General features: G+C 31.3%; 5 protein-coding genes and 3 pseudogenes across 13 annotated transcripts; all 8 read right to left on the bottom strand.

Moving 5' to 3' along the window:
* Positions 1–8,466: 8,466 nt before the first annotated feature.
* On the bottom strand, positions 8,467–10,645 carry LOC146917490 (cytochrome b561 and DOMON domain-containing protein At3g59070-like). The gene is made up of 2 exons (XM_085721883.1): positions 9,622–10,645; positions 8,467–9,086 (listed from the first exon to the last, which is right to left on the bottom strand). The coding sequence occupies exons 1-2, from the start codon at positions 10,329–10,331 to the stop codon at positions 8,666–8,668; spliced, it is 1,131 nt and encodes a 376-aa protein (XP_085578009.1). The 5' UTR covers positions 10,332–10,645; the 3' UTR covers positions 8,467–8,665.
* A 14,925-nt stretch (positions 10,646–25,570) lies between these two features.
* Positions 25,571–38,718, bottom strand: LOC146917488 (TMV resistance protein N-like). Of its 3 annotated transcripts, none has more exons than XM_085719311.1 (6): positions 38,146–38,718; positions 36,827–37,943; positions 36,516–36,734; positions 35,727–36,371; positions 35,023–35,649; positions 25,571–25,678 (listed from the first exon to the last, which is right to left on the bottom strand). In XM_085719311.1, the coding sequence occupies exons 1-5, from the start codon at positions 38,646–38,648 to the stop codon at positions 35,041–35,043; spliced, it is 3,093 nt and encodes a 1,030-aa protein (XP_085575437.1). In that variant the 5' UTR covers positions 38,649–38,718; the 3' UTR covers positions 25,571–25,678; positions 35,023–35,040. The 3 variants fall into 3 exon arrangements, with proteins under 3 accessions (XP_085575437.1, XP_085575435.1, XP_085575436.1); XM_085719309.1 differs by lacking the exon at positions 25,571–25,678 and adding an exon at positions 25,949–26,132; XM_085719310.1 differs by lacking the exon at positions 25,571–25,678 and adding an exon at positions 33,667–34,108.
* LOC146917489 (disease resistance protein RPV1-like) lies at positions 27,879–31,273 on the bottom strand (annotated as a pseudogene). The gene is made up of 4 exons (XR_015016669.1): positions 30,697–31,273; positions 29,655–30,501; positions 28,788–29,510; positions 27,879–28,710 (listed from the first exon to the last, which is right to left on the bottom strand). The product of XR_015016669.1 is annotated as a disease resistance protein RPV1-like (transcript).
* A 2,483-nt stretch (positions 38,719–41,201) lies between the features above and the next one.
* Positions 41,202–74,442, bottom strand: LOC146917484 (sucrose synthase 5-like). 3 transcript variants are annotated; one of them, XM_085719314.1, is made up of 14 exons: positions 74,270–74,442; positions 72,805–73,092; positions 72,037–72,229; positions 71,806–71,924; positions 71,350–71,566; positions 57,338–57,433; positions 56,925–57,098; positions 56,691–56,807; positions 56,221–56,387; positions 55,888–56,112; positions 54,893–55,459; positions 54,539–54,677; positions 54,029–54,204; positions 41,202–41,541 (listed from the first exon to the last, which is right to left on the bottom strand). In XM_085719314.1, the coding sequence occupies exons 1-14, from the start codon at positions 74,374–74,376 to the stop codon at positions 41,394–41,396; spliced, it is 2,733 nt and encodes a 910-aa protein (XP_085575440.1). In that variant the 5' UTR covers positions 74,377–74,442; the 3' UTR covers positions 41,202–41,393. The 3 variants fall into 3 exon arrangements, with proteins under 3 accessions (XP_085575440.1, XP_085575439.1, XP_085575438.1); XM_085719313.1 differs by lacking the exon at positions 41,202–41,541 and adding an exon at positions 53,114–53,366; XM_085719312.1 differs by lacking the exons at positions 41,202–41,541; positions 54,029–54,204; positions 54,539–54,677; ... (4 more) ...; positions 56,925–57,098; positions 57,338–57,433 and adding exons at positions 66,376–66,686; positions 67,326–67,501; positions 67,836–67,974; ... (4 more) ...; positions 70,266–70,439; positions 70,622–70,717.
* LOC146917487 (TMV resistance protein N-like) lies at positions 42,084–50,865 on the bottom strand (annotated as a pseudogene). The gene is made up of 10 exons (XR_015015653.1): positions 50,303–50,865; positions 48,969–50,064; positions 48,590–48,808; positions 47,725–48,444; positions 47,280–47,647; positions 46,276–46,493; positions 46,042–46,104; positions 44,864–44,999; positions 42,447–42,993; positions 42,084–42,234 (listed from the first exon to the last, which is right to left on the bottom strand). The product of XR_015015653.1 is annotated as a TMV resistance protein N-like (transcript).
* Positions 44,872–60,267, bottom strand: LOC146917486 (disease resistance protein ADR2-like). 2 transcript variants are annotated; one of them, XM_085719316.1, is made up of 3 exons: positions 59,569–60,240; positions 58,811–59,491; positions 44,872–45,061 (listed from the first exon to the last, which is right to left on the bottom strand). In XM_085719316.1, exons 1-2 carry the CDS (start codon positions 60,226–60,228, stop codon positions 58,829–58,831), a joined length of 1,323 nt encoding a protein of 440 aa, XP_085575442.1. In that variant the 5' UTR covers positions 60,229–60,240; the 3' UTR covers positions 44,872–45,061; positions 58,811–58,828. The 2 variants fall into 2 exon arrangements, with proteins under 2 accessions (XP_085575442.1, XP_085575441.1); XM_085719315.1 differs by lacking the exon at positions 44,872–45,061 and adding an exon at positions 57,516–57,601 and having other exon boundaries at positions 59,569–60,267.
* On the bottom strand, positions 60,297–62,694 carry LOC146917485 (TMV resistance protein N-like; annotated as a pseudogene). The gene is made up of 3 exons (XR_015014603.1): positions 62,109–62,694; positions 60,756–61,871; positions 60,297–60,599 (listed from the first exon to the last, which is right to left on the bottom strand). The product of XR_015014603.1 is annotated as a TMV resistance protein N-like (transcript).
* A 4,669-nt stretch (positions 74,443–79,111) lies between the features above and the next one.
* Positions 79,112–88,860, bottom strand: LOC146917483 (protein argonaute 1-like). Its single transcript, XM_085719308.1, has 22 exons — positions 88,684–88,860; positions 86,670–87,463; positions 86,375–86,583; positions 86,114–86,263; positions 85,898–86,031; positions 85,709–85,818; positions 85,042–85,148; positions 84,819–84,957; positions 84,616–84,732; positions 83,339–83,446; positions 83,181–83,252; positions 82,912–83,034; positions 82,661–82,823; positions 81,948–82,207; positions 81,704–81,846; positions 81,388–81,450; positions 81,243–81,306; positions 80,406–80,541; positions 80,237–80,310; positions 80,061–80,155; positions 79,721–79,752; positions 79,112–79,623 (listed from the first exon to the last, which is right to left on the bottom strand). The coding sequence occupies exons 2-22, from the start codon at positions 87,453–87,455 to the stop codon at positions 79,406–79,408; spliced, it is 3,303 nt and encodes a 1,100-aa protein (XP_085575434.1). The 5' UTR covers positions 87,456–87,463; positions 88,684–88,860; the 3' UTR covers positions 79,112–79,405.
* Positions 88,861–122,042: the final 33,182 nt, after the last annotated feature.

The following is a 122,042-nucleotide window of genomic DNA, read 5'->3' as shown; positions in this document are numbered from 1 at the left end:
AGTAAACCTCGATATGTGTTGAAACAGCCTTAACAACTTTTGTGCTAATTTGTTGGTCATGCAAAATACTACTAACTCAGTTCCTTTTTAAGTGTCTCTTTCGAAGAATAATTTTGTTTTAATTTAACTGTCATTTTTAAAGTTTAATGCAACATTAAATATTGTTTTACCAATATTACCCTTAGTTATTTATTGCAGAGAGATAAATATATGAAATGAAATATTAAATGAATAAGGCATTGTAGTAAAAGTATAAATTAGTCTATCAAAAGTAGTAATATTTATTGATTGTCTTAGTTTGTATAAAATATTAAAAGTGACAATTAAAAAGGAACGGAGATTGTAATACTCAAAGTGTCTTTAGTTTTGAGAGGTTGTCCCCCTCTTCTCCCTAGCTAATACATTCCTTGCTTATTCAATGTGAGTCACTGGTGTTAGTGTAGTTCTCTCTCTCTCTTAATTTCTATTCTTATTTCTATGCATAAAATAAATTAAAAGGTAAAATAGTTGAGACAATTGAGAAGATCCCTCCAGATACAGTTAGCGGGCCAGTCAATTCTAAACAACTTGTAAAAAGGAATATTCTACAAATTAATGTTCTTTTCACTCACAAAAATATTAATGTATGTTTAAGATTTATACATATATAAAGTAGTAAACTATTATATGTGACAGCTCCTTGGGCAAGATCTTTCAATTTTTTTAGCTTTGTTTAGTCTCTTTTTCTCTTGTTGTGTTGCAACTGGGACAAGTCATATTCAGGGTGGTTTTCTTCTAGGATCAAAAGTAAGTTGGATGAAGGTTATGAGAAAAATCAAAGTATACCAAATAGGTGGAGTTTCACATGGGAAGGTACAATCTCTTCCCACCATGGGAAAATTTTTTTAAGCCATTAGATCAAACAAAGAACACAATCTTATCATACACTTTCAACACTCTATTATTTTCTAACACCTTCCACCACCCTTCTCTCTCCTTCCTTCCACCACCAGCAACATCAAACACACGAATCCTCTCATGTTTTCTTCTATTCAGCCATTAACATTGAAACCCACCACCAGCAAGATTCAATTGAAAAGGATAAATCCAATAACATCAAACACTCCCAACCTCCCTATCACAATAACATTAAATCCAATTGAAAATAAAAAGATAAATCTAAACACAGATCATCATCAAACACACACACCCAATTCTGAAAACTTATAATAATTACATTTCACTTATAGGTCCAAGTTTTATATGGGTGTTGTTCTAAAAAATAAGAAATTGAATTGCTTTTGTTCCAATATCATTAGAGGCAGATCCAAAATCAGTTTCATAGATTTTCGAAAATGAAATTATTCATCAACAATATCTTGTTCTTTGAAGATTCCTATGTGTTCCAGAAGTGTGGTGGTTCTGTAATGCACCAACATTGTTTGAGAACACAACGTTTAAACTCTTCATGCTAATGAGTCATAAACTGAGTTGACTCGGTCCGAGTCACCGAGTTCGTCATCATCGCCGTTGGAGTGTTCCTTGATAAAGTCATAGAAGAGATTAGAGAGGGAAAGAGTTTCCGATGATTGTTGACGACGAGTCGAGTTTTAGCGTCATCAAATAGATTAATGATTCAATTATCTCTAGAGAAAATTGCCATGGATTTTGAGCTGAGATATTGTGTTTTGCAATAATTTTTTTATTTCTGGTTGAACTATTTTTGAATAAGAGAAAGAGAGAAAGGCTGTGGTTTTGAAGGGAAATCTAGTTGTAGGAATCTGAACATATCAATACTCATGGAGGTTGTAGTCATTGGTGGTGGTGGGTTAATGGTGGATATGGAGGTTGAAGAGAATGGTGAAAGAGAAAGAGAAAGAGAAAGAGAAAATAATATGGTGTGGTGTGACTATGATAACATCAACAATCTAGTGGCTAAAAAAACCTTTCCCATGGTGGGAAAGGATTCTCATGTCCCATGTGAAACTCCACCTACTAAATATGAAAGATTCTATTGTTGCAATAATGTGTCCAAACTTTATTTTGTGCAATTTTTTATTCCAAATTTAGAATTGGGCTTAGACTCACGACAACTATATATATTTACTTACCAAGTCTTCTTATGTATATGGATGTTGACAAGGAAAGGGTTGTTTTCTGAATTTTTATACTCTTGTGTAAAAATAAATAAGTGGTATATTCATCCCACATGGTGTTATTTTATTTGTTCTTTTTAGTGTCTCTGTGAGTATATCTCAATTGGTATGAACAATATATTGCAATATACATGGATAGAGGTTTGAACCCTGACATCCATTTATTTACATTAAGTTATTTGACAAAAAAAATATTTCTTTTTAATTTTTTTATATAAAGAATCACTATCTATGTGGAGAACTTGTTTTTGGATATTAGATCTAGAAAAAAGAATGAAAGACAAATGGTAATCGATAAAGATTGACTTTGAAAATAAGTATGATTATGTGAACCATAAGTATTTAGAACAAAATATCGAGGATGAGTTTTAAGGACAAATGGAGAAAAAATGTGCATTTATTTTTGTAGCTCCATATAAATATTTCTTGATGGGGACTCTACAAAAAATGATCTTGTATCATGCCTAAGTGTATTTTTTTTTTATTATTAAATATCAAATTTTATCGAAGAGATGAAACAAGACTATAGAAATTCTTGCTATAGACTATAGAAAAGTTAAATGCTACTGCAACTATGAAAGTGTTGGGCGGAAAAATCAAATTAATCATGCAAAAGAATTTAAAGAATATATTATTACTGGTGGAACACTACAAATGCATGGTTCCAAAACACGTTAAAAAAAAGAGCAAATCTCAATAACTCAGCTTTTTTAACTATACCTTAAACTTCAGAAAGTTTATTTTTGGATGGAAGATGTCTAGAAGTAAACTTTTGAACGACAAATGATTAAAAAATATACAACTCCAAAAATAAATTTATAAGAATTAAAGGTAATGAAGCGATTATGGTGGCCAAAAATTCAAAATTCAAATATAGTGGTTGAAACTTGAAAGTAATAGTGAAATAGTAAAATAGACATGAAATGAGAAAATACATGACGTATGCTAAGGTTTTTACTCTTGTTATTGATAAAACCAACACAAATATTTCTTTCTTTTGCAAAATGCCATGGCATTTTAAAAGGGGTGGCCATGAGGGTGGGTGGAAGGGGCGGCAGTCTAGTGCACAATTATTGTATGAACACCAAAATTATTATTTTTACTTGGTAGTTAGGACTATATAGATATATATATATATATATATATATATATATATATATCTTTTTAATTCAGTATATTTGACTTTACATTGGAGTTGAGGAGTGAACTGATGAGATTGTTACTAATTATTAACACTATTATTAATATTTTTTGTTTTAAAAAAGTCATTGTTTACCCCTAAATTGTTTGGCAAAGCAAACTTTCTTTATAAAAAAAAAGGCTTGTAATAATATTGAAGGGGTGGGGTTAGAAGAGAGAAACCCACCTTTTTGGGCCCTTCTGTGGTAAATGACTTACGCCCCATTGAGCCTTGATATATCAAATATCTAATGTTTGAAAATTTCTTTTAGCTTTATGCACCTATAGTTTGTTCATAGACACTTTGAACCGATAAAAAAACCCTCAACGTCAATTAACATTTGCAAAATGATACTTAATTGTCATTTGCTCCAAAATAGGCCTTGAACGGTCATTAATTACCATTCCTGTATATTGACAATTAACTGTAGTTCGCTCCAAAATGATACTTAATTGTCATTTGCTCCAAAATGCCAGTTAATTGTCATATACAGGAATGATAATTAACGACCGTTCAAGGCTTTTTGCAAAGTAGGCTCAACAGTAATTTTATCACTTACCCCTCTCTCCATTCTTACCAAACTTGGAATCTATCCTCATTCATGGAAGTATATATCATTTTTTTTTTTTGAATGGCAGAAGTATATATCATTGATTCTTTTGAATTAATAAGTTGGGTTTTGATAGTAAAATCAAACCAAACATTGCTTCACGTTTTCTTTATATTATTATTCCACAAATTAACGCATTCTTTACTGTTAACTTGATTAACTTTTTGCAGTTCTTCGGTGAAGTGAATTGTTTAGACCACACATTATTTGATGAACAAAGCTTAAGATTTGATGAGGAAGAACAATTTCTCATATAAAGTTTAGAAGATGACATGTCATTTCTTCAAATGCTTCAAAGTGTTGAATCTCTACAATTTTAGTGTAAGAATATAATGCAGTAAATTATATGTTCTACTGTGATTAGTGAAGTGATTATGATAGCCAGAAATTCAAAATTCAAAGGTAGTGGTTGAAAGTAATAATAAAATAGTAAAATAGACATGAAATGAGAAAATACATGGGATTATGGGAGTATGCTAAGGTTTTTACTTTTGTTATTGATAAAACCAACAAAATACTTCTTTCTATTGCACAAATGCCACAGTATTTTAAAGTATAAATGATTATATTATAAATCCATTATAATGCAGTAATTGGTTTTACAAATAACTAAATTTTCCACTGATAGGCCAAACCGCAAGTGCACGGTCTATCGAAGTAATAGTAGTAAGAGAGAGTATCGTTCCGCTAGGGAGTTATGAATTCAATTAACTTTAAATAACGATTAGATGAGAGTTTTGAGAATAAAGTTTGGATTTTTATTTATAAGAAAATAACAATAATAAAATAAAAGAGTCTTGGAATTATTGGTTCATCCTAACGACAAGTCCTTCACTAGCCAAGACTTTAACTTCTAATTTCATGTTTTACACCTAATTTCTAAAGACCGGTTTCCCTTTAGCCCCTCACCTTTCCGATGAAAGTCCGGTGAGAGTTTACCCCTAGTAACCAAGCCTATTTCGCTGACTTGATTACTAGAAGAAGCTTATAAGGATTGAAACTACACATGTCTCAATAATTGCAAAGACTATTTCGCTGCCTTTGCAATTATTGTGTAGATTCACTTGTTCCAATATCAAAGCTCCGCTTTCGCTTTATGAATTGATATTTGGGATGATGGATTAACAATTATCAAACCCTCCACTTTCGTTTCTACAGTTTGATAATGGTTAATTCATGTTGAAACGGTAAATCTAAATTAGAAATTACGGTTACATGAAATTAGGGTTAAAGCTTGGTTCGATTAGGATTATGTCATTAGACTTATCCAACAATCTCAAGACAAGAAGAGTCTACTCACTAACGTTCATTGTAGACATAGAGAAGAAGGAGAAGAAGAAGAAGAATATAAAATAAAACAATAAAGTAAAAGTGAACTTTTATTCCAAGAACAAAAGATTAATGTTTATGATGGAGAGCTACTCTATTTATAGCTTTACAATTGACTTAAAATCTAAGCAACTATAAGGGCTAATCAGTAAAACTACAACAGGGTAACTTGGGCTTGAAGAAAAGCAGCAAAAGAGCATCTGGAGGGTGGCACGGCCGAGCCACATGTTGGCACGGACCGTGCCAAGCTTCTGACTTTATGGAGACATATTTTTGTCTCCGTATCTTCGTATTTCTGTACTGTATTTGCTCCAGTCCTCTTTCTTTTGCTCCAAGACACCTTCCACCATATATTCATTCCTGAAATAAAATAAAATGCAATTTAAAGTAAAAGATTCAAAAAGGAAATAAATTTGCAATAAAATAAAATCAAATCTAAATAAAACTAAACTAAATAATGCATTAAAATAGACTAAATATTGACTCATCCCAAAAACTTGATAGAGCCAAACCGCAATTGCACGGTCTATCGAAGTAATAGTAGTAAAAGAGTATCGTTCCGCTAGGGAGTTGTTCAATTCAATTAACCTTTGAAGAATGATTAGAGGAGAAGAAAGTTTATAAGAAGGGGGTTTAATTTGCTGAAGGTAAATAACAATAATAAAAAGATGCCTCAGGATTATTGGTTCGTCATAATAACTAATCCTTTTCTAGCCAAGACCTTAACATCTAATTTCATAGTTTACACCTTAATTTCTAAAGACCGGTTTCCCTTTAGCCCCTCACCTTTCCGATGAAAGTCCGGTGAGAGTTTACCCCTAGTAACCAAGCCTATTTCACTGACTTGTTTACTAGAAGATGCTTATAAGGATTGAAACTACTTGTGTCTCAAGCAAAGCTAAGATTAAAGCATGAATTCAGTAGATCATGTTTATGATGGTATATGAATCATATAGTTGTCCTTCTATATAATATGTTGGCATAATTTTAGCAACTATTTGACTTCTTCTCTAACGTGCTCATTAAATTAGCTTAATAGTGTATATTTATGCTATGACTGTTTCAAAGAAGCGGATTTATGCTCCCACTTTTATACATACACTCTGTGACAACTTCTTGACAACTTTCTCTCTCATACTTACATTATGTTTCTATTCTCTCTCTTCCTTTTTCTCTCTCCATTGCTTTTGACCAATGAAAAATGATAAAAAATAAGTTGTATCAAAAGTTGTTTAAAATGGTTGTTCAAATATCACTACTCTTTTTGTAAATAGCCTATATGTATATTGTTTTGAGCAATACGGAAGGTACAAAAAAATTTATCAACCTGCATATAGTACACACATGTATACTCCCTCACTTCATATTTCTCTATACACAAATTATTTTTCTTTATCCAAAATATTGAGTTTCTTGGTTACATCTTCTGTTATCTTTAAAATAAATTTGAGATGTTCTTCTGTCACCGCCAGCTATGATTCATGTCGGGGATTCAGGGAAGGACCTATTGTATACTGGGAGGATATGCGCTTATGAGGCGGATAAAATCCTCAAGGACAGGTTACATAACAATGTTTTGTTTTGCAGGTTTCCACTAATTTGATTTGTGAAGGTTTTAATGGAATCGCGTCGACAACCAAATTCGATAAGTTTCTTGAGCTTTATTTTACTTTATTACTAGTCATATTTATTTGTTATGATATTTCTCTTTAAATCATAATCATTTTTCTTTTCTTTCAATCACCTCTATCTTTTTGAAAACCGATTTCAACCCAAAAACCCAACAATATGCTACCACCAAGGCACAATCCACCCCTTCAATCAACGTAATCCGTCATACAATTTTAAACACCCAAACTCTACCCCTCCCCGTCACCAAACTCCACGTCTCTCCTCTATCTATGGCCCTACGCCACCACCACGACCCCCAACCCTATCTCTTCCTTTAATGTAAGGTTTGGAAATTCATTACTGATTTCCAATTTTATCTTGAGTCTCATGTTCAGTTTTATCGCCATCTTTTTTCCTCTTCTTTAACCTGCATCTTTTGAGCTTGAGAAATAAGGATAAAAAATATAGGCTTAAATGCACTTTTGGCCCCCTATGTTTCAAATAGTTGCGATTTTGGCCCCCTAAGAAAAAAAATGGATATTTTGACCCCCTAACTTTCGTGCCTCTTTTGAATTGCTGGTTTTTGTGTCTCTTTTGAATTCCCTATGTATTGGGATGAACTCTTAGGCACTGCAGCTGGAAGTGGTGTGCCTCTTCTTGATGTAAATTTCTCCTACTAGAAACATACACCAATGTTGTTGCATTGTATGTATAATTAATTAATACCAATGTTGTGCCTCTTCTTGCATTTGTTCCGAAAGAAGGATTGGAAAGTTTAGACGAAGATTCCTCAAATGAGTGTTCTACAGTTCTTGTTGTTGGTGAATCTATGGCAATTGCGGCACACAATGAGGATGCAAATGTTGTTCTTGTTGGTCACACGTAAGCTTTTGTATTCATTTTTTGTTTCGGAATTTGAATAAAAGGGCTTTATAAGTATTCTTTCCTTTTTTGGTCTTTATGTTTTGCAGCTTCCAAGCTCTGCATTTGCTGGGGAGCTTCCAAGCTCTGCATTTGCATTTAATAGCAATGGATTGGCAAAAATTCCCTATTATTTCAAATGGTCTCTTAATATAAAAAACCATGTAATGTAAGTATTAAGAACAAAATTTGCTAATTCTGGAAAATGAACGCAGCGATTCGAGCAATAAAATGGGTGAAACGGACAGATTCGAGCAATTCAAAAGCGGCACAAAAGTTAGGGGGTCAAAATATCCATTTTTTTTCTTAGGGGGCCAAAATCGCAACTATTTGAAACATAGGGGGTCAAAAGTGCATTTAAGCCAAAAATATAAGAGAAACATTGTGTTTTTATGGACGTGGTTAAATTATTTCAATGAAGGTTGTATTTGTTTTTGTTAAAATTTGTCTATGCCTCAATTCAGTTTTGGGATAAGAGGGTGTGGATTAACGATGGAAAGGTGAGAGAATGTATGAGTGGGGCCTGTACTAAATATGCAAAAGTAACAATCACAACGTAGAAGTTTCAGAATGACGCAGGCAACGAAACCAATTACCAGAAATTAAGCATATAGCAACAATTAAGTTCATTAAACAATCAACACAAATTAAATTCTATGCATGATTTTTTTTTTTCCAACATAAAATAATATGAACTTACAATAGTACACAAATATAAAATTATCTTATAGCGAATGATAGCAATAGTTTTCTTCCAATAAACAAAATAGCGTTAAGTAGAGATTGTTCAACATAAACAAAGACAACCAAAAATATTTTGATTCCAATCACTATAATGCGACCCTTTAGTCTTATCTTCCCTATACTCCAAACATCCAGTTACACAAGCATAGGTAATTTTCCACATGATATTTCCCCCAAGATGGCAAAGCCTTTGAAGACGTTCCATATAGCTAAGATAATGGTTGTGTAACCAACTAAGAAATGAAAAAAGTTCCACCATATTCTATACTTGTGATCTTTCTTTGGCCTAATAAGAATTGCAACTAAAACTTGAGCAAGTGCCAAAGTCATTAGAGTGATTCCAACGCATCTATGTGGAGTGTTGTGAATTCCTAGATGATTTCCCATATATAAACCGGTTGCAAAACCAGCAGTGCCGATTAACAATGCTATAGATTGATTTCTTATAATTGATATAAACAAAAAATAAATCCAGACATTTTCTTTAAAAAAAAAAATCAAGAGATGGTTTTCTAAAAGCAAGAAATCAATCTTTATAACTCTCATGTCATCATGACTATATAATAAATAAAAAAATATAAGATAGCAAATATAAATTCAAAATTCTAATATAAAACTTGACCAAAAAAAATTCGAATATAAAATATAACAAATAACTTATCCAAAATCGTTCCAAGTTGATTTGTAAGGAATTATATAATAAAAAAGAAATATAAGATATAAAATATAGATACAAATATAAAATAAAATATAACAAATTGCTTATCCAAAACCGTTCAAAAAAAAAAAACTCATCTAGAAAAAAAAACAATTTGACGTACATATCTTTTTTTTTTTAACATTGACATACATATTTGAAATATAACAACTTTAACAATAACGTTTTGTCAAAAATAAAAAAATCTATAACCTTAAAAAAGACAAATCTACAACATCGAATTTAACGCATTTTGGTTTGACAATTTTTTTTTTTTTTTTTTATGTTGCTCAAGTTAAAGATGCTGAATGGAAACACATACTTTCATAGTTCAAAGAAGAAAAAAAAAGATGTTCACTTAAATTTAAAAGTAAATACAAAAAGAGTGATTTATTTTTTATAAAAATCAAAAAGGAAGTTATGTACAATTCTTAGTTTGATTCTTGACATCAATTTTCCACCAACATTATGAGAAACAATATTTTCATATTGAAAATCCAAAGTTCTAAAACTTTGAACATTTGCTCCCGTCAAAGCATGAGATCTCAATCTTCCATCACTAGAAACCAATCCTTCTTGCCATACATGATTAACCAAGCTAACATTTTTAGGAAGTTGTAAACTTGCAAAGATTATCATGTTTCCATCTTGGTACATTCCCACAATATTATAAACTGGATAACTAATGTTACTCTCTTGTAACATAGTTTGGTAACTTGTTATTGATGAAGTATAGACTTTGAAACTTCCATCAAAGTTTCGATGACCGATCAGAGCTTGTGATCCTAACATGCCATTCGAAGTAGGGTTTATGGCCCAAGCAATCCAACTAGAATCTTTCACATTAATTTTCTTGAATGCAACATCGACAACGTTAGTTTTTGGATTGTAGTTCCAATAAAGAGAGGAATCTAAAACGGGTAGGTCACTACATCTTGCATAGTTAAGGTTATTTGGAAAAGTGTATGAGTTGCAGGATAATGAGGTTGTAAGGTTGATGAATGATGTTAAGAGGGTGAGAAACAAAAGAAAATTTGGAATCGAAGCCATGACTTGAGAAAATTTTCGATAATGTTTTGAACGATATGAATTCATAGATTCCATTGTCTATATTTATAGGGGTTGCTAGTAAGTCACATGCTAAAAGTTTGTTTTATTATTTCTTTTTTGACTAATTAGTTTCATTAAGAAATAGGTAACAAACCCAAAAATTAAAAAATATAATAAACTTGAACATTATCATCACCACAGTTGTTCTTCAAGAGGTGGAGTTGGCCTAATGGTCGATCGGCCAGGTTGTCTCATCTCAAGTGTATCAGGCTTGGCCAACTTAAACGTAGGGATCCACTCCTAAAAAAATGGAGATCAAGCTTAAAAAATTGAATTCAAAAGGAAGCAGAGTAACTGTTATGCATTAAGGGAATTTATACAATCAATTCTTTAAATATTTTGTTTTACAATAATGTCTTTTATTTTACGCATTTGTGCAAAAACAAGAAAGAAAGGAAAATAAGAAAATATAAATGAAATAAATGAGACCCAATAAATAATGAATGTTGTCTATGTATCTAGTCTAATTTCAAAGTTGTAAATAATGTAATTTATATTCTTTTATAAAATAATAAAACGTTAATAATTTTTGTCTATGGATTTCAGCCTTATATGTTAAAGATTCTTTGATTTTGGACCTTCATGACAACAAATTTCAAAATTTAAGGTACTTTATTCCCTTGTAATTTGAGCAAATTTTAGTTTAACCTTTGCCATATCATCTAGTTTGTACAGTCAAAATTCACGAATGTTCAAAATCAAAGAATCTTCAAATTACAAGGTTGGAATCCAAAGTTTTTTTTTTTTACAGGGAGTAGACTAAAACTCTCCTAAATAACATAGGGTAAACACCATTTAACCCGTAATTTATATGATTATTTATAATATAGAAAAATTGGTTATTTGATATATACTAGATACATAATACATAAATGCGATAGTGGTTAAAATTTACAATCACTTTGTATTTCTAAAATATATAATATTTATTCTCACATGACATGTATGACTCAATTGTCATATTTAACAGACGAAGGATAAGGAAGATATGTATTCTTTGCAAGATATATCGGTGGTTTGCGAATGTAGTTGGTGTTGTAGTTTTGTGACCGGAATGTATGACTCCAATAGTCATATTTAATTCATGAATAACAAGAGTGGTGTATATTCTTTGCAAGATATATATATTGGTGTTTTGTGCATCTCGGCCGCGCTAATGGGATCCAAGGTTTGTCCATTGGGATTAATGATCCTTAGAAACTTTCACGAGGCCATACACTTTAGTTTTAGTCGCCTCGAAAGTGGTATTCTCCGAAAAATGATATGTGATGTAGTTGGCGGTGATGTTTGTGATGAAAAGCATGACTCCAATAATAATGTTTAATATCAATTGTGTGTCATTTTCCCTATAAAAAAAATCAATTGTCTGTCGTTTATCTTATACTCAAACTTAATTTTTTAATTTAAATTTAATTATATATTAAAGATATTATAATTTTTTCTTTAATTAATAAAATTTGCATTCACCAAGCTTCAATAAGTTTCTACAATAATTCTCGTTGTTAATTGATCAAGCATGTTGTGAACCAATTCACAATAATATTAAATATTGTAATGGCTTGTTTTTTAAGTTATTCCTTATTAAAAAAAAAATAGCTGTTTATTAGGACTGATGTTTGTCAAATTTTGAGATTTCTTCTGTGGTGTTACCTTGTGTTGTTTCTTGTGATATTTCTTAGATTTATTTGTATACTGAGCAATATGGCGTCTTTCTTTATTTTGATAAGTTGTACATAACCCTTCTTCAATTTGTGACTTAAGTTTCTTATCTTCATTTTGACGCCCCCCAAGTGTTTTGTTCAAGCTCCACCATTGTACATGATGAAACATTCTAATAATATGATTAGAAGCGGCACCATTATTTTAGTTGACTCAAGGCACCAAAAATCTCAGAAACGGTCCTAAAGACAAGTACGTAAATTTATATTTGTCATAAAAGAGTGATCAACCGAATTTTTTTGGATGTAAATGCTAAAAAATAATATAAATTGAAGAATTTAAATAACCAAGTAATGCAATAAAATAATATTTATCATTATGAAATTATTTAAGAAATAAAAAAAAATTAACAAAATTGAGTCAATTCTAGGCAGTGGCGGAGTGGGAAAAAATATCGAGGGTGGGCCTGCAAAATATACTCTAATATATAAACATAAATTTTTCAGTTGTAATAAACGCTAAGCACAAAGTCCAGCTTAGCTCAGTTAGTTTGGACAATGCATAATATATGTAAGGTCCAGGGTTCAGACCCTGGACACTACCAAAAAAAAAAGCTAAGTACAAAATAGTTAGGTAGGTCGCATTTTCAAAGAGGGAGAACTGAGAAGTTGTGTCTAACGTAATAGAGGAAGGGGAAAAGGCTGGGAATGCTAGGTTGCCACTTGGGAAAAATAATATAATCTGAGGATATTTTTGTAATTTTCCTATAGAATTTTTTTTTGGGGGTGGACCGTGGCCCACCTCAGACCTTTAAAGCCTCCGCCACTGATTCTAGGTCCATAATAGTAACACTTGAATTTATTAAACAACCAGTGTTACTAACTGTTGATTGAAGCTAAATTTAGCCAATGTCAGTTGATATTCCTCAACTATGATTCTCATGCTTCAACTGATTAATAATAAGGGAGAAACTATACCCTCCAATTATCGGTTCTCTAATTACTCTAGTCGAGCAATAGTTATGATTGTATTTAGATTTTTGAGCTACACTAAAAGATGTATAAATAAAAGCATAAAGATAAAGAGATAAATTGTGCAAATAAGCTTGTTTGATTGATTGGATGTGTTCAATTACAATGTATGAACAAAGTAATTATAGTGAAACTATTTCCTATTAGCCAAATAATGTGGCATATAGTGTGTAACCCCTATTCGACTAATTTCGTGAGTGTGTGTGTGATAACTCCCATGTTAGTGGGATTCTGTCTATTCCCCAATTGCTCAGAGCGGTTATTGGCATTGAGAGCAGCAAATCATGGGTGATGCATCGTTATCCGGTCTCACTATGTCTTTGACTAAGCTTTGAGTCTCCAACGACCCACATTATGAGTTATTGACCCTGAGAATCATCTCCCTTTGATCGGATTTTCAAGCATCGCATATCATTCACTCGACTGAGGGGCTTGCTCGTTAGATTGTTGTAATTGCCTACATGTTGAATTCAACTAACAAGATAATAATATTTAGGTGTAAACAATTGCCCTTGTGCATTGTATCATTGATTGATCTTTGAAAAATGAGATGATCTGACTTAATAAATTGCAGCTACACGTGAACAATATCATCATTGTACCATAAAATAGGAGTCTTTTACTTAGACCACCCACAATGAGCCTATTGAAAGCAAGATTAAACATGTTGAACCATTGGAGTGGGGTTATTGAAGATGAGGTGGAGGAAAGAGATGATGAAAACATTCAATAAGTTGAATCTCTGCACCGAAAGCCACGCGGCGCGTTTTCATTTGTGACAAAGGGAGCGTGTGATGCACGCGCCGACAGGGGCGCGTGTGGAGACAGAGGGCGCAGAGAGAGATTTTTTTTTTGAATATGCAGGGACACGTGGCTTGCTACGATTGGCTGCTTTGATTTTTTATCTTCTTAATATTTTGGACTCAATTATTTCATTGCAAATAATTTTTTTATTTTATTTTTTTACCAAAATTTCGTGATTTTTTTTCTCTATAAATAGAGACTTGGATCATTTGATTTGGACACAGGAAAAAAAATCAAGTTTTTCACTCTCTTAATCATATTATTAGTCTTTCTTTTGAAGTTTTAGTCTTTGATTATTGAAATGGATCCCAATAACAATCAATTCAACACCCAAAATTCTTCTGATTACCCATTTAACTACCAAAATCCCAATAATTATCAACACCCAAATAAATATTGTTTTAAAAAAAATTAATTGTATTATTTTAATTTAATTATAATCGATAATTATAATTTTATGTAATTATAAAAACAAAAATTAAATAAGAATAAAAAATAAAAAGTGGTGGGGTAGGGTGTTGAATTAAAACCATTGGAGAGGTAAAAATTGAATGGGTGTTGAATTAAGAGAGAGAAAGTGATGTGGAGTGTTGGAAATTGAAAAAGTGGGTGTTGAAGGTTATTGAATATAATTTGCCATTGTACATGGTCTTAGGCCAACCAACTACTGCATTCTCTTCCTCTATTTTGTCAATTGCTCTTCCCAATATATATTTACCTGGAAGATGACACTCTTATCACTTACACTTCTTGTTGGTACTACCTTGATCCTCTAGGTTTGGTTTTGATGATGTTTAGGGATGTCTAGTTTTGTGATAAAGTCTCCAACCTCTGAAATTTGTATACTCTTGTATAAAAATTAATACGTGATATACATTCATCCCACATGGTGTCATTTTATTCGTTCTTTTTGGGTTTTTTATATAACAATTCACTAACTATGTGGAGAACTTCTTCAAAAAAACTATGTGGAGAATTTGTTTGTGGAATATCAAATATTTAAAGTTTTTTCATTCAAAAAACATATTTTTAGGGTGCCATTTCACATGGGAAAGGCCAATCCTTTCCCACCATGGGAAAGTTAATTTCATTCACTAGATCAAGTAAAGAACATAATCTTATCATGCACTCTCAACACTATATTTTATCACCATCTTCCATCATCAACTCTCTCCCTCTTCCCCACCAACCCACCACCAGCAACAGTACAAGCACCATTAAAACCACCGCACAGCCATCCGTCCACCCATCCCCACCAAATCCCCACCAACAGTTTCTCTCTCCTTCGTCCTCCCTTCATCCATCAACACCACCACCAGCAATCTCTCAAAATCCAAAACCACCTAGTTACCACTGTTCCCATTCCAATAGTTGAATCACCATTTTACAAAACAAGAATATCTATGATTCACCATTTCTAGCATTTCAACATAAGTGTGGGAGGTTTAGATTTGTTCCCCTTGCTTAAATTTTCTCACTTCCATAAACCCAGAATCACAAATTTCATCTTCCTCACAACAATTACATTTTCCCATTCTAATTTCATTCAAATTAATTTTATGTTCTTATTGTTTTCTCTTCATTCATCGTTGATATAAATGTGTGTATATAATTTCTACCATTATTATTAATGGGTGTTAAATCATATTTTGAATCACACTAAATCAGTAACATTTTCGAAACCCATATGAAAAAATCAAGACCCATTTTTTGTGTGTAGCTTTATCCATTGATTGCAGAGAAGAGTTCGGTACTTCATGCTCAATTAGGGAGAAAAAAAAAATAGAGAGATTCTGAAGAATGAAAATGGTATGGAGAGTTGGGCCATCAGTTTGATGTTGCTGGGACTGTGATTTTGATGGTGTTGCCGATGGTGGGTTGGTGGGGATGAGGGAGAGAGTTGATGATGGAGGATAGTGATAAAATCTAGTGTTGAGAGTGCATGATAAGACTATGTTCTTTACTTGATCTAGTGAATGAAATTAACTTTCCCATGGTGGGAAAGGATTGGCCTTTCCCATGTGAAATGCCACCTATTTTTAGTCTTAAAATGTAAAAGCGTTATTGTATTTTTGGTTCATAAAATACTTCAACAATGAGTGGTTAGAATAATTGATCTGAGGTATTAGATCTGGAAAAAAAAAATGAAAGACAAATGGTTACCGATAAAAATTATGGCTCTATCGCCAAGCTTATTCTCACTTGATTAGAACATGGTTCTTTTTATGTTATTTATTACAACAAAAAAAAACTACGTTATTTACAAATTAAATAAACGATGGCTCTTTTTGAGTTTATTATGCTTATTTTTTAGGGTCAAATATGTTTTTGGTCCCTATAAAATGGTGACCTTCTAAGTTTAGTCCTTACTTAATTTTAATAGTTTTTTTAATCCCTACAAAAAAAAAATTACTTATAATTTTAGTCCCTACTAAAATAAATTTTGTTTAATTATCCTTAAACTCTTAAATTTTTTAACGATTCTTTTTATACAAGTTTAGAACACTATGAAAGGTTCATTTACTAAAATCTATAATTTTTTAACATGAAATAAATTAAATATGAATTTTTTAAAACGACAAAATTTTAAGATATAAGTAACAAAAATATGGACGTAGAAATCAAATTTTTGCGAGATTTTTTTCGGAGGACCTTTTAATAACGTTCTTAACACGCCTGTAAAAAATTGTTGAAAAACTTAAGAGTTTAAGCATAAATTAAACAAATTTGGATTGAGTAAGGACTAATATTGAGTACATAAATTTTTTGTAGGGATTAAAAATGCTATTAAAATTAAGTAAGGACTAAACTTACAAGGTCGCAATTTTGTAGGGACCAAAAACATAATTAACCCTATTTTTTATTATGAGTTCAATTTTTAACATTAGAACTAATAGATGTGAGTTGGAGGAGATTTCCTAGTGCAACTACGCTGCTATTCTGAGAAATGATGTTGCCGTTGATTGTAAATGTGGTACATAATAGATGATGGTACATGAATGTGAAATTTTGGTCTACACAATAATTTGTTTATTTTTGTAAGAGACTAAAATGTATGTTTTTTTACAAGAGATTAAACTATATTTTATTATTTTCTCAACGGGTAAGATTTCTCTCTATTCAAACAATGAATGTTTGTCAATTGTCATATATATAAGAGTCTAACACTATGTTTGGTTGGAGAGAGATTGAGAAGAGAGAGTTAGAGAAGAGAGAGTTAGAAGAGAAATAGCAAAGTCACCGTGTTTGGTTTGCAGAGAAAGAGAGAAGAGAGAACTAAAAAGCATGGGTCCCACCCACTTTTTGTTTCTCCACTAAACCAGCGAGAAAGAGGAGAGAAGTGGCCTTCTTTTTGGTTTTTCCAGCAATACCCTTGGTTCATTCTTCCCTTTCCTATGAACCTTTATTTTATTTTTTTTGGTCAATGCTATGAACCTTTATTATCGTTCTCTAAAGATGGCAATTTTTTTCAACTTCATCGTCTAGCATATATTTTCTATTTTATGAAGATCGTCCAGGCTATATTATTTAGATAAAAAAAAATATATATATAGTGTTTCACTTTAGTTTTTATTATTAGTTATTATTATTGCAATTGTTATTCAAGGTAATTTTTTTTTATCAAGGAATGTAATTTATTTTATATCCATAAAAATATGAACATTGAACTTTTTTTTATCTGATAAGTTAATTTAATTAAAAAGAAATCACACATATAGTATAAGGTTATTTTTGTCTTTTCAAAAATCAAACACACTTCTTTCTCTTCTATCTCTCTCTTCTTTCTCTTATAACAAACAATACAACAAATCTACTCTATTTCTCATCTATTTCTCTCTTTTCACACTCTCTCTCACCTATTTCTCTCTTCTCACTTTCTTCTCTCAACCAAACACACCGTAAATGTGTTAAGTGTCTAGATGTTCCCCATCATTTCAAAACCCTTCCTTCTTTATATTAAGGGTTTTTTTTTCTACCACAAGTAAAAAAAATGATCTCGCATTATAGATAATTGTATTTTTTACTATTAAATATCAAAATTTATATAAGAGAGGAACAAGACTGTTTCTACTTGGGTTTCTTTTTTAGCGATTCTTGCTAGACTACAGAAAAGTTAAATTCTACTGCAACTAGGAAAGAGTCGGGCGGAAAAATCAAACTAATCATGCAAAAGGATTTAAAGAATATTTTTTTTTTTAGGGAATTTAAAGGATATGTTTTTTGAACAAACAAAAATGATATATTATAAACAACTATGGAACGCCTCGCACAAGACGTACAAAGGTTTTTTTTTAGGGAATTTAAAGGATATGTTATTACTGGTGGAACACTACAGATGCATGGTTCCAAAAGACATTAAAAAAAGAGCATATCTCAGCAACTCCCATTTTTTTTTTTAACTATCCTTAAACTTTCAGAAAGTTTACTTTTGGATAGAAAATGTCTAGAAGTAAACTTTTGAACGACAAAATTATTAGAAAAATATACACCTCCAAAAATAAATTTAATGAGGATATAAAGTTGGCTTGATAGCCATGATGGCGTGCTTTTCCACCATGTTTTAACTCTTTTGCATAAACTTTTGCATAAACTTGTACGTCAAACAATTTTTTTTATAAAAAACAAAATTTAAATGGTATTTTAAAAATCGTCTGGTTTAAATAGTCCAACCTACATGGATCAAAATTTGAAAGATCCATAAGTCGCGCGAGTCATGAGTTAAGCATGATGGTTTGTGGGTATATGTATGTATATCTGGCTTTACAGAGGGGTTAAGGAGTAAATTGATAAGATTGTAACTATATTATTAACACTATTATTAATATGGGTCATGTTAACCAGTGTCCCGGGAGCACTGGTTAAGGAAGCTAAAAGAAGAAATTCTAAATAAAAAAAAGACACCTTTTAAGCTTTCAATGTATTGACTACACAACTATCAATACAAATATTACTATATTTACTTCCTTAACCAGTGCCCTGGGGGAACTGGTTAACATTTCCCTATTAATATTTGTTCTTTAAAAAGAAAAAGTCATTGTTTAACAAAGCAAACTTGCCTTGTCAAAAATAATGCTTATAATAACCATGAAGGGGTGGGGTTAGAAGAGAGATACCCACCTTTTTGGGCCCTTCTGTTGTATATGACTTAGGCCCCATTGGGCCTTGATATATTAATATCTAATGTTTGAAAATTACTCTTTATGCCCCTGTAGTTTGTTCATAAACACCTCGAACCGACGAAAAAAACCCTCAACGTCAATAAACTATTGTTCGCTCCAGACCAATGGTTAATTGTAGCTCGCTTCCAAACGGTAATTAATCGTTGTTTTAGACGTGTCATATACAAGAACGGTAATTAACTACCATTGAAGGCTTTTTGCAAAATAGGCTCAAGGCTAATTTTATTACTTACCCCTTTCTCCATTCTTACCAAACTCGAAATCTATCCTCATTTATGGAAGCATATAGCATTGATTCTTTTGAATTTTATTTTTTTTGACAAAGATTCTTTTGAATTAATAAGTTGGGTTTTGTTAGTTAAATCAAAACAAATACTGCTTCACTTTTTCTTTTCTTTTTTTCATTATTCTTATTCAGCAAATTAACACATTATTTACTCTTTGCTTGATTATTTTTTTGCAGTTCTTTAGTGAAATGAATTGTTTATACCACATATTACTTGATGAACAAAGCTTAAGATTTGAGGAGAAAGAACAATTTCTCATATCAAATTTAGAAGATAACATGTCATTTCTTCAAATGCTTCAAAGTGTAAGAATATAAGACAATAAAATATATGTTCTACTTTGATTGGTGAAGCGATTATGATGGCCAAAAATTAAAAATTCAAAGCTACTGGTTGAAAGTATCAGTAAAATATACCTGAAATGACAAAATACATGGGAGTATGCTAAGGTTTTGTTATTGATAAAACCAACAAAATACTCGTTCTTGTGCACAAATGTCATGGCATTTTAAAGCACAAATGACTATATTATGAATTCATTATAATGCAGTAATTGGTTTTACAAATCACTAAATATTCCACCAAGCAAAGCTAAGATTAAAGCATGAATTCAGTAGATCATGTTTGTGATGGTATATGAATCCTATTGTGTAAGAATCCTTTTGAACGGTAATTAATTATTGTTCATGTATATGACAGGTCTGAAATGACAATTAATTGTCGTTTGCGAGAGGACGGTAGTTAAATTGTTGTTGGACATATTTTCATGAGTTCTAGGTGTTTGTGAACAAATCTTGATGCCTAAAGAGCAATTTTTCTAATGTTTTTATTAAAAAACAAGAAGTGTCTCTGTCACTTCCTAGTTTTATGCATATGACTAAATTTTGAGAAATGAATATTATAGATTAATATTCAATAATAGAGGCAAAGGAAGTAATAATATTTTTAATTTCAATTAAGCTGAAATGATTAAAGAGTTTCACCAAATATAACGAATTATTGCAGAATATTTGAGTTCGATCTACTTCACACAAAAAAAACGACAAATAAAAGTAAAAAGAAACGTAGATGATAACTCTTAAAAATATTTAAATCGGGTTACTAGACTTAAAAAGATCTTTTAAATCGGGTCACAAATTAGACTTAAAAACAAAATAGATTTTTAATCGGCACCTATAAATCGGATGTAGAACCAACTTAAAAAATCATTTTCACCACATTTAAAAAGTGTTTTCTGCACTAGTGCCATGTGAACAAACTTTGCAAATTCTTAGAGAGGTAATGAGTAAGGGCATTACAATCACACGCTTGATAAAGCTAAACATAACATCAAAACATGTCAATAATGTTTAAGAAAGTGATGTGAATCCATACTATGTTTATCATCCAAACATATTTTTGATTAAGCACATTGCAATCACATTTATTTTATTATTATAAAATGTTAGTTTATTAAAAGTTATATCGGAATTTTCTCGTACATTAATTAGAATTTGAACTCTCTTCCTTTAACTATTTTATATTTTCATAAACATAATATGCAAATGGATTATAACTTGATAAGGAAAAATACAAGACTCACATGTGTTGTCAGGTGTGTGATCCCGATGTAAGAACATTTTGCATCTTGGTAATTTTTTTTTTTTTTTAAAGATTCTTGGTAGTGAAGTATATTCCAAGATATATTGGTTGATTTGTATCTTTTTGTTGGCTCTAGATAATCTCTGGTCGTTCGTGTTGTCAGGTCTGTGATCCTGATGCAAGAACATTGTATTAACATATGTCCTTTTGTCTAGTATATGATTGGATGGGCTCACTACAACCCCTTAAAGAAGATGGATATAGTTGTTCGCTATGATATCGGGGTGAACTATATTCACTAAATCTCTCTCAATTATCGAAAAAATAAAAAGAAACAAAAATACATAAGAGATTTTATTCGTTGTGATATTATTGAGAATAATGTGACATTCATTTTTGTAGATATAGTCATTGAGATTTTATTACATAAGAGTAGCATCATATTTTACATAAAATCATATCAAAATTATTCATAAATTAATAGCATTTCATTATTTCATTATATGAAAATAAAACACTCTAATTATTAAAATCGTTTATAAAATTAATTAGTTTCAAAGGTACTAGTAGTGTTTTGAATTGTCTACAATAATTCTCAACAAGTTTTAATTGACAGTACTTAACAAAGATATATATTTTATATATTTGAGAGAAACAAAAATGGCACTCTGGTCCAATACACTTAAGCCTTCCAACTTACATATGAACTTGTTTCTACAAAGGACATCATTACTCCCAGATTACGTATTAAATCGAAAAGAAGAAAATGTTGCCACTGTTTTAATAAAAAAAAAAAAACTAATCTTGAATTGTTCACGAGGTTGCCAATAGGTGCAGCATCGGGTTCTTTTATCTCAACAACACATCAAGAACATTATAGCAACAAAAGTTACATGCTATAGGCAAATGATGTTACTATATTTATTGAATGATCCCGGCAGACATTTAATCTTCACATTAGCAGACAATATTATATCCATATCTTGTCTCAGGACCATGGTGATTCGGAATTCTATGATATTGTTTCTAGTATTATTTATCAGTTATCTTTACATTCCAACTTCAAGGTGAAGTTTGTTAGGAGACAAGCGAACATGGTTGCTCATACTTTAGCTAGGGCGGTCTGTTCTTGGGCTAGTCACAATATTTTTTATTCTTATCTTTCTTGTATTGAACATTGGTTGATTAATGATAATAGTTAACTTTGTTTCGGTAAAAAAAAAAACAACTTCATTACCATCTTGACACAATTTATCTTACTTGAATTTTGTGTGCCCTAACCTATAGCCACACTACCACACAATTTTTCAATCATTTTGTTCAACTTCTCCTTTTCATTATCTTGTTCTGTGACATCGATTTGAGGACACATTATTAAATAGAATACGAAATTTTACACAAAATAAAAAAAAACAAATTATATATATAAATTCAGAGAATATATTACTAAAAAATTATACAATATATATTAAAGGTCTTACCTAAAAAAATTACTAATAAATGCTAATTTTAGATTCACTAAAAATACATAAATTGAGATACATGATAGAAAACATATTTACTTAAAATAAAATGACATATAAGACGTCTTAATTTACTATGTGACTAAGTTTAGAAACAACCAATGATGGCCCTGAGCATGGTCATGATGGGCAACGGCCCAGAGCCCCATACATAACGAGTCGTCAATTTTTGTAGTAGTATATCCCTAAAAAAATTACTAATATATATATATATATATATATTTCGAGGGGCATAAAGTATTTTAGAACAGTATTTCTTAATAGTTAGAGGTGTAATAGTAATTTTTGGTACTCATGTGTTTACAATAGTGTCTTTCATTTTAGGCATTTGTGCAAAAAGAAGAAAGAAAGAAAAATAAGAAAATATAAAAGAATAAAATAAAATGAGAAACCCGATAAATAATTAATGTTGCTTATGTATCTGGTCTAATTTTAAAGTTGTAAATATTGTAAATTATATTTATTTTTATAAAATAATAAAAATTTAATAGTTTTAGGGCTATTTGAGTGAGTTTTAGTTTACCCCTTCTAAAAAAAACATTGGATTCCAAACTTATAAGTTAAAGATTCTTTGATTTTGGACCTTCATGGCATCAAATTTCAAATTTTAAGGTACTTTTATCTCTTGTAATTTCAGCGGATTTTAGTTTACCATATGCCATATCATTTACTTTGTACAGTCAAAATTCATGAAGGTCCTAAATCAAAGAATCTTCAAATCACAAGGTTGGAATCCGAAGTTTTTTCTTACAGGGGATATACCAAAACTCTCCCAAATAGCAGAGGGTAAACACTATGTAACCCATAATTTATACGATTATTTATAATATAGAAAAATCAGTTATTTGATATATGCTAGATAGATAATACATAAATGGGATATGGGTTAAAATTTACAATCACCTTGTATTTCTAAAATATATAATATTTATCCTCACAAGACATGTGTGACTCAAATTGTCATATTTAACAGACGAAGAATGTGGGAAATATGTATTCTTTCTAAGATATATTGGTGGTTTGTGAATGTAGTTGGCATTGCTCTTTGTGACTGGAATGTATATATATAGAAGGCGAGCGGGCAACAAGCTGCGCCGTTAGACCTTTTTGGATGGCAAACCTGTTTGCTTGATTAATTTTTTGCAGTTTTGTTGGTGAATTGAATTGTTTAGACCACACATTACTTGATGAACAAAGCTTAAGATTTGAGGAGGAAGAACAATTTCTCATATCATGTTTAGAAGATGACATGTCATTTCTTCAAATGCTTCAAAATGTTGAATCTCCACAATTTTTGTGCAAGAATATAATGCAGTAAAATATAGGCTTAATTGCATGTTTGATCACTTATGTTTATTTAGGTTTTAAGTTGGTCCTTTATGTTTTAAAAGTTTCAAGTTGGTCTTTATGTTTAAAAAGTTTCAAGTTCGTTCAAAACGTTACTCACGTCGGAGTATGCCAAGGCTTTTACTTTTGTTATTGAGAAAACCAATAAAATACTCATTCTTTAGCACAAATGCCATGACATTTTAAAGTATAAATGACAATATTATGAATCCATGCATGTTAAAAAAAAATATTATGAATCCATTATAATGCAGTAATTGGTTTTACAAATCACTAAATATTCCACCAAAGCTAAGATTAAAGCATGAACTCTGTAGATTATGTTTATGTTTATAATGGTATATGAATCATATTGTGCAAAAAGTTTTGAATGGTAATTAATTACCGTTCCTGTATATGATCAGTGTTAAGCGATAATTAATTGCTGTTTGGGAGAGAACGGTAGTTAATTGTCGTTGGACATATTTTCATGAGTTCAAGGTACTTGTGAGCAAATCATTGATGCCTCAAGAGCAATTTTTCTCACGTTTTTATTAAAAAAACAAGAAGCGTCTCTGTCACTTCTTAGTTTAATGGATATGACTAAATTTTGAGAAATGAATATTAGAGATTAAGAAATATTCAATAATAGGGGCAAAAGAAATAATAATATTTTGATTTCAACTAGGCTCAAATGGTTATTGAGTTTCATCAAAATATGATGAATTATTGCGGAAAAACCTGTGTTTGATCCCCTTCATCAAAGAAAAAGGCGACCTGTAAAAGTAAAAAGAAACATAGATGGCAACTCTAAAAAATATTTAAATCTAATATATGAGTATCTTCTCATAATAGAGGCAGGGAGTCATAATATTTCGATTTCAAATGCCACTAATTAATTCCAAATGTGTATTGTTGAAATTACACTTTATATACCACTGAAATCATTTACAATAAAGTTGAAATAAGAATGTAAAGATACAAATAAGTAAAAACTAAAATTACATCCACATATGATTGTGATTTCATCTTAGAGATTATTGCTCTCGTGTGAATAAATGTTCCAAATACTTAAGAGAGATAATGAATGATGAACATAAAAGCAATTCCTGGCAGTAACCAACGTAATCCAGAATAAAGATCACCACTTTGTTTTGCAGCTAGTTCCTTACTTGATGATTCACCCTGCAAATCCAAGACAAAAATGCATGCAAAAGATTCATAAATTTTTCTCTTATTTAAATCATATCAAATATATGTTTATTATATTTATTAACTTTGCATGCAAATCTCTTCCATGTTGATTTTTTTTGGCATAGTCCCTAGGGCATAATTATAACAATTATTCAATTTCAGTCTCAAAATTTTAGTTGTGCGAACAAAATTTCTAAGTAACCATTTTGTGACAATCATGTCCCTCAATCACTAACTAAGCCGTCAAATTTTAACTTCAATAGCCTACGTGACACACACAGATCTTAGCCATTGTCTCAAACAAGTTTATAGAATTGACATGCGACCGGTAACAAGATACGAGTCTTCATGTGCAACACGTGTTCGACATCCTGGTCAAGTAGGCTAGTGTCTTAAAAATTGGGATGCCTCGTGAAGGATGACCTTGATTGTAACAACAAAAAAATTGAGGACCAAATTTGTGTAATTAGACATATAGTCCAAAATTGCAAAATCATAATACTTGGGACAAAAAGTGTAATTAAGTCATTTTTCTTTTACATATGAAAAGCTGAATTAAAACAAAATATTCATTTAGGGTAAATTGGTATAGCTATTTGCATAAATGACTTACCTTGATGTTAGCTGAGATTCAATTTTGGGTGGTAATTCAATGCATGCTCAGATAATCAATCCCTTCAATATTTCTTCTTCTACCGGTAATCAATATTCTCAAAGCACTCATTCACATTTTGGACCCTCTGCTTTTATTTAGCTCTGAACTCATATGTAAGTTGAGGGCAGCATCAGAATGGATGGTAATATTTAGAATTTTAGACTACAAAAATTAAAACAGCTTAATATTCTCTTTCCTTTTTCTGTTATTCAAGGATGTAACACAAGCTAATAAAAACATCAAATTCAAACAATTTATTTGCACAAACATCCTGCATAGAAACGCTCATTACAGTTCTGGAGAACAAAAGTCACAAATCTTGCAAAAATGATAGCACGAATGAAGATACGTCAAGACGCAGAAGGATCATATGCAATGTACAATTCATACCTAATGTAGCAACGAAACAGTACAACTGAGCTGTAAAGCATATCTTTATCCAATGCCTTTTCGAACAAGCCACAGATTATGACAACGCAAAAAGCCAGACGACTACAGATGGTTTCCTGACAACGCAAAAAGCCAGACGACTACAGATGGTTTCCTGACAATGTACTGTCAAAGAAGAATTTGTAGTCAAAATGTGCTAAAATTGCTTAAATTATGACAAGGCATTCTGAAAAGAAAACTTGCTACAAAAACATGAAATACGTAGTCAAAATGAGAAAATAAAGAAAATATTAAAGCATGAGATACATTATAGTAACTCAATATTTCAGAAAAAATATTTTCTTTCTACTAAATTATAGAATTTCATTTTTCTTCTTGATGTACACTGAAGATTTTAATCTCCACACGCACTCATTAAAACACCAATGTAATGCTCGGAAGCACAAAACTAAAACCGATCGAGTTATAAAACAAAATTCTCTATTTCATCAGTAATGTTGCCTTTGATGTTGCGCCACTTCCAGTTGCCAGATCAAAATCAAATTTTGATGTAAAAAGGGTTTCTTTATACTATAAAGTTCATACATATATAGATGTTTCCACCACAGATATAAACTATGATATAGTTTCTGTCCACATTGACCAGTTTGACAAGTCATATATATTTATAAGTATATTACTATGGAATTAACAATCAATTTCCTTTTCAAAAGATCTTTCATAATTAATGAGATTAATGAGATTAATACAGGTTCAAATGGAGACAGCAACTCTTAAAAATATTTAAATCTAATATATGAGTATCTTCTCATAATAGAAGTGAAGGGAGTAATAATATTTTGATTTCAAATGCCACTAATTAATTCCAAATGTACATTGTTGAAATGACACTTCTTATGTACACTGAAATCATTTACAATAAAGTTGAAATAAGAAGGTAAAGATACAAATAAGTAAAAAAAATTACATCCACATATGATTGTGATTTCATCTGGGTGCGTTTGTTTCAAGTTATATTTGTAGATTCCTGGGAATAAAACGATAGGAATACATATGCCTATATTTGTTACAAGTTTACTAAATTTTATTCCCAGGTATAAAACGTTCCTGGGAATAGAAAAATTTTCCCAAAGAAAAGAGTGGGAATAAAGTTCCCATGGAGATGGGAATAAATCCATGAGTAATTTCCTATTATAATTCCTATTTTTATGGTTCCCAGGAATACTATAGTGTTAAACAAACAACTTTTTTTTAAATACCTTGGAATAAAATTCCCATCTTTATGTTCCAAGGAATATTATTCCTAGGAATGAATTTGGTAAACTTGAAACAAACACACAGATTATTGCTCCCGTGTGAATAAATGTTCCAAATACTTTGAGAGATAATGAACGATGAACATAAAAGCAATTCCTGGAAGCAACCAACGTAATCCAGAATAAAGATCACCACTTTGTTTTGCAGCTAGTTCCTTATTTGAAGATTCACCACTGCAAATCCAAAGACAAATACATGCAAAAGATTTATAAAATTTTCTCTCTTATTTGAATCATATCAAATACATTTTTATATAATTAACTTTGCATGCAAATTTCTTCAATGTTAATTTTTTTGGCATAATCCCTAGGGCATAATTATAACGATTATTCAATTTCGGTCTCAAAGTTTTAACAAAGATGTCCATCAATCACTAACTTATGTGACACATGGATCTTATTTGTCATTGACTCAAACTAGCTTATAGAATATTGACATGCAATAGGTAACAAGATACGAGTCTTCATATGCAAGTAGACTAGTGACTTAAAAATTGGAATGTCCCATGAAGGATGACTTCGATTGTTAAAAAAAAGTATATTTGAGGACCAAATTCGTGTAATTAGACATTTAGTCAAAATTGCAAAATCATAATACTTGGGACAAAAAGTGTAATTAAGTCATTTTTTCTTTTACATACGCAAAGCTGAATTAAAACCAAATATTCATTTAGGGTAACTTGGTATAGCTATTTGCAATGGTGTTCCTCTTTTGTTTCAGTAAGCACCAAGTTTTGCATGCCTGACACTAAAGCTAGATGTTGCTGCAAAATTTCTGTCTCCGAAACTCCCTCTTCCGTATGCTTTTTCTTAAAAGTGCTTTGCTTTGTTTCACTAAGCACCAAGTTCCACATGCTTGACAAAACAGTTATACGTTGTTGCTGTGGTAATAAAGCCATTTGTTGTTGCAGTGACAATCATTGCTTTTTCAGAGGAGGCTCAAACTGTGATAATGAAGTATTGCTATATTCTCTATGAGGATCGGTGAATATCACATTCTCCTCCGCGTTGCTTTTCTCCTTCCTCACGTGGATTCCCATTTGTGCACTGCTTAATTTTTTACTCTTAAGCTCCACATGGATCCACTCATTTTTTAAAAGTGCTTTGTCCATTTCAGACATGAGATTAAAATGTTTAATCTGTTCTTCCAATTTCACATCAAACAAATATGAATGTTCCGAATACAAAATCTCATGTGAACTACCAAATAATGAAGAACCAGAAGGAAAACATCTATAGCCATTGACAAACAAATCAGCTTTTGGAATACCTGTACATCCCGGAAAAAGAATAATAAAACTAATAGAAGGGATCTTTTTACGAAACCAGAAAGAAATTGTGTCTCCCCTGCTTTGGTGCTCGAACCAATCTGGAATCCCATCATTGGAGTTTGGGAAACGAATATTGCATCCAGCCTCATGTAGCTTCTGTTAGTTTAGAATAAGATATATTACATTATCGATTGTATATGTAATACTATATATTGCAAGATAAAACAACAAACCTGACTCAATAGCATTCTTCTACTTGAGGAACTCAACGATATGCATTCTTTTGCAGAAAGCGTTTCAAGATTTGGTGGAATCGCTCTAATTTCCTTCAGAGACTTGCAGTAATCCAATCTAAGGATATTAAGAAGGTGACATTCACTAAGGCACTCAGGAATAAGTTTAAAATTGTTCCATGATAATTCTAGCGATTTCACATTAACACACCACTTAAGAACTATTTGGAGACAGTCATCTGAGAGGTTGCAGTAGCCGAGAGTAAGCTTTGTCACTTTCGCAAACACTATTGAATACATTTTATCATTCTGTTTTGAGAACCTCAGCGTTTCAATTTCACCCCATACTAATAAGTCATCAAGTTCATTGAGATTTTGAAATGAAGATGGTAATTCTCTTATGGAAGTACTCTGCAACCAAATCTTTTTAATATTTGTCATCTCGCATAATAATATTGGAAAACTCTTGAGACTCACACAAAAAGAGAGATTCAATACGTTAAGAGATGCCAACCCTAAAGGTGGAAAATGTTCGAGTTTGCTGCAACCATATGCACTTAACCTTTCAAGTTTATTTAGGTGTCCAATTGAATTGTGAATTGTAATTAAATTCTTACAATTTTCAAAGGAGAACTTTTCTAAATTTTGAAGACCTGAGACATCAGGTATATGGGTTAAATATTCACACTTGTCCAATATCAAGACTTTCATGTTCTGGAACTTCTGCATAAACACAAGGAAGAAACAAATAAATAAATTAAAAATTAAACACTATACTATCATAGTGATTTCTTCTTTGTTGGCTAAAACAAAATCATTGTAAATTTATAAATATATACAATATGAAAATGAAGTTATTTCACTTGCCTTGCTTAAACTGTCTAAAAAGACACTTTGCTGCTCTTACTCCAAAGCATCATAGCTTAATTTAAGCATCTCGTGGATCTTTTTATTGGGAACCTTTTCATATCCATCTAATGTACCCTTCCATTCTTCTATCCTCTTTCCAAACAAGTTGGAACCCACTATCTCCAAAACTAAGGGAAGGCCTGAAGCATATGAAACTGCACGGTTTAAAACGTCATCATAACTTGAAGATACTTTGTTATTCTTTAAAGCCATCCACCTCAACAATTCAAGAGCTTCTGTCCCATACAGCCCTTTCACTTCATGTGTACTTTCTATCCCATGACTTCTTAGTAAGTGTTTGTCTCGAGTCGTAATGATGACCCTGCTTCCACGGCCGAACCAATCAGGTCCTCCTGCCAAAGCATGTAGTTGCTTCATATCGTCAACATCATCGAGAATCAAAAGAATCTTCTTTGTATGCAGACTTTCCTTTATATAAGGAATTCCCTCACTAACACCTCCTAACTTAGTTTTCAGTTGAAGTGTTTTTAAAAGGAGTTCCTCCTGGAGATGTTTCAATTTATTTGAAGCTAAATTCTCTCTCACATTTTCAAGAAAACATGAGCATTCAAATTGATCAGCAATTAAGTTATAAACTGCTTTTGCAAGTGTTGATTTACCCAAGCCTCCAGTACCATAAAGTCCTACCATGCGGACTCCATCATCAGATCCTTCATCAAGAAGCGATTTCACTTGTTGTTCTCGAGACTGCAATCCAACGGGGTAATTGGCAACATGTAAGGGCTTACGACTGATCTTGTTGGAGATGTATTTGACTATCTCTCCAATAAACTTGTATTCATATCTATTCATGTCAAATAATATATAAGTTAGTATGTAACAACATGCATCACAATCACATCCATGTACTCAGAATATAACTATTTTGACATAAAAATAATTAAATACTTGTTTAAAAACGTAATTAAAAAAGGTGTTTCCCATTTAGGCTTTAAGATACAGAAAGGAAAACAGAAATTAATTAAGTAAATAGGCATACCCATGAGTAGAATGGTAGCCGGAAAAGTTAGCAGCTTGGGTCAGAGCCAACTTCCATTGATGCAATCGCTCCATGTTATTCTTATCATTTTGAAACCTCTTTTCATGCTCAGCCAATGCTTCACCATAACTACCTGTATGATGTCGCACATTAGTAGGATCGACACCAAAGAAAACAGGCAAAACGAGGCAACCTTTTGTCTTGTAGCAATGAATAATGTGAACAAGTTCGTCCAAGCAAAATTTTGAAGTGGCGTAGTTGATAGAAAACACAGGAATGAAAATCCTAGATTCTTCAATGGCCTTGAGGAGTGATGGTGTGATTTCATCTCCTCTTTGAAGATCATTGTCATCAATGAAGGTTTTGATTCCCTTGTCAGTAAGAGCCTTGTAGAGATTGCCGGTAAAAACGTCCCGAGTATCTTTGCCCCTAAAACTGAGGAACACTTGGTAAGTGAATCCATAGGAAAATGAAGAGGATGAGGAAGGTGATTGTATAGCCATGAGAATTGAGAGAAATTGGATGAAAAAAGAGTTTGAGAATGCAGAATATGAATGAGTAAGTTTTTGTGTTCTGTGATGTGAAGTCTTTGATAAGTAACTTTATAACTTATGAGAAAAATGGTTTCTGAATGAAACTTCCTGGCCACTTCCTATATATAGCCGTGTGGACCAATCATTGTACTACCACCTCTTCTTACTAATTTCTTCCATGTGATTACTGTTCATCTTTTGGACAAAGACAAATCTTAAATAAATAAATAAACAAGTGAAAAAATAAAGAATAGCGTAATAAGTACCGAAACTTGTTTTTGTTTTTGATACATTTATTTATTGATATTGTATTCTCTTTTCCATTTATTTTCTCATCTTGCGTGTGGACCAGTGTAGAAAACTTCTTATGACAAATTTTCTATATCCCTACGTGCGGACCAATCACCAATAATATATCATTGAGAACCAATTGGTTAATTAACTATATCCCTACGTGTGGACCAATCACCAATAATATATCATTGAGAACCAATTGGTTAATTAACTAACCGCACACACAATTATCACCCTAGGTTTTTACGTAAAATAGTTAATTAGCTATCAAACCTGATACACCATCAACTATAATTTCAGCTGGACCACCTTGATTTGTTGCAAAAGTTGGTAATCCACAGTTCATTGCCTCAATGGCTGTTAGACCAAAAGCTTCATACAATGCTGGTTGAACAAAAGCTCCTTTTGTATCAGCGATACATCGGTAAAGCTCTCCATTGCGATATCAATCAGTTTGAGCCGCAATCCATCTGAACTGACCTTGCAGTTTGTATTCTTTCATCAAGTAATGCATCTTCTTGATTTCTTCTCTATCTTTGGATTTTGAAGGATCGAAGAATCCTCCAACAATTACAAGATTTACTAAACTTCTCAGTCTCTTGTTCTTCGCGAACCACTCGACTAGGCCACTAATGTTTTTCACTTTGTCAAGCCTTGCCATTGAGAAGATTATTTGTTTCTTCTTGTCTTCCAAAAATCCACTGTTCCAAACACATTTTAATTTGACGAAACAATTTAGTTAGTTACGATTTATTGAAGCAACGATGTTCAAACAGTAAATCACATTAGACATAAATCTTGTGTATCAATTGTTAGGTACATTATTATAAAGCTAAGCATAACATCAAAACATGTCAATAATGTTTAAGAAAGCAATGTGAATCCATACTATGCTTATCATCCAAACATATTTTTGATTGAGTAAAGGCAATACAATCACACTTTTTTATTATTTGCATAATGTTAGTATATTAAAAGTTATATCTTCTCCAACATTAGAATTTGAACCCTCATCCTTTAACTATTTTATATTCTCAGAAAATACTAGAAGACTCACATGCGTTTTCAGGTGTGTGATGCCGATGTAAGAACATTTTGCATCTTGCTAGTGTTTATACTCCAAGATATATTGGTTTGTTTGTATCTTTTTATTGGCTCTAGATAATCTCTGGCTTTTTGTTTTGTCATGTCTATGATCCCAGTGCAAGAACATTGTACTAACATATGTCCTTTCGTCTAGTATATGATTGGGTGGGCTCGCTACAATCCTTTATAGAAAATGGATAGAGTCGTTCGCTACGATATTTTGGGGTGAACATAATGTACAAACATATTAACAATATCATGAAATCAAAATTGCAATTAACTTCAATGTGAATACAGTCTAAAAAAAAATAACAAGGCTTGCAGTTGAATGTGTTTTGTGCATCATCATATTTCAAAAGTCCTAATTTGGTTGACATAAACAAAAGGCAATAAATAATTGCATATCATGATGTTACGATCATCCGGTTCTGGTCTTGTAGTCAAAACATTGGGACGAACTTGTTGATACTTCAGGGAGATCCTTAAGATAATAGGTCGATCATATTGGATCAAGAGCAATTACACAAGTAAGTTTGGACATCACATCTTCATCAAAAGCTTTTACTCGTAAGAAAACCAATATACCTAAATTCTAGTGCAACTGAAATTAGTTACGGTGATAGCAAACCACAAAAGAGTTTACCACAATTTTTTAAGGTTGCTCCGTAAGTGTCAACAATTATCTGCTAGGAGTCATTAGTAGGACACTTTGAAACGTCCTTCTCATCTTCATGTGAATTTTCTATATCTGTGTGGGCCAATGAACGTTTCTCTTTAGGCTCCAATATCTCTAAGGCCACTAAATACAAATTCAGTAGTTATCTACTGGATGTACGTTTTTCAAAAAAATGTACATCTAGTAGATAACTACTGGATGTGTATTTAAGGAGCCTTAAAGATATTGGAAGGGCATAAAGAGAAACGCCATGGACCAATCGTCAATAATATTATTATTTATTATTGAAGTTGAAACATCCTCAAAAATCAAACATTACCGATCAATGAAGGTTATATATATGTTGGAAAAAGAATGGTTAAGTTGAGGGCAGCATCAGAATGGATGGTAATATTTAGAATTTTAGACTACAAAAATCAAACAGCTTAATAACTAATGCATTAAAACAGCTTAATATTCTCTCTCCTTTTTCTGTTTCTCAAGTTTCCATTTTGGACCCTCTGCTTTTATTTGGCTCTGCACTCTTACCAAGTGATATATATATTATACAAGGGTGTAACATAAGCTAATAAAAACATCAAATTCAAACAATTTTTCTGCACAACTCTTGCAAAAAGGATAGCACGAATGAAGATACGTCGAGACGCAGAAGGATCATGTGCAATGTACAATTCATACTCAATGTAGCAATGACACACTACAACTGAACTGTAAAGCATATCTTAAACCAGTGCCTTTTCGAACAAGCCACAGATTCATCACTACACATCTCGTGTGACAACGCAAAAAGCCAGACGACTACAGATGGTTTCCTAACAATGTACTGTCAAAGAAGAATTTGTAGTCAGAATGTGCTAAAATTGCTTAAAATATGACAAGGCATTCTGAAAAGAAAACGTGCTACAAAAACATGAAATGTGTAGTCAAATTTGGAAAATAACAGAAACATTAAAGCATGAGATACATTAAAGAGAAATGTTGAACCGATTTGTCAGAATTCCAAAAGAAATGGAAGAAAAGGTTGGGGAGTAGCAGATTAAAGTAACTCAATATTTCAGAAAAAAGAGTTTTTTCCTACTAAATCATAGAATTTCATTTTTCTTCTTGATGTACAGTGAAGATTTTAATCTCCGCACGCACTCATTACAACACCAATGTAATGCTTGGAAGAACAAAACTAAAACCGAGTTATAAAACAAAATTCATCATCAACGAAATGTAGAAATCCCTGTGAAATGTGACTAAACAAATTCCAATCTAAATCATAACTAATGAGATTAATACAGGTTCATGAAACATGTTTACTGATAGTAAATTTAACCTCATCAACTAAATGTAGAGAAATATCTAAAAACTCCTTCATTAACCTTAATATTACCATGTTTAGGCTATTAACTATTTAACTGAAAAGATCCATTCGATCCCACCATACCAAAATAAATAGTAAATAAATAAATAGTGGTAAGCTTGAATCATAAAAATGTTTTCATTTATAATTTCTAAAACATCTTCTCTATGAATCACCGACAAAGACATGGACACTGAACTTGACACTGACACTGATTCGTCAACACCGGTCGCAACTTGAGAAAATAACATATTTGAATGTAATCACATGTGTCAGTATTGTGTTGGTATTGGACACGGACACGTGACAGAATATCGTGTCTTTGATCATTTGAAAAACTTATGCAGGTTGAAACAATTAATTAGTTTATAATAATGATAATGATGTACCTGGACCAAGGAATCTATCTAGCAATGGTGTTCCTCTTTTGTTTCAGTAAGCACCAAGTTTTGCATGCCTGACACTAAAGCTAGATGTTGCTGCTGCAAAATTTCTGTCTCTGAAACTACCACTTCCACCGATCTTTGCTTTTTCAGAGGAGGCTCAAATTGTGATAATGAAGGATCAGTGAATATCACATTCTCCTCCGCGTTGCTTTTCTCCTTCCTCACGTGGACTCCCATTTGTGCACTGCTTAATTTTTTACTCTTAAGCTCCACATGGATCCATTCATTTTTTAAAAGTGCTTTGTCCGTTTCAGACATGAGATTTGAATGTTTAATATGTTGTTTCAATTTCACATCAAACAAAAATGAATGTTCCGACACCAAAATCTCGACTAAACAAAAATCGCATGATGAAGAATCAGAAAGAAAACATCTATAGCCATTGACAAACAAATCGACAGTTGGAAAATACGTATATCCCGGAAAAAGAATAATAGAAATAATAGAAGGGATCTTTTTACGAAACCAGAAAGAAATTGTGTCTCCCCTGCTTTGGTGCTCGAACCAATCTGGAATCCCATCACTGAAGTTTGGGAAACGAAAAATAGTGCATCCAGCCTCATGTAGCTTCTGTTAGTTTAGAATAAGATATATTACATTATCGATTGTATATGTAATACTATATATTGCAAGTTAAACCGACAAACCTGACTCAATAGCATTCTTCTACTTGAGGAACTCAATGATATGCATTCTTTTGCAGAAAGCCTTTCAAGATTTGGTGGAATCCCTCTAATTTCCTTCAGAGACATGCAGTAATCCAATGTAAGGTTATTAAGAAGGTGACATTCACTAAGGCACTCAGGAATAAGTTTGAAATTGTTCCGTGATAAGTCTAGCAATTTCACATTAACACACCACTTGAGAAATATTGGGAGACATTCATCTGAGAGGTTGCAGTCGCAGAGACTAAGCTCTGTCAACTCATCAAGTTCATTGATATTTTGAAATGAAGATGGCAATTTTCCTATGGAAGTATAAGATATACCAATCTCTTTGATATTTGTCATCTTGCATAATAATTTTGGAAAACTCTCGAGACTCTCGCAAAAAGAGAGTTCCAATTCATTAAGAGATGCCAACCCTAAAGGTGGAAAACGTTCGAGCTTCCTGCAGCCATTTGCCCATAACCTTTCAAGTTTATTTAGGTGTCCAATTGAATTGTGAACTGTAATTAAATTCTCACAATTTTGAAAGGAGAACTTTTCTAAATTTTGAAGACCTGAGACATCAGGTATATGGGTTAAATATTCACACTTGTCCAATGTCAAGACTTTCATGTTCTGGAACTTCTGCATAAACACAAGGAAGAAACAAATAAATAAATTAAAAATTAAACATTATACTATGATAGTGATTTCTTCTTTGTTGGCGAGAACAAAATCATTGTAAAATTATAAATATATACAACAAGAAAATGAAGTTATTTCACTTGCCTTGCTTAAAATACTAGATGACGGAGACTCTGATAAACATCTACGTAATTTCAATACTCTCAAACTGCTTGGAAGATACTTGAGACCTTCAGAAAAATGGCCATTTTCAATGATAAGCGTTTTCAGTCTTGTCATCTTCTTGAAGGTCTTTCCTTTCTTGTCTATTACGGATTCCATGGAGGGGAAATTCATATATATCATTTCAATTTTGCTAGTTCCCTTTTGACCAAAAAAAAACATGAATCAACCACAAAATTTACATGTAATTAAAACTACATAACAAATTGAAAATAGATATCAATCTTACTCACAGTGTTTTCTTTTAAAACATTAACTATATCATCTTTACACCATAACCTACTTCTTTCTCCAGGCTCTTTAGGCGATTCTTGTCGGACGACTTCTTTACCCATGTCCTCTATCAAGTCATGTAATGTCACATCATCAATAAATCCCGAATGGTGATCAGTACTAATCTTAACGAGAGATTTTTCAGCCAACGCTCCCAGATGATGTGTTATGCAATGACCATAATGAGCAAGAAGTATATCTTCAAACTCCTCCCATTCACATCCTTTGAAGCAACACGCAATGTCTAGAAAAACACTTTGCTGCTTTTCCTCCAAAGCATCATAACTTACTTTAAGTATCTCGTGGATCTTTTTATTGGGAATCTTTTCATATCCATCTAATGTACCCTTCCATTCTTCTATCCTCTTTCCAAACAAGTTGGAACCCACTATCTCTAAAACTAAGGGAAGGCCCGAAGCATACGAAACTGCACGATTTAAAACGTCTTCATAACTTGAAGGTACTTTGTTATTCTTAAAAGCCATCCATCTCAACAACTCAAGAGCTTCTGTCCCATACAGCCCTTTCACTTCATGTGTACTTTCTATCCCATGACTTCTTAGTAAGTGTTTGTCTCGAGTCGTAATGATGACCCTGCTTCCACGGCCAAACCAATCAGGTCCTCCTGCCAAAGCATATAGTTGATTCATATCGTCAACATCATCGAGAATCAAAAGAGTCTTCTTTGTATGTAGCCTTTCCTTTATATAAGGAATTCCCTCACTGACACCTCCTAACTTAATTTTCAGTTGAAGTGTTTTTAAAAGGAGCACCTCCTGGAGATGTTTCAAGGTATTTGAAGCTGAACTCTCTCTCACATTTTCAAGAAAACACGAGCATTCAAATTGATCAGCAATTAAGTTATAAACTGCTTTTGCAAGTGTTGATTTACCCAAGCCTCCAGTACCATAAAGTCCTACCATGCGGACTCCATTATCAGATCCTTCATCAAGAAGCGATTTCACTTGTTGTACTCGAGACTGCAATCCAACAGGGTAATTGGCAACATGTAAGGGCTGACGACTGATCTTGTTCGAGATGTATTTGACTATATCTCCAATAAACTTGTATTCATATCTATTAATGTCCAATAAGATATAAGTTAGTATGTAACAACTTGTATTCACAATCACATCCATGTACTCAGAATATAATACATTTCTAACTATTTGACATAAAAATAATTAAATACTTGTTTAAAAACGTAAATAGAAAAGGTGTTTCCCATTTAGGCTTTAAGATGCAGAAAGGAAAACAGAAATTAAGTAAATAGTCGTACCCAGGACTAGAATGGTAGCCGGACAAGTTAGCAGCTTGGGTCAGAGCCAACTTCCATTGATGCAACCTCTCCATGTTATCCTTATCATTTTGAAACCTCTTTACATGCCCAGCCAATGCTTCACCATAACTACCTGTATGATGTCGCACATCAGTAGGATTGACACCAAAGAAAATAGGCAAAACGAGGCGACCTTTTGTCTTGTAGCAATGAATAATGTGAACAAGTTCGTCCAAGCAAAATTTTGAAGTGGCGTAGTTGATAGAAAACACAGGAATAAAAATCCTAGATTCTTTGATGGCTTTGAGGAGTGATGGTGTGATTTCATCTCCTCTTTGAAGATCATTGTCATCAATGAAGGTGTTGATTCCTTTGTCAGTAAGAGCCTTGTAGAGATTTCCTGTAAAACCGTGGCGAGTGTCAGTGCCCCTAAAACTAAGGAACACTTGGTAAGTGAATGCATAGGAAAATGAAGAGGAAGAGAAAGGTGATTGCATAGCCATGAGATTTGAGAGAAATTGGATGAAAAAAGAGTTTGAGAATGCAGAATATGAACGAGTTAGTTATTGTGGTGTGAATTCTTTGATATGTTCCTTTATAACAAGGAGAAAACTTATGAGAAAAATGATCTCTGAAATTTCCTAGCCACTTCCTATAGCCGTGTGGACCAATCATTGTACTAATTTCTTCCATTTCATTACTGTTCATCTTTTGGACAAAGACAAATCTTAAATAATAAATAAACAAGTGAAAAAATAAAGAATAGCGTAATAAGTACCGAAACTTGTTTTTGTTTTTGATACATTTATTTATATTGTATTATCTTTTCCATTTATTTTCTCACCTTGCGTGTGGACCAGTGTAGAAAACTTCTTATGACAAATTTTCTATATCCACACCAATCACCAATAATATATCATTGACCCAATTGGTTAATTAACTAACCATGCACACACAATTATTACCCTAGGTTTTTACGTAAAATAGTTAATTAGCTATGAAACTGTACTAACAAAACAATGGCCTTTTTTCATGTTAATTTTACTGTAAAATAGTTAATTAAGCTATCAAACTTCTTCTTTGTGATTACTGTTCAACTTCTTGCTAATTGCTTATTCAGTGTGTGTCTAGACTTTTAACAATTTCTAGTTTTCAGCTGCTTTTATTGTCATTTTTCACTTTGTTACTTAATTAATCAGTGTGTTAAATAACATGAAATAAAAATAAATGCAAGCTATGTCATTCAAACATCTAATTAAAGACAGTTAGTATTGCACATATCAGAAAGTTCTGATAATATTTTCATTTTAAACTAGCTAGTTAGTTAGTTAACAACAAGATTAGGTTAGCATAGATATATGAATTTGCAAATCATTGGCAACCAACCCTTCCTTGAAGCTTAATATCCATGTCCTCAATTTTATGTCACATGCATTTATTTGGTTTTAAACTCATACCAAGTGGGAAATCCAACAGTAACCATCGCATACTTCTTCCATGTAGTTTCTTTAAAGCAATAAATGTCTTAAAGAAGAAAAAGAAAAGGAAAAAAAAAGGTAAACATTTATGTCTCCTTAAATTGGGTAGAATGTTGTAACCTATAAGGAGCACATCTAGTTGACTGCTAACCATCATTTTTAACAGACTTTTTAACACACTTTTGTGTGTATTAGTAACATTTTTGTATTATGTTTAGAGTTTGACGCACCTTTTGTAGATTCTTCTAAGTTTTAATGATAAATAATTAGTGTTATAGAACCCAATTTAAAAAAAATGGATAAAAAAGGTCACCCACGAATTTTTGCTTGTGTGAATTCTCAAGTAGCTATTGTAACTTCGTTTATCTAAATTAAAAAAAAAATGGTTGACTAATAAATAACTTATTAAGTTTGATCCTAAAAAATAGTGTTATAATCTTTTCTTGAATTAATAAAAGTAAAAAGGAATGGAGAACTCTTAAAAATATTTAAATCTAATATATGAGTATCTTCTCATAATAGAGGTGAAGGGGGTAATAATATCTTGATTTCAAATGTCACTAATTAGGGTTAAATATGTTTTTAATCCCTATAAATATGTCAACTTTTCGTTTTAGTCCCTCTAAAATTTTCCTTCGACTTTTAGTCCCTATAAAATTTCAATCACTACTTTTGGTCCCTATTTTTAATTTAATTTTTGTATTTTTTAATGAAATTGTGCAGAAATGTGTAAAGTATTCTAAAAAAAATCCCTAAAGAAAATTAGATAGATTTTTTTAACAAAACACAAATTAAATATGAATTTTTAACCGTAAAAAATATAAAAATTCATATTAAATTCATGATTTGTTAAAAAATTCTGAATTTTTTTTGGAGCGATTCTTATAATATTTTGAATTTTTCTGGAAAATTTTATTAAATAATATGAATTCTACATATGTGTTTACTTTAAAAGAGGGACCAAAAGAAAAGATTGAAAATTTTATAGGGACTAAAAGTTGAAGGAAAATTTTAGAGGGACTAAAACGAAAAGTTGACATATTTATAAGGACCAAAAACATATTTAACCCCACTAATTAATTCCAAATGTTCATGATGGTATATGAATCCTATTGTGCAAAAAGCCTTGAACAATAATTAATTATCGTTCTTGTATATGACATGTCTGGAACGACAATTAATTGTCATTTGGTAGAGAACGAAAGTTAATTGCTGTTGGGCATATTTTTATCAATGCTAGGTGCTTGTGAGCAAATCATTGATGCTTAAAGAGCAATTTTTCTAATGTTTTTATTCAAAAACAAGAAGGGTCTATGTCACTTCCTAGTTTTATGGATATGACTAAACTTTGAGAAATGAATATTGAGATTAATATTCAAAAATAGAGGCAAAATAAGTAATATATTTAGATTTCGATTAGGTTCAAATAGTTAATGAGTTTCACCAAATATGACGAATTATTGCGAAAAACCTGCATATGATCCCTTCACCAAAGAAAAAGGCGACAAGTAAAAGTAAAAAGAAACGGAGATAGTAACTCTTAAAAATATTTAAATCTAATATATGAGTATCTTCTTATAATAGAGGTGAAGGGAGTAAATAATATTTTGATTTCAAATGCCACTAATTAATTCCAAATGTGCATTGTTGAAATGACACTTCTTACATACACTGAAATCATTTACAATCAAGTTGAAATAAGAAGGTAAAGATACAAATAAGTAAAAAGTAAAATTACATCAACATATGATTGTGATTTCATCTTAGAGATTATTGCTCCCGTGTGAATAAATGTTCCAAATACTTAGAGAGATAATGAATGATGAACATAAAAGCAATTCCTGGAAGCAACGACCGTAATCCAGAATAAAGATCACCACTTTGTTTAGCAGCTAGTTCCTTACTTGAAGATTCACCCCTGCAAATCCAAAGACAAATACATGCAAAAGATTCATAAAATTTTCTCTCTTATTTGAATCATATCAAATATATTTTTATATTTATTAACTTTGCATGCAAATTTCTTTCATGTTAATTTTTTGGCATAGTCCCTAGGGCATAATTATAACGATTGTGCAGTTTCGGTAGTCAAATATAGTTTTAATCATGCGAACAAAGTTTCTAAGTAACCATCTTATAACAAAGTTTCTTGCCTGCAAAGCAATGAAATTTTCCCATAACTTTTCAATAGTTATTTAAGGCCTATTTATTATATGTTGTGTAAAAAATGATTTTGTATTCAATGAGATTATTATTTTATAGATTTTTAAAAAAGAACAAATTAATTTGCGTTTGTTTACTGAAATAAAAGTCGTTTTTTTTTAAAAGAGAAAATAATCTCAAAATTTATTTTAAGATAAGCTACTCAAAATAGATTCTCGTTTGAAAATTCTATAAGAAATTGTTTTTTTTTTTAAAAATTGTAACAAATGAGTGAAAATTCTTAAAATAACATCAAATTTACAAACTTACCAAGTTCCTAAATTGAAGATTATAAAACATTTGGATATATCTTTCCTTTGCCAACTTTTGTTCTTTGTTCAACTTTCCCCAAAACCCATAAATTGATCCCATATTCAACACTTTGTTTGCATATATCTTCCATGTATAGCTACAAAGAAAACACAAGAAATAAAGATAAAAAATCCAACCATATGAATGTTTGTTAAACTACGCATGTCCGTTACTCCCTCTGTTCCTTTTTAACTGTCACTTTCGTAAATAAAAAAAAAGTTTTCCGATTTATTTGTCATTTTTGAAGTTTAATACGATATTAACTATTGTTTTGCCGATAATATCCATAACCATAAATCAGAAATGTACCACTCATTGATTCTTTGAAGACCAGCTTTAGAAACTATGTTCCAATGTTCAGGATTAGTCTTGCACTTCTCAAAAAATTCAGAAACCTTGTTGATTGATTCATCTCCATTATGAGGATAAATATGAAAACCTGAGACACCATCAATTATAATTTCAGCTGGACCACCTTTGGTTTGTTGCAAAAGTTGGTAATCCACAGTTCATTGCCTCAATTACTGTTAGACCAAAAGCTTCATACAATGCTGGTTGAACAAATGCTCCTTTTGTATCTGCGACTGCGATACATCGGTAAAGCTCTCCAATCCATCTGAACTGACCTTGCAGTTTGTATTCTTTCATCAAGTAATGCATCTTCTTGATTTCTTCTGTTTCTTCTCTATCTTTGGATTTTGACGGATCGAAGAATCCTCCAACAATTACAAGATTTACTAAACTTCTTAGTCTCTTGTTCTTCGCAAACCACTCGACTAGGCCGCTGATGTTTTTCACTTTGTCAAGCCTTGCCATTGAGAAGATTATTGGTTTCTTCTTGTCTTCCAAAAATCCATTGTCCCAAACACATTGTAGTTACACGAAAGAATCTATGTTAAATAGACATACATCAGTGTTTTGTATCAGCCGTTAAGTTCATTTTTATAAAGCTAAACATAACATCAAAACATGTCAATAATGTTTAAGAAAGTAATGTGAATCCATACTATGCTTATCATCCAAAGTCCAAACATATTTTTGATTGAGTAAGGGCATTACAATCACACCTTTTTTTTTTATTCGCAAAATGTTGGTATATTAAAATTTAAATCAGTATTTTCTCCTACGTTAGAATTTTAACCATCATCCTTAAACTATTTTATATTCTCAAAAATATAATATGCAAGCATGATAAGTTGATAACTTGATAAGAAAAAACTAAGAGACTCACATGTGTTGTCAGGTGTGTGATCCTGATGTAAGAACATTTTGCATCTTGGTAGTGTTTATATTCCAAGATATATTGGTCTGTTTGTATCTTTTTATTGGCCCTAGATAATCTTTGATCATTCGTATTGTCCGGTGTGTGATCCCGATGCAAGAACATTGTACTAACATATGGCCTTTCGTCTAGTATATGATTGGATGGGCTCGCTACAACCTTTTATAGAATATGGATAGAGTTGTTCGCTATCATATTGGGGTGAACTATATTCATTAAATCTCTCTCAAGTATCGAAAAAATAATAAGAAACAAAAATACATCAGAGATTTTATTCCCTTTGATATTGTTGAGAACGTGACATTCATTCTTACAGATATAGTCATTGAAGTTTATATCGCAAACCATACAAAAAAGAAAAGGGAAACCAAGAAATCTTAGAAAGGGGTCCAGCTTAGCATCAACTGGGCATAGCAGACGTGATCACTACTATAAAAAGTTAATATCTTATATGGCCTAATCATAATTTACAAACATATTAACAATAATCATGAAATCAAAATTGCAATTAACTTCAATGTGAATACAGTCTCTGAAATTGCAATGGATAAGAACACACATTACTGATATAGAATCTTCTAAAAAAAATAACAAGGCTTGCTGTTGAATGTGTTTTGTGCATCATCAGATTTCAAAAGTCCTAATTTGGTTGACTTTATGATATAAACAAAGGCGATAAATAATTGCATATCATGATATTACAATCATCCGATTCTGGTCTTTTAGGCAAAACATTAGGACGAACTTGTTGATCACATTGGATCAAGAGCAATTACACAAGTAAGTTTGGACATCATATCTTCATCAAAAGCTTTTACTCGTAAGAAAACCCGTATACCTAAATTCTAGTGCAACTGAAATTAGTTACGATGATAGCAAACCACAAGAGAGGTTACCGCAATGTTTTAAGGTTGCTCCATAAATGTCAACAATTATCTGCTAGGAGTCATTAGTAGGACACTTTGAAACGTCCTTCTCATCTTCATGTGAAATTTCTATATCTGTGTGGACCAACGAACGTTTCTCTTTAGGCTCCAATATCTCTAGGGCCACTAAATACAAATTCAGTAGTTATATATCGGATGTATGTTTTTCAAAAAAATGTACATCTAGTAGATAACTACCGGATGTGTATTTAAGGAGCCTTAAAGATATTTGAAGGGCATAAAGTTTCCATTTTATTACTAGTGAGATACATTATTCAAGGATGTAACACAAGCTAATAAAAACATCAAATTCAAACAATATATATGCACAAACATCCTCCGTAAAAATACTCACTACAGTTCTGGAGAACAAAAGTTACAAATTTTGCAAACAGATCGGATAAATGTTGGTTCTCAGATTCAGTTCTTTATCCTGCATTACTTCATACCCAATGTAGCAATGAAACAGTACAAATACACACCAGGCATGGACAGCACGAATGAAGATACATCAAGACGATGAAGAATCATGTGCAATGTACAATTCATACTCAATGTAGCAATGACACAGTACAACTGAGCTGTAAAGCATATCTTTACCCAGTGCCTTTTCGAACAAGCCACAGATTCTGTGGTGTGAGCGGTGAGCCATCACTACACATCTCGTGTGACAACGCAAAAAGCCAGACGACTACAGATGGTTTCCTGACAATGTACTGTCAAAGAAGAATTTGTAGTCAAAATGTGCTAAAATTGCTTAAATTATGACAAGGCATTCTGAAAAGAAAACGTGCTACAAAAACATGAAATGTTTAGTCAAAATGAGAAAATAAAGGAAACATTAAAGCATGAGATACATTAAAGAGAAATGTTGAACCAATTTGTCAGAATTCCAAAAGAAATGGAAGAAAAGGTTGGGGAGTAGCAGATTAAAGTAACTCAATATTTCAGAAAAAAATAGTTTTTTTCTACTAAATCATAGAATTTCATTTTTCTTCTTGATTTACAGTGAAGATTTTAATCTCCGCACGCACTCATTACAACACCAAAGAAATGCTCGGAAGCACAAAACTAAAACCGAGTTATAAAACAATATTCATCATCAACTAAATGTAGAAACCCCTGTGAAATGTGACGAAACAAATTCCAATCTAAATCATAACTAATGTGAATCATGTTTACTAATAATAAATTTAACCTCATCAACTAAATGTAGAGCAATATCTAAAAACCTCCTCGTTAACCTTAATATTACCATGTTTAGGCTATTAACTATTTAACTGAAAAGATCCATTCGATCCCACCATACCAAAATAAATAGTAAATAAATAAATAGTGGTAAGCTTGAATCATAAAAATGTTTTCATTTATAATTTCTAAAACATCTTCTCTATGAAGCACCGACAAAGACATGGACACTGAACTTGACAATGATACTGATTTGTCAACACCGGTCGCAACTTGAGAAAATAACATATTTGAATATAATCGCATGTGTCAGTGTTGTGTTGGTATTGGACACGGACACATGACATACACCAGACACGCCTTCAATCAAAAGTGTTTGTGGTATAAAGGATTCTTCACAGAATCTTACATCGTGTCTTTGATCATTTGAAAAACTTATGCAGGTAGAAACAATTAATTAGCTTATAGCAATGATAATGATGTACCTGGACGAAGGAATCTATTTAGCAATGATGTTCCTCTTTTGTTTCAGTAAGCACCAAGTTTTGCATGCCTGACACTAAAGCTAGATGTTGTTGCTGCAAAATTTCTGTCTCCGAAACTCCCACTTCCGCATGTTTTTTCTTAAAATTGCTTTGCTTTGTTTCAGTAAGCACCAAGTTCCACATGCCTGACAAAACAGTTATACGTTGTTGCTGTGGTAATAAAGTCATTTGTTGTTGCACTGACAATAATACTAGATGTTGCTGCTGCCAAATTTCTGTCTCTGAAACTACAACTTCCACCGATCTTTGCTTTTTCAGAGGAGGCTCAAATTGTGATAATGAAGTATTGTTATATTCTCTATGAGGATTGGTGAATATCACATTCTCCTCCGCGTTGCTTTTCTCCTTCCTCACGTGGATTCCCATTTGTGCACTGCTTAATTTTTCAGTCACACGGATAGATTTATTCCAAACACTTTACAAAATTAAGCTCCACATGAATCCACTCATTTTTTAAAAGTGCTTTGTCAATTTCAGACATGAGATTTGAATGTTTAATCTGTTGTTTCAATTTCACATCAAACAAAAATGAATGTTCAGACTCCACAAATGAACCAAAAAATGAAGAACCAGAAAGAAAACATCTATAGCTAGAAACAGTGAATTTGTAATTGATTATATACAGAAATTAATCTACATTTGTGATAATGATATAAAGTGTAAACATAAAACCACAAACCTCCAATAGAGTTAACTTTATGATGAAGCTAGACCAAGGAATGTACCCCACATCTTTCTTTCTGATTGTGATAATGAAGGATTGGTGAATAACACATCATCCTCCTCCTCCAATTCTGCACTGCTTAATATTTGAATCTCATCCCCATCGGTGTTGCTTTCTGATGCACCTAGACTAAGGAATGTACCCCACGTCTTTCTCTGTTCCTCTTTCATCAATTCCTGTTGCTGCAATGAAGCATTGATATCTTCATCTAATTTTCTACTAAAACCCTCCTCCTCCTCTGTCTCTGAAACTCCCACTTCCACCAATCTTTGCTTTTTCAGAGGAGGCTCAATTTGTGATAATGAAGTATTATTTCTATAATTGAGATAGTCAATTAATTTTATCTTTTTAAGATAAGGATCAGTGAATATCACATTCTCCTCCTCCTCCGTGTTGCTTTTCTCCTTCCACACGTGGATTCCCATTTGCGCACTGCTAAATAGTTCAGTTTTCAACCAAATCAATTGAGTGCAAACCTTCTTTACAAAATTAAGCTCCACATGGATCCATTCATTTTTTAAAAGGGCTTTGTCCATTTCAGACATGAGATTCGGATGTTTAATCTGTTCTTCCAATTTCAGATCAAACAAAAATGAATGTTCCGGCTCCAAAATGTTACCACAAAATGAAGAACCCGAAATAAAACATCTATAGCCATTGACAAACAAAACAGCTTCTGGAATACATGTATATCCTGGAAAAAGAATAATAGAAATAATAGAAGGAATCTTTTTACGAAACCAGAAAGAAATTGTGTCTCCCCTGCTTTGGTGCTCGAACCAATCTGGAATCCCCTCTGTTCCGGTTGGGAAATGAAAAAGAGTGCATCCAGCCTCATGTACTTTCTGATAGTTTAAAATAAGATATATTACATTGTTGATTGTATATGTAATACTATATATTGCAAGATAAAACAACAAACCTGACTCAATAGCATTCTTCTACTTGAGGAACTCAACGATATGCATTCTTTTGCAGAAAGCCTTTCAAGATTTGGTGGAATCCCTCTAATTTCCTCCAGAGACTTGCAGTAATCCAATGTAAGGTCATTAAGAAGGTGACATTCACTAAGGCACTCAGGAATAAGTTTGAAATTGTTCCGTGATAAGTTTAGCAATTTCACATTAACACACCACTCAAGAAGTATTGGGAGACATTCATCTGAGAAGTTGCAATCTTGGAGACAAAGGTCTGTCACATTTGAAAACACTATTGAATACATTTTATCATTCTGTTTTGGGAACCTCAGCATTCCACATTCCACTACTGATAACTCATCAAGTTCATTGAGATTTTGAAATGAAGATGTCAATTCTCTTATGGAAGTTTTCTGCAGCCAAATCTTTTTAATATTTGTCATCTTGCATAATAATTTTGGAAAATTCTTGAGACTCTCACAAAAAGAGAGTTTCAATTCCTTAAGAGATGCCAACCCTAAAGGTGGAAAATGTTTGAGTTTGCTGCAACTATATGCACTTAACCTTTCAAGTTTATTTAGGTGTCCAATTGAATTGTGAATTGTAATTAAATTCTTACAAAATTCAAATGAGAACTTTTCTAAATTTTGAAGACCTGAGACATCAGGTATATGGGTTAAATATTCACACTCGTCCAATGTCAAGACTTTCATGTTCTGGAACTTCTGCATAAACACAAGGAAGAAACAAATAAATAAATTAAAAATTAAACACTATACTATCATAATAGTGATTTCTTCTTTGTTGGCGAAAACAAAATCATTGTGAATTTATAAATATACAATAAGAAAATGAAGTTATTTCACTTGCCTTGCTTAAACTACTAGATAATAGAGACTCTGATAAACATCTACGTAATTTCAATACTCTCAAACTGCTTGGAAGAGACTTGAGACCTTTAGAAAAATGGCCATTTTCAATGATAAGCGTTTTCAATCTTGTCATCTTCTTGAAGACCTTTCCTTTCATGTCAATTACGGATTCCTCGGAGGGGAAATTCATATATATCATTTCAATTTTACTAGTTCCCTTTTGCCAAAAAAAAAAAAAAAACACGAATCAACCACGAAATTTACATGTAATTAAGTGAATAAAAATACTAGTATGAGATGGTCATAGTTAGTCCAAAGAGAGCAAAGTCGTATCAAAACTAAATAACAAATTGAACATAAGTAGCAATCTTACTCACAGTGTTTTCTTTTAAAACATGAACTATATCATCTTGACACCATAACCTACTTCTTTCTCCAGGCTCTTTAGGTGATTCTTGTCGTACGACTTCTCTACCCATGTCCTTTATCAAGTCATGTAATCTCACATGACCATAATATTGGTCTATGAGAGATTTCTCAGCCAACACTCCTAGATGATGTGTTATGCAATGGCCATAATGAGCACGAAGTATATCTTCAAACTCCTCCCACTCACATCCTTTGAAGCAACAAGCAATGTCTAGAAAGACACTTTGCTGCTCTTCCTCCAAAGCATCATAGCTTACTTTAAGTATCTCGTGGATCTTTTTATTGGGAATCTTTTCATATCCATCTAATGTACCCTTCCATTCTTCTATCGTCTTTCCAAACAAGTTGGAACCCACTATTTCTAAAACTAAGGGAATGCCTGAAGCATATGAAACTGCTCGATTTAAAACGTCTTCATAACTTGAAGGTACTTTGTTATTCTTAAAAGCCATCCACCTCAACAATTCAAGAGCTTCTGTCCCATATATCCCTCTTACTGCATATGTTCTTTCTATCCCATGACAGGTTAGTAAGTGTTTATCTCGGGTGGTGATGATGACTCGGCTTCCAGGACCGAACCAATCAAGTCCTCCAGCCAGAGCCTCTAGCTGATCCAGTTTGTCAACATCATCAAGAATCAAAAGAATCTTCTTTCTACATAGCCTTTCCTTAATGATTGGAATTCCCTCACAAACATCTCCTAACTTGATGTTCACTTTAACTGCTTTTGAAAGGAGCTCCTCCTGGAGATGTTTCAAGTTATTATGAGCAGAATTCTCTCTGACATTGTGAAGAAAGCATAAACCTTCAAATTGATCGGCAACAAAATTATAAATTGCTTTGGCAAGTGTTGATTTACCCATGCCTCCAGTACCATAAAGTCCAACCATGTGGACCTCATCCTTAGATCCCTTATCAAGAAGCAATTTCACTTGTTGTACTCGAGACTGTAATCCAACGGGGTATTTGGCAACATGTAAAAAAACACGATTGATCTTGTCGGAGATGTCTTTGACAATATTTTCAATAAGCTTGTACTCATATCTATTCATATCCAACAGATAAGTTAGTACACACACTACATTAGATACAATCACATCCATGTACTGAGAATATATTATACAATTCTAACTCTTTTGACATATAAAGAACTTATACTTGTTTAAAAACATAATTAAAAAACATGTTCCTTTTTAAGATTTAAGATGATATTATTGGGGAAAAGAAAAAAAAGAAAAGAAAATATAAAATGGAAAAACAAGATTTAAGTAAAGTGGGATACCCTTGACTAGAATGGTAGCCGGACAAGTTAGCAGCTTTGGTCAGAGCCATTTTCCATTGCTTCAACCGCTCCATGTTTTCCTTGTTATTTTGGAACTTGTCTTCATGCTTAGTAAGATGATCACCATAACTCCCAGTCTGATGTCGTATGTGAGTAGGATCCACACCATAGAAAATAGGCAAAACCGAACAACCCTTTGTCTTGTAGCAGTGAATGATTTGGACAAGTTCGTCCAAACAAAATGAAGAAGATGCATAGTTGGCAGAAAATATGGGAATAAAAATCCTCGATTCGTCAATGGCCTTGATGAGTGATGGTGTGATTTCATCTCCTCTGAGAAGATCATTGTCATCAATGAAGGTATGGATTCCCTTGTCAATAAGAGCCTTGTAGAGATTGCCAGTGAATCCTTGCCGAGTGTCGGTGCCCCTAAAACTGAGGAACACTTGGTAAGTGAATCCATAGGAAAATGAAGAGGATGAGGAAAGTGATTGCATAGCCGTGTGGATGAAAAAGGAGTTTGAGAATGCAGAATATGAATGAGTAAGTGTTTGTGGTCTATGATGTGGAGCCTGTAATATGGAACTATTTAAAAAGGAGAAAAGTTATGACAGAAATGGTATGTGAAACTTCCTATAGCCGTGTGGACCAATCATTGTACTACCACCTCTTCTTCTTGCTAATTTCTTATTCAGTGTGTGTCTAGTTTTCAACTGCTTTTACTCTTCTGCTTAATGTAATTGTTCACTTTGTTATTAACTAATCAGTGTGTTAAATAACATGAAATAAAAATAAATGCAAGCTATGACATTCTAACATCTAAAGAACAAGATTAGGTTAGCATAGATATTAGGCAATATTCTCTTTTCCATTTCTTTTGAAAATATTACCACGTGAACCAAATGGTTAATTAACCATCCACATACAATTATTAATGTAAATAGTTAATTAGCTATCTAACTGTACTAGCATAAAAATGTCCATGTTAAACTTGCTAGCTATTTAGTTAACTCATAAAAAAGCTTAATATCCACAATAAGCTTTTATGTCACATGCTTTTAGCAAGTGGGAAACTTCCTTCCCATTTCCTATCTTCTGTAAAGCAACCATCTCATCCTTCTTCCATGTAATTTCTTAAAAGCAATGTGAATGTGAAGAAAAACAAGAAAGAAAAAAAAGGTAAAATTTTATGTCTCCCCTTATATTGGGTAGAATGCTATAACCTATAAGTAGTCCATCTAGTTGAAAGCTAAAACTAAAGCATCATTTTTAACACACTTTTGTGTGTATTAGAACATATTTTGTATTATATTTGGAGTTTGATGCACCTCTTGTAGATTCCAACTCATGTTGTACTCTAATACAGTAACTTGATGTTTATATTTGGAGTTTGACTCACCTCTTGTAAATTCTTCAAGTTTTAATTATAAATAATTAGTATTAGAACCCAATTTAAAAATGGATAACAGTAAACAGTAAAATAGCTATTGTCACTTTGTTTATTATTTAAAAATAAAAAAATAAAGGTTGACTAATAAATAACTTATTAAGCTTGATCCCAAAAAAATACACGTTTACTTAGGTCCTAATTTTGGCATATCTATTACCCCAAATCATTTTAATGGGGGACACGGTTCTTTGTTTCCAATTTTACCCTGCAATCATTTCATAGCACCCACCCACCACTCTGCCCATGTCATATATGCACATGGCAGTAGGCATGTTATAAATTTTGGCACTTTTTCTTAACCGCGCACGATTTAACATTATGCTAACAAGTGCCTTTAAGAAAATTAAAAATAGTAAATTTGCATTGAACTTAACAATTTTTTAACTTTTAAAAAATTAAATCTATCATTTTTCACCATTTTTTAATACAACAATTCTAAATCTGTCTTTTTAACCAATGTCCTAGGACACTCTTTAGCGTTTCTCTTAACATAATTGACATGGTTAACTCAGTTATACTACTTTCTCAAAGGTTTACAATTAAATTAAACATGTTACAATATAAAGGTCATTAGAACACTTGACCAAAAAAAAGTCATCAGAACTTTCCCTTTCTTTGTTAAAAAAGGTCAAATATTTTTTATAATAGTCATATTTAATTTATGAATAACGTGTATAATTATTTGTAAGATATATTGGTGGTTTGTGGATCGCAGCCGCGCTAATGGAATTCAAGGTTTGTCCATTGGGATTAACGATCCTTAGTAACTTCCACAAGGCCATACATTTTAGTTTTAGTCGCCTCAAAAGTGGTATTCTCGGAAAAATAAACCACGATGTAGTTGGTATGTTTGTGATAAAAAGCATAACTTCTGTTGTAATGTTTAATTTGTGAGAATAAGAGAATATCACATGTGTGTCGTTTATCTAATACTCAAAATTAATTTTTAAATTTAAAATTAATTATATATTAAAGATATTATAATCTTTTCTTGAATTAATAAAAGTAAAAAGGAATGGAGACAGTAACTCTTAAAAATATTTAAATCTAATATATCGGTATCTTCTCATAATAGAGGTAAGGGGGTACATAATATATTGATTTCAAATGCTACTAATTAATTCCAAATGTGCATTGTTGAAATAACACCTATTATGTGGACCAGGTTCTGCTGCTGTAAAAACAGCACGCAGTTTCACATTGTATTTGATCTCAGCCGTTCATCTTAGATCGAACGGTTGAGATTGAAAACTGTGTGTTTTTAGTTCAAACAATCTCTGTCATTCAACTTAATCGGACGGTTGTCACTGATTACAGCACCCAGCTGTTACAGCAGGGAATCCTATTCCCCTATTATGTATACTGAAATCATTTACAATAAAGTTGAAATAAGAAGGCAAAGATACAAATAAGTGAAAACTAAAATTACATCCATAAATTGATTGTGATTAATTCCATCTTAGAGTTTATTGCTCCTTTGTGAACAAATGTTCCAAATACTTGTAGAGATAATGAATTATGAACATAAAAGCAATTCCAGGAAGCAACCAACGTAATCCAGAATAAAGATCACCACTTTGTTTTGCAGCTAGTTCCTTACTTGAAGATTCACCCCTGCAAATCCAAAGACAAAAATACATGCAAAAGATTCATAAAATTTTCTCTTATTTAAATCATATCAAATATATTTTTATATTTATTAACTTTGCATGCAAATTTCTTCCATGTTAATTTTTTTGTCATGGTCCCTATGGCATAATTATAAAGATTGTGCAATTTCGGTCACAAAGTTTTAATTGTGCGAACAAAGTTTCTAAGTAACCATCTTGTGACAATCATGTCCCTCGATCACTAACTAGGTCGTTGAATTTTAACTTCAATAGCCTACATGACACACATGGATCTTAGTTGTCACTGACTCAAACTAGCTTATAGAATATTGACATGCAACAAGTAACAAAATATGAGTCGTCATATGCAACACTCGTTCGCCGCATTGGACGTTTAGGCTAGTGACGTTAAAAAATGGAATGTTCGGTGAATGATGAACTTAATTGTAAAAATAATGATACTTGTGAGAATCAATTTGCATAACTAGACCTTGAGTCCGAAAATGCACAATCATAATATAATATTTAGGGGTGAAAAATGTAATTCAGTCACTTTTCTTTTACACATGCAAAGCTGAATTAAAACCAAATATTCATTTAGGGTAACTTTTAGCTCATTTTTTAGTTTTGACTAATGAGGTATAGCTATTTGCATAAATGACTTACCTTGATGTTAGCTTAGATTCAATTTTGGGTGGTAATGATGACAACTGGGTTTGAGGTACTTCAGCTTTTGCTTGTGCTGCATCATGCCCCTTGGAAGTAGCTTCTGCTTTTTTGGCAGGAGTTGTTGACATTGGTTGTGGTTCTTGGGGTACCTTAGGAATTGGTACCTTTCTTGCCTGCAAAGCAATGAAATTTTCCCATAACTTTTCAATTCTTATTATATTTAAGGCCTATTTGTTATATATTGCAAAAATGTGATTTTTGTATTCGATAATACCGAGATTAGTTTTTAGAGATTTCAAGAATACCGGAAGCAATTTTGTGTTCATTTATCAAAATAAAAATCGATCTTTTAAAAGAAAAACATTTATAAAAAAATTATTTTCCAGAGAAACGACTCAAAACAGATTCTCATTTGAATTAGTTTTTAATGTCTTTTTTTTATATTTACATTTTTTTAAAAATTTGTAACAGACCGATGAAAACTATTAAAAATAACATCAAACTTACCAAGTTCCTAAATTGAAGATTATAAAACATTTTTATGTATCTTTCCTTTGCCAACTTTTGTTCTTTGTTCAACTTTCTCCAAAACCCATAAATTGATCCCATGTTCAACACTTTGTTTGCATATATCTTCCATGTATAGCTACAAAGAAAACACAAGAAATAAAGATAAGAAATCCAACCATATGAATGTTTGTTAAACTACGCATGTCCGTTACTCCCTCTGTTCCTTTTTAACTGTCACTTTCGTAAATAAAATAAAAAAAGTTTTCCGATTTATTTGTCATTTTCAAAGTTTAATACGATATTAACTATTGTTTTGCCGATAATATCCATAACCATAAATCAGAAATGTACCATTCATTGATTCTTTGAAGACCAGCTTTAGAAACTATGTTCCAATGTTCAGGATTAGTCTTGCACTTCTCAAAAAATTCAGAAACCTTGTTGATTGATTCATCTCCATTATGAGGATCAATATGAAAACCTGAGACACCATCGATTATAATTTCAGCTGGACCACCTTGGTTTGTTGCAAAAGTTGGTAATCCACAGTTCATTGCCTCAATCACTGTTAGACCAAAAGCTTCATACAATGCTGGTTGAACAAATGCTCCTTTTGTATCCGCGATGCATCGGTAAAGCTCTCCGTTGCGATATCTATCAGTTTGCGCCGCAATCCATCTGAACTGACCTTGCAGTTTGTACTCTTTCATCAAGTAATGCATTTTCTTGATTTCTTCTGTTTCTTCTCTATCTTTGGATTTTGAAGGATCGAAGAATCCTCCAACAATTACAAGATTTACTAAACTTCTTAGTCGCTTGTTCTTCGCGAACCACTCGACTAGGCCACTAATGTTTTTCACTTTGTCAAGCCTTGCCATTGAGAAGATTATTGGTTTCTTCTTGTCTTCCAAAAATCCACTGTTCCAAACACATTTTAATTCGACGAAACAATTTAGTTAGTAACGATTTATTGAAGCAACGACGTTTAAGAGTAAATCACATTAGACATACATCTTGTGCTATCAATTGTTAAGTACATTTTTATAAAGCTAAGTATAACATCAAAACATGTCAATAATGTTTAAGAAAGCAATGTGAATCCATAATATGCTTATCACTCAAACATATTTTAGTTTTATTAATGGCATTACAATCACATTTTTTTATATGCAAAATGTTAGTAAATTTTCTTTCTGATAAACAAAATGTTAGTATATTAACTGTTATATCGGTATTTTCTCCTACACCAGAATTAGAACCCTAATTCTTTAACTATTTTATATTCTCATAACTATAATATGCAAGTGGATGATAACTTGATAAGAAAGTAATAGGAGAAGACTCACATGTGTTCTTCATTTTCAACCTTACTATAAAGTAATTCTTCAATGGCAGGTTGAAAAGTGGTCAATCTTTGCTTCTTCTCAGTGAAAGGGAAGTAGACAGATTGATCAGCTCCTGGAGCAGCAATGTTGAACTTCGGATCAAATACATTGATGCCGGAGACTACACGACAAAGTCCCGGCATGGTAAATGCAGTGTGAGTTTCATATTGCCCTGGCCTATCCTTGCTGATGATACAAAAAAACAATGAAAATGTTACCTTCATAATATTACATTAACCATAAGATAGTATATATGAATTTATGTATATTATAAGAAGAAGAAAAAAGATCAACCTTCCAGCAATTTCTTGGTATGTACTAGTTATGATGAAATCAGCAGAATTCATTGAGATTAAATCAGCTGTGAACTGACTCGAAAAGTGATACTTTTCTTCAAAACTATTCCATTTAGCATCTGAATCTTCATATTTTGTTTTCTCCAAAGCATGAGCAATAGTTGCCTTCAATCATTATTGATACAAGTTTTAGTTCAAAAGTACTTATAGAGTAATCGGAAAAGAATGTATATTTATACTGATGAATAATCCTAGATTGATTTATTTGAGTTTATCTACTAACGTAAGCATTTGTGAGACTGTTTCGGAGAGTTTATGGAAACAGTTTATGATATGTGTATAAGTTGTTTTCAGTTGTTTACATAAGCTCTCCATAATAGCTTTGAAAATAGCTTATAACTTATATAAAAACATTTTGACTTTTTTATTTTTTATTATAGAAATAAAGGTGTTTAACCATAAGCTAACCTGAGTTACACCAAGTTTAGAAGCCATTAAGGATGAAACTAAGTTTCCATCAGTATAATTTCCAATAATGAGGTCAGGTTTTCCATCCATAAGTTCAAGAATCTTGGTAGTAGAATCCTATTTATGATAGAAAAAAATGCTTTTTATAACCACATGAAAGAAGAACTAAACTACATAACCACATTATCAAATATGGAATAGAGGGAAATCAAATGAAGATATGATTCTACATGCCTGAGCAAATCTTTCTAAATAAGGATAGATATCGAAACGCGACACCCACTGGGATAGAATTCCCTTCTCTGTCCAGAAAGGGACTCTAAGAATGTGTGAATGCTTAGTTTTGATGATAGGTTCAAGTTCTTGGTTACATGTTGTCTCTTTTGCATTCGGTATCAGACGCGTAACCTGTGCATGGAACACGTTAGCGCAATAAAAAAAAACGAACAGACAAATACGTAAGTATTCATCTGCATGCCGGTGAAACATACGAGCAAAGGCATTATATAGCGAGGAAACAAAAGAAAATTGAAGATTAATATCATGGTTTATACTTTTTTTGAATTTTTTGCTAAGTATAATAATTTGTAAAAAAAAATTTGGTATACATTATTTGTAATTTTTTGTATTAGTACTTAGTAGCATACCACAAGAATCTGAGGCTTCACATTAAGGCCTTGTAACTCAATCTTTTGGAGTAATTCTTCCTCTAGTGCTCTTACTTGATCAAGAATGTATACCACCTGTTAGTCCCAATAAATGAAAAATTATTCAATTTTTCAAACTTCCAATGTTATATGGTGTTACACAACTAGACAAATTCACCATAGTTTTGTCAAATTTTAGTTATATCGTGGTGTTACATTGTGAATTTGTAGTCAGACGACTACAGATGGTTTCCTAACAATGTACTGTCAAAGAAGAATTTGTAGTCAAAATGTGCTAAATTATGACAAGGCATTCTGAAAAGAAAACGTGCTACAAAAACATGAAATGTGTATTCAAAATGAGAAAATAAAGGAAATATTAAGGCATGAGATACATTAAAGAGAAATGTTGAACCGGTTTGTCAGAATTCCAAAAGAAATGGAAGAAAAGATTGGGGAGTAGCAGAATTCCAAATGAAATTATAGAATTTCATTTTTCTTCTTGATGTACACTGAAGATTTTAATCTCCGCACGCACTCATTACAACACCAATGTAATGCTCGGAAGCACAAAACTAAAACCGAGTTATAAAAAAAAATTCTCTATTTCATCAGTAATGTTGCCTTTGATGTTGCACCACTTCCAGTTGCCAGATCAAAATCAAATTTTGATGTAAAAAGGGTTTCTTTATACTATAAAGTTCATACATATATAGATGTTTCCACCACAGATATAAACTATGATATAAGATGAAGTTTCTGTCCACATTGACCAGTTTGACAAGTCATATATATTTATAAGTATATTACTATGGAATTAACAATCAATTTCCTTTTCAAAAGATCTTTCATAATTAATGAGATTAATACAGGTTCATATACATTAAGATACAACAGATAAATGTCATTTCCTAGCAGAAACCCCTTTGAAAGTAATTAAACAAGTCCCAATCTGAATCATAATGAATGAGATACTTACTAATACTAGTAAATTTAAATTCATCAACTAAATGTAGAGCAATATCTAAAAACTTCTTCCTTAACCTTAATATTACCATGTTTAGGCAATTAACTATTTAACTGAAAAGATCCATTCGATCCCACCATACCAAAATAAATAGTAAATAAATAAATAGTGGTAAGCTTGAATCATAAAAATGTTTTCATTTATAATTTCTAAAACATCTTCTCTATGAATCACCGACAAAGACATGGACACTGAACTTGACACTGACACTGATTCGTCAACACCGGCCGCAACTTGAGAAAATAACATATTTGAATATAATCACATGTGTCAGTATTGTGTTGGTATTTGACACGGACACATGACATACACCAGACACGTCTTCGATCAAAAGTGTTTGTGGTATAAAGGATTCTTCACAAAATCTTACATCGTGTCTTTGATCATTTTAAAAACTTATGCATGTAGAAACAATTAATTAGTTTATAATAATGATAATGATGTACCTGGACCAAGGAATCTATCTAGCAATGGTGTTCCTCTTTTGTTTCAGTAAGCACCAAGTTTTGCATGCCTGACACTAAAGCTAGATGTTGTTGCTGCCAAATTTCTGTCTCTGAAACTACCACTTCCACCGATCTTTGCTTTTTCAGAGGAGGCTCAAATTGTGATAATGAAGTATTGCTATATTCTCTATGCGGATTGGTGAATATCACATTCTCCTCCGCGTTGCTTTTCTCCTTCCTCACGTGGATTCCCGTTTGCGCACTACTTAATTTTTCAGTCACATAGATCAATTTATTCCAAACTTTCTTTACAAAATTAAGCTCCACATGGATCCATTCATTTTTTAAAAGGGCTTTGTCCATTTCAGACATGAGATTCAAATGTTTAATCTGTTCTTCCAATTTCAGATCAAACAAAAATGAATGTTCCGACTTCAAAATCTCAATTGAAATAGAACCACAAAATGAATAACCAGAAAGAAAACATCTATAGCCATTGACAAACAAATAAGCTTCAGGAATAGACGTACATCCCGGAAAAAGAATAATAGAAATAATAGAAGGGATCTTTTTACGAAACCAGAAAGAAATTGTGTCTCCCCTGCTTTGGTGCTCGAACCAATCTGGAATCCCATCACTGAAGTTTGGGAAACGAATATTGCATCCAGCCTCATGTAGCTTCTGTTAGTTTAGAATAAGATATATTACATTATCGATTGTATATGTAATACTATATATTGCAAGATAAAACAACAAACCTGACTCAATAGCATTCTTCTACTTGAGGAACTCAACGATATGCATTCTTTTGCAGAAAGCCTTTCAAGATTTGGTGGAATCCCTCTAATTTCCTCCAGATACATGCAGTAATCCAATCTAAGGTCATTAAGAAGGTGGCATTCACTTATGCACTCAGGAATAAGTTTGAAATTGTTCTCCGATAAGTCTAGCAATTTCACATTAACACACCACTTGAGAAATTTTGGGAGACATTCATCTGAGAAGTTGCAATCTTGGAGACAAAGCTGTATCAAATTTGCACATCCCAATCTCGTTAATGCATAACGTTCGGTTAGGTTTTGAAATATTGAAGATCTCAATTCTCTTATGGAAGTTCCATGCAACCAAATATATTCTATATTTGTCATCTTGCATAATAATTTTGGAAAACTCATGAGACTTTCACAAAAAGAGAGATCCAATTCTTTAAGAGATGCCAACCAAAAAGGTGGAAAATGCTCAAGCTTGCTGCAACCGTCTGCTCTTAAGATTTCAAGTTTATTGAGGTGTCCAATTGAATTGTGAATTGTAATTAAATTCTCACAATTTTCAAAGGAGAACTTTTCTAAATTTTGAAGACCTGAGACATCAGGTATATGGGTTAAATATTGACACTCGTCCAATGTCAAGACTTTCATGTTCTGGAACTTCTGCATAAACACAAGGAAGAAATAAATAAATAAATTAAAAATTAAACACTACAATATCATAATAGCGATTTCTTCTTTGTTGGCGAAAACAAAATCATTGTAAATTTATAAATATATACAATAATAGTGATTTCACTTGCCTTGCTAAAAATACTAGATGACAGAGACTCTGATAAACATCCACTCCATTTCAATACTCTCAAACTGCTTGGAAGATACTTGAGACCTTTAGAAAAATGGCCATTTTCGATGATAAGCGTTTTCAGTCTTTTCATCTTCTTGAAGGCCTTTCCTTTCTTGTCTATTACGGATTCCATGGAGGGGAAATTCATATATATCATTTCAATTTTACTAGTTCCCTTTTGCCAAAAAAAAAAAAAATGAATCAACCACGAAATTTACATGTAATTAAGTGAATAAAAATACTAGTATGAGATGGTCATATTTAGTCCAAAAAGAGCTAAGTTGTATTAAAACTAAATAACAAATTGAACATAAATATCAATCTTACTCACAGTGTTTTCTTTTAAAACATGACTATATCTTCTTGACACCATAACCTACTTCGTTCTCCAGGCTCTTTAGGTGATTCTTGTCGGACGACTTCTTTACCCATGTCCTTTATCAAGTCATGTAATCTCACATCATTAATAGATCCCGAATGGTAATAAGTACTAATCTTAACGAGAGATTTTTCAGCCAACACTCCTAGATGATGTGTTATGCAATGGCCATAATGAGCACGAAGCATATCTTCGAACTCCTTCCATCCACATCCTTTGAAGCAACAAGCAATGTCTAGAAAAACACTTTGCTGCTCTTCCTCCAAAGCATCATAGCTTACTTTAAGTATCTCGTGGATCTTTTTATTCGGAATCTTTTCATATCCATCTAATGTACCCTTCCATTCTTCTATCCTCTTTCCAAACAAGTTGGAACCCACTATTTCTAAAACTAAGGGAAGGCCCGAAGCATATGAAACTGCACTATTTAAAACGTCTTCATAACTTGAAGGTACTTTGTTATTCTTAAAAGCCATCCATCTCAACAATTCAAGAGCTTCTGTCCCATACAACCCTTCCACTTCATGCGTACTTTCTATCCCATGACTTCTTAGTAAGTGTTTGTCTCGAGTGGTAATGATGACCCTGCTTCCACGGCCAAACCAATCATGTCCTCCAGCCAAAGCATGCAGTTGGTTCAAATTGTCAACATCATCGAGAATCAAAAGTATCTTCTTTCTACATAGCCTCTCCTTTATGATTGGAATCCCCTCACTAACATGATCTAACTTAATTTCCAATCCAGTTGTTTTTAAAAGGAGCTTCTCTTGGAGATATTTCAAGTTATTTTGAGCTGAATTCTCTCTCACATCATGAAGAAAACACAAACCTTCAAATTGATCAGCAACAAAATTATAGACTGCTCTTGCAAGTGTTGATTTGCCCAAGCCTCCAATGCCATAAATTCCAACCATATGGACCCCATCATCAGGTCCCTCATCAAGAAGCGATTCCACTTGTTGTACTCGAGACTGCAATCCAACAGGGTAATTGGCAACATGTAAGGGCTGACGACTAATCTTGTTGGAGATGCATTTGACTATCTTTTCAATAAGCTTGTATTCATATCTATTCATGTGCAATAAGATAAGTTAGTGTCTAACAACATCACAATCACATCCATGTACTAAGAATGTATTACACATTTCTAACTATTTCGACATATAAATAACTAATAGTACTTGTTTAAAACTGTGTATAAAAAAGGTATTTCCCATTTAACCTTTAAGATGAGATTATTGTGAAATCGAAGTTGAAGAAATAAAATAGAAAAGGGAAAAATAGGATTTAAGTAAAGTTGGGTACCCAGGAGGACTATCATGGTAGCCGGACAAGTTAGCAGCCTGGCTCAGAGCCTCTTTCCATCCCTGCAACCTCTCCATGTTTTTCGGATCATTTTGAAACCTCTTTTCATGCTCAGCCAATGCTTCACCATAACTACCTTTACGATGTCGCACAATAGTAGGTTCCACACCAAAGAAAACAGGCAGAACGAGGTGACCCTTTGTCTTGTAGCAGTGAATGATGTGGACAAGTTCGTCCAAACAAAATGAAGAAGAGGCATAGTTGATAGAAAACACAGGAATAAAAATCCTAGATTCTTCAATGGCATTGAGAAGTGATGGTGAGATTTCATCTCCTCTTTGAAGACCATTGTCATCAATGAAGGTGTGGATTCCCTTGTCCATAAGAGCCTTGTAGAGATTTCCGGTGAAACCGTACCGAGTGTCAGTTCCTCTGAAACTGAGGAATACTTGGTATTTGTACTCATAGGAAAATGAAGTGGAAGAGGAAGGTGATTGCATAGCCATGAGATTTGAGATAAATGTGATGAAAAAAGATCAGTTTGAGAATGCAGAATATGAATGAGTAAGTTATTGTGGTCTGTGCTGTGGAGTCTTTAATATGTGACTATAAAACAAGGAGAAAACCTACGACAAAATTGTTAGTGAATGGATCAATCACATACTATATATCATTGCACTACCACCTCTTCTTGCTAATTTCTTCAATTTGATTACTGTTTAAGCTTTTGGACAAAACTTAAATAAATAAACAAGTGAATATCACTTTTCCTACATCCTCCTTCCATGTAATTTCTTTAAAGTAATGTGAATGTCTAAAAGAAGAGAAAGAAAAAAAAAGGTAATAGTTTAAGGGAAGCTACAGTATGAATGGAGAGACATATAACGTGATTAGATCAAAATCATATGGCACACACTGAAAAAAGTAAACTAAATATTCCATGCTGCTTGCATTCTGTAATATGAAACTATTTAAAAAGGAGAAAACTTATGACAAAAAAGAGCTGTGTGAAATTTCCTGGCCACTTCCTATAGCCGTGTCGTGTGGACCAATCATTGTACTACCACCTCTTCTTCTTGCTAATTTCTTCCATGTCATTACTCTTCAACTTCTTGCTAATTATTCACTTTGTTACTTAATTAATCAGTGTGTTAAATAACATGAAATAAAAATAAATGCAAGCTATGTCATTCAAACATCTAATTAAAGACAAGCTAGTAACGCATACATCAAAAAGTTCTGTAATATCCCTCCATGAAATTTTTTAAGCCAAGGGCAAAATTGGTATTTGCCAACAAAAATTCATTTTATAAATTATTTCACCACAACATTCTACACAATTCTAATTCCTTCTCTCTCAAAAGTCCAACATAATTTCTTCCCCCTTCTCCCTTTACACCATCGGCCACCATCATCCTTCCTCACCACCATCACAAAAATTTTCATCCTTTAATGCTATGGTTAGCTAACAAAATTCCGGACGTTTTGACACCAGTTCCATGAATTTTAGACCAGTATTGAAGTCTATAGGTGACTTTGAAGTTTGGGGGCAGAAGTATAAATTGTGCCGAACTATGAATTGTAAGTTGTTTTGATGATGGCTGAAGAACAGAAGCTTAGCAGTGGAATTAAGGACTGAAGAATGACATAAAAATGGATGCTTAAGCTGTTATAAAGTTGCTAAAAGTGGTTGAGGTGAGTTCCTTTAGTTAGAAAACCCACCTTTGGGTAGTAAATTATATCATTAAATTGCTAATGTGTGATTATGAATTATTAGAATAAGTTGACATAATTATAGCATGACTATTATGCCATATGAATGGTACATTTGAACAAAATAAATATGAGATAGTAGAATGATTATTTCCGAATTAGGTATCCTTATTAGTGTATTCTGAAATCTCTTTTATGTTAATAAGTATGTTTATGCTAGTATAAATGTTGGAGTGAAATTCTATCAAGACAATTGATGTATATAATTATAGAAATGATTTGAAAGAAAATTTGAAAAGCAGCCTATGAGTAACATGCTCATAGTGAATTATAGAAAATCCCAGAAGAAAAAAAATGGAAATGAGTAGAAAAAATTGAAATGAGTAACATGCTCATAGAAAGAAAAAAAAAGAAAAGAAAATTGAGAAAATCTCCGTTTGCTACAACGAAGAGATAATGTAGCCTATGACGTACGGGTCATAGTAACGAATACGAAAACTCCGTTTGCTACAACGAAGAGATAATGTAGCCTATGAGGTACGGCTCATAGTAACAAAATGAAATAATTACCGTTCGCCACAACGAAGAGATAATGTGGTATATTTCCGTTCGCCACAACGAAGAGATAATGTGGTATATATATTTCCGTTCGCCACAACGAAGAGATAATGTGGTATATATTACCGTTCGCCACAACGAAGAGATAATGTGGTATATTTCCGTTCGCCACAACGAAGAGATAATGTGGTATATTTCCGTTCGCCACAACGAAGAGATAATGTGATATATATATATTTCCGTTCGCCACAACGAAGAGATAATGTGGTATATATCTCTGTTCGCCACAACGAAGAGATAATGTGGTTTATGTACAAATAATGAGAAAATAATTTATATTGATGAGATATTTATATTGAGTTGTATAAATGAGAAAATAATTTATATACTTTATTGATAGTAAATTCATATCATGAGATGCGATGATAAAGTATACGAGAATGTGTCAAAATTTCAGTAGCTTTGTACTTTAGAGAAGTGTAGCAATATGAAAATTTTGTTTGGAATGAATTAACTACGAAGCAATATTTTATGGGCATTTTACTAATCGTTGGAAATGAGGAATTTTAGTTATGGAACTCCGGCTTGGCTAGCCGAAACTAGTTGTTATCGGAAAGGAACCAGAGACATACTCAAATAAGTATGTCAAAGTATAACCTATACTAGAATACGATAGATTTGATATATGTGTTTGTGATTATTATGTTTATGAGATTATATGATCAAAATAGTATTTCAGACAGCGATTTTAGTTATCCCTTGATCGCTCAGTTATGCATAATGAAATTGTATACACCCAAAATGGGTTGAGGTTAAAAACAGATGGCGATCCTTAGGTTCTCCAAGGTTGCCTACAACCTAGGATAGATGGAACTCACTGAGACATCTTGTCTCACCCAAATCCCTTTTATTTATTTCAGATGTACCAGTTATTATACGATAGGATGGCTCGTGATGAAGCAGAAGTAGCTGGACAATATAAAGTACACGTCAGTGGTACTATTTATGAGTTAACAGGTGAGAAATTCTATGATTTGTTCAGAGAGTTTTTATTTATTGTAATTTTAATGTACCCGATGTCGAGTTTAACACTCATGCTAGATACCCTAGGTAATTTTCTAGTAGGGGTGTTACAAGTTCTGATAGTATTTTCATTTTAAACTAGCTAGCTGGTTAGTTAGTTAACAACAAGATTAGCTATCCAACTGTACTAACATAAAAATGTCCATGTTAAACTTGCTAGCTATTTAGTTAACTCGTAAAAAAGCTTAATATTCTGTACCAATTTTTATGTGTCATGTTTTCATTCTACTATTAGTAGGACCAAGTGGGAAACTTCCTTCCCATTTCCTATCTTCTGTATCTCATCCTTCTTCCATGTAATTTCTTAAAAGCAATGTGAATGTGAAGAAAAACAAGAAAGAAAAAAAAGGTAAAATTTTATGTCTCCCCTTATATTGGGTAGAATGCTATAACCTATAAGTAGTCCATCTAGTTGAAAGCTAAAACTAAAGCATCATTTTTAACACACTTTTGTGTGTATTAGAACATATTTTGTATTATATTTGGAGTTTGATGCACCTCTTGTAGATTCCAACTCATGTTGTACTCTAATACAGTAACTTGATGTTTATATTTGGAGTTTGACTCACCTCTTGTAAATTCTTCAAGTTTTAATTATAAATAATTAGTATTAGAACCCAATTTTAAAATGGATAACAGTAAACAGTAAAATAACTCATTATGCTTGATCCCAAAAATATACACATTTGCTTAGGTCCTAATTTTGATTTTTGGCATATCTATTACCCCAAATCATCTTAATGGGGGACACGGTTCTTTGCTTCCAATTTTACCACTCTGCCCCTGTCATATATGCACATGGCAGTAGGCATGTCATAAAAGTAAAAAGGAATGGAGACAGTAACTCTTAAAAATATTTAAATCTCATATATGAGTATCTTCTCATAATAGAGGTAAGGGGGGTAATAATATATTGATTTCAAATGCCACTAATTAATTCCAAATGTGCATTGTTGAAATGACACTTCTTATGTACACTGAAATCATTTACAATAAAGTTAAAATAAAAAGGTAAAGATACAAATAAGTTAAAACTAAAATTACATCCACATATGATTGTGATTACATCTTAGAGATTATTGCTCTCGTGTGAATAAATGTTCCAAATACTTAGAGAGATAATGAATTATGAATATAAAAGCAATTCCTGGAAGCAACCAACGTAATCCAGAATAAAGATCACCACTTTGTTTTGCTGCTAGTTCCTTACTTGAAGATTCACCACTGCAAAAGATTCATAAAGTTTTATCTCTTATTTAAATCATATCAAATATATTTTTATATTTATTAACTTTGCATGCAAATTTCGTCCATGTTAATTTTTTTGTCATAGTCCCTATGGCATAATTATAACGATTGTGCAATTTCGGTCTCAAAGTTTTAATTGTGCGAACAAAGTTTCTAAGTAACCATCTTGTGACAATCATGTCCCTCGATCACTAACTAGGTTGTTGAATTTTAACTTCAATAGCCTACATGACACACATGGATCTTAGTTGTCACTGACTCAAACTAGCTTATAGAATATTGACATGCGACAAGTAACAAAATATGAGTCGTCATATGCAACACTCGTTCGCCACATTGGACGTTTAGGCTAGTGACGTTAAAAATTGGAATGTTCGGTGAATGATGAACTTAATTGTAAAAATAATGATACTTGTGAGAATCAATTTGCATAACTAGACCTTGAGTCCGAAAATGCACAATCATAATATAATATTTAGGGGTGAAAAATGTAATTCAGTCATTTTTCCTTTACACATGCAAAGCTGAATTAAAACCAAATATTCATTTAGGGTAACTTTTAGCTCATTTTTTAGTTTGACTAATGAGGTGTAGCTATTTGCATAAATGACTTACCTTGATGTTAGCTTAGATTCAATTTTGGGTGGTAATGATGACAACTGGGTTTGAGGTACTTCAGCTTTTGCTTGTGCTGCATCATGCCCCTTGGAAGTAGCTTCTGCTTTTTTGGCAGGAGTTGTTGACATTGGTTGTGGTTCTTGGGGTACCTTAGGAATTGGTACCTTTCTTGCCTGCAAAGCAATGAAATTTTCCCATAACTTTTCAATTCTTATTATATTTAAGGCCTATTTGTTATATATTGCAAAAATGTGATTTTTGTATTCGATAATACCGAGATTAGTTTTTAGAGATTTCAAGAATACCGGAAGCAATTTTGTGTTCATTTATCAAAATAAAAATCGATCTTTTAAAAGAAAAACATTTATAAAAAAAATTATTTTCCAGAGAAACAACTCAAAACAGATTCTCATTTGAATTAGTTTTTAATTTCTTTTTTTTATATTTACATTTTTTAAAAATTTGTAACAAACCGATGAAAACTATTAAAAATAACATCAAACTTACCAAGTTCCTAAATTGAAGATTATAAAACATTTGTATGTATCTTTCCTTTGCCAACTTTTGTTCTTTGTTCAACTTTCTCCAAAACCCATAAATTGATCCCATATTCAACACTTTGTTTGCATATATCTTCCATGTATAGCTACATAGAAAACACAAGAAATAAAGATAAGAAATCCAACCATATGAATGTTTGTTAAACTACGCATGTCCGTTACTCCCACTGTTCCTTTTTAACTGTCACTTTCGTAAATTAAAAAAAAAAAAAAGTTTTCCGATTTATTTGTCATTTTCAAAGTTTAATACGATATTAACTATTGTTTTGCCGATAATATCCATAACCATAAATCAGAAATGTACCATTCATTGATTCTTTGAAGACCAGCTTTAGAAACTATGTTCCAATGTTCAGGATTAGTCTTGCACTTCTCAAAAAATTCAGAAACCTTGTTGATTGATTCATCTCCATTATGAGGATCAATAAGAAAACCTGAGACACCATCAATTATAATTTCAGCTGGACCACCTTGGTTTGTTGCAAAAGTTGGTAATCCACAGTTCATTGCCTCAATCACTGTTAGACCAAAAGCTTCATACAATGCTGGTTGAACAAATGCTCCTTTTGTATCCGCGATGCATCGGTAAAGCTCTCCGTTGCGATATCTATCAGTTTGTGCCGCAATCCATCTGAACTGACTTTGCAGTTTGTACTCTTTCATCAAGTAATGCATTTTCTTGATTTCTTCTGTTTCTTCTCTATCTTTGGATTTTGACGGATCAAAGAATCCGCCAACAATTACAAGATTTACCAAACTTCTTAGTCTCTTGTTCTTCGCAAACCACTCGACTAGGCCGCTGATGTTTTTCACTTTGTCAAGCCTTGCCATTGAGAAGATTATTGGTTTCTTCTTGTCTTCCAAAAATCCACTGTTCCAAACACATTTTAATTCGACGAAACAATTTAGTTAGTAACGATTTATTGAAGCAACGACGTTTAAGAGTAAATCACATTAGACATAAATCTTGTGCTATCAATTGTTAAGTACATTTTTATAAAGCTAAGTATAACATCAAAACATGTCAATAATGTTTAAGAAAGCAATGTGAATCCATAATATGCTTATCACTCAAACATATTTTAGTTTTATTAATGGCATTACAATCACATTTTTTTATATGCAAAATGTTAGTATATTTTCTTTCTGATAAACAAAATGTTAGTATATTAACTGTTATATCAGTATTTTCTCCTACACTAAAATTAGAACCCTAATTCTTTAACTATTTTATATTCTCATAACTATAATATGCAAGTGGATGATAACTTGATAAGAAAGTAATAGGAGGAGACTCACATGTGTTCTTCATTTTCAACCTTACTATAAAGTAATTCTTCAATGGCAGGTTGAAAAGTGGTCAATCTTTGCTTCTTCTCAGTGAAAGGGAAGTAGACAGATTGATCAGCTCCTGGAGCAGCAATATTGAACTTTGGATCAAATACATTGATGCCGGAGACAACGCGACAAAGTCCCGGCATGGTAAATGCAGTGTGAGTTTCATATTGTCCTGGCCTATCCTTGCTGATGATACAAAAAACAATGAAAATGTTACCATCATGATAATAGTACATTAACCATAAGATGGTATATAAGAATTTATGTATAATTTATAAGAAGAAGAAGTAGAAAAATGGTCAACCTTCCAGCAATTTCTTGGTATGTACTAGTTATGATGAAATCAGCAGAATTCATTGAGATTAAATCAGCTGTGAACTGGCTTGAAAAGTGATATTTTTCTTCAAAACTATTCCATTTAGCATCTGAATCTTCATATTTTGTTTTCTCCAAAGCATGAGCAATGGTTGCCTTCAATCATAATTGATACAAGTTTTAGTTAAAAAGTACTAATAGAGTAATCGGAAAAGAATGTATATTTATACCGATGAATATTCCTAGATTGACTTCTTTGTGTTTATCTACTAACGTAAGCATTTGAGACTGTTTCGGAGAGTTTATGGAAACAGCTTATGACATGTCTATAAGCTGTTTTCAGTTGTTTAGATAAGCTCTCCATAATAGCTTTGAAAATAGCTTATAACTTCTATAAAATCATTTTGAATTTTTTATTTTATATTATAGAAATATCTTGTACATAAGCACTTATATTATATAAGCACTTAATAAAGGTGTTTATCCATAAGCTAACCTGAGTTACACCAAGTTTAGAAGCCATTAAGGATGAAACCAAGTTTCCATCAGTATAATTTCCAATAATGAGGTCAGGTTTTCCATCCATAAGTTCAAGAATCTTGGTAGTAGAATCCTGTTTATAATAAAAATGCATAATTAGAAAGAGGAACTAAAATGCATAATCTTGGTAGTAATATCAAATATGGAAGAGAGGGAAATCAAATGAAGATATGATTCTACATGCCTGAGCAAATCTTTCTAAATAAGGATAGATATCGAAACGCGACACCCATTGAGATAGAATTCCCTTCTCTGTCCAGAAAGGGACTCTAAGAATGTGTGAGTGCTTAGTTTTGATGATAGGTTCAAGTTCTTGGTTACATGTTGTTCCTTTTGCATTCGGTATCAGACGTGTAACCTGTGCATGGAACACGTTAGCGTAATAAAAAAAAAAGCCGAACAGACAAATACATTAGTATTCATCAGCACGCCGGTGAAACATAAAGAGGAAACAAAATAAAATTGAAGATTAATATGATGGTTTATAATTTTTTGGTATACATTATTTGTAACTTTTTGTGTTAGTACTTAGTAGCATACCACAAGAATCTGAGGCTTCACATTAAGGCCTTGCAACTCAATCTTTTGGAGTAACTCTTCCTCTAATGCTCTTACTTGATCAAGAATATATACCACCTGTTAGTCCCAATAAGGAAAAAATTATTCAGTTTTTCAAACTTCAAATGTTACATAGTGTTACACAACTAGACAAATTCACAATAGTTTTGACAAATTTTAGTTATATTGAAGGGGCATGTTTCATTGTGAACTAGTACTTGAAAACCGCTCAAAATACAAAACACGGTCTTTCAAAAGTAGAAGTTCACGGTCCTCTTCGTCCTCACGACTGAGACTTTGACTTGATTGGTGTCGGTTTGACAAAAACAAGAGAAAACAAATATCAATTAGTTTTGCAGAATACATATTTGTTTTCTCATATTTTTGCCAAACTGACACTCATTATGTCAATGTATCAGATGTTATAACAAAGGAGGACTGTGAGCTTCTACTTCTGGAGAACATTGTCGGTCATCGTTGGAATTTTGGACGGCTTTCAAATACTGGTCTATGATGGACCACCTGTCGAGATGGTACAACATAAAATTTCCCTATTGAAGGGTAGTAGTTAAATAAAATAATATGGTATTTACTATTTAGGAACCAATAAGCTAAGCAAGCCAACTCATTGTATCAAAAATTATGCAACAAAATTTTTTATTTTCTAGTAATTTTCATGGATGCAATCATTGAAAAGGAAGGACTAAAACCTGGCCTCCAGTATCTGGCAATCCTAGGACATCTGCTTGGCCAAAGTATCCATGAATAGAGAAAATAACAATGTTGAACATGTTTGGTAGCCTGCTGAAAAGTGATTCCAATTTAATTGGATCTCCTGCTTCTAGTACCTCAGAAAGCATTCTCATTGTCTCTTTTACCCTTCCTGCAGTGTTTCCCCACCCCTTATCAAATCCCCATTCTCTGAACCTGCTCACAAAAACAAAAATCATAATACTAAGTATTAGTATATATTAATAATATATGGACACTTCCGATTAAAAGTGTGTCCACACAGTGACACGACACCAAAACATTTGGTAATGTTCAATAGTTTCATTTTTTTAGATCATTGTCAGTGTCAACGTGTCAGTGTCATGTCTAGTGTCCATGTCATTGTCAGTGCTTCATAATAAGAATTTTATTATGAAAAAGAGTTAGATATAGACCTGTTTTCAAAATTCTGGTATGGTGTATCTTTGTGATGTGCAGATACATATGCTTCTGCTAGATTCAATGCTTTCTGAAGCTTTGGTATTGTATTCAAAGTGTCTTTGATCATAAGATTCTGCAATATGGTAAAAAAAACAATATAATTTTTATTTTGAAAATTAACTTTCATTTTTTTCCTTCAATGTACACATTTATTTCAATATTGATACCCTTATGGCTTTAATTACCTCTCCTTGATGATTAAGGCTTAATAAGTAATTAAGCAATGGATTTTCACAATGTGAACTCTCACTCAATCTTGAGGTCAAGATCCTAGTAGTAAAGTCAAGTCCTTTTCCAATAGAAGATGAAAGTGCCATATGAGGTGTGGTGAAATCAATAGCCTCAAAATCAACCTCTAAAGCATTTTCATCATTTGCCCTGTAAATTCAAGTCATGTTAACCTTTTTTAGAAAAAAATAAATTGAATAAGGGATAATAAATTAGCACTAATAATCATTTTACAACTGTCTCTAAAGAAATTTGAACTTCGGCCCTTAAGGTCACACTGTTGCCATGGAACTAACATTCCATGGACCATTTGCCTTATCAGAGTCAAATAAATATTGACGCGTAAAAAATGAATATATTAGCATTTTAGTCCTTCAAATTATAAGGATCGGTCAATTTAGTTTGAAAATTGCAAAATAGTAATTTAATCCCTTAATTTGAACGTCAATCAATTTAGTATTTTTTTCAAATTTAATAGTATAGTTTTAAAGATTTTATACTTATTTTGATGCGACAAGAAACTATTCAAGTTTGATATGTAAGTCTTTCATTGGTTTTGAAAGACGTTTATTAATGAGAAATTTTGATATTGACCCATGACTAATTGGTTTTATAAATTCGAGGGACAAAATTGCCCTTTGTTTATGATTTCGAGGACTAAAATGCTTATTTACTCCAAAGAAAATTGAATGCTTAATGAGTTTCAAATTAAGAAAACAACTTACCACTTCTCATCAAATACCATTTCCTTGTATTTCAAGTATTCTGAAGGCTCAATACCATCTACTTCCAAATCATCTGCATTCACTTTAACATATTCCCAAAAGCCTGGATTAGGCCTAACAGCAAAAACAACATATGGTGGAACAATAGCTGCCTCTTGTGTACAACTTAGGATGTATCCCAATAAACCCTCCAAAAGCTTTTTCCTCTCATTTTTATCTTCAATAGTCTTCTCCACATCTTCCATTATATTATTTAGTCTCACTAACCTTTTCCCATTTGCAACCAACCTGTTTCATATTTTTCATACCTTAATGTTAAAGAAGGAAGTGAAAAGAGCCAAAATTAACACAAAAAACAACATGAAAATCTATATAACATATAGTACTTCCTTAATATAATATTGTTTGTTATATTTGTAACATGTTTTTGTCTCAAATAATTTATCACTTTTAAATATCTAGAGTATTGATCACATTTTTAATAGGTTGAATCGACAACCGGTCAATTTGTGTGATTTTAGCTACATTGTAGTCTGGTTGAACCTGATTGAACTATAGTTGAACCAGTTCAACCGGGTCGGTTCAACCAACTTTCATTCTATACATTTATTTATTTCTTTATTTTACTTTATTTATTATTTATTTACAGATTGGATCAATTAAACTATGACCCAAAAGTCTCGCCGGTTCAGTATCTGATTCAATTTTCATAACATTGATATCAACTATCCTATAATAATTAGTCCTTACTCCTACTATAATACTGATATTTTAGTCACACACAAAAATATTATGTTACCTTGATAATTAATAAGTGTAATGCATGATTTTTGTTAGAGAAATGATATTTTGACAACCACTTTTTGACAACTTTTGGACAACTTTCTCTCTCATACTCACATGATGTTGTTATCATCTCTCTTCCTTTTTCTCTCTCCATTGTTTTTGACCAATAAGAAGTGAGAAAAACAAGGTTGTCAACAAAGTTGTCATCAAATGGATGTCAAAATATCATTACTCTTTTTGTTAGAGAAATGATATTTTGACAACCACTTTTTGACAACTTTTGGACAACTTTCTCTCTCATACTCACATGATGTTGTTATCATCTCTCTTCCTTTTTCTCTCTCCATTGTTTTTGACCAATAAGAAGTGAGAAAAACAAGGTTGTCAACAAAGTTGTCATCAAATGGATGTCAAAATATCATTACTCTTTTTGTTAGAGAAATGATATTTTGACAACCACTTTTTGACAACTTTTGGACAACTTTCTCTCTCATACTCACATGATGTTGTTATCATCTCTCTTCCTTTTTCTCTCTCCATTGTTTTTGACCAATAAGAAGTGAGAAAAACAAGGTTGTCAACAAAGTTGTCATCAAATGGATGTCAAAATATCATTACTCTTTTTGTTATGTCTTGTACCTAACCTTAAACAACAAATAATATGAGACAAAGGGAGTACCTGGCAAAGCATTTCTTCATATGGAAACGGCTTTGTTTCAAGGCATCAGGCATGCTATCAGCAATTGAATCAGATCTTTTCAAAGCAGAACTTGAAGTAGAAGCCATTTGAGGAACAATTTCAATATGCTAATAACTTAGATACAAATTGAGAGAGAACAGTTTTGTGCATGTTGTTTTTTGTGTTGTTAGGATAGGTATTTATATTGCATTTTGGTTTGGATATTATTTTCATGAAAGGAAAACTTAAAGCAAGAAAAGAATGTGTGAGGATATGGTGATATGAAGAGAAAGCAAATAAAGATTGTCTTTTTGAGTTGTTTGTTTTAAAAGTGTAGGCAAAGAATGTTTAAGGGATATGAAATTGTTCTATGAGGTAACATTTATGTTCTTTTCTTTATTCCATCTCAAATCCTCACGTTGTTATATTTGAGCTGCTTTCTAACATGCATATATCAATTATAACTAATTTTTCTTTTTTTTTCCTGGTATTCCGTTATATATATTTGAATTTTGAACACATATTAAGCGCTTGAAAATATGTCTAAAAATACGTATTTATATACACAAAACTATAGTAATGAGTGGCGAAGTTATGAGTGTCTATGGTAGCTTTGGGTCATACCAAAAAATAATATCTTGTTTCATATTATTTTTGGGCCAAATACCTCCCTTAGGTCCTTTAAGTTTCACGTTTGTAACAGATAGGTCATTTAAGTTTCAAAGGTTACAGATAGGTCCTTTAAGTTTCTAAGGTTTCAGATAGGTCCTTTAAGTTTCGAGTTTGTTTCAGATAGGTCCTTTCTATCAACCTCCGTTAAGGACCTATCTGAAACCTTAGAAACTTAAAGGACCTATATGTAACCTTTGAAACTTAAAGGACCTATCTGTTACAAACGTGAAACTTAAAGGACCCAGTGAGGTATTTGGCCTTATTTTTATTTGAATAAGATATTATATTTAATAATAATGAGTGGCGAAGTTATTATTTAATAACTTTGGGTCTAAATATAATATCTTGTTTCATATTATTTGTTGTTTATTTGAATAAGATATTATATTTAATAATGAATTACTCCAATAATATATGTGTAGCTACCATAGATGAATTTATTTATCAAAAACAAGTGAAAAGATAACAACTACAAAGAGAGATCTGTTAACAATAAATAATGTCATAACAACACTTAAAATATATTTTATTTTGTTTCTTTAGATTTGACCCTTCGGAAAAAAATGACTAGCTTCACTACGTAATATTGAAAACCTTCATTAGTTATTAAAGAAATGGAAAAGATCACAACTCCTATCAAAGTACCATTAGTTTTACTATTGAGCATTTTACTAATGAGTTCCCCTTTGTCACTTTTTAAGGCTTTGTTTACGAGTTTGGAGAGGAAGGAGTGTGAGAGTTTTGAAAAAAAGAAAGGAGAACATGGAAGAAATAGAGAACATTAGAAGGGTGTAAGGCTTTGGGGGGTCATTTTTCTTCGTATTACAAAATCCTCCTCATTTAGAGAAACTCAAAAATTGTATTGAACGAGAGTTTTGGAGAGTTTATATGAATTCTTTAAATTTAATTTATATCGTTATAATATTCTAAAAAAAAAATACTCTTTCAAAAAATATGAAAGATTTTTTTTCATTTTTCCCTATTTTTCCCACCCCCTTCAAACTCCCAAACAAAGCTTAAGGATTTCAAATTAAGAAATTATTCTTTTAAATGTCAAATACTACAATTTAGAATGCATTGAATACAAAAAAAATCATAAAAACTTATCATCTAAGGTTCTTAAAGAGTGTCATTTCGGTAGAATTTATACACATTCTTGTTCAATAGTATAGTATTCTACTATAAACAATTTCATAAAAATATATCATCGTAATTATATTTGATAATAAAGTTGGAAAACAAATAGTAACTATCATCTTTTTTAGTTACAAAGCTAAGACAAAATAAAAAGAAAAGAAAAGAGACTACGCTCTCAACAAAAAGTTCTCGAAGCATTAGTAGCAAGCAAGTCCTTGACGCGATGCAGAGGAGTGTGAACAATGATGTCAAATTGGTCAGAAGCACCAAGCTTAGCCATGAAATCAACACACTAATCTCCTTCATACAGTGTGTGGAAGACTCGGAATAGTGGGTTTTGATGGAGCAAGTCCTTAATGTCGTGAATAAGCACATCATACTTGTGAAACTTGTTGGTGGAAGCTTTTATAAGATTGATATATAGGGAAGAATCTGTGTCGCAAATTATATCTTTGAAGTCCATACATTTACCTAGACATAATCCACGAGAGATTGCAAGAAACTCTACATGAAGAATATCTTAAGAACCTGCAATATAGCCAGAGAAACTTGCAAGTGAACACACTTGCAAAGTTTCAAATTAGAGCAATGTTATATCTTTAAAAAAATTACATCAAGAATTCTTCAAGAATAAAGAGCAGTCAATCACAATGTACTATTTGCCACAATTCAAGGATGTGTGGTTGAAAAATAGGAAGTGAACAAATAAATCAGACAATTAAAACTTATCAGCTGTGTTTTGAAAAATTCTTGATGCTATTTTTCTAGAGAAATAACATTTTCCTTCAAATTATGCCACCAAAGCCAACTCGAGTAGGGGTACCAAGACATCTTCCAACAACATTAAAAATAGTACATGTATGAGAGCATTCCATTTGACATGTTTGTCCTCCAAGGAATCGTCGTGGAAGGATTGGAAGCAAGAGATGAATGTTTTCATGTTCAAGACACATGGAATTTCTAAAGATAGCATAATATTTTATCCTTACAATTGTGTCCGATGAGGTTTACATTATGTCCTTGAAGTTACAATGCATTTCTTAAGATAGTTTGATTGTAATTTATTTTAAAGTTAATTAGTGTTGATTATTTTTTTTTTTAGGGGAATTAGTAGTAATTATTAAATTTTCAGTTTTGACTTGGTCATATAGATACTCCACGTTTATTTTTTTTTTCTATTTTGACATTACACTACACGTTGCATTACCGTTGTATTGGTCGATCATGATTAATTGGATTTTATTTTATTTTTTTGACAAATGATTAATTGGATTTTATTGTTTTGCTTATTTGACAACATTGCAAAATATTAATTAAGGGGTCATATATAGGGGAAAGAGAGTGAGGAAGAGGGCAGAAGCACAGTATACTAGCTATGTCCTATTTTCAATGTTTCTAAATTGAAAAAGTTAATTGTTAAGTTTCCTTTAGCATCTAAAAATCGTTTGTGTCCTTGCTAATTCACATGTCATGCTAGTGAGTAATCATGATGGTGAAATCCTGTTAAGTTCGGCGTTTTTGTACGCCACAACTAAAGATCGATAAGTCTTCTTACACTCAATTTTATTTAACTAAGGTTTTCTTTGAAAGTTTAGAAGAGAGAGAGAAAGGGGAGACTTTGAATAAGTATGTGGGTTCGAACCACCACATTCTATTTTTCCTCCCGAATATTTGTATAGATGTTGACGACTAAGCCAAAATAAGAAGAAAAAAATCCAAACTTACCTGGCAACCCAACTGGAGTGCACTTGGATAAAATATTTGTTATGTTCATTTTTATATAGATTAGAATATTGCAACTTACTAACGAAACCTTAAACTTAGTTTCTCAAATATTCATTTTAGATGGTGTTAGGGTATAGTGATGGTAATGTATCAAATAGACTATTCTTGATTGATTCATTTTGTTGCTTTTTGCTTTTTATTTCCCATTGATAAGAAATGACTATAATATAGTTTAGTCTCTTTTGAAATGGCGTATTGAAAAACACATGATTGAACACATTGGTGGCTTTAACATGGACAATGACGATGGGTAACAGTAAGAAGTTTCCCTTCCCAATTTTTTGTATTACAACTAAACTCTCTTGATTCTTGACATAGGAGGATTTCTCATTTCTTCCATTTTACAAAGGAACAATGTGGCTTCTACGGCAAAACAATAAGATTAGTTCATTTCTACAATTTCAGTAGCTAGTGAACTACAATTTCAGTAGCTCGTGAAACTTGTTAAGAATCATGGAATCGAAGGGAGAAAGATCATAGATGTAAGCAAGATAGAGAGCATATGTGTATTCATGAGAAGAATCATATTGAATGAATATGAATGAATATGGATTGAAAAAAGATCATGAAATGAGTACATTTTACTATTTATAGGGCTCAATAGACAAACCAATTGTGTAATCTCAAACTGTGTAACTAACTAATCCTAAATAAAACTAAAACTCTTGAAAAAAAAATAACAAGGGTTGAAGAGTGTGCAAGTCCTTTAATGCTATGTTGAAAAAACTATGGAAATCATGCCATTAATGCATTGACAAGTCTACCAATTATATGAAGTACAAGTCCTTTAATGAAATACAAGTTCTATTTTTAATCGGACAACATATATGAAGTTAAAACATTTTCGAATTCCTTAATGCATTGACAAGTCTACAAATTATTATCTCTTTCAACCTTGTACTTAATCACCAACCAGTCTTGAAAGTATTTTCCATGCATAATAATAATCTTATAAATATAACCCTCAAATTATTATGGAAGACAGTCAGAACCAATTAACTAATAGGTTCAAATCTCTTCTAGAGAATATCCTTTGGTCAAATAAATGAATTAGTATCTTGGGACAGAAACCCGACAATCGACAATAAAAAGTGCAATCCAACGATGAAAACAATAGAAGCCCACCCAATGACAATGACAATGACAATGACAATGACAATGGTTTAGAAAGCCTGACAAAAGACAGATGATAATAAATGACATTCAATAATGGACACAATAACACCGATAGTAACAATCCCATCAAAATAAAACCAAACACTGTCAATATATTGAAACATGGTCTCAATTCAACAGCAAACATAGTTTGCATCTGGTATCAATCATGTTCATGACAACAGATGAGTAACAACACAATAAAATTGTTCAAAACGAAACGCTTAACAACAATACCACAAGGTGGATGTTTAAGAGGAAACTTGACAAAATAGTTCAGAGCAAAGACATAAAAATATCTCGTATCTCAAGATAGTTCCAAAATAACTAAACCAGTAAAACCAAACATAATTTGATATGATACTTCAGCCAACTTCAAATGTCATCTCAACAGTAGAACATGACCTTCTTGACATTGTCCTTCAGTGCAGGCAGGGGTCTAACAGCAGCATTAGCTCCAGCTGGACGGGTACTACGTCCAACAACAGCTCCCGCTCCACCACGAGAAACAGCACCGCTTGTCATCGAGCCACTGTCTGAAGTCTCAGGTTCCATATAGAACCTTGCCCTGAATGCAGCCAAATGTGCATAATAGGCTGGGGGCACTGCAATTATAACACAACACAAATTGTTAACAGAACACAGCATAAGTAACTGTGAATCTAATTAGTTTCTTATATATAAAGAAAATGGAAAACTTACCAATAGAGACAGAACGGGTGCATCTGGCATATCTGCAGTAAATAAAGATGACACCACATTAAAACGATTTCAGAATTAAAATTTGTGAAGTTAGAAGGCATGATAAACAGACGAAACAGTACACAACTGTTGATGTTTTAAAAATTAAGAAATGTGAAGTTTGAACTGTTGCTATGTTTTAAAAAAGCAGGAATTGAGAAGCTTGATGTGAAGTGTAAACAAACAAAACTGTATACAACTTATGTGTTTAGTTTGGAGGCATTTGATAAACAAACAAAGCAGTGGGGCTGGAAAAAAAAACAAGGGAAACCCCAAATTGTGTTACAAGTTAGTTACTTACGTGTAGCAGAGGTTATTAGTTAGACTTTGTAGACCATCAGCACTGAAGTTATTTTCATCCCACAGCACATGGTAGTGAGCTGGACGGCTTGTGCCCTGCAAATTTCGTTAACGTAAGAACATAAAACAATAATTCAACTTCAATTATTTGACCAACAAAAGAAGCAAAATATTTACCTGAATACCAGCATGGCTGCAAAGATAGAAGTCAAATTCTGTCGGATGGCAGATCTTAGAATCCACAACTGTGCCTGAAACATTTCCAAGAAGTATACATATATTCGCATCAGCCTTGTAAATAAAAATCATAAGAAAAGCTTTCAGAATAAGAAGTTGGAATAAATACCAGGTAATATATTGCCACTGCGATCAACAGAACTCTTGTCTTGGTGGTTACTGGCAAACAGCCTAGTATGATGACGTTTTTGAACCACAACGAAAGTCACAGGGGGCTGATAGTTGGGTTCAAGGGATGCACAAGCCTGATAAGGAGAAACAGGTAGGATAAAACGTTAGCAGAATAAAAATAAATCACAATTGAAATTGTTGAAATAACCAAGAAAAACAGTTTCTGCAAAGCTAATAGCTACTATTCTAATTTTTTGAAAAACTAGAAGCAGGTTCAAGTATTCAATAGAACGTCCACTATGATCCTATGTGCCTCTACTGAGGATATAGTAACCATTTTTGAAAGAACATTTTCTATAGTCCTATGCTGGACTGGACTTGAATCCTTTGTCCCCCTAAGAAGGGTATAGTAACCAGGTTGGAAAAAACTTTCAATAGTCCTACGCTATAGATAAAATAAACAATTTTGCTTTAGTTTATCTTAACATACGCAGGCAATGCTTTAGGCCGTAATTACTACTTATGTTTAAAAGTATAAGAAGGGAGGAAGCGGGGAGAGGAAGATGACTATAGAAAGCCGATAGTCCGGTAGGTCCGAGGAATGATAGCAAGACTTTTCTTATTTTTTTACTGTATAATCCCAATCTATCCGGGTGATCGAAGGCGTATCGCGATCAACGCTTATTATACGTTGCTTCGACTGCTGTGTACATCCCCAGCCTAACATAATGTCTCTTATCTGTTATGATAATGTGTGTCTGCTAATAATACAGTGAGCACAATAAGAACAATTTATTAGTTTGAAACTATGGAAACAACCACAAAAAACAGTTACCTTCCGTATCGCATCAAGCTCAAACAACAGCACCTGGTAAAATTGTCCCTCGCTCACTCCATCTCTGCAGCAAGTAATATTAGAGTTTAAGAATCATAATAATAACAAATACTAATGAACATGAACAAACAACAAAAATAACTACCTGTAAAAGATGATGCGCTGGGGCTTTTGTCCAGTAGCTCTACGGAAAGATATAAGAAGCTCCCTATAAAAATTTAAACAAAATCAATCACGTCAACAAAGATGACTTTTTTACGACTGAAGGATCTAAAAGATATATATTCCAACTCATTGAGTATTACTAAGATTTTATAATAAATTTGTTCTGATTTTATCGTATATAACAGATCAGTTAAGTGTTATTTTTGTCTTCCCTTGGGAATGGGTTGGTTAGTTTGGTTGAAGGAATTTAAATGTTTGCATTCGTATGCCATATAATGTAGAGTTAAAGAAATTACTTGATCATTCCACCGGTCAATGTCCCTCTGACTGGATCTTGCCATTGTTTAAAAAGATCTTGAATGAGCTCTTGGCGATGTGCTTGGGCACAAACCAAACCAGCATACTTGGTAATTTCAGGCCAGTCTTGAGAAGCAACAACCTACAATATCGAAGAGCATTATTTAAAAAAGAGAAAGTAAAAACATATATTCAAACTTGAGTTGCTTGGAATTAAAAACAAATCACATGTACAAAACTTACAGCTGCTATTGATGGGCTTGAATCCTCTCCAGGGTGTGGATGAGTAACATCGGCCCCAAAAATGATAGTAGGCCTGTCACTAACAAGTGGAATGCGTCGAGAAAGTGCATCAACAAGCACTGTATTCCTACCCCCAACCTTCACATTGATTTTCAAAGAAACATTTGCAAGGTACTGCTTGCTCATCTTAAATACATGTTTGGTTAAACAGCACTGAGAAACAACCCCCAAGTCAGTCTCGCATATCCTTTTAAGGTCACCTGCATATCAGATAATCACCAACAATTAAGTAACTTGCTATCCACTGGACCAAAGGACCAGGTCTGTAGGGGTCAAATTTTGTGAACTTCTATTATGTAAGTTGGACTAGTAAATCATTTAAAAAATAGGAAGGATGAGTGACTCTGGGCCAACTTAATTATATAATTAAGGATATGACAAACTTATTAAAGAATAGGAAGGATATGCCAAAGTCAAAACTAAAAAATAGGAAGGATATGCCAAAGTTCATATAAATTAGTGTGCTGTGAAAAAAAAAATGAGAGAAAAGGTAAACGTTGCAGTTTTTATGTCAGGAATTAACTATCTAGATGCTACTGATTTACTGCAAGCCAGAAACTTCCTAATGGAAAATTCAATATACTGGCTAAGTGAAGAAAAATTTCAGTTGAATATGGTAGTGGAGTAAAAGTAAATGTCAAGGAATTATTTACCGTAAAGAGAGCCATTATTATCGGGCAATATAACAATGAGCAGGTCAACCTCTTTGTCTTTAGGCATCTTGTTCTTCGCATCATGATACCGAGTTTTAAGAACTTTCTCTACTTGGTCAGGACGAGCAGTAATGGCAGGAACTACTGGCTCAGGATTAAATTCCTGATTAACAAAGATAAAATTATCAATTATAAAAAAATGAAAAAAAGTTTCACTGAAGATATTACCAAAGCAAACATCATATACATACCATGCCAGATATATAACACATCTGGGCAAGCTCATAGCAGAAGCCACGTGCAACACTATCTTGCACAGTCCTTGAAAAGTTAACACATAACCAGTATTTAACTGATCCACCATTGAACATTTTCTGAAAATTAGACCGCAAATTAGTTTCCATGTCTAATTGCATTGACACAAAAAACAGGGGCAAACTGTATGGAAAATATACAGTTGAATTTGTAAAATTCATCTGTGGCTTCCAACATGTGCAGAGATTAAAAAAAAAAAATTCACCTTGTTCATCATATTCCATTGGCCAACTTGGGGTAGACAATCCTTTTCTCTACCTGTATCATTATATTTGAGCTGCAAGGGAAAATGACATTAACATAAATAAGCAAGTATAAAAAAAATTCAGTTAAACAATGGTAATTGTCACAAGGTATAAATACCCAAGGTGCAGGAAGGATGCGAGCTTCGACTTGAGCAAGTCGATCACTGATTTTGATACCAAACTCTTCAGCATAGGGATCTTTGTGGTAGGCATTGTGATGTACTGTCTGAACAAAGAAAGAACAAGGTGGATTAAGCACGGAATGACATCAACTATAAACAATAAATACAAAACAACAAACTAACAGACATGTCAATCCTACATAGAACAACATACCAATACGTATATAGCACAGAATGACATCAACTATAAACATTAAACACAAAACAACAGACTAACAGACATGTCAATCCTACATAGAACAACATACCAACACGCATATAGGAACCATTCAGTAAAATATAGCAATATAAAAAATTGCACAACATCATTAGTTCAATGCAAAGCAAAAATACAAGCTGTATTAAGCACAGAATACCAACACTACAAATTCAATAAAAAATCGTCTAACAGCCATGCCAATTCTAGCTATAATATATATAAATATATATATATATATATATATATATATATATATATATGAGGAGGGATCCATTGACTCCAGGAGTAACTCTTTAGAGTTACTCCAAATCTTGACCCTCGGTTTTAATATCAATTAAAGGCCATGATTGATTATTAATAATTTTATGGTGGGTTTTTCTACACCTTCACGTATTCAACTGCCAAACAATTCGTGGAACAAAGAGATATCTTCAAAGTAACTTTCTCTATTTCTTTGATCTCAAAGAATTAGGTTAAAATAATTTAAGAGATGTAATCTGGTAATTCTTAATATACCCTTTTTCATTAATCTGGGATGCATATCTATTTTGAAGAACAACCTACGTTTTGATACAAGCACATATCATGTATCCTTATGGGAAAGGCAATCACGTAAGAAATTCAGGGGAATCAAAAAGAAAATTAACTTTTAACAAGTTTTGATAAAAAAAAACAAACAAAAAATCATTGCAATTGATGGATAATTCGCTGGTATCAATTGGGAAGGAGATGAATGATTAATTGATAAAAAAGCTGTAGGTTGGTTGATGCACCGCGTGTGAGATTTGAGAAAGAAGAAGTAAATAGCCCTCACCATAATATTATTAATAATTAATTAAGGCCCTTGATTAATATTAAGATCAAAGGTTATGATTTGGAGTAACTCTAAAGAGTTACTCCTGGAGTCAATGGATCCCTTCTCTATATATATATATATATATATATAAACTACACAACATCATTTCATAAGCTAAAAATAAATTGAGTTATTTATATCTCAACAATTCTGCTGACCTGCATAATGTCCCGCTCTCTGTCAAGGGGACGCTGACAAGTGACCTTGAGCAAGGCAGTAATCTGCCTCTCATTAAGTCTTTTGGAGTACCTTTGGCCCTCCACAATCTTGCAGACCTACATCCAACAAACAAAATTAACATAAAGTAGCCAGGCATAAAAAATACAATAGTGAAAAGGAGAGAACTAATGAGAACATTTACCTCCATTGGGAGGTAATTAGGCCTCTGTGGGTTTCCAACTTGCAAACAAGGCCACTGAGTATGCTGAATGACAAAACCGTATGTCTCAAAGAAATACTCCACAACAGACTTCATGGTACCCCTCTCATCCACAGGGAATCTAAAAATTATTGAGAAGTTAAAAGAAAGTCAGCAAAAGAATTTAAACATTGCATGCAAAAAAATACATAGCACTACTGCTCACGTTAATTCTCTGGTAGCTTGTGAAGTCAGACCAGCAATGCGGTATTTTCTCCTCATGTTGCCACGATGTGTGACTTCAACTTTGATACCACGAAGTGCCTTTTTGATCTGTCATTAGGAAAATTCAATAAGGACTTGAAAAATAATCAATCTCATTTTATTCTAGAGCAATGACTAAAACCTCTAGGAGAGTTCTGTTAAACTATACTAAATGAAAGTTTGTATCACAACAAACGGCTTGTAAAATAAAGAGAAAAATTCACTCAAGTCCTTGCAAAATTATCATTCTAATTTTCCTAGACCAATGAGCAAAACACACGAGATCTGCTAAACTAAAGTAGATGAATGTTTAGAAAACTACAAACTGAACGGAAAATTGTGATACACTAACAAAATCAAAGGCGCAAAACTGCAGATCACACTAAATGATTGTTTTTATAGCTGCAGATTACATGTAAACTTGGGATACGGTAACAACAAATCAAAGGAGCAATGCTGCAGACAAAAACATAACTAAATGAATGTTTTATAATGCTGCAAACTGCTTGTAAACTTAGAATACAACAAAATCTAAGGAGTGACAGCACTATTAGGTTAGCAACATAACCATGTTTACTGCTAGTGTTTTAAAATGACTAGATAAATTTGTACAAGTCAACAAAACTAACCTTTACTCTATCAGCATCAGACAGAGGCCGGGCAGAGACATCCCTGTTAAGCAACTGGGCAACAAACTCAATGACGGGCAACGGCTCAATAAATGCCGTTGATGACATATCTACATAAATAAAAAAGAACGATTAGTCGGCAGATTGATTGACTGCAGAAAAATGGTCAAGCAAAATGTAAATACGCACCAATGTTCAGAGATAGTCCCATCTGAGTAGGACGAATGCTTTGATAGAAACCGCGCCAACTTTCCAATCCCTCACCTAAAGGCTGCCTTCTACCTAGATCAGGTGAATAAAAGGATCTTCCCACTGGACAATACCTAATCATTAAAAGTACACTTAGCCAGACATAAACAGGGTGAACCAAAATGCATTCAATACAGAAATAAGTTAATCAGCAACCTTGAGGTAGGAAGCTCCCGGAGAACAATGTCAAGAACCTGCAGAGCTTCCTGAGGCGCATCAGTTTGCCTCCCCTCCAAAAAGAGTCCCAGGTGGTGAAGGTCAGCACGTGCAGCCAATTTAATCACAACTTTGAACTCCCTATCCCTCCTGTGTCAAAATCAATTAATCAAAATAAATTAATCAGTTAAATATTAAAATAACTAAGGGTGAATTTGACAATGGAAAAACACAAATAAAACTAAATAACATGAAGCACACCTCTGTCCACCAGATCCATCATCTTCATCAACGAGGGTTATTCTGAAGTCCTTTGAAATAAAAGGAAGCGGCCCAGCAGTATAGAGACTCTTACGGCCGTCGTAAGCAGGAAGCCTCTTTCCAAGGTGAGAATCACGGTACAGCCTTACAAGCTGCTCCATAACAGCACGGTTAACCCCTCTAGATGTAACTTCTGGAGTAATTGTAACCTAAGCAACCAAGAGCAACAAAAAAATCAGTAAGTGTAAAACCAAAGATTAACAACTAATAAAATCATTAAAAAAGTGGAACTTACATCATACTGATGAAGATCCTTCTTAGGCAACTCAGCAAAGAAATGGTTTGCCTTCACCAAAGTTTTCCTGCCGTAGCTCCCTTTTCCGGGCCGAAGGGGAAACCTTATTGATGATTTGCTCTGAGGAGGAGGAGGAGCAGGAGTCTCATCTGACTGGATTGTCAACTGTCCCAAATCCTGTTCCACTTCAGTCACTTCTCGTGGCTGAGATGAACTAGCCTCAGAATGGGGTGCAACTGGAGGCGACACAGGGACTTGGAAGGGAGCAGAGGAAACAGGGGTTGCTTGGTGCAGCTCGGGGTATGAGGGTTGCCTTGGTGGGGCTCCATAGGATGAAACGTCGTGGCCAGCACCAGCACCAACACCACCGCTATATCCACCTCTTCCACCACCGTACCCACGGCCGCCTTGCTGTTGCACAGGTCCTCTGCCCCTTCCTTGATAGTCTGGAGGTCCACCATAATGCTGTTGTTGCTGAGGAGGTCCTCCCCTCGGAGGCCCCCCATACTGTTGTTGGGGCATCCCACGGCCACCACGTCCACCACCACCATAAGCACCTCGTCCACCACCATAGTCTCCACGACCACCACCATAGTCCCCACGACCTCCACCATAGTCCCCACGACCTCCTTGGGGTGCATAGCCACGACCTCCTTGAGGTCCTCCACCTCCTTGATACCCAGCACCACCAGTTACAGCAGCTTGCTGTTGAGGAGGCGAAGTCCTCTGCTGACCTTCGGAACCTTCAGCACCACTGGGTCCATCAGTTCTTCTCTTCCTGACCATGTTGAAAGCTGCACACACACACAACAAAACAAACTTCATTACTATAATGATTCATATCCCATTAACAAAAATCAAACCCTAGAAACATTATCAATACAAACAGATCACAAAACAAATGGAAAACTATTGGCAGATTAATTAATGTAAGCACGTATAAGAAATGTCAGAAAGTGAAATCAACTTATACATGAACTGAATATAACCACATATAAACAAATACAAACCAGCATAAATTCTATTACCCAAACAACATACAGATGAATCACAGAGAAAACACTTGGCATACCCTAATCAAATTAACAGCATAAGTTATAACATTAAAGTTTAGCTAAATAAACAGTTAATAATCAACATACAAACCAATTAACCGTCAACTAACATTTTTTTTAAGGAAAAAACATCAACTAACATGGTAAGTTGTTCATGATTTTTAACTGTTAACAACTTTCAATAAACATCGAAATTCATGATTTCTTACTGTTAACAACTTATAACTACAACTTCCGATAAAAAATGATTAAAAGTAAAAAACAAAATAAAAAAATTGTAAAAACTTAACTACAAATTTCAATAAACAATTACCAAATTATAAAACATACAATAAAAATAAAAATAAAAACTTTAATCAACAAAAATTACGAAACCCTTGGAACATGTATAACAGAAAATATTGACTAAAAAATGATTAAACAAAAAGCCATAAACTTTACCAAAAAAATAAACACAAACAGAGAGAAAAAGCTAAACTAACACAATCAGAAAAATTAGTGTAATAAAAAAAAAAAACCGAAATCAAAACCAAAAGAAATCTACACATACATTGTGACATCTATGAAATCAAACGGAACAAAAAGCAAACCCTAAAAATCAAAAAAAGAACAAAAAAAAAAATCACACAAATAAAATAAGCAACCGTAGAATCCGAAACAAAAGCAAACCCTAAAAATCTACGCAACCGTAAAATACACAACAACAAAAAAAAAAAAGAGAAAAATGACAAAAACAAAAAAAAAATCACAGATCAGAGTGAAAAATGAAAATCACAAGCTTTAGCTCAAAAATCAAACAAAAGCTACTAGATCTACTCAATAAAATTCAAAACACGAAAACATTACAAAAATCATCATCAAACACTGAAAAAATCACAATCACAAAAAAAAAACCCTAAAAAATTGAAAAAAATATGTATATTCGTTAATCGTGAATCGATGAACGATTTTGGTTATACCTTAGAACAAAAGAGAATCGAAAACTGTGTTTGGAATATTAGGTATTTGAAGAGTGAAGTGAGAGAGTGAGAGAAAACGAAGGATTGTTTCTCTCACTATAAATTACAAAGGTTTTTAGAGAGAGAAAGTGATGAAATGAAAGAATAGAGAAATGTTTGTTGTGAGAAGAAAAGAGCACAGAAAACTGTGAAATGTGAGGCTTATAAAGAGAGAGGGGGTAGTGGGTACTGGAAAATGACCATTCTGTCCCTGTCGTGTCTGATGTGTTGGAATTCTTACCCTCTTCCTCACTCTCCTTCTCCTCTAAGTTTACTCATTTTTGTATATTATGAATTTTATCAAAATATATCTTATTAAGTAATCTTTTTCAAATATTATTAATTAATCTTTTTCAGTCAAATTTACTTTCTTTGGTCAAATGTATTTGTTTGTATTTATTATTTTCCTTTGGTCAAATGAATCTGGTTTATATTATAGACAATATATGTTAATTATTCAATAAATTTTATACGTTGTTTTTGTTTATAGGGTTTGTCAGCATTGGTTTATTTTTGAGTTTATACAAAAAAGTTTGTGCAAATAAATAACTTTTTGTGTATTATTCATAAGATTATTAAGTAAATCGTATTATTATTTGTTTTTTAACAAGTGATCTGCACGTTTGTGGAGAAAATATGATTTTGTGGATAGAAGAACTCGTTTTGTGTGCTCAACAAATTCTTTTATGAAGATTGATCATAGTTAAACGGCGATGGAAATTTTTTACTTATTATATGGTAATCGAGAAAAAGCGAGTAAAAAAAATATATTTTGTATAGTAAAGTTAAGTCAAATCAGAATTTTAATGGAAATGTTTAAAAACCGTATCTAATATAATGTTAAATTAAAAAGAAATAAAATTTAAATAATATATTTTTATATCATATTCAAAAGTCGTATATATTAAAAGCCGTACCTAATATATTATTGAATTAAATAGAAATAAAAATCTTAATAATTTATTTTTATATTATTATATTCAAAAGACGGATCTATCGTATCCTTCGCAATTAAGAAGAAAAAGAGGAAAAAATCATTGTTTAAATAGTTAATGCGTAGTTGTAATTGAAGGATTTATTTATTTTTTAGTTTATACGGAACAGTTTATGTAAATAAATAAATTATTGTGTATTATTCATAAGATTATTAAGAAAATTGTTTGTCTAACATAGTATGCAGTATAGATAGTATGCAGTATAGCACGTGTTAAAGCAACTAAAAGTATTTAAGTTTTTATTGACAAAAATCAATTATTTATTAAAAAGTTATACATTTAATAAAAAAAATTACAATTGTTTGTCTAACATAGTATGCAGTATAGCACATGTTAAAGCAACTAAAAGTATTTAAGTTTTTATTGACAAAAATCAATTATTTATTAAAAAGTTATACATTTAATAAAAAAAATTACAATTTCCAGTGCAAAGTTTAACCAATGATTTATACGCTTATGGAGAAAAGTATGATTGCTTGGATAGAAGAATGCATCTTGTGTGTTCCATAATTCATTCTATGAAGATTAGTCATGGTTTAATGGCGGTGAAAATTTTATACTAATAACACTGTAATCTAGAAAAAACGAATAAAAAATATATTTTTTTTATAGTAAAGTTAAGTCAAATCGAAATTTTAATGGCAATATTTAAAAGCCGTACATAATATATTATAAAATTAAATGCAAATAAAACGCTTAATAATATATTTTTATATCATATTCAAAAGTCGTATCTATTTAAAGCCGTACCTTATATATTATTCAATTAAACAGAAATAAAAATCTTAATAATTTAATTTTATATTATTATATTCAAAAGACGTATATATTGTATCCTTCGCAATTAAGAAGGAAAAAGAGGGAAAAATCATTGTTTAAATAGTTAATACGTAGTTTTTTTTTTACAAGAATAGTTAATACGTAGTTGTGATTTAATGATTTATTTATTTTTGAGTTTATACGAAACAACTTATGCAAATAAATAAATTTTTGTGTATTATTCATAAGATTACTAAGAAGAGGGTTTGTCTAACATATACCTTTTCCGTTCCTATATCTAAGCACAATTTTGTTAGAGGAAAAGGGTGTTTACATTTAGTGACGGAGGGAGTACAATATTGCACATGTTAAAGCAACTAAAAGTATTTAAGTTTTTATTGGCAAAAATCAATTTTTTTTTAAAAAAGTTATACATTTATTACGAAAAATACAACCTCCAATGCAAAGTTAGTATTTAAAACTTCTTAACATGTACAAATTTGCATATGATAGAAAAATCCTTAAGTAAATCATATCATTGTTCGTTTTTTAACCAATCATCTACACACTTATGGAGAAAAATATGATTGCTTGGATCGAAGAATTCATCTTGTGTGTTCCATAATTTCTTCTACGAAGATTAGTCATGGTTAAACGGCGGTGAAAATTTTGTACTAATAATACGGTAATCTAGAAAAAACGAATAAAAAATATATTTTTATATTAAAGTTAAGTCAAATTCGAATTTTAATGGCAATATTTAAACGTCGTACTTAATATATTGTAAAATTAAATACAAATAAAAAGCTTAATAATATATTTTTATATTATATTCAAAAGTCGTATATATTTAAAGCCGTACCTAATATAATATTGAATTAAATAGAAATAAAAATCTTAATAATTCATTTTTATATTATTATATTCAAAAGACGTATCTATCGTATCCTTCGCAATTAAGAAACAAACAGAGGAAAAAATCATTGTTTAAATAGTTAATACATAGCTGTAATTTAAGAATTTATTTATTTTTTAGTTTATTCGGAATAGCTTATGCAAATAAATAAATTATATTCAAAAGACATATCTATCGTATCCTTCGCAATCAAGAAAGAAAAAGAGGAAAAAACCATTGCTTAAATAGTTAATACGTAGTTGTAATTTAAGGATTTATTTATTTTTGAGTTTATACGGAACAACTTATGCAAATAAATAAATTTTTGTGTATTATTCATAAGATTATTACGAAAATGAGTTGTCTAACATGTGCAATATTGCACATGTTAAAGCAACTAAAAGTATTTAAGTTTTTATTGACAAAAATAAATTATTTATTAAAAATTTATACATTTATTACAAAATATACAACTTCTAATGCAAAGTTATTATTTAAAGGGTCTTGTTATCTTGTGCCCTTAAGTCACAAGTCAAGGAATTCAAAATTAGAAACTTTACATAGAAAACAATAAAATTTTGACTTTTAAAAGTTGAATAAAGTTGAATGCACAACTTTTGAGACAATTGTTTCTATTTTAAATTTCTTAGCATGTACCCTTAGAGCACGTGTTATCTATTTTAAAAAGAAATAAAGATTTTAATAGTATATTTTTATATTGGATTCGAAAGTCGTATCCGAGATATCTTTGGAAATTAAGAGAGAAAAAGGTAAAAGAGTAAACTCTTATAATCATTATTTTTTTACTAATAATAATCACTATTTAAATAGTTAATACGTAATTGAAGTTCGTGGACTGATTATGGTAATCAGTTAAACAAGTGTACCAAATCGTATGAAGTAATAAAGTATGAAGTTATCATCTCCACAAAAATTGTTGTTGAACTCGGTAATTAGCAGAACTTATTTAGAAAAGCAAATAAAAGAGAAAATTGATGTGGTTGAAGGGGTTTTAATTGTCTCGCCCAATGCATGATTAAACTTTTGTGATTCAGAAGTGTAACAGCGATTACATAATCCTTAAATCCACCCTCCATCTTTGTTGGAAATTAAATCGAAAAATCGTTAATTTATAACTTATCTCATGTTTGGATTTAAGAAAGTAGAACATAACCCGTGATGAATTTGTGGACGTTTATCCCCACAATTCAATCATATACAGTTACAAAGGTCTCACAACATGAGTTGTATGCTTATAGCCCTAAATTCACACTTAGATTCAATTATTTCAGAAACTAAGCAATTCATTACTACATTGCTTCAATGGAATTCAGGTTGTCAATCCTACTGGTTCCATCTAAGATACGGTATAAAAACAAACATATATGAATTAAATAAAGACTTTAGAATCTAAAATGGAAAAAAACTTTATAAATAGAATCCAACAAATGAAAAGGGGTTCATCGTTGAACCTTAATCAAAGAGGTTTAGTTGCATATGACAACCAACATCATTACAGAACAATAGAAAAACATAGCCTAGAGTAGATACTATTCCTTGAAGCTCCTAACACTTGCCTTGTACCGCTAGATTTCTAAATGAATGAAAAATGTGCAAGATGAACCCCTTCTTATTTGTTAGATGCAATTAATAAAGTTTCTTATTCACTTTATGATCTAAAATCTGATTTAATCTATACATGTCCTTTTCTATACCATATCTCAATACGGAGCTTAATAGGATTGACAGCCCGAATTTCATCCGAACGAGACAATATTAAAATGCTTAGTTTCTAAATTAAATTCTTTTAATCAAACCTAAGTATGAATTTAGGGCAACGACTCATCTTAAGGGAACGTCGCAATTGTAACTAGTTGAATTGCGGCGGTATTAAATAAACTTAGTCTGATTTATCACGTGGTCATCAGTCATGTTTTACTCTCTTAAATCCAAAAAAGGCAAGTCATAAACCAATAATTAATCGAGTTAATTCCAACAAAGACAGAAGGTAGGATTCAAGGATTCCTTAATCACTTTTATACCTCAGAATCACAAAACATAATCTCGCATTGAGCATGTGCAACCACTTTCAAACCTCTTCTTTTATTTACTTTCAAATAAATTCAAACCATTTACCAAGTTGAACGACAATCCATGTGGAAATGATAACTTACTACTTTATTACTTGACAAAACTTGATGCACCTGTCAATTTTCGTCATCACTCTCGATAGGATATATGTTATATAATATGCAATGAACCTTTTTGTTATAATTGGGTTAAATGTAATTTAATCTATTTATGTTTTATTATACATTTCTAGAGTAACATTGTATTCTTTACCTTTGTCATTCTAATGAAAATCATAGCCTTTTGTTTTTTTCCTCCTTTCACTTTTCTTTCTCCATGAATAATATCCATTGTTTAGAGTAAACACACAATGGATTAGAAGCCATCAGGTGTACCTTTTGGCCAGACATGAAATGCCACTATGAAAGTGAAAATGTAACTTTTGCAAAATCACGACAACTCAACGTGACTTTGTCAAACTCAGTGCGATATAAACAATCAAACTCATTATGTAACTTCTGCAAAATCACGACAACTCAACGCGATTTTGTCAAAATCACTGCGATATAAACAAGCATGCAATTTTTGAAAATCATCAATAGAATATGGGTTACGACTCTTGGAAAGTTAACCCATATAACAAATCTTGTTAAACTTTAATCCTTCAAGTTAGTGGTTTAAAATGAGTAATATCAAAAGAGTAATGATATTTGAACAACAAAAAATTGTCAACTTCTGAGATAACCGTATTTTTTCTAGTTTAATTTAAGTGACTTTGAGTTTTTGAGACTTTGACGACTTTAATGTATTTAGTTGATAACCAATTATTTCCTCTCATCAAAATAAATTATTTTAAGCATTAATCTATCATTATCTCTCATCAAAATGAACTAAAATCACCATAGTGAAATATTTCCTTTTCCTTTTTCTTATTGAAACAAGAACAATAGACAGAAAAAGAGAGGGTAAAAAACACAACAAAAATATGATAGAGAATTATGATAAAAATTATCAACCAACATCGCATTTTTTTTGTCATCTCAACTAACATCACATTTTTTTGCCTTTTTCTAATATCACCCCATAAAGTGACATAAACTTGGGTCCAGCGGCGAAGCTAGCGTAATTTTTACGAAGAGGCCAAATACAAAGAATTTTTTGAAGTAAAGAAAAATTAACTTTTTTTAAACTTTATATATTAAATTTAAGGGTTAAATATGTTTAATCTCTATAAAATTAAGCTTTAAGGAGTCAAATATATATTCAGATGAATATTTTCTAAATAGACTAACAAATTCTTTTTCAATGTAAACAAAGAAGCTATTTCCATTAAACTATTACTAAAAATGTTTTCTCTATAGTTGTTGTAGAGACTGAAATTCAAATATGACAAATAAGTTTATTAATCAAGTAATAGTTTGTTAATTTTTTTGCAAATAAATTTATTTGAGGTAGCTAAAAATATATTATTGGGGTAGCCAAGTATATTAATATACCTAGCCATTCAATAAAAATAAAAATTTTGGGGTAGCCAAAGCTACCCCTTCATTACACAAGCAATGGCCCCTGCTTGGGTCTAAAACATACCACTTTATTTCTCATCCCCACGTTAAACTTTATGATAGTCATCATCATATAATAGTAAATAGATTAACAAAAAAGAAAGAGAGTTGAAATTGAAATGGTGACGAGGGGAGGTGTGTGTGCCTGTGTGGGGGGTGTGGTGAAGGAAAGGATCAGAGTGATGCTGACGGCTAACGGTTACAAAATCTGAATGGTGCGTGTCGTGTGTAATTGTGTGTGTCGTGGTGCCTGGTGCGTGTGTAATTGTGTGTGTGTGTTTGACCACATTGACCAAACTTTTTGTGTTTTTTTTAATGTATAAAAAAACAGGTATCTCAATTAGGGAGGATGATTCATCAAATTTTATAAAGGATCACGTACTTGAGTCAAAAAAAGAATTAAGGATCATGTAGATAAAATTTCTCCACAATATTTATAATTTTTAACGCTATATATTTTTAGGATTCTAAATTTAAGACTAATTAGGCCAGAACTTAGTTAGAAGAGGCTTTTGGGATCTCATACCTTGAGTGTTTATTACACCAAATGTTCTTTTTGGGAGGAAACAATATTAAAAAGCTATTTAAAAAAAATTTGGTTAGAAGAGACTAATTAACCAATTATGAAGAAGAGACTAAGTCATTAGCTTCTTAAAAAAAAATTAACTTCCATGGACAATATTACCTTGAGTTTAAAAAAATATTACCTTGAGTTTAATGATATATTAACTTCCATGGACAATTTTAATATATCATTAAAATAGTCTTTCTCACATTAGCTTCTTAAAAAAAAAAAAAAAAAAGTCTCTCACATCACATGTTAATGATGTGTTAATTTAAGTGGTAAAAAATATTTGAACTCTTTAAATAAACGATTAACGATCTGATCTCTAACTCTTTCATATGAAAAAATATCAATTGAAAAAGAAGATTATACATTGGGTGCCTAAGTACAAGTAGGGATGGAAATGGGCTAGGCCGGGCCGGGCTTTGTAAGGCCTAAGCCTGGCCTGCTTTAAAAATTATAGGCCTGAGCCTGACCTATTACCCGTCATAGGCTTATTTTTAAGGCCTGGCCTGGCCTTTTTAAAGGCCTGATGAAGCCTATTTAAAAGCCTATTTTACACTAAAGTCTAGCAACATTATAAGCCTACTACTAAATAGGCCAAAACATATGAAGGCCAAAAACACACGAATATGTCTGCTACTAAATAACGAAATCTTACGAATGTCTAATCACACAAATATACGTGGTACTAAATAACCAAATCATAAGAAGGGTTGAGTTGATAAAAAAATCTTCAACGATATCAATAATGAAAGACATATGGCTTAATTACCTTTTTTGTCCTCTAACTATTTAATTGGTATCGGTTTGGTCCTCTAACTAAAATTTGATTTATTTTGGTCCCTTAACTTTCTCTTTTGAATTATTTTGGTCCCTTAACTTTCTCACCGTTACTACATTTGGTCATTTCTGTTAGTTTTTGGTCCCTTAACTTTTCTGTTACTATATTGTTGGTCCTCTAACTTTATTTATTAGTATCATTTTGGTCATATACCTGATTAATTATTATGATTAAATAGTGACTGATATTATTAGTAACTGTTATGGTTCATATGTATGTGTGAAACAGGAGGTCTGGTACCCACATAACACAAACCCTAACGTTTTTTTGAATAAAACTAACAGAAAGGACTAATGTAGTAACTGTGAGAAACTTAGAGGACCGAAATAAATCAAATTTTAGTTAGAGGACCAAACCGATACCAATTAAATAGTTAGAGGATAAAAAAGGTAATTAAGCCAAGACATATTATATATAAAAAGCTTAATAGGTCGGCCTGACGGGCTTAATAGGCTTTTTTCTAAGCCTTAGCCTGGCCTATTTAAGTAAATAGGCTTTATATAAAGCTTGAGCCTGGCCTTTTTATTAAACGAGCTGGGCCGAGCTAGGCTTTAAATAGGCTAGGCCGTAGGCCCCTGTCGGGCGGCCTGGCCTGTTCCCACCCCTAAGTACAAGTTTTCAAACGGTGATAGAAACTTCGTATCTCCGCCATAGTAACAAAAAAACGTAGTCTCCCAGACAATAATAACCTTAGTTTCTACCATGGTAAAATGTCTTTATCCGAATCAATTCACCCCAAACCACATAATGGATAAATAACACACAAATGGTTGAGACCATTAATTGCTTAAGCCATAGTGATAGTCTTTAATCATAGTGATAACCTTTAATGTAAATTTTTATTGCCAATAATTAAGGGAAAATACTTGGATGACTTTGAGATTTGATGACTTTGGCGACTTTAATGCATTTTAGATGAGAGAAAGTGGTATATGAATGATTAAAATAAAGGGTTAATTAAGTAAATGGTCCCTATAAATATTCAGAATTTTGTTTTTAGTCCCTACAAAATAAAATCACACTTTTTATTCCCTATAAATTTTCCATCAACATTTTTAGTCCCTATAAAATTTTCCATCAGCATTTTTAGTCCCTATAAAATTTTTCCATCAGCCTTTTTAGTCCCTAAAATTCTTAAGGAAAATGTCACAAGGATTAAAAAGTGTGATTTTATTTTGTAGGAACTAAAAACAAAACTGTGAATATTTATAGGGACTAAAAACTTAATTAACCCTAAAATAAATTATTTTGATAAAAAAAAATTATTGGTTAGGAAAGAAATAAAGACAAAATCATCAAAATCACTAAACACAAAGTCACTAAAATGTAACCCATAATCAAGCTAGCTAACTCTAAAACTACCATTGAACATCTAATTCAACTCTAAAGATTATTGCTTAGACGTAAATATTTATTATTTGTATAAAAAAAAATACAAAATTTAAGTTAGTACACTCCTCCTATAGGTTAGGGTACCGTTAAAGGAAGAAATGGTTGAGTTGAGGATTGAGAGAGAAAGGAAAAGGACAAAGTGGTAGGTCCTATTCAGAAGGTACAAGTCATTGGATTAGATGAACGTATATTCATGTTTGGCTCTTATCTTTGCCAGCCTTTCATTTAGTCCTTTTTATAATCATATCACACCAACGTTGATTCATCAAAAGTCACACACACCCACCACCTTAGCAATAGTAACAATACATACGTATTCATATCATACGTATTCAGATTCATTTAAATTCATTCATTCACTCACCTTCATTTAAATTCACTCACTCACCTAGTCACCTTCCCTTACGCCATTTGCTTTTTATGCTCCAACCATAGATTTACGATCCATGATTGTCATATTAATGCACATTTAAATACTACTTATTGATGCTATTCAATGTTTAAATGGTGAATTCAATGGTGTACTAAATATTGTGATAACAAGATTTTTTTTAAATCAAAACTTTTTTACGATAAAACAAAAATTCAATCAAAACTCCTAGTATAAAAACTCCGAGGACTTTTTATCTTTTTTTTAACAATTCAAAATGAAATTTATATTAAACGATAAAAAGATGCTCCTCTTAGCACAATGTGTATCAAGGAAGAACAATAAAGTTCAAATACAACATTTCATCAAAAAGAAAAACAAAGTAAAAACAACTAACCAACTTCTAAACAATCTAAAAGACGTTGTCACAATCCAAATAACCATATAGAAACATTTACAACATTTTTCTTCTGCCACCACATCGATAAATACTTGACTGAGGACTTATTATCTAAAACTCATTTTCCTCCCGAACTTGATTAAAAGTAGAAATTATGTAACTATTAATCAGTTGTTAAGAACATTGCATTATATATACAGCAATTGAGATTCGAACTTGAGATTCTCCACTTATTCATCGTAAGAGGTAAATTTTTAACCACTAAACTAATTGAGAAAAAAATTAAATGCAAATAAGAATCTTGATCTCGTACACAAATTTACTATTCTAAAAAGCATCTTTCATGAGAATTTGTTCCATGTAAATAAAAGAGTCATCAACAAAGTAATTGAGCTCAGGTGGTTGATGAACTCTACCAAACAACAAATTGTAAGAGAATCTCACTTCAATTTTTGGGCAGAGCAATTAATGACTAGGGTTGGGAATAGGTCAGGCCGACCAAAAGTGGCATACGCCCTCGTCTGTTTAGGTCTGGCATGACTTGACCTGTTTAATATAGAGGCATAAGCTTAGGCTTTTTAAAAAGTCTATTTTGGTAAATATGTTAGGCTTAGACTTCTAAAAAAGCCTGTTAAGCTTGATAGACCGGCCTATTAATACATATGATTTCCTATTTTTGCTAAATTGCACTTCATCCAGTCACTATTATAAGAAAAAAAAATCAACTTTTTAGGTTCATTAAATGAACCTAAAAAGTTGATTTTTGCTTATAATAGTTACCGGAGAGAGTACTTGAATGGTTGATAAACATTGATGAGTACTCATATAACACTATTATTGGCACTAAATTCATTATGATTTGTTGTTATAGACTTTTAAGTAAGTTTTAATGTTAAAATTTGCTTGCACTAAAATAGACTTTTATGTAGGCTTTAAGACCCATTTAACATATTTAGCAGGTCAAATGAACTATTTGATGACCTTAAGGAAAAGTAGGCCTGAAAGTAGGAACCAGATGGTTAATACAATAAAAAAGAGTTATTAGATCTATCATGCTAACATGTGCCCCCACCCGATGAACACATGTTAAAAATTTCACAAATAATAAATATTAATGAGAAAAATAATTTTCAAAATTTTGAAAAATAGATTGGCTCAATTATACATAATTTATATATTTGATATACTAACATGTGTCTAAGGGAAAATGTCAGCATTTTACTTATTAATTTACCGTGAAAAATATAAAAATAGAAGTGTTATTGGAAAACAAAATTTACTTTAATTTAAGAGGGTAAAATTAGTTAAATCTATGTATATTTATGATCACCAGCAACAAAATAAAAATCACCAAATTAGCTGTAGGATAGTGTGAAGAAAGTCACATCAATTATATTTATTTCCTCATTTAAACCCCTCATCCTTTAGTCACACTCTCCTTTTTTATGACCAACACACACAGGTAAGGCCACTATCAGTTTCCATTTATGGGGTTCTTTCTCTTCAATGTATTGATTTTTAGCACGTCAAATGTGAAGTTCCATTTCCATTTGTGATTTATTTTTAATGTTCTTATGCTATCAATTTTTGGAATTTGCTCAGTTACATTTTTTCAGATGAATATTGTCACAGGTAACATTTTAATTATTTTGGATACTACCAATAGATGCGGTCTAAGCAATGTAAAGTTGTTTTTGTTGCACTAGTTAACATGGTTAATGTTATTTTCCTTCAAAAAAATGGTTAATTTTATTTGACATTGTAGATATAAAGGTTTAGTAATTGTTACACTAATTGGCATTCTGCTTTGAATATTGTTATTTCCTGTGCTTCCTTGACTGAAAATCTACAATGAAGACAATCATTGTTCAGATATAATTACATCTATGGTAATGGCGTGGTGGGATTTTAACAAAATTAATGTGATGAATAATTTAATGTGATGAAATAATTTGATATAATTTTGTTAAACCCGTCCCTGCATTCTGAAGCTTATTTAGGAGAAAACTCCACAAAATATTATTCAATTAGACGGAAGAATTTTGTTGCTTAAGTACCACATAAAATACTTTTACATATTAATACTAGACTTCTAGCCGTTTATATTTGAATAGTTATAAACATGGGTGGCCTTGAGGGTGGGCAGGAGGGACGACAGCCCAAGGCACCAATATATAAATATATTTCTTTTTAATTCGACTTGATTAATTTTATCAAAAATATATTTTTAAAGAACTTTGATTATAATCGAATATTTTATAATAAAAAATGTAAGAAAAAAATATTGGAATAATTAAAAGAACACAATTTTATTGTTTTGCTCATGGCATAAAAAATCTTAGGACTATAAAAATATTGAAAAGGTATATATTTAGTTTGATTTTTATATATGCATTGTCCATTGACTAGTGTTCGTTTCAATAAGGTTGAGGTAATTTCTTTTTAAGCAAAAATAAGGTTGAGGTAAATAGTGTGATACGGATTAATAATTATGAAAGTGATCCTTTGAAATCATTTTCTTTTAAGATGCTCTATAATAAAATAAATAACACTGTTATGTGAACTACATGTCTCTATCTCGCTTTTAGGCCCTACCTTACTTTATAGACAAATCTTCATGAATATGCCCTACCTAACTTGTCCCAATATTAATTTAACATGGGAAACATGTTGAGATGTTGATGAATAATTCGATATAAGTCGTACAATTTTAACAACCATAAAGTGGAATAGAGGAGAATGTAATAAAATTTGAGAAGCTACAAATTTTTTCCAATCACATTGGATATTCGATGGAAAACACATTGCAAAAAACAAACAACATTAAAATGTGTTGATATACACAATTATTTTTGAAAGATTATTTTAAATAGTTAGATGCATTGTGTTTTGATGACTGAGAAAAGCTACATGAAAGATGGGAACTTAATTTGCACTAAATTATATTTATGGATGAAGACTATTTTGCTCTTATTTAGTAGTACTACCTCCGTCCCTAATTATAAGACCCTTTTGAAAAAATAACGGGAATTAAGATAGTGGATATTTGTATTAAATATGTTTGTAATTACTATTGGTTTTACAATTTTATCCCTTAAGAGAGAGGGTTTGTTTATGTTTTCAACATGTTATTTATTGCTTATTGAAGAAAAAGATGTATAATAAATAGGGGCATGTATGTAAAGAAATAATTAATGTAGTTGGAAATAGCAAAGGGGTCTTATAAAAAGGGACAAAAAAAATTCTCAAAAGGGTCTTATAATTAGGGACGGAGGTAGTACTATATAAGAAGACATGTGAAAAGTTGCAATATTTTCAAACCTTTTATGTGGTGGATTAATTATGTGATTGATTATTTGTAGTCTGATAAACTCGAAGGTGATTAGCTTGACTAAAAATAGTTTAAACAAAACATTCGACCATAAATGATAAGATACATGACAATCAAAACACAAATAATTAGATGTTTCATTTATTACATCTTTTCAAACACAAAGAAATACAAATTGACGGAACATAGATAACTACAAAATTATCTATTAAACGTATAATTTTTTTTGGTTACAAAAAAAATAAAATTATATTAGTTTAATATAATTGGTTTCGTGTAATATATATGTTTTTCAATCGAGTGTAATATATATGTTTTTCAATCGATAAGATAATAAAGTCAATTGTTTTCATACTTACTGAAACTATATTCATTTTGGATAAAAAAGTAATTAATTTAATTTTAAAATAGTAAAATACGAGACTTTTTATTAAATGTCTTTTTTGCCCTAAGAATTTTTGTCTTTTACCTTGATGACCTTACCTTTAGATATGCCCTTTAAGCATCCTTTATTATAATTAATCAACCACGTAATCCCATCTCTAGAAAACGTTTGAGATTATTCAAACTTTTCAATGTTTTTTTTTTATCAAGTAATCAAGTGATTATAAATTTATATTTAATATGAATAAGTGAAGTGTTCGAGATTCAAACTTCGATCCTATATAAATGATATAATATCTCTACCAATTAAATTAAACTCACATATCCTCTTATTTAGTACTACTGTAAGAGAATAAAATAATTTTCATCCATACATATAATTTAGTGCAAATTAATTTCCCATCTCAAGTAGCTTTTCTCAATCATCAAAATACAATGCATCTACCTATAAAAACAATTTTTTTAAATTTCACCAAATATTCTGACGCAAATAGTAACTAATGACAATTAGCTATGTGTCAAATTTTAACACTTGTTCTAGACTGAATGTGATGCCATTGTCACCACCTTCTAATTAATCTCTGCTCTTTTATCCTTTTATGTTTTACATACATGGATTGATTTAATACTATTCTATATGTCACCATACCTTCTAATTTAACTACTTCCATTTGTCACTTACTTCTTATGATATATAATTGAACCACTTAATTCTTAACTATCTATTTTAAAAACAAATCTAGAGTGGATTATGGTAAAATTTGCGGTGTATAAGGGCATCTCCTTCTCTCTTTTTTTGGAGGTTAAAAAAAAACAATTAATTACTAATATTTGTCATTAAAAAAAATCATTCAATATGATACAATACCACTCTAACTTCCGTACAAACTTTTATGAAGGGACAGATAAAAAAGGGAGAAAGTACGCCAGAGAAGAGTGAAAACTATGATATAAATTACTCATAAGAATTATCCCAAAATAATAATCAACATATACATATTAATCAACATATACATATAAGCATCAATCAAACATAAGGAAAAGAGAATAACAAACTTATTTAGGCAAATTCTATAGTACACCCAATATATTTGAGTGTATCGGTACACTCACTCTTTACATTAATAGTTAAATGAATTGTTTTTTGAAGAAACATATTTTTTTTTATCACTTATAATTATAATAAGGGTTAATATGTGTTTACCCCCCTGTAATTTGGGCGAGTTCCGGTTTTCCCCCTGTAATAAATTTTGTTAAAATTCAGCCCCTGTAATTTGAAGATTCCGTCGAAAACCCCCCTAGTCAAACCTGGCACACGCCAGGTGCTGATGTGGCGTGCCACGTCACCTTTTTCTGATGACGTGGCACGCTGACTGTATAATTATTTTATTTTTTATTTTTTTATATTGTACACGTGGCATTTTTTATTTTTTTATTAAAAAATAATTTTTTTAATTAAAAAAATATTATTTTTTAAAAAAAATTTTAATTTTTTTTTTTAAAAAAACGAAAAAAAATTCTTAAAAATAAAAAAAATGAAAAAAATAAAAAAATACCGAAAAAATTAATAAAAATGAATACAAAAATCTGGTAAATTTTAAAAATAAAAAATAAAATCTGGAAAAATTAAAAAAAAATGAAAACATTAGGGAAAAAAATTAATAAATTTCGAAAAATTCATATTTCCATATTTTTTTCAATACCGGAAAAATGAAAAAAATTCTTTTTTTTTAGAAAGTACTTTTCAAAAATGTCCTCAATTTTCAATACAAATAATTTTCAGATTGTTTTTATCCTCAATTTTTAAATATTAGAAAATATTCTCAAATTTGTAACACATTGTAAAAAAAAATTGAAAAAAATATCTGAATTTTCCTAAATTTTTAAATAAATTTGTACACTGATTTTTAAAAATAAAAATATTTTCAAGATTTTTTTTTGTTGAGAAAATTTGAAAAACTTCTTTTTCGAAAAATAAAAACAATCTGGAATTTTTTTTAATATTTACGATGTGTTACATGTTTTATTTGTATTGAAAATTGAGGACATTTTTGAAAAGAAACAACCAGTCCCAAAGAGCTAATTAATATTTTTTCAAAAATTTCAAGATTGATCATTTTCAAAATTTTCAAGATTAATCATATTTATAAAAATCATGTCCTAATAACAGGATACAATGTATATTGATTGACTCCGGTATATAAATCATGTTATACGGTTGAAAGACAAGTACTTTCCGTAAAAAAAAGAATTTTTTTCATTTTTCCGGTATTGAAAAAAATCTGGAAATATGAATTTTTCGAAATTTATTATTTTTTTCCCGAATGTTTTCATTTTTTTTTAATTTTTCCAGATTTTATTTTTTATTTTTAAAATTTACCAGATTTTTGTATTCATTTTTATTAATTTTTTCGGTATTTTTTTTATTTTTTTCAGAATTTTTTTTCATTTTTATATTTTTTAAGAATTTTTTTCGTTTTTTAAAAAAGAAAATTTAAAATTTTTTTAAAAAAATAATATTTTTTTAGTTAAAAATAATATTTTTTTAATTAAAAAAATTATTTTTTAATAAAAAAATAAAAAATGCCACGTGTACAATATAAAAAAATAAAAAATAAAATAATTATACAGTCAGCGTGCCACGTCATCAGAAAAAGGTGACGTGGCACGCCACATCAGCACCTGGCGTGTGCCAGGTTTGACCAGGGGGGTTTTCGACGGAATCTTCAAATTACAGGGGCTGAATTTTAACAAAATTTATTACAGGGGGGAAAACCGGAACTCGCCCAAATTACAGGGGGGTAAACACATATTAACCCTTATAATAACTAAATCTTATTAATCAAAAGTGTCAACGAAGTAAAATTAATTTTTTTTTAATTTTTATCACTCATGCTTGAGAACATTGATTATTTTTTACGATAATATGTAAAAAAATTACTATGATTCTTATAAACAATAAAATGATGTTCTATAAAATATAAATATTGAAAAATAGCTATTTCTTACATGAAAAATGATCGTTAATTTATAAAATTATGAAGCGAGAGTACCGATACACCTCACTTTGTGAGTGTACCGAAGAAGTTCCCACTTATTTATCCTTAATAATCAACATATACATATAAGCATCAATCAAACATAAGGAAAAGAGAATAACAAACTTATTTATCCTTAATATTGTATAACTAGACACTAATACAACTCTATCACCATCCTCCACCAAAAAACTCATATGCAACAGTTATTGTGATGATGAATCTCTTAAGGTTGCTTCTCTTCTTCTTCTTAACTTCTCTAGAAAGATCGGAAGAAGTCAAGAAGAAGAAAAGATGCAACATTAGAAGATTTATCATCACACTAACTATTACATACGAGTTCTTTGCAGAGTTGTATTACTGTATAGTTATACAATATTAAATACCAATAAGTTTATTGCTCTCTTTCTTTTGCTTATGTTTGATTGATGTTTATATGTATATTTAGAGATTATAATTTAGACGCTTCTTGTTTTACAAAATAAAGGACATTCCTATTTATATTGTGCGTGAACAAAACAGATCAGTGGCTGAGTCGAAGGCGTTATCAATAGAGTGCCACACATTCCATAAAAATAGGCACATCAACATGCTTTGAAAAACTATATCGGTTAAGTTTTTGACTAAGTATAAAACATGTGGTCAAAACAATAGTGGAGTAAAATAAGGCTTATTTGTAATTAGATAAAATAAAACTCTAAAATTACAACAAAAATTTGCTAGTTGTTGAAATGCGCTATTTATAGGTGAGGAGGCAAGATCGATTACAAAACCAATAACTAAGATCATTTGACTTGACGAAATCAACAGTGTAATTTTGGTTAATAAAAGAGCAACGCAAACAAGAGTTGACTAGAGGAGGGTGCGCACAAATGTGTGTTTAGCACGCATTGGATTGTGCCAAACGCAGGCTGGTGCATGCAAAACACTTAACGATGACGTTACCGGAACAAAAATTTCCAAAGAATTAATTAATTTACGGCATCGGACCACTAAGAAATAATACACCACACGACCAAACCCGATCGGACGACGATGTCGAACGTGTGTTGGTCATATTAAGTGCGACATCACCCATTTATGAAACTGTGTGCCCCCAAGGGTACACCATCGGGAGTCCTACCTCCAATTTGTAATCACTAGTGTTGTGTGTAAACTCTATGATATGAGACCTCTAGAAATAAAAAAAAAAAACCGTAATGAAAAGCAAATGAATATAACATATGGATATCAAGTAAATATGTTCTACATTTAGATAAATGTAAAATAAGCGGTCATTGTAAACTTAACTCAGTCGATAGGGGAAATGTCCTGAGTTAAAACACCGACCACAGAAAAAGAGATAAAATAAGCAAATACAGTTATAAGATCAACATATAAAATGACAAAGTTCAACTTGTGTTGTTGCCTAAACGCACTTCATTTCGATTCACATCATAGAAAGAAAATAAGCTTCTCTTTCTTCTAGTTCTAAGTTCCAACCTTGCTGATCAAACATCCTAGTCACCCCCACTCACTTATTATATCAGACAGTGGATCATATAAGAAATGAATGAAAAATATATATCTCATTAATTTATATTACATCCACTCTTTATATAAGAAATGAATGAAAAATATATATCTCAAATGAATGAAAAATATATATCTCATTAATTTATATTACATCCACTCTTTATATAAGAAATGAATGAAAAATATATATCTCATTAATTTATATTACATATATGAGTACTCTTTTTTTTTTGTCAGATAGTCTAGTGGCTAGAATTCACCTTATGAAGTGAATAAGTGGGGTGTCCGGGGTTCGAACCCCGGCCCCTGCATATAATAATGCATTGTCCTACCAATTAAGCTATGCTCATGGGACACATATATGAGTACTCTAGTTGAGCTTATAATCACCAATCATTAATTTATATTACATATATGAGTACTCTAGTTGAGCTTATAATCACCAATCAATGACCGTGAATGGGGATGCACCAACAGTACACATGCACTATTGATACTTAATGGTGGTGCTAGGCCTAAAAGATGGAGGTACACCATATGCAAAAGGTCGTATATGGGGGCCAACGTCTAGGGGCCAAAATGTACAAGTATACTATTAAGTTTCTTTTTTTCTTTTTCTTTTACCTAGTAAAGTTGTTTTTGTTCCCTCACAAAAAACATGAAATTCAGTTTAGTCTTAAAGAGAAAAAAAAAATACAATTGTTAATCATTTGTAAAAGATAAACCGAGCAATATTAGCCATTAGGTCAATATTTTATCAGAATCGATTTGTCTAAAACTAGTTAAACAATGACAAGGCTGTCCATATAAACATAGGCAGAGACATTGCAATATATAGGAGTCGAGGTTTGAACTTGAATTTTTTTACTTATTTATTTTAACGAGTGAATTTTTAACTCTCAATGTAGATGATAGTGCTATTGGAAACCATTGAATTGCGAAATTTGACGGACTTCTTCGTTTCGATAATGGAGACCAGATAAGTGGGTTTTGTGGTCACATTGGTCATGGAAATAATGCTCAAGCTGAGTTAGTTTCCTTCCTTCAAGGCCTCCAAATTAGTTGGAGTTTGGGATTCAGATACATTATTTGTTACTCATTTTCTTTAAATGCAGTGAACCTAATTCATGATAGATTTCAACCTTATCATGCATTTGTTGTTGTCTTGCGTGAAGTCAGTCTCATGTTAAATTGGGATTGAATTGTTCGATTAAGTCACACTCTTTGAGAAGGTAACCAATGTGCGGATTTCTTCGCTAAGATTGGATCGACCCTCCTCAGGATTATTACTTTGTCTTTCGTAGAGCTGGAACCTACCCTACCCGTTGCTAGGATTATGACTACTTTCCCGAGAGATAGTCTATTGTTTCTTTCTTCTATGTTTTCTCTTGTTAGCAAAAAAGAAAAACAATGACAAGCAGTAGCGGAGCCAGGAAATTTACGGAGCCCGGGCAAAAGATTTATCGCAAATTCACATGTGACATAAAATATAAACAGTCATAAACAGGGTCCTCATTTTGTCAACAAAAGTACAATTTAAAATAGGGTTATTAATTAAAATTAACCATGTAATATACGTGAAGTCTGAAAAATTGATAATGTAATTAAATAACATGTATTCTGAACATGACTTGTTCAACAAAAACATGTATTCTGAACATGTAATTCGAGATTTTTATTATTTATAACCCTGTAATATACACGAAGTCCAAAAAAGCAAACAAGAGATTGAATTTTTTCATGATTTCTTAGAGGTGAGTTAAGAACCTTAAAATATGGTTTTACACAGAAAAAATTATAAATTTTCGACAAACGACAAATTAATTATGAATTTTTAAAGTGTCAAAAACTCAAAAAACAAAACAACGGAAATCTCGACCTATAAATCGAATTTTGAGCTCATTATTTGCAGAGACATCTATAAAAATACATAAAAATGATATGTAAAGTTTCATAGCATTTCAAAGTCGTTTAAATTTATTTTGATTTTTCAACCAAAACGTGCAAAATTGAAATTTTATTCCGCGTAAGCATATACTCACAAGTCAAATTTAGTTCCCTAATTTTGTAGGCATGACTAGAACGTGATAAGAACCTTTACAATGCAATTTTGTAGTTTTTAAACGAGATACAAATTAATTATAAATTGTTTAAGAAATTCATAATTATGAGGGAATAAAAATTCATAATTAATTTATCCCTGGTCGAAGAAATTTAATTTTTTTATGTAAAACTATATTTTAACGTGATAAACATGTATGAAAAAAAATAGTTTCAACCTGTAGGTCACATTTTAAGACTACACGTATATTATAGGGTGGTCAAAAATAAGAAGAATTCAAGTTACAATGCTAGAATATATGTTTTGTATTTTACAGGGTCATTTTTCAGACATAATGTATATTACAGGGTCAATTTGAACAATTAACCGAACAATTAACCCGTTAAAATAAGAGAGATGAACCCGTCAATAGTGTGCTAAATAAAATCAGGAGGTAAATATCTTTTTCGAGCCTATTTGCGTGTGAAAATTTTCAGATTTTGCCTAAATTTTTCTTTTTGTAAGTGTGTTAATGGGCTTTTGGGTTAGGTCTAATGTGCAAAACTAACGCCGGACGGTGAAACCGCCCCTGATGACAAGGCTGGCGTGACACTCCACTTTTTGCGTGGTTGACAATGTGTATTTAAAACTAACGTTAGGTTTGAAACAAAAAAATCCGGGACAATTTTGGTCTCTAATTTTTTAAATCCTTAAATAATTTCTGTTCTTTCTTTCTTCTTTTTTATTGAAAGATTAAAATCACATAATTTGTTAATACATCTGTCCCTAAATGTGATGAAGATCTTCAATTTAAAAAAAAACCTCTAAACCATAATTTGTTCATGCTTTTTGACCTTAAACTTGATGAGGATATGATGATTTTAGCTTATTCACTTATGAAAGATAAAAAATGAGCTTTTTCACATTTTATGTGGGAGTAAAATGAGATTTTCTTATTTGTAATGGTGACATACATAATTATTGTTGTTTTTTTTCAATATTTATTTTTATCAACGACAACAACAATAAAAAATATAACAAATTCTTATATTTTTTAATAACACCGACAATATAACATTATTATAGAAAAATTTGTTTAAAAGTATAATTGAAATAACAGAAAATCCACCTCAAAATCCCCCCAAATCCCCTATTATTATTTTTTATATAGTATATAGATGAAGATAATAAGCTGTGCCTTGTCTATAAGATAAGCAATGGACATATATATCATACATATGGTTGGCTTTTCATGCTGTGTAAATGGAAATGCCGTACCAATAGATTGTTTGTTTAGTGGCTCATCACTTCCACCCTTGGAATATACTTTATATCATATGGCACAATGCTACATCCTAATTGGGGAGCAAAAGATCAGCCACACTAAATTATCTTGTCCATATCAAATATTTTTCAACACATTTAAAGCTATTTTTTTCCTCTTTCATTTAGCATATTATTTTGGTGGACCTATTATTTTATCAGAAGATTACAACTTTTTTCCAGCATTATATATAGTGCATAAAGAAATAGTAGTCAATAATCTTAAAATAAAATAATCCATCTAATTAAGATACTACAACATTTTGAATAATAATATGCATAATGTAAAGTGTTAGGTGACTATATAGTATATAGTATGTATTTTTTTCTAACTTCTTACCAAAAATATAATAATATATTTTTGTTACCTATTCTATTGGTCAAGTCCCTTGATAAGGCAGCCAACAAGGTCACGTCACTTTGTGAATTGCCTGTACTAATTTAATAGCATGAAAATCTTTACTATTTAAAGTAGTGTGTCCCTTATGAGCAAAATGCAAACCCTTTTATTTTATTTTATTTTATTTTAATTTTCATGATACTCATTTTAATCACATGAAAAGACAGTGATGAAGTGAACCATCAGATCCTTAAAAAAATGTTTCTAAATTGTAAAGGGTTTGATCAATTTTGAAGGAAACAGTAGCAGCAATGGCACAAGAAAGCAAAGACCAACACTTACCATAGAGGGTCAAAAAATCAGAGAGCTCAATGTTACATTGTGGCAGGTTCATTTACCCATTGGACAGACTGTGGCAGAAAACTATGCATTCTTTGAGAAAAACATCAAAACAACTAAGGAAATTACATAAACTATGCTGTTGATTTAGAAGTTGGGTTTCATTATACTACTAGAATCCCATGGGGATGATTTTATACCGTTGGATAATTATAGGTTTGAAATCTAAACTGTCATATCTTAATTGGATGACTCATGTATAAACTTGACAAAACATGTCAAAACACGCAATTAAAATATAGATTGTTTAATTTTGATATAATTCACAATAATGTGGATTCATGAATGCATCCAATTCATTTCACTATATCGTCTTCTCGATGATTAGGAAGATTCCGCAGTCATGTAGTTCTTTTGTTTCAACCATCCATATTCAACTCATGACTTGGTGCATAATTGGTATGACTTTGTGTTTGTTGAAATCAGATTGACTCACCGTGATGCCAAACTTAAACTTAGACTTAAACTTTGACAAATCAACTATCGAACATAACTCAAAATATGAGTTGTCCATCTAAGCAACAATAGAGAATATGTTTTAAGTATATCATATTATCGAGATTGAATAGTTCAACTAGTTTGAATTAAAGTTAAAGACGTTAAAGAAGTTGGATAATTCAATTGATTTGAGGTAAGAGATTAGAAGTTAGAGATCCTAAGTTCAAATTCAGATGAAGAAAAAAATATTTAACTACCAAATATTAACATTTATCTTAAAAAAAAAGACGCTGAAAGAGTTAAAACACTAAAATATGATTTCGGTGAAAGAGAAAATTATTAACATAACAATTAATATATTAACATCCCATCTTATTGGCCCCACATTTATTTTAATAGATAGTGGCTGAAATCAGTATGTGCAAAAATAATGCACTACATGTTCAAAGGATACAATTATTTGCAATTAGAACAAACTTAAAAAAAAGGGCCAATTTGATTCCAATTATGTATGACTCCAAAATTATTAAATCATTTCCTTAATCATCCATTTGCTTACAAATTTTCCCCAAGAGTGAGTGGTCCCTCTTTTTTGTGAAGAGTCATATATGAAAAATCCAAAAATCAATGCATTTTCAGGTGTAAGGTCGTTGGAACTTTATTCATATTCATATGTTATATGCATAAGCAATGCAATGGATAGGATTGCAAGATTTGGTTCCTCACCAAGAGAAAATACTGACAAACCAAATAAAAATGTGTAGATTATGTTTAGCTAGAAGCTTGCAAGTTGGTTTGTTTTTTTGTGATTTTTTTATACATTGTTGTAATATCTTGGCAATGTAAAAATCAACATCAAAGGCTGACAAGACCCTTGGCATTATTTGAATAGCCATATCTTGGGAATGCACCTGAACTTTGCTTATAATTCCAGATCCAGATTTGAACATGCATGAAAATTGTTTCACTTTATGATATCTTTATCTGACTCATACTTTGCAAATCATGAATTCCAATGTTAGGTAATTTGGATTAAAGTTGAATTGGAGTTATTAGCAGCATTGTTGATTTCATTTCAATTTTGTTGTGACTATATGATACAGATGCATTGTATATTGACCTTGTTCATATACAGTCAGAATTAAAATTTTAATCATTTAGTTTCCGTGAACTTAACTCAATTGGTAAGAATGCTGCATAATAATGTTGCATAATACATATAGATGCCGTCGTTCGAACCTCGGACATCCCATTTCTCTACATTTAAAATGTGTGAACTCAAACGGTAGCTAACTACCGTTCAAGAACAAAGAAAACAATGTCGAACAGTAGTTAGCTCCCGTTGGAGTTAAATGTGTAATTTCCATGTGTTTTAAGCAAAAAAGTGGAAACAACAATGGTCTTCTTGCAAACTATATTTTAAATTCTCGTACAATAAAAAAATATGTTAAGAGATGCAAGAACGGATCATGCTAACAAGTGTTTTGGGGGCACTTACCACTTGTTAAGAATTAAAAAAAGAAACAGTTAATAAGTTTTATATCGAAAAAGTAGCTTTTTAATATTTGAATGTGTTGAATACACAATTTTTAAAATAAAATTTCTACTTTAAGCATTTTAACGAAGAGTACTGCTATTTAGCACGGACATTTGCTGTACGGAATTTTAAGAATACACAAAGCTGTAGTTTTTCTTAAACAATAATAAAATTAATATAAGTCCCACTATCCACAATACATGGTGGTTAGTTAATAATAATCAATAGTATATATATAAAGTAAGGTTTTTTATGCCACATGTCACTTCCACATTCATTCTCAATATTTTTATTTTTTTTCTATTTTATTTAACATAAATATCTCAACAAACTTTTGATCTTATGCACTCAGTATTTTTTTATCTCAACAAACTACACATCAATCAATCAATCAATCAATCAATAGTATATATATAAAGTAAGGTTTTTTATGCCACATGTCACTTCCACATTCATTCTCAATATTTTTATTTTTTTTTCTATTTTATTTAACATAAATATCTCAACAAACTTTTGATCTTATGCACTCAGTATTTTTTATCTCAACAAACTACACATCAATTAATCAATAGTATATATATATAAAGTAAGGTTGTTTATGCCACATGTCACTTCCACGTTCATTCTCAATGTTTTTATTATTTTTTCTATTTTATTTAACATAAATATCTCAACAAACTTTTGATCTTATGCACTCAGTATTTTTTTATCTCAACAAACTACACATCAATCAATCAATCAATCAATCAATAGTATATATATATAAAGTAAGGTTTTTTATGCCACATGTCACTTCCACATTCATTCTCAATATTTTTATTTTTTTTTCTATTTTATTTAACATAAATATCTCAACAAACTTTTGATCTTATGCACTCAGTATTTTTTATCTCAACAAACTACACATCAATCAATCAATCAATAGTATATATATAATGTAAGGTTTTTTATGCCACATGTCACTTCCACATTCATTCTCAATATTTTTATTATTTTTTCTATTTTATTTAACATAAATATCTCAACAAACTTTTGATCTTATGCACTCAGTATTTTTTATCTCAACAAACTACACATCAATCAATCAATAGTATATATATATATATAAAGTAAGGTTTTTTATGCCACATGTCACTTCCACGTTCATTCTCAATGTTTTTATTATTTTTTCTATTTTATTTAACATAAATATCTCAACAAACTTTTGATTTTATGCACTCAGTATTTTTTATCTCAACAAACTACACATCAATCAATCAATAGTATCAATAGTATATATATAAAGTATGGTTTTTTATGCCACATGTCGCTTCCACGTTTATTCTCAATATTTTTATATTTTTTTTTATATTTTATTTGACATCTTATTTGACATAAAAATCTCAGCAAACTTTTGATCTTATCCACTAAATATTTTATTTAATTTTATATTTAATTCCTAATGTTTTGTGTAGCCAAAATATTTCAACAAACTGTATATAATACTTTCAATACTATCCATTAAATCTTTCCTTTATTTTTTCTTTCCTTTTTTTTAGGAAAAGAAGTTTCTATTAGTTTTTTTCATTGAGGAAAAAAAGGCTTCAATTTGTTTTTTTTTTTTTAACTATAAATAAAGGAGAATGTTTTAATCACGTAAACACATATTTTGAGGAGAAACTGAAACTCAAACCTTCTTTTGGTCTAAGCTTTTTCTTTCTTCAGGTTTGACAAACACCTATACTATTGTTTCTTTTACTTATGCTTAAATTTTTATTTTTATATATAATATGAGAGGGAACTAACACCTACGAGTGAGTTTACCGATTTTTTTTTTCTTTCAGGTCCTTGAACTATTGTTACTTGCATCCATTACAAACACCTACGAGTTTCAGGTCCTTGAACTAACACCTATACTATTGTTTTTGTTTCACGTCCTTGAACTAACACCTATACTATTTTTTTTCTCTTTTCGATTCAACAGTAGCGTTTTAATATTATTAATCAGCTATACTATTATCACATATACTATTTTTTCAGGTCCTTTTCGTTTCAATATTATTAATCAGTAGCGTTTTGATTTTAATAATAATATTTCAGGACGTGAAATATTTTTATTTAATTTTATAATTAATTCCTAATATTTTATGTAGCCAAAATGTCTCAACAAACTATATATAATACTTTCAATACTATCCATTAAATATTTCTTTTTTTTTAGGAAAAGAAGTTTCAATTAGTTACTATCTCTTTTAGCACCATATTATTCAATTAGTTTTTTTCATTGAGGAAAAAAAGGCTTCGGTTTGTTTTTTTTCACTATAAATAAAGGAGAATTTTTTAATCACGTAATCACATATTTTGAGCAGAAACTGAAACTCAAACCTTCTTTTGACCTAAGCTTTTTCTTTCTTTAGGTTTGACAAACACCTATACTATTGTTTCTTTTACTTTTACTTATGCTTAGATTTTTATTTTTATATATAATATAAGAGGGAACTAACACCTACGAGTGAGTTTACTGATTGTTTTTTTTTGCAGGTCCTTGAACTATTATTGTTGGCATCCATTACAAACACCTACGAGTTTCAGGTGCTTGAACTAACACCTATACTATTGTTTCTGTTTCACGTCCTTGAACTAACACCTATACTATTTTTTTTTCTCTTTTCGATTCAACAGTAGCGTTTTAATATTATTAATCAGCTATACTATTATCACATATACTATTTTTTCAGGTCCTTTTCGTTTCAATATTATTAATCAGTAGCGTTTTGATTTTAATAATAATATTTCAGGTCCTAAAATATTATTATTTCACCAGTAGCGTTTTAATATTATTAATCACCTATACTATCATTTTATGATAACACCTATACTATTATTTCAGGTCCTTATTTCTAAATCAATCAATAGTATATATATAAAGGAAGGTTTGTTATGCCATGTGTCACTTCCACATTCATTCTCAATATTTTTATTATTTTTTCTATTTTTAAAAACCAATAATTTATTTTTTGTCAAAAAAAAACCAATATTTTATTTAACATAAATATCTCAACAAACTTTTGATCTTATGCACTCAGTATTTATTTTTATTTTTATTGAATTTCTAATATTTTATGTAGCAGAAATATCTCAACAAACTACACATCAATCAATCAATCAATAGTATATTCATTCTCAATATTTTTATTATTTTTTCTATTATTAAAAACCAATATTTTATTTAACATAAATATCTCAACACACTTTTGATCTTATGCACTCAGTATTTTCTTTAAATTTTTATTGAATTTCTAATATCTTATGTAGGAGAAATATCTCAACAACACGTCAATCAATCAATCAATAGTATATATATATATATACTCAACAACATTTTATTTAACGTAAATATCTCAACAACATTTTGATCTTATCCACTCAATATTTTCTTTAACTTTTTTTTGAATTTCTAATATTTTATGTAGCAGAAATATCTCAACAAACTACACATAATACTTTCAACAAAGTTTACATGTATGATCTTATTTTATGATTAAAAGACTTCAATTTGTTTATTTGTTTTTAGGAAAAGAAACTTCAATTAGTTATTACTAATCTTTTAGCACTGTATCGTTCAATTAGTTTTTATGTTTGAGGAAAAAAATGGTTCGATTAGTTTTTATTTTTGATAAAAAAAAGGTTCGATTAGTTATTATGTTATCTTTTAGCAGCATATTCTAATGCGAATGTTAATTATAAATAAATAAATTTTTGTTAATCACATATTTACATATTTTGAGCACAAGCAGAAACCCCAAACCTTCTTTTCATCTAACATTTTTCCTTTTTCAGGTTTGCCAAACACCAATTTTATTCCCTTTCAATCGATTTTTTTCTCTCATACGCATGGGCCACGAAACAAACCCATGACCACAAGTTTAAAGGGACCTAAAACTCTTACCACTTGGACTAATTCATTATTGATTTTGTTACACTTTTTATTCTTGCATTGGACATTCATCTCATCATTTATATATATTTTTAAGATATTATTATAATTGTAAATTTAAATAAATTCAATCTAATATACTTACATGTGTATTTGTGCACACAAACTTATAAAACTTACTATTTAATATCTAACCCGGGCAATCAATAGTATATATATAAAGGAAGGTTTGTTATGCCATGTGTCACTTCCACATTCATTCTCAATATTTTTATTATTTTTTCTATTTTTAAAAACCAATAATTTATTTTTTGTCAAAAAAAAACCAATATTTTATTTAACATAAATATCTCAACAAACTTTTGATCTTATGCACTCAGTATTTATTTTTATTTTTATTGAATTTCTAATATTTTATGTAGCAGAAATATCTCAACAAACTACACATCAATCAATCAATCAATAGTATATTCATTCTCAATATTTTTATTATTTTTTCTATTATTAAAAACCAATATTTTATTTAACATAAATATCTCAACACACTTTTGATCTTATGCACTCAGTATTTTCTTTAAATTTTTATTGAATTTCTAATATCTTATGTAGGAGAAATATCTCAACAACACGTCAATCAATCAATCAATAGTATATATATATATATACTCAACAACATTTTATTTAACGTAAATATCTCAACAACATTTTGATCTTATCCACTCAATATTTTCTTTAACTTTTTTTTGAATTTCTAATATTTTATGTAGCAGAAATATCTCAACAAACTACACATAATACTTTCAACAAAGTTTACATGTATGATCTTATTTTATGATTAAAAGACTTCAATTTGTTTATTTGTTTTTAGGAAAAGAAACTTCAATTAGTTATTACTAATCTTTTAGCACTGTATCGTTCAATTAGTTTTTATGTTTGAGGAAAAAAATGGTTCGATTAGTTTTTATTTTTGATAAAAAAAAGGTTCGATTAGTTATTATGTTATCTTTTAGCAGCATATTCTAATGCGAATGTTAATTATAAATAAATAAATTTTTGTTAATCACATATTTACATATTTTGAGCACAAGCAGAAACCCCAAACCTTCTTTTCATCTAACATTTTTCCTTTTTCAGGTTTGCCAAACACCAATTTTATTCCCTTTCAATCGATTTTTTTCTCTCATACGCATGGGCCACGAAACAAACCCATGACCACAAGTTTAAAGGGACCTAAAACTCTTACCACTTGGACTAATTCATTATTGATTTTGTTACACTTTTTATTCTTGCATTGGACATTCATCTCATCATTTATATATATTTTTAAGATATTATTATAATTGTAAATTTAAATAAATTCAATCTAATATACTTACATGTGTATTTGTGCACACAAACTTATAAAACTTACTATTTAATATCTAACCCGGGCAATCAATAGTATATATATAAAGGAAGGTTTGTTATGCCATGTGTCACTTCCACATTCATTCTCAATATTTTTATTATTTTTTCTATTTTTAAAAACCAATAATTTATTTTTTGTCAAAAAAAAACCAATATTTTATTTAACATAAATATCTCAACAAACTTTTGATCTTATGCACTCAGTATTTATTTTTATTTTTATTGAATTTCTAATATTTTATGTAGCAGAAATATCTCAACAAACTACACATCAATCAATCAATCAATAGTATATTCATTCTCAATATTTTTATTATTTTTTCTATTATTAAAAACCAATATTTTATTTAACATAAATATCTCAACACACTTTTGATCTTATGCACTCAGTATTTTCTTTAAATTTTTATTGAATTTCTAATATCTTATGTAGGAGAAATATCTCAACAACACATCAATCAATCAATCAATAGTATATATATATATATAAAGTAAGGTTTTTTTATGCCACGTGCCACTTCCACATCCATTCTCAATATTTCTATTTTTTTTTTCTATTTTTAAAAACCAATATTTTATTTAACCTAAATATCTCAACAACATTTTGATCTTATCCACTCAATATTTTCATTAATTTTTTTTTTGAATTTCTAATATTTTATGTAGCAGAAATATCTCAACAAACTACACATAATACTTTCAACAAAGTTTACATGTATGATCTTATTTTATGATTAAAAGACTTCAATTTGTTTATTTGTTTTTAGGAAAAGAAACTTCAATTAGTTATTACTAATCTTTTAGCACTGTATCGTTCAATTAGTTTTTATGTTTGAGGAAAAAAATGGTTCGATTAGTTTTTATTTTTGATAAAAAAAAGGTTCGATTAGTTATTATGTTATCTTTTAGCAGCATATTCTAATGCGAATGTTAATTATAAATAAATAAATTTTTGTTAATCACATATTTACATATTTTGAGCACAAGCAGAAACCCCAAACCTTCTTTTCATCTAACATTTTTCCTTTTTCAGGTTTGCCAAACACCAATTTTATTCCCTTTCAATCGATTTTTTTCTCTCATACGCATGGGCCACGAAACAAACCCATGACCACAAGTTTAAAGGGACCTAAAACTCTTACCACTTGGACTAATTCATTATTGATTTTGTTACACTTTTTATTCTTGCATTGGACATTCATCTCATCATTTATATATATTTTTAAGATATTATTATAATTGTAAATTTAAATAAATTCAATCTAATATACTTACATGTGTATTTGTGCACACAAACTTATAAAACTTACTATTTAATATCTAACCCGGGCAACGCCGGGTCTCTAAACTAGTTTTTAATAAAAAACAATGACATAATACTTGCACTTACTGGAATACATGAGTTTTGTTTTCTTTTGCTAATAAGCATTATCCTTTATAGAATGCTCTTTATTTATGTTTGAATGGATTTTTATCAATACCATTTTCCCTAGAGACAAATGGTTAAAATCAAAAGAAGATTGTCTCCACGTAAATGGATAATTTTATATGGTTGTCACTCAATCAATTCTGACGCAATTAAAGATTTCATGACCAACATTCAAATGTCTAACCAAATGTGTGTAATATTATCTCCTTTTAGGGTGATTTTGTTAGCCCTAATTACAAAAAATAAAACACTCATATGTTTCAAATTTAATTAAAGTGACGATTCTACATTAGGAAAAACCATAAACTAGGTCATATTGTATGGTTATGGTTTAGTCAAATTTCTATTTGTCCTCTTAGGTAGCAACAAAAAACTCAAAAAGAGAAGTCAGAAGCAATGAGTCCTCACTCATTCATTATCAATCAACAAGGATAGGTTGAGTGTAAAGAGAATTTACCTAGCTGCTTGTTTGGTCATACCCCTCACTTAACGACACAACTTGCCCTCCTTTTGTGGTTGTTAATAATAATATAATTGCCCTCATTTCTCAATGTGAACATGCACAAACATCATATTAACCTATATTTGGTATCAGAGTGACAATATCAAAATCACGGTGATTTATTATGATTTTCTAAAAACTACAAAGCATGGTTTTAAAAAAATTACAATAGTTCACTGTGATTCTCACATACTTATTGTGATACCAAACATATACTTAGTAGGATATGTATTGTGCATATAACACATTGTTACTAAACTAAACTTATAAATCTATTTTTTCGCAGAATTTTTTTTGCATTTTTTGAGACAACGGACCTAAGTAAGGTTTATCCATTTTTTTTTTTGGTACAAAGGTTTATGCATTCTACTTGGGGATAATATATATATATTTTTTTTGGTTAAGAGATTTATTCTGTTTAAATAGTCTTAAACAACAACAGTTTTTTATTTGCTATAAACTACAACACTTGATTGAGAAACATAGTTACAAACAAATTTCCATAACCAAAACGCCTAAAGGGTCTAATTGACCCATCCTGTTCACTAGGGAACAAGCAACATAGGAAAAGGTAAATTGGTTACACTATAGTAGAGACATCCAGTTAGTATAAGGAGAGTAAAATATAATCTTTTTCAATCATTGTTGATGGCATTTGGCTTAGAATCCTATGCAAAGTTTATGGTGCATACTGCATACAACAAATTCTGGCCGTCAAATATATAGCTGTAAAACCTCAGTTAAGTTAAAGGAGATAAGAAAACAAGTTTTGCACTTTGTTTCATAATGCTTAATATATTTGCAAAAAAAGTTTGTTCTAAAATAATTGTCATTTTTAATTTTCAACGACATTTTCAATGACATCAATTATACTTTGCATTTAACTCAGTTGGTTGGAATATTGCATATTATATGCAGGGATCAGAGTTCGAATCCCGGACACTCCACTTCTCTACATTTAAAATGTATGGACTCTATCCACTAGGCTACTTGAACAAAAAAAAATTATATACTTTGCATGATAATATAGTAATCTTTTTTTCCTGAATAAACTAAATTAGCCCACCCAAATTGGCACCAGAGAGAATCGAACCTAAAACCTTGAAGATGAGCATACTTTGAGGCCTCAAGTCAATACTACTAAGCCAATATTATATTTTTACTCTTTTCATATTTTGTGTGCACTAGAGCAAAGTTCAGATCTAGTGACATTTGAAAAATGTTATTAAATCGCGAAAAATATTACTGATTATATATAGTAACATTTGAACAATTGTTAAGTAAAACCTATGTAACTAAAGACTTTCAGTAAGTTTCGACAAAAAAAAAAGTCTTTCAGTAATATTTTTTTTGTTATTATTAGTAACAATTAAAAAACGTGGCTAGCTTCCATTTTTTGTAACATATTTTTTTTATCATCAATAGTAACAAACAAATAAATGTCGTCTGCTTAAATTTTTTGCAACATGTTGCGTATTTATACTTTTTGCATAAACTTCATTCAGATTCGATGAAAAACTCTAATTTAAACGCCAAAAATTGAAGACCAAACTTTATTTAATTTGGACTCAATACTCCAAATATGTTCTCATTCAAACACTTGAAATTAGATTTCATAATGGACATTTAATATGCAACCAAATTTCAATTAGATACTAAAACTATTACAAGTTTCCATCCAATTTATACTAAACAAAATTACCCACTGCCTTATTCTTATTCTTGCAGCCAAACTTTGAGTGCATCAAACTCCATATATGAATCCATTCAAGAGGAAGGAGAATGTAAAGACAAAATCCTGCAGGAGAATATATGCTCACTTTAAAATGTGCAATGGTAGACTTTGAGTTATCACATCTAATCAAGAT

The sequence above is a fragment of the Medicago sativa genome, chromosome 6, assembly GCF_051527215.1.
Source record: "Medicago sativa cultivar Bolivia chromosome 6, Bolivia_mono, whole genome shotgun sequence".
In the NCBI taxonomy this organism is placed as follows: Eukaryota; Viridiplantae; Streptophyta; class Magnoliopsida; order Fabales; family Fabaceae; genus Medicago; species Medicago sativa.
This window is presented reverse-complemented; position numbering and strand designations above follow the sequence as displayed.

Coding starts and splice junctions, on each gene's coding strand:
- LOC146917483 (XM_085719308.1), bottom strand. CDS start 87,455: ATGGTCAGGAAGAGAAGAACTGATGGACCCAGTGGTGCTGAAGGTTCC. Junction 82,824..82,911: donor TGTGTTATATATCTGGCATG/GTATGTATATGA, acceptor TTTGTTAATCAG/GAATTTAATCCTGAGCCAGT. Junction 81,847..81,947: donor CAAGCCCATCAATAGCAGCT/GTAAGTTTTGTA, acceptor TCGATATTGTAG/GTTGTTGCTTCTCAAGACTG.
- LOC146917490 (XM_085721883.1), bottom strand. CDS start 10,331: ATGGAATCTATGAATTCATATCGTTCAAAACATTATCGAAAATTTTCT. Junction 9,087..9,621: donor CTTTTTGATTTTTATAAAAA/ATAAATCACTCT, acceptor TTTATTATATAG/TCATGATGACATGAGAGTTA.
- LOC146917486 (XM_085719315.1), bottom strand. CDS start 60,246: ATGCAGAAGTTCCAGAACATGAAAGTCTTGACATTGGACGAGTGTCAA. Junction 59,492..59,568: donor GAAGAATGCTATTGAGTCAG/GTTTGTTGTTTT, acceptor CTAAACTAACAG/AAGCTACATGAGGCTGGATG.
- LOC146917484 (XM_085719314.1), bottom strand. CDS start 74,376: ATGGCTTCTACTTCAAGTTCTGCTTTGAAAAGATCTGATTCAATTGCT. Junction 72,230..72,804: donor ATGGTATTTGATGAGAAGTG/GTAAGTTGTTTT, acceptor TTGAATTTACAG/GGCAAATGATGAAAATGCTT. Junction 55,460..55,887: donor GTTGAAAATGAAGAACACAT/GTGAGTCTTCTC, acceptor TGTTTGGAACAG/TGGATTTTTGGAAGACAAGA.
- LOC146917488 (XM_085719311.1), bottom strand. CDS start 38,648: ATGGCTATGCAATCACCTTTCTCTTCCTCTTCATTTTCCTATGCATTC. Junction 37,944..38,145: donor GGCTACCATTCTAGTCCTGG/GTACGACTATTT, acceptor GGACATTAATAG/ATATGAATACAAGTTTATTG. Junction 36,372..36,515: donor CATCTAGTATTTTAAGCAAG/GCAAGTGAAATA, acceptor GTGTTTATGCAG/AAGTTCCAGAACATGAAAGT.